Here is a 112,674-nt window from a genome sequence, read left to right on the forward strand (position 1 = left end):
GCCATGGGCTTTCATTCATAGTGGGCCTCGGTTTTGGGCTTTTGTGAGGGAAGAAGTAATAGAGACAATTAAAGAAGGTAATTAGAAGTGGTTAATTAAGATGATGTTTTAAGGTTCCAACACACACTCAACATAAAATAGTGGCATAAAATAAAAACGAACCTTATTCCCACTGGATCATTAAATTTCTAATGCATGTGCATGATAAGTCACTCTGCCACTTCTGTTAATTTTGACAAACTCATGGAATATTGTCTACAGGGGTGATAGAAATATTGTTCTTTAACTATTATGTAATCACCATCAAAATTTCAATGTACGTAAAACATTCACAAAAGCTTATTTTCACTAATACGTCATCCAAATTATATAACAATTATATGTAACAATCTACTAAATAATATTTACTCTAATAGGAGTGAAACCCTAGAAGAGAGTCAGTTCAATATTTGGTTTTATAATATGGTTGATTTGGTTTTGGCTAGAAGAATTCTGCAAAGCCATCAACTTAAGATTGGATTGCTTAATCTAACGCCAACATTTAACTCAACTAGATACTGTAAACCAGTCAACCAAGCAAACAACCTCAAAATTTTATATCAGAATGCATTTTCTTAAGCTTGAAGCACACAACTGACACAAGAGCCTTGCCTCTCCATTATGCCACTCACCTTTTCCAAATGTACCCTCCTAATATTGCATTTTGCAGATTCTTCGCAGGAAAGTCACTTGGGAGAAAAAAATGTACCTCGGCATGGCAGCAAGATTGGACATGCCTTCGGACATGGAAATGGTGGACATGTTAATGGTGGTCGAGTCACTGGCGCTGGTGAGAATGGAAATAATGGCGGCTCCCGTTCACCTAATGGACAAGGAGGTACAGCATTTATCCCGGTATATGCAGCAGGTGCTGCCAATAACCACCATCATCAACATGGCTCTGGCAACAGCAACCGGAACTCCATAGGAGTTTCAATCTTAATCTTGGTTGCAGCCACCTTGGCTTCTCTTATCACTCATTTGTACTACTAGTACAATAAATTATGTTGCTTCTAACTTTCTGTTGTAAGCTTACTTCTTATTAAATGATGCTTTGCTGTAAATATCGGTTACTCTGCTTTATGTATTGAATTTGGTTAGTGTTTATGCTTCATGTGTTTAAAAAAGTAAGCAGGCAGAGTCTGATGCATGCATTATTTGCATTTGCCTTGTTTAGATTAATGCTTTATGTTGAACGAAGATCAGGATGTTTACCAGATTATTGTAAACATATGAATCCAAAGAGAAGAAAAAACACACAAACGAAAAAGAAGAAGTGATTTTTGGGAGGGTGAGGTCATGGGTTCAAGTTCTACCGGGTGGATAGTATAAAGTGAAAAATGTAAATAGTAGGACCAGGAGTTCTTCAGCTTTCTGCTATATTATTGTTTAGAAATTTAAGGTCTTGTCATACTCTCACTCAGTCATATGAAGCAGTGTTTAGGCGAATGGAACATTCTTTCTTCAATTAGTATCATCTATGGTCAGAAAAATGACCTAGAACAATTTCTTTCTAACTGCATCAGTTACAGCAATTGGAATGACTTCGTTTAAGGGTACTATGACTCAGAGAGGATACTGCATTCAAACCAAATATTGAATCTCAAGGCCCATGAAATCAAATAGGGAAGTTTTTGTCACCATAACAAAGTGATGCATGTAAAAATAATACGACAAGAAACTCTCACTAATCTTTCAATCGTATTACTCAATCCATTTGCCACTTCGTTAGTGTAAATCTAGCAAGCCTGGAATCCCCCATCTACCATCTTTATATAAGCTATGAGTGAAGTCCCAAGTGAAGAGCATAATCTTATGATTATCTAACTGAGAATTCAAGAAGATAAGTTATTGGAACTCACAAAAGATTGTCACAAGTTAGAAATAAGTGAGTTGCTCAAGTTTGCGAGCCTGGAAAAACTTGCAGCGTCCTTTACCACTTGATTCAATTTCTTCACTCTTCCTCTTGGATGTAGTGAAACCAACATTGCTTAATTTCAATTGCCGCTTGCCATTACCACTACTGGAACCATCTTCATCTGTTTTATCAGATTCCCTACAGACAAATCCACACAACCAAAATCAATTGACTGAGAGAAAGACCAGAGTGGGGGAAGGGGGTGTGAGGATGGTTGGTGATAAACTGCACATAAATTGCATCATTACATAATCAACGAATGTCTTAAGTTACAGAGGAGCATCCCTCTTCAATGGAAGTGGTTCTAATTTTCTATTAATTTGGATTTTGTCATGAAAAGACGAGAAAAATAAAAAATAAAAAAAGAATCCACCGGCTAGTTCAAAACGTGGCCCTTGAAGTCTCATATAATCCACAACAGAATTCATCATGAAATTGATTTTGACCCAAAAAAAGACTTCCCTAAAGTCTTCTTATTGAACATTAAAGTTGACGCTTTATAGAGATAGCTGGTGCCCCAAATAAAATCCCCAGTACCCCAAAAAACAAAGCCCCTCCATAGTGTTATGAACCACGTGATCCTTTTTTCTATCAATGAAAAGTTCTTTATCGCTGAACCTTTTCTAAATTAGAGTACCTTTCTTCTTCTTTTTTCGCAAACACTTCTAACAGCATGAACTGAAAATTTACTTGCACAATCAGAGAATTTGAGAATAGAAAAGTGATGCAGTAAACCAAACAAATCTGATCTTGTAGAGAATTTCCAGCGGATTATTGAAATCAGGTCAATAAGAAAGCTCATAAAGAAATAAAGAAAAACAAGCTATTGATTAAAAGAGCAAACAACAAACTCTAGCATTCGTGCTTACTGCATTAAAAAGGAAAGTGAAGTTGAAGATATTATAAATTAAAAAAAAAAAAAAAAAATCATTCGAGTATCAAATCAAGTACTCCAATACTCTCAAGTCAATGCTATTCGCCACCAATAGATGATAAGTTTGCTCATATCCCAAGTTAACTCCACTGACCGAAACAGTATTCCCCAGAACAGTATTGACTATTGTTGGAATTTTGGAAAGGTACTTATGTAACTCAAGCCTAGTTAACCAGCTCCAGACATAGAACTAACCAAACAGACAGACACTGGACTGCTTTGTAGACAAAGGAATTATGCAGGCAATCGGATCACAATCAATGTAATTTAAGAATCCAATAATATTCTTCACCAATTTCTGTCATCATTTCTAGGTGAACAGAGTTTTCCTCTAAACCAGATTAGAAGAAATTCCTTTAACCTATTCTATAAAAATGACATGTGTCGCTTTTCATGTGAGAAACACATGTTTTTTTAAATAACATGTGAGAAGCACATGCTTTTTGAATAAAATTTCTTCAAACTTTATCCTTATAACTAAAAAAAACATGTGCTTCTCACATGTAGAGGACATATAGCATTTTTATAGAATAGGTTGAAGGAATTTCCTCCAACCCAGTTTGAAGGAATTTCCTCCAACCTAGTTTGAAGGAAAACTATGTCCGTATTATAATACATTTGGCATTCTATGTCTTTAAACTTCCTGCATGCTATTATCTTTGACATCTCGTCTTATGTTTACTATTAACTTTTTTAGTAGCATGTTACTTTTCCACTGCTTGTTCTGACTATTCTGCTTCATGTTGGACCTATATAGCAAAAAAATTTCTCTAGCCTAGGGTTTGTTTAGGAAAAAATAAGCTCTGACCAAACTGTATATGGCTTCCTACCTAAGTACATCAATAAAATCTGAACAACACATCTTTTGGAATTATTTACAGTTAAAACTGTAATATCCCAGCCTTACATTGGTCTAACCTAGTCAAATGGATCAAAAGAAGTCAACATGATTAATAAAAAATTTTCAAAGAAGCTGCATGAGCATAAAAACTAAGTTGAAAAAGTGCCGCACATCCAGAGGTAATTTGCCCCGGATTGCTCAAAAAATGTAAAAGGGGAATTATTTATAATTTCTGATTTCTATACCCTAATCCTTGGAGACAAAGGACAAACTCTAGCCTATTTCAATCTTCTATATGGCCATGCACCCCTATAGCCTCACATTCCTTGACTTTTTTCTCAAAAATCAAGAGAACACATCAAGCCCCCACCTCCCTAAGGAAATCACATAATCCCCTAGTCCTTGAGAAAATTTTATTTTCTCACATCCTCTCACCCAATCGCCCTAGCAGCACCTCAAGGACAAGTTCTTCCATCAATCCTCAACTTTTGTTTGTACGTTTCACATCTCTACACCTATTTTGATAACTTTTATGAAAAGTTTAGTTTTCATTAGACTATGTTTAAATCTTAAAATTTGCATGAATTCTTGTAAATAATATGATATAGGTTGAATGAACCAACATTTTTATATTGATTGCATGCATATAAGCATCTTAGAAACACATCCACGCTACTAATTTGATCATGTTTTCAATCGTTCAAATCAATTCTATGATAAACTACCTGAATTGCATATGAGTGCAATGACTTATCGTTCTAGATTCATGAAAATAGATTTCAAACCCATGTATAGAATCGGCTATGGTAGGAATTCCCTTCTCACATGTTTCAACTTCATGTTTTCAATTCCTATATTGCATAGTTGTTGTATAAATCCTTAAATTTTAAAAAATAGTTTTCAAAAACTGATTTTTGGGATGATTTAGGGTTCTGGGAAACTCCAAAGACTTATAAACTAGTCTTAAGGTCTTCAAAAGATGAGTTTTAATTATACAAATCAATTTGCATCAATCTATACATCTTTCAGAATCATGTAGCATCAAACGTTTTCAATAATCATGCATTGTGTTCTGATTGAATTAAATTTCATAAAGATGTTTTAAGATGTTCTTAATTGATCCATATTGACTTAGGTTAAGGGTCCCAAGAAGCATTAGTGCTAATTGGGCCCAAGCTAGTTAATAGTAGTAAGCCAAGTTAGAGCTTTTAAGCCTATTAGTCCTGAACTAGTTAGACGAAGACTCTAATGGGCCAACCAATCTTGGTGTTTCCCCTAATTAGAAGTTTCAAAAAAAATTTGAGTTTCTGGAAGTTTTCAAACAAAACAAAAACAAAGAGAGAGAGAGAGAGAGAGAGATGTTTTTTAATCTTAAACCTAAGGTGTATTTTAAGAAAAGTTATTCAAGGGAGAAGAACCAAGAAGGGTCTTTAATTCGGACTAACTTCCGACTAGGGTTAAGACAACTAGACCTATATCAGTTAAGGTTGACATAGTTGGGTCTTGTGACTCAGGTTCTAGTTAGGGTCAGCTTACATTCAGAGAAGAGGTAAGCAGTTATCCCTTGCCCCTCCTAAAGCTACATTTTTTTTTTTTTTTTGAGTAAGGCTATGATTTTATTATGCATTTGATTTATTATGAGAAGTTATGCTTTATTACTCTTTATGCTTTAATGATTATGATTATTATGTGTTAAGTTAAATTTTATTTCATGAAAAAGTTTTACTTGGATTGCAAGTGTTTTGATGTTACTTGAACATGTGATAAGAAAGACGGTTTATGAAAGAAAAAGGAAAACCCTCTATTTCATATTGCCCCAGTTTATGAGATAAAGTTCAAGAAAAGTATAGAAAGAAAGTATTGGACATATGAATAGGTGGAAATTTTTTTTATAAGTACATAATGGCCTAAGAAAAGAAAGAAGTGAGATACCAATGCTAGGACAGAGTGCACTGCACTAAAGGACGTTGAGAAGGTGTAAACATACTAAATTGTCAAACTAAGTGCACCCAGTTATGCAGCTGGCATCCGGTACGTCCAAGGCCATGAAACGTTGCCATGAGCCAAGGCTCGCACAAGCGTCACATATAGGGCATAACAAATATGTATAGGCCAAAGCAAAGTAACGTCTAGTATGAAGAAAGAGATTTTTAAGAAAAGAAAAAATATTATAAGCTAAGTTTTTTTTCTTGATAAGTAATGTTCTATGTCAAAAAGTGCAAATTTAAAAGGGCGCAATCTTGTTACACAAGAAGCATAACAAAGAGTGCCTAAGAGCACCCAAAAAAGACCCTACACTCACAAGGAGCAAGCACCCACAAGAAACCCAAACAGACCCACCAAAACGACCCTAAAAAGCAAACACCCACAAGGGCAACATCCAAATAGAAAAACACGAAAGGAAAAAGGCTACAACACAAAATTCATGTCCTTAGTTGCGAAATCCCTAAATCCCTCATCACCACCTGCATCAACTCTGGCTGCATCAATGCAGACCCCTTAACTGCACCCTTGAAAAACTTAGCTTATAATATTATAAGCTAAGTTTTTCAAGTGAAATGTTTTGGAAATACTCTTTTCAAAGCTAAAGAATGTTTTCAAATAGTATGGTTTACTCAACCAATTTCAAATTGGCTGGGGATCATTACTTACTGAGTTTGTGCTCATTTGTTTTGTTTTTCTGTTTTCAGGTCAGGAAGATGAGCAGTAGGTGGCTGGAATAGCAGGGTAGCATAGATGGGATTAGAATAAGTCATCATGACAATATTTGTAAAAGTCTCATTTTTAATAAGTGCACTGTGCTCACAAAAGAAAAATTACTATTGTCAAACTCAGTCCATTTTTGTCAAACTTTAGACCTTTTGTTTCCACACTTTGAATTTTACCAAGTGTTTTAATTAATAACTCATGCATATTTTTTTTTTTTTTGTAAGTAAAGATTTATAAATCAAAAGGGCAGAGAGGCACAACCCTAGTACACCGGGAGTATACAAGAGAGCGACTAAGAAGAAGAAAAAGAAGAAGAGAACATAAAAGAAAATCATGGAAACTGATCACTAAAGGCGCTAGCCAACCAGCAGTCCAAGTGAAAAAGGTGTACAAGAAGAAATGGATAAAGTCCTCAATATTTTTAGTCGAGTCCTCGAAACATCTAGCATTTCTCTCGTTCCAAATGCACCACATGAGGCAAAGAGGAACCATCTTCCACACAACAGAGCTACATGTTGTTATTGTATAGTTAGTTGTGCTTTGTGTGTTCTAATTTATGACCTTTGCATCTCTAAGGTTTTAGTAGTTAACAAACTTAGCCCTCTCGGATTTGTGGTGTTACAATAACAACATTAGACGGCCTGTAATAGTTTATATATATATATATATATACACACAAATAATTGGCCCCAAGGAGAAAGCATTAGATAGGCTGTAATAGTACCCGTAGCTTCATGTATGCTCTAGATTATAGGCAACCATGCAGTTACAATGCATAGGGACATTGAAAAGTAGACCATACATGATAAGCCCATGCTCAGGATGAAATTATACTAAAAAAATGAGAAAGAAATTATCGAGAGAATATGCGATGAGGACTGACCATAAGACTTCAACAATGTCCTTGAAGTAGGGAGTGCATGTACCCCAACTAAAACGGACCAATGATGGGAATCCAAAAACCAAGTGTTTGTGATGTTCCAACCAGGCCTTGGTTCCGGGATCTACACAAATAAAAAGATAATCGTATTCCTCAAAATACAATTACCATCCAATATTTACAAACTGACAACATGTTCAAAAGATAATGAAGCACTTTTCACCTCCAGGGTATCCAGAACCAAAGTTCCTGTGCATGTTATCTGCTGTTTCATCAAGCACCCATTCCCGCAAGGCTCTATCTCTTGTGACCTGCATGCTTGAATGAAAGATAAAATTAGAAGTGGTCTGTATAAATTAAATGGGAAGTAATAAGGAGAAGGGGGAGTTAACAACCTTTGCAACTATGCTCGCTCCACTGACAACTGGAAAAAGACTGTCGGCCTTCTTTGCAACCACAAATTTGATAGCGGGAAACCTCTCAGATAGTTTTATTCTGTACTTCTCAGCATCACCCACTGTATCCACATAAACCTGAAATATAGGTATCTTTAGATTTTCCCCTTTTACCATAACATCATTTAACTGTGTTGAGCTCCCACAAAGTTCGATAACTGAGTGTGTCACAAAATATCCTGTTTTCTTCCAGGCTAGATATGTTCAGAAATTTGTAATTCTTTGCTACTTTTGTCTCAGATTTGCAGTTTAAAAGTACTTGAAGGAGAAAGAGAAGCTGCTCTTGAAGTCCTGAGGCAACAATAAAGAAGGCCAACCACCAATAGCATTTTTGACAATCTCCCAGATAAGTAAGCACCATGCTCGATCCATGTGATGGGGTTGTGAAGATTCATTTTGTATAAAAGTGCAAGATCTATGATTCTTTACTTTTTTTTTTTTTTTCTTTTTCTTTTTGATAATTATGGTGAATAATGCTAGTGTATCTATCTTTCGAATGAAGACAAATCCACTTCTTTTATTCACTTATTGCTAGCTTTGAGAACCACATTAATCAAAATGTATAAGCAAATTCTAGATTAATAAAAAAACAATTTAAAGCCTGCACACTGCTGCCTAGGTATTTGACCTTTGATATTTCAAAAAATGGATTTTTTTTTCCCAATTCTACATAAATTCTTTTGTATTCTATCATTTTTTTTTTCCTTTCCTAATGTATATATATCTATCAATTATATAATAAAAAAATCTGGTTACCCGGATTTCTAAATGCCTATAACCAGTACCGCAACCGGCCTAGGCAGTTATCTGGTTATCTGGTTAGTAGTTATTTAGCGGTTAATAACCGCCCCACTTGTACACCCCTAGCACTTAACACATTGATGCTAGTAAGGGGAAAAAAGGACTAGCAACCCTATGGTTAAGTGGGTAATACACTTTGCACCTCGATGCGAGGAAGGGGGGAGAAAAGACTAGCAACCCAGCAGTTAAGTAGGGATGATACGCTTAACAAAACCAGGCAGTTAAGTGGGGTTGATACACTTAGCAACCCAATGTTAGAAAGGAGGAGAAAATAACTAGCACACCTGGTGATTAAGCAGGGATGATACGCTTTAGAAAAATAAAGAAGTTATTCAATGATTATGTTCTATATACATGCCTATGAATGAATTTTTTTTTATTATTATTTATTTTGATAAGTACCTATGAATGATTATTATATGTAGCATGTTGTGATTTAATTGCTATTTTACATTACCACATGTTATCAACTGTTTTATGTACATTATATTATGAGTATGAAGCTATGGAACACTAAGAAAAGAAAATGCAAAGGAAAATTTGTAGTTTTGTTTTTACTGTTATGAAAAGTCTCCCTCTAGGACATACAAAACAAAGAAAGAAGTGATTCAATGATTACGTTCTATATACATGCATGTGAATGATTATTATATGTAGCACGTTATGATTTAAGAGAAACTCTAGCAGTAGCTAAATATAGCCATTATGAGCCCTTTTTCGTCTCCAGCAAATTAGCTCCAGATGAGGTAAAATGCAATTTTTGACTTCTTGCTATTCACTGTAGCACAATGTTCAATTTTTTTTCATCTTCTCTCTCTCTCTCTCTATCCCTCAATGGCTCCCTCTCTCTCCCTCACTTTCCCTTCTTTTCCATCACCTTCTCAACAAAACAATGCCATCTGCCCATGATTGTTTCTCACTGTTCATTGCCAAATCGGGAGCTCCATCTAAACGACGCCATATGCCCATGATTCTTGCTACATTGATTTTTTTGTATGCTGAATGGTTGGTACTTGACACGTATTGTGCAACACTAGCAGTAGAGTCTCACGACACGTATGGTGCAACACTAGCAATAGAGTCTCACGACACGTATGGTGCAACACTCGAATTGCAACACAAGGAAATTCATTGATCACATATATGGCTTTGTGTTTGTTTGTTTAATGAGGTTGTTTGTGTTGGTTTTGGCTTATTTGCTTTTTATTTTCTAGAGCTGTGCAAGTTTGAGATGTTTGGCGGTCTTCTTGTTTTGTTGCGTTGCTGGTTTTCCAGGCAATGTGGTTGGCTCCCCCAGGCCCTTTGTATTTTTTTAGTTTCTTTAAAACTAAATTACTTTAAAAAATAAAAAATAAAAAATAAAAAAGCTTCAGTGTAGAATAACTGGATAATTTCAATGATTTCAATAACTTGTGTAGATAGTCAATGCACAATTCTGTCAATGTGGAAATTCAAGATTTTGATTGAGTGTTGGCAAGAATATAATAAAAAAAATGAATGGCAATAATATTTAAAAGCAAGTAGAGAAGATAATAGAAAATCTATTGGAGTGTGTATAGAAAAACAATAACTAAAGTCGAGTTTTACTTTTTCAATAGCTAATTTGGCTACTATTGTTGGAGATGCTCTAACTGCTATTTTACATTATCACATGTTATCAACTATTTTGGTGTACATATTATGTGTATGAAGCTATGGAACACTAAGGGTTCGTTTGGTATACGGAATGACTATTCCATTAGAAAAATGAATAGCTATTACCAGGAATGGAAGAAGGTGAAATGGAACAACTATTCCTATTCCTTAGTTTGGTGACAACACATATGGTCTTACTGGAATGGAATGAAAATTACTAAAATATTCAATTTTTTTTTTTAAAAAAAATTATAAAATAAAATTAAAAAAAGCTAAAAAGGAGTGAAATGTGGGTGGCTGGCCACCCATATCAGAACCCTAGGGGTGGTCGAACCACCCCCAAAGCCCCTCACGGTGGACCCCGAGGTTCTCCAATTGGATGTTTGACACTCATTCTCGGTGATGACAAACTGATCGGAATTTCACCAGAAAGTTTGTTATATGACAAGTTCAATGAGTTGAGAGCTGGAAAATAAACAAGACTTGCTGGAATGTTATTGAAAAGTGAATTCCTGAAAAGGTTTATGACAGTCAAGGAAACACACGAGCCTAATGAGACCAGTATAAACCCAAAAAACATGTTACCATCTAAATAAAAAGTGTTTAGTTTCTTCAATCCATCGATTGTTGCTGGGATTTGATCGAAAAATTGATTTGAACTTGGCTTCATTGAGACTGACAATGAAGCTTCAGAAATTGTCAAGGGTAATTCACAAGAGAAGCGATTATTAGCAAGAAGTAATTGTGCAATAGATTTTGCTTTTCCGATAAAGGATGACAGGGGACCTTCAAAATTATTCATAGAAAAATCAATTATGGATAAGTTGGGCAAGCTCCATATCCCTGCCGGAACAACACTAGAGAGGGAATTGTTGTTTATATGAAAATAATAATAATAATAATAATAATATGAGTTTTGTTTTGGAAAACACTAGAGAGGAATAGATATTCCTTTCCTTTTTAAGAGGAATAGGTATTCCTTTTCGTAAGAGAATAGTTATTCCCATTGGAATAGCTATTCTTTGGAATGGTGTGATACCAAAGGAATAGCCATTATATTCAATGGGTCTATGTCTATTCCGCAAACCAAACGAGCCCTGGAAAAGAAATTGCAAGGAAAAATTTGTAGTTTTGGCTATACTATTATGAAAAGACTCTCTAAGACGTACAATTTACAAAACCACTACAGCAATTTGATAAAAAAGTTTTTATAAAAACTATGCATCTACTTTTAGAAACATTGTGATCTTAGAACCCGCTTGTCAAAAGAAAGAGAAATTTTTAAAAAGAGGGCTTACATCACATGCAAAGAACAATTGGTTTATTTATACTTGCTGAGCCATGGACTCACACATCCACTTGTAAAGTTGTTAAATTTTACAAATGTAGGATGTCAAAGAGGACCTGTATGCGAGTCTGAATTACTAACCAGGAAATCAGCAGAATGCCTCAGCTTTTGTTGGGCTGGTTTTTGACAAAGCAGTGTTAGTGTTAAATGCCTTGTGCGGCAATCTTTTGTACTTACACAAAGACAAAGTTGGGATTTTGTAATGACTCAGTTATGTAAAAAATGGTAATTCATTCTAGAGCTCTGGTATGTTACTATGTTTCTTGATATGTGAATTTGTGGTATGTTACTATGTTTCTTGACAAGTGAGTTTGTGGTTTCAAAAATAAGAAAATAATAAAATAAAAAAGAAGAATACATTAAATCTTCCGATGCAAGTGCAAAAGAAAGTAGTACCGCCATGTAGAATAAGAGTTTATTCCACTTATGAATGAAATTAAAGTCGGGGAGTTACATACACCAACCATTCCCTGTTTGCTAGTGTTAGAAGAGTTATTAGGGTTATTGTAACATAGAATACAAAGACCAAAATACCCATATAACATATTAACCCTAATACACTCTTCTAACAGCTAGAAATTAGGAACATATCCATATTTCATTCAATACACATCGATTTTAAATTAATTAAAATGTATTAAGCAACAATGAATCTCACATAAGTTGCAAAGGCGTTTACCTCAGTTAGAAGAACGCCCATGTTTAGTACCCTCCTAACGAGGCCAATCGCAGAGTCATGTGATATTTCATTAAGGTTTATCTTATTTCTGTTGACAAACAAACAAAAGAAATCAATAGAAACAACAAACTATTAGAAACAGCAAATGATAGATTCTTATGATCTTTACTAACTTCTTTAGCATTTTGGCTGAGAGCTCCTTTGGATCTATGACATCAACAGCCCATCCAATTGATTCATCAGACTTTAGATTTTCAAATAATTCCTCCCTCTTTTCTTCTTTTAGTGTCTTTGAATCTGCAGATAACAAAACAGATAATCTAATCATTGAGTGGGAGATGTGATTTCTGAAACCATATTGAACGGGCAAGCAGCTCATAACTGCCATTGTCAACTAACTTCAGACTTTGAAGTACAAAGGTATAAGTCAAAAGTTCTCGGAGCCAGTTTTTCTCCCCATATGGTAGTACCACAGAGGAGCTGATAACAAGACCCTTCCAGGTTGATCTGATGTTAACATAGTTAATTTTGTACATCACTACGAAAACAATAAACGGTGTATATGATTCAAGCGTTAATAAAAAGAAAAAAAAAAGTATGTCAGTGGCTTTCCACAAGAACATGGAAAAAATGAAGCCTATAATTAGCCTTGCAAATTGCAAACATCAGGTTTCTTGTTGTGAAGGAAGTGCAAGTCAGGTGAAAAACAAATAATGCCTTAAACCGATTGTTGATGACAGTGTACCTAAAATCGAAGACAACCAAGACAATTCGAAAGCAATAAACTTCAAGCTATATATCACATTCCGTCTTGCAATAAACTTCAAGCTATATATCGCAGGTTAAGTGATAGTTTGTGAAGTTGGAGGGGACAGTTGGGTAATCGTCTTGTGTTGCACATATGGAGGATAGTTCCATTGTGTGTCAAGTGGTGTCTTTGGCCAAAAGCGGAATGCGCGAAGTTTTGATGACCACAAGAATGGCCTGCTCGAGTTGAAGAAGTTGGAGCTACAAACTCTGTATTCATGGAGAGTGGCATGGCAAATTTCGCCTGTTTCTACTTTTTTCTGAGATTCTAGATTTATGTCCTTTGTCTACATATTAGGGGTTCTCTTGTATACTTCTTGTGTATTTAGGTTGCGCCCCTCTGCGCATAGTTTGAATATACATTATTTATCAAAAAAATGAGGAAACTTCACCTGTCAATGTGCAACCTTATCACAACGCACACTTCCAAAAGAACGAGATCGAGAGGCAAGTTTCAAAATTACTCGCTTCAGGATTAATAAGACCAAGCACCAGCCATTTTTCTTCCCCAATCCTACCAATAAAGAAGAAGGATGGATCATGGCAATTTTGCACTGATTATCTCACTTTGAATGAGGTAACAATCAAAGATCGTCTTCCAATTCCTATGGTTGATAATATGTTAGATGAATTGCATGGTGCTAATTACTTTAAAAGTTACTTGCAGGCCGAGTATCACCAAATGCGAGTTCATCCTAATGATATTCACAAAACTGCCTTTCAATTTTGCTAATGTGGAGCATTTGGAGAGAAAGAAATCAACGTCCTTTCAAGGACCACGAATCTAATGTGCTGCAACTAAAATCATTCTTCTTGAGTGGGGTGATTGTTTCTCTTATATACTTTTTGTGTACATAAGCTTTTCTTTCTAATAAATTATTATTCATTAAAAAAAAAGCAACCCACAGAGGCCATTACGAGTACTTAGTCATGCCATTTGGACAGTGCAATGCTCCATCTACATTCCAAGTGGCCATGAATTCGATATTTAGGCCTTACTTGAGGAAATTTATCCTCGTCTTCTTAGACGATATTTTGGTGCATATCCTGTCATGGGAGTCTCATATTGATCATATTAAGCAAGCCTTCTAAATGTTCTTTTGGAAAAACGAAGTTGGAGTATGGACACATAATTTCCTCTCAAGGAGTTCGGGTTGATCCTAAAAGAATAGGAGCCATGCAAGAGTGGCCAAGGCCAACTAATGTTACTGAGCTCTGCAATTCTTGGGGCTAAAGGGATATTACCGCAAATTTCGGCAGCATTATGGAACCATTGCTGCACCTCTTACCAACATGTTAAGAAGGGTGAATGGACACCAAAGACAATAGCAGCCTTCGAGTCTTTAAAACAAGCTAACCCCTCCCGTTTTGGCCCCGCCAAATTTTTCTGAGACATTTGTGGTAAAGATGGATGCTTCAAACAATGGAATATGGGCAGTGTTGAGTCAGCAGGGCCAGCCAATTGCACTCATGAGTAAGGCTTTGGGTGTTTCAAAACGAGTATGGTCTATTTTTGCAAAAGAGATGCTAGCAATAATAGAGGCAGTAAGAACATGGCGATCCTCTTTGATTGGAAGGAAATTCATCATATGCACTAATCAACGCAACCTTAAGTACTTCCTGGAGCAAAAACCAATACACAGAGCAACAATGATGGGTTACAAAACCATTAGGATATGAGTACGACATCTTGCACAAACCTGGAAGACAAAACTCTGCTACAGACTCACTTTCCCAAAAAACTGTACTCCGATTCTGCAGGCTATCTCATCTCCACGAATGGAGTTATGGGAGAATTTGCAGGCGGCCAACAAAACTGAACCATATTTTGTGGAGCTGATACAGAGTTACAAGAGGAATCAGCACAGATGCAGAATTTCTCTCAACGAGATGGCCATTTATTCTTTAAAGGGCAGTTTGTTATCAACCCAACCTGTAGCCTTAAATCCACCCTTCTTCAAGAGTTTCATAATTCCAAAATAGGTGGACATTTATGGGTCTTATGCACATTCAAGAGGCTTTCACAAGTGCTTGATTGGCTAGCTATGAAGAAGGATGTAGAAACAAATGTATCCTCTTGTGAAGTTTGTCAAAAAATAAGAATGATTGTCGGTCACCCGCGGGATTACTCCAACCATTTCCTGTGCCGTTACGAGTGTGGGAAGATATCTCTCTTGACTTCATTGATGGCCTTCCTTACTCTGCCAGAAAAAACTCCATTATGGTGGCAGCGAATTGTTTGACAGTATATGCCCACTTCGTTGCATTGGCACATCCATACTTGACTAAAAGAGTAGTAGAATTATTTGTCGAACATGTGGCTCAACTGCATGATATATCAAGGTCAGTCGTGACTGATTGGGACCCCATTTTCATCAGCACTTTCTAGCATGAATTCCTTAAACTTCAAGGCACTCAACCCCGGATGAGTTCAGCATACCACCCACAGTCCGATGGGCAAACCAAAGTCATTAACCGTTGTCTTGAGCAGTATCTTGGTGCTTTTCAAGTCAAAAACTGCAATAACGGAATCACTTTCTAGCTTGGGCAGAAATTTGGTATAACACCACTTATCATTCGTCAACAGGTTTCACCCCATTCCAAGCTCCTTATGGAAGACCACCACCAACAATCACCAATTACTTTGAAGGATGATATGTGGTAGCTGAAATGGATAAGGTGCTGCAAAACCATTATGCAGTGCTCAAGCAATTAAAGCAAAATCTGATTCAAGCCAACAATAGGATGATGCAGTACACATATACTTAGAGGCGAGCGCAACTTGACATAGAAGATTACGTTTATTTGAAGCTTCCCCCTTACTGCCAAAATACTGTTTTTCGTCGTGCTCATCAGAAACTAGCCAGAAAGTTTTTTAGAACATTTCAATTCATTGAGAAAATTGGGAACATAGCTTATAAGTTGGTGCTACCAAATGAATCTAAAGTACCTCTTGTGTTTCTTGTGTTGCTGCTTAAGCGCAAGATAGGAGAGGTGTTTGTCTGTTCTGTTCTTCCTTCATTGATGATGGTGTTCCACAGATTAAACCATTAAGAGCATGTTGGGATTGCATTGGGAAATAAAGCTTTTAAAGCAAAAAATAACTTTTTAGAAAGAAAAAAGAAAAAAAATTTATTTTTAAATTTTTCCCAAAAGTGTGTTTTGGCAAAGAAATATTTTTGAAGTTTTTTTACCAAACAGGCTAGCTTCTTGTTTTGCACAACTTTTTAGATACTAAAAGTACTTTTTAAGCTCCTTAACCCAATCCAAAACAAACTCAAAGTATCCATGAGAGGGGCCAAATATGTGACTGAAGCTTTGGTGCACTGGAAGAAATTTCCAGTTGAAGATGCTACTTGGGAAGAGGTAAAGCAATTGTGTCATCAATTTCCATCTTTGAACATCGAGAAGAAGGTTCTGCGGAAGGGAGAGCGAATGATAGACCTAGAAGACTAAGGAAGCCTAATCCGAAATATATGATGTTAGAAAAGGAGCAGTGTCAGGCTGTTGGGACTACAGGACGGAGGTGCAGTAGAAATTGTGCAGTAGGAGTTGGCTGTTGTAGAGTTGAAGAAATGCAATAGAAGTAGTTGCTGCTGAAGTTTAATTCTATTAAGGAGTGGCTTATATTTGTAAAAGATTTCTTGAATGAAAAGTAGAGGAATTTGCTAACCAAACACCTGTGGTTTAACTCCAGCCTTAACTGGAGTTGCTATGTTATTTTCCATTATTCTTGCAGAACTGGTATTGGGTTGAATCATTTTCTTTTTTTCTTTTTTTGTAATGTATCTTCAGCTTAATATAATGAGCGCATATCAAAGACCCATCAAACATAACAAACTCTCTCCCTCCCATAAAAACACGAAAAACTCTCTGGAATCTTACACATTCCGTCAATCAGAGGTCATCATAATTCCAAGCTCCAAACTCCAAAGAGACAGATAAAAAGAAGAAAAATAAATGAAAAAATAAAATAAAATAAAAAGCAGAGCCTAATCACAAATCGAACGGAAACCCATATAAGAAGACAGTTAGAAATGAGTGCAGAAAAGGATTTGAAGAAGCTGAACCTGCGAAGTTCAAGGAGGAAAGAGTTTTCTGATACGAGCGGGCACAGTACAAGCAGCCGTACACCATCGGTCCTGAAAAAAAAACAAAAAAAAAAAAAAAATTTGAGAAACCAGAAAATGAAAAAGAGAAAATTGAGAAAAACAAAAAAGGACCTAGAACAGGGCCTCTGCCAGCTTCATCAATGCCCATAATGCAAGGCTTGGACGCCCATTTGGGAAGAGGATCCTCCGATCCCATTCTCTTCTCGTCTCTTTGGGTCGCCACGCAGGCAGTCCCTCTCAAAAAAGGCCTTTTTCGCTTTCCCGCCACAAAAAGCAGCTTCCGTTTTAGGTATGGGATTTGTGTTTTCGGCTTTTGGGCGTTCGGATTCGGCGGGAGCTTCTTCCGATCCCATTCTCTACTCTAGTTTAACGGATCATAATAGCATTTAACATCATAGTAAATAAAATTGTCATCCTTATCTTATTTACATAAGTGTTTACACTAACGGAATTCGTTAAATTAGTAGATAAAGTTTGACAATTGACGGTAGTGATTAAATTATTTTTTACCTCAGGAACCTCAGAGTTTATTTTAATACTACAGAGAGCTCATTGTAAATCAATCAGGACATAGTTTTCTTCCAAACTGAGTTAAAGGAACTTCTTCCAAACTACTTTATAAAAATTACATGTGTCTATTTTTTTAATAACATGTGAGATACACATGAGTTTTTAGTAAAATTTATTTCAACTTTTTCTCTTTTATTAAAAAAATATGTGCATCTCATATGTTCAAATGACACATGTCATTTTTATAAATTGAGTTAGAGAAAATTTCTCTAACTAAATTTGAAAGAAAACTCTGTTCAATCAAATAAACCACATAGACGGATTTTGTATTTTTAGTAAAGTTCATTTTTCTTTATATATATATATATATATATATATATATAATGTAGTTTTATGAAGAATATATTATGGTTTAATTTAATCATTACAATTTTGGAACTACAATTAAGTTCTCAAATAATTTAAAGAGCCACAATTATATTCTTCTATTTAAAATAGAAGAAAACAAATTGAAAACTTAAAAAAATTAATTAAATTAATGCGTGTTAGCCACATTAGCTTACACAAGAAATTAATACGATACATGAGTAATATGACCAATTTTGTGAGTTATACTGACAAAGGTTGCTCCTAAAGGGTCCCTTTTTTTCCTTTTTCTTTTATTTTGTTGTTCTATGGACATAATTATATTTTTATGTTGTTTTTGTTATGTATTTGATAAAAAAATGAACTGAAATCTCATATTTAAAATGACCTTAAACTTGGTGTCCAAATTATAAATTCGGAAAACCAGAGTTTTAAAGTCAAAATCCAGAAAAACATAATTTTCCTTTTAAACACTTAAAATAATATTATTACAAAATTAAAGTTTTTCTTTTTTTTTTTTTGACATGTCCACACAAGAGGATGAGGGAGATTCGAACTAGTGACCTGCATTTCATAAGGCGTGCTTCTTAGCCGATTAAGCTACCTCTCGAGGACTAAAATAAAAGATAGTATATGAATGTATATGGGCTTGTGTAAATTAAGACTAATTTAAGCGGATTGGGATGAAGGATTATTAATAATTGAGTTTGTTGGGTCATGGATTAGCTACATAGAGCCCAACAGGCTGTCCAAACCCATTTAATGCACGAGACCCATTTACTCAAAGCCCAAATGAGAAACAGCTCGCCAATGAGTCTGGGACGTTTCTAACTCGTTAAACAAGCTTGTATGAATCGCCACAACATTATCTTTACCAAACAATGCCGGATCACACCATTCGAATTTTGAATGCCTTAAGATCATGAAACAACACATATTGATCAACGCTGGGCAGCGAATAAAGATGTGAGGCTAGAATCCAACGGGTGGTAATCATCCCCAGATGCCTATAAAAGGGAAGCTCCAGTTCATTATTAGGTAAATGAAAATTCTCTCTGAGTTCTGATTGTGTTTATTGTTTATCTTTAAACCTTTCACTGACTTAGGCATCGGAGTTATTCCCGCCGACACAACACCAACAGCTTTGATCCCGTTACTCTCTTTTCTCAGCAGTAAGCTCGGATACCGGAGTACACTTGGACACAGTAACAAACTCAGACACAGCAAAGAACCCGATCAATCCTCGGACAACGTGCTAGAACCCCTTTTGGTACTTAACTGGAATGGGCCTTATTTTAGGCTTTTTCTCGACTTTCTTGAGCTCTGTTGGAGATGGACCTTTAAATGAGAGGAGTGATAGAAACCCAACTATTTTGCTTAACTTATGTTCAACTTTTACCTTCTTTTTTAATTTTTTTTCTTAAAAAAAAAAACAAAAAAAAACAAAATTGAAAATGAAAAAAAAAATGTCAAAAAATGGCATTATTATGAAGAAAAATACAATTTTTTATTTTTTTTAAAAATACCAAATAAAAGAATGACAAAAATGGATATTATTGCTTCAAACATTTTTTCATTTTCGATTTTGTTTTTCCTAGAAAAAAATTAAAAAAGAAGACAAAAGTTGGACAAATTAAGCAAAATAGTTGAGCCTTTAACATTTCTCTTTAAATGAAGCGAGTCACGTATCTTGAATTCTGTCATATGATACGGAATGAGACCTTTTTGTGCATTTGTAGCATTTTAATTAACTTACCTTTTTCTCCTTTCACAACGTTTTTCTGGACGCATTTAAAAAAAAAAAAAAAAAAAAAACGTTTTTCTGGACAAGATAGTCGTCGAACCTCAACCTCCGCCTTGAAAGTAATTTCAAACTTGTCAATATAGTATTGATACAAGGTACTTGTTTGATTGATATTTTTCTTTTCATTTTTTATAAAAATAAAAAATAAAATAAAAACATTAATCGAAAATGTCTAGTCTAACTCCGAGCTCTAAATCTACACTGCCTACAAGAAGAAAGAAGAACAAAGAATGATTAGAGTGGCCTGCCAGTAGCTCAATGGAGAGTCATTTCATTGCCTAAGTTGGAGAGAGACTTTGAGAGAGAAAGTAACCTAAAAAAAATGTTTGGATATAATAGAATGAGCGTACCTCTCAATGATGCTCTCATCTCACCCCCTCTTTTTTTATATAGTGTCTTTCACGCATCGTTGTTTAGAGGAGAGGTTCGGGGCTTAATAAAATTTGATTCAGTGACCCCCACTTCCTTAGCTCATGTTTCTATCACACTATAGTTGTAACAAAATGTCAATAATTTAGCTAGCAATGTGGAAGCAACTCCAATTGGTGCTCACCATAGTATCAAGCAGCTTGGTTGGCTCGATATAGCTGTTGACGGGCCAACTAGCGATTTCTTGTTGGTGTTGGGCATGACTTAAGTACATATATCAAAGGTGGGCCGATCCAACTTAATAAATAACTCAAAATACCAAATATCTATAACTATTTTCACTTTTATGTCATATGGGAATACTTTTTCACACAAAAAGTATAATTTAAAATGCATTAACAAACCAAACTTATATTTACCTTTTTCTAATTACCACTTCATACGTAATGTTTTAATTTTACAATGTCCTCTAAATCAATCATTGGGGTGCAATGTATTATTTTGCACCCAAAATAACAAAAATAAATCTACCATTTCCTAAATTTTTAGTATTTTGTTTTTCATTTTTTCAGATTTTTTCCTTTTTCCTTTTTTTTTTTTTTTTTTTTAACTTTTTTCGTTTTTGTCATTTTCGACTCTTTTTTGGGCACAGGAAGAAAAAAAAAATTGCAATCCAATGTTATATTTGAAAGATAATTAAAATATGATAAAAACATTGTAAATAGAATGGTAATTAAAGGAGATGATCAATATAGTTAAGAATATAGAGTTGGTTCTGTATTGGGTTATTAATTGGTTCTGATATTGCAATCCTTATTCTATAGAATAGCGCATGACATTTTTAAAAAAAGAAAAAAGAATAGAGGAAATATATACATATAAAAATATATGTGTGTGTATGATGAGTGAACAAACTTTTCATATTGACGTTGATGAGTGAATGCTCAGGCCTTGTTTGGGAAGCAAGATTTTCCAACTCAATCTCAAATTTTTTCTAAATTCAAGTTTGGCAATTTTTTAAACTCAATTCAACTCAACTCAAAAAATTTCAACTTAACTCAACAATTTTCAACCCAATTAATAAAAATTATAAATAAAGATTGAAAAAAAAAAAATAAATAAATTTAGGGTAGCCGAAACACCCCAAGTGATGGCTGGGCCACCCCAAGCCCAACTGGGGTGGTCCGACCACCCCTTAATATTTTATTATTTTTTAAAACTTCTTATTATTATTATTTTATTTAAATTTAAAATATATGTAATATTTTATTATTATTTTTATCAATGGGACATATGTTTCATTTATGACCTTAGAGAGATCCCAATTATTAATTGGATATTCTCTAATCCAAAATGGATAGAAGAAAATCCTCTACCGTGTTTGACCCACATTCCTTCACGGGCCATAGGTCGAATAATGAAGGTTGTTGATAGAGGACAATTTTCAATCATATTTGCTTTAACAAAAGGGACATATATAGCGATTCTAACATCATATGGAGACATAATTAATGGCATTGGAAAGCTCATTTAGAGGGTTACAAAGTCATATTTGATTAAGCTTTCCTAATTCAAATGTTTACTGAGTTAAAATAGACCGTAAAAAGAAAATTGAAAAGCCGTACAAAATTGCTCGTATGTTGTTTATGTTTGAACAAGCTTTAAAACAAGTTGACAAAATAGCTCGTTCAATAACTCATATGAAGTTGGGTTCGAATGAGTTATTCATAGATGCACTCGTTTAAAGTTGGGTTAGAACGAGCTGCTGTGTGAATTGACAATTCATGTAAGAATACGAGGAAACCATAGTTAGGTTCGAAAGAGCCTCTTACACGTTCAGACAAGCTCCAATAAATTTTTGTAAACAAACTTTTATTTGAGCGTTTTCTTAAGTTCAGGAGTCTAGGTAGTATAAATATATGTAATGGCTATCTATAGCCTTAATTTATTATGTTATTTTGACCAGTGATCAATGAAAAACACTTTTAAGAGTGGTTTTCTTTTCTATCCACATTAAATCCTTGATTGAGTATTAGTTTTAAGAAGAGTTGTGATTCTTATCTTGTTTGTCTTGGCAAACTAATCACTACACGCTGCATTAATTGATATCAAAGTCAAGTTGCACTGCATCAATTATTTAATTGTTGATGGAGATCTTGTGGGCTAAACAACAAAAAAATTCGTCCAAAGCGCGTTAACTAGCAGAGCAGGAACGTTAGTAATTACTACTCTTAACTATCGGCAAATATATCAAGGATTAAATTAAGGGTGAATTAAATTAAGCTGGAAGAGAAATGATAGGATTATAAAATATTTTACAAAATAATTTTATTGTCCTATTATAATTGAAAACGAGATAAATTTATAAAAAATCGCTAAATAGAAAATCTCTTTTTAAACCATGAGATGGTAGAATTTGTAAATGGGTTAAAGTAATTCCAAAAACATTTATGTATAATATTTATCCCACAAAAGAAAAGGTAATTGTGAAGTGGGAGAGTGTTGTTCTCAAAGTTAGAATTGTCAGAGTCATTCATTTATGAGGACCTCAAAGGGAAGTTGTGGCATTTAAAACTCTCCGCATCGAATTCCCAATGCTCCAACTACCTCGCATTTACTCCGATGGACGGATGGATGGGACGGATGTGAAGCTCATAAATGAGACAATTGGGGCTGAGATTTGTGTCGTCTTTTGAATGATTTATTTTTGTTATGAGCTTCACATCCGTCCCATCCATCCGTCCATCCGTCCATCCGTCAAAATAACATAATAAATTAAGGCTATAGATAGCCATTACATATATTTATACTACCTAGACTCCTGAACCTAAGAAAACGCTCAAATAAAAGTTTGTTTACAAAAATTTATTGGAGCTTGTCTGAACGTGTAAGAGGCTCTTTCGAACCTAACTATGGTTTCCTCGTATTCTTACATGAATTGTCAATTCACACAGCAGCTCGTTCTAACCCAACTTTAAACGAGTGCATCTATGAATAACTCATTCGAACCCAACTTCATATGAGTTATTGAACGAGCTATTTTGTCAACTTGTTTTAAAGCTTGTTCAAACATAAACAACATACGAGCAATTTTGTACGGCTTTTCAATTTTCTTTTTACGGTCTATTTTAACTCAGTAAACATTTGAATTAGGAAAACTTAATGAAATATGACTTTGTAACCCTCTAAATGAGCTTTCCAACGCCATTAATTATGTCTCCATATGATGTCAGAATCGCTATATATGTCCCTTTTGTTAAAGCAAATATGATTGAAAATTGTCCTCTATCAACAACCTTCATTATTTGACCTATGGCCCACGAAGGAGTGTGGGTCAAACACGGTAGAGGATTTTCTTCTATCCATTTTGGATTAGAGAATATCCAATTAATAATTAGGATCTCTCTAAGGTCATAAATGAAACATATGTCCCATTGATAGAAATAATAATAAAATATTACATATATTTTAAATTTAAATAAAAAAATAATAATAAGAAGTTTTAAAAAATAATAAAATATTAAGGGGTGGTCGGACCACCCCAGTTGGGCTTGGGGTGGCCTAACCACCACCTGGGGTGTTTCGGCTACCCTAAATTTATTTATTTATTTTTTCAATCTTTATTTATAATTTTTATTAATTTGGATGAAAATTTTTGAGTTAAGTTGAAATTTTTTGAGTTGAGTTGAATTGAGTTTAAAAAATTGCCAAACATGAATTTAGAAAAAGTTTCAGTTTGAGTTGGAAAATTTCAGTTTGAGTTGGAAAATTTCAGTGTCCACAACTATTTTTTCATACAATGGAAAATGATTTATGGGTCTACGGAAAGCATTATGGATTATTATTGTCTATTGAGTGAGTGGACCTATCTATCTCTATGGATTATGATGATGACGATTATGACCTTACAAGAGCCTCCATTTTCTCCACTTGGGTTGCGGCTCAACGGCTAGTGAGTCATCACTTTTCATTAAAGTTTAGGTGGAGTAAAAAAAAAAAAAATTAATTTTTATACATTAAATATTATGAAAGTCACGCCATATAAACTTCGGATATGGAAAAATCGGGAATAATATATAACATTACTCGATAGTAAACTTTCTCAATTTTGAAAAATGTTATATATATATATATATATATATATATTCGACAAGTATCCACATTCTATTCGCCAAATTTGATGTCCAACCAAAAACTTAATTTATGTCCGTCAAATGTTATGAGATGGCCAGTTCACATCAAATTTATAAATAAAATGTTAATACTTATCCGGTATCTAGCATTTCTGTTTTTGTTTATCAGTTATCACCTATGGTCAAAAGGCAAAAGTCTTTGAGAAGTAATTCAATCGGCTGGTAACTACGCCTCATAAAACGGAGATTACTAGTTCGAATCACTTTTCCCCACAAAAAAATGTCGAAAAGGGCAAACAATGTGTTGTACATAGACCCAAATTAATTTTGAGATATATATTTGGCATTAGCAATAAATTGCTTAACTAAGACAAGATAAAGGAGACCGGCTAACAAAATCTAGGCAAATTAGCACAAAGAAAAGGGAAGTAAATTGATTCAAAAGCCAAAGGAAGAAATATATCAAAAATATTAATTTATGATTGTAATGTCAAAGAGTCACCTTGCTACAATCCATATTTTTCTTCCTCATTCTATTTGGGTAAATTTAGTGCTCAAGATAAATTCATTATTGGAATGGTAGGCCAAGACATGTGCTCCTGTCTATTGAATTGGAGATATCACTTAGTTTCTCCTCTTCTTTTTCTTTTTTCCTTCTTTTTCGAAACTTAAATATTTTGGGCAATAAATGGTGGTATGCTCCAAGAAAAGGAAAAAGTTTTCTTATTTTTGTGTGTTTGGAGCAACGTCAAATATTGGTTAACCTAAAAATGTTTTCAGTTGATCAAAGAAAGTAACTTTCTTGATGCGCAAAATGGTTTATGCTTCCAGTCTACACCATTTTCTGCCACTATCTCATACTCTCAAGGTAGGCAATTGTAAGAGGCCCCTTATGGGGCATACATGTCCAAGCACTTTCAGGTAGGTGGACTCCACAAAGGTCCTCTCACAATTGCTTGTACAAGTGATATGGACAGATAATTGCAAGGATCTTAATCTCATACCCATAGGCTTTATATTCTCACAATCTTTTTTTCTCTCTCTCTCTCTTCCTTGCAGCTTCTCAAATTATATGAAAACATGAAAAATATTTGGCAATTTTTAATACGAACCAAATACCGAAAAATATTTTTCGAACAATTTTCATAGTTTGCAAATTTTTTAAAGTTTGATATATTAAATTGGTAATTTTTTTTTTAATCTTTAGGAGGAGTTTGAAAAAGCGATGAACGTCCAAAGAAATTAAGTGAGGTTTTCTCCTTTATTAACTATACCATATACCTTAAGTTCGTATGATGAAACTTTATTTAATCATTCACATTTTTTGGCAATTATCCTCCTAAAATTTAAAAAATTTAAATTTAATATATCAAACTTAAAAAAGTTTGCAATATGACTCCTGTCGTTAGTGTTTAGGGTTAAGTTAGACAGAATATAAATGCAATGTCCATTATACCTCCTATATTTTTAAATAATTAAAAATTCTGAAAAAAAAAAAAAAACCCGGAAGAAAACATGTTGTGGGTCAACCTCAACCTCGACAGTAAATAGGGGCATTTTGGCGTCCTCCATTAAGATTTTTTGTAAAATCCTAACGGAGGAGTAACATTACAAATTTTTTAAAGTTTATAGAGATAATTACCCGTAAATATCGTCTTCAATCTTTCTTTCTTTTTTAACCTTTTCCCCCTTCGTCAGTTTATATGGAGTATCTATCACAAACTAAAGTGGAACGGGCAAATATCCAAATTGATACAGATACGACATGAGTATATATAATTATATGACTTCTTAAATTTCGCATAAATAATCTTAAATTACAAGATAAATATCGGTTTTTAAAGATAGAAACCACTGGTTTGGATAATATATTTATATATATTTTTTATCAGTGTGGTTATATTTACTATTTAGGATTTGTTCCTATTTTTGGGCTCATGATAAAAGTACTTTATTTTATTTTATTTTATATTTTTATATTTCTTTTTGGAAAACTCTATTTAATCTTGCCTGGAAGAAAAATAAAAGAAAAGGAAAAACTAAAAACCAAAAAAAAAAAAAAAAAAAAGCCCAAAGGGTTTATAGGTGGACCATCTTTCTTTATTGAAAATTCTCTCAACGAGGAAAAAAGGAAAAATTCTCTACCTGCCCTTGAAGCACATGGAGACAGGGACCCCCAAACTGGCTCTGTGAGTCACATTCCCAGCCGACGTGGAGGGTCTTAAATAACGAATACAAATGTGTTTTAATAAACAAAGAAATCCCATATTTTATGCAGTCCAAATGGATGTTGTTTTGTATTATCAATCAAGATTCGAATCCTGGTGCACAAGGAGTAGTTTAATCGGTCGTGGATTACGTCTCATGAAACGAAGGTTACTAGTCAAAATCCCATTTTTTTTATGTGAACGTGTAAAAAAAAAAATTCGAATCCTGAATTTATAAATTGGGATAAATGAAATTTTTGTTCATGTAGTTTGAAGGTTTAATAAATAGTTTCATGTGTTAAAAAAATTCCGTAAGAAAAAAAAATTGGTTCTTTGTATTAAAATGATTGATTGTATTTGTTAACGTATCACATCAGTACTAATTATAATGTAATAAGTGTCAATTACAATAAATAAAAAAATACTAAAAAAAACTAAATATAAAATATATGTACATATAAAAGAAAAGAAATTGCAAAGCGACCACCCTTTTGGCTAAATAAAAACTAAAATTAATAGTTTGCCAGAAGTAATACGTGTCACACTATACATTAAGAGATTTTGTCAATTTTTTTATCCATGAAAACCATTTTTTATTTTTATTTTATGCTTAACCTACAAAGTGATTAATCATTTTTTTGAACTCATTAAATTATTTGTCAAAACTTCAAACCAACACCAAAAATATATTAATCCCGGGCAGTGATACAGATTACGCTGGCGTGCATCAACAGTGATGCACGCCAGGCAAAATTTTTTTTTTTTTTTTTTTACAAAAAATTAAAATAATAAAATAATATATATATTTTTTTTTATGCCTGGCGTGCATCAACGCCAGGCGTTGTCTTTAGCATCACCCATTAATCCCTTATCAAAAATTCGAGAATAAGATTTTGACACAAAACCAAATCTTTTGTACTCTCCGGTGAGAAGTTGACACCTCACCTTCAAAAACAAAAAAGTTACACCATACTAGGTAAATGGGGAGGTTTGTTTTTTTTTTGTTTTTCATAGATAAGTGATAAAAGGATCAAATATGGTGTTTTGATAACATTTGCTTTCCTTGTTTCACTTTGAGGTGCCATTCTCTTATTGAAGAACACAAAAATATTTGTGTCAAGACCTTATAAAAATTATTCTCAACAATTCTCAATAAATTATTATTGTTTAACCAACGCAATTTTTTTTTGAGACACATTTGCTTTTAAAAAATTAAGAAATCAAATTCTCTCATGTTCAAATCCTATTTCGAGATTTATAGATGGCAGGATAGTGAGAAAAAAATAATCTTTCTCCCTTTCGAGTTCCTTATAGAGAAATGTTAGGTGTTTTTTTAACTGTAATGTGGTTTTTAAAATCATCAATAGATTAAAAATTAATAATGATAGTCTCAAATTCAACAATAATTTTAAAAGTTCTATCACGGTTGAAAAAATACTAAAATAACACTAAAAAAACACCTTAACATTATCCACCTAAAAATGAACTTAAACAAGTATGCAATAAAAGAAAAAAAAACAAAAAAAAAAGAGTCTCAATCTATTTGTGGAGCAAAAAACAGAAAAGGAGAATGTAGGGAGACGATTTCCAAAGGAGGATTTGAAATGTTGACTGGCGTAGAAGACGTGGGAGAGGAGAACCTCAACGAAAGGAGCGTTTGTTTTTTTATTATATACATATGTTTCCCTCAATGAATCGCCTCCCTTCCATACCAAGCAATCCTGATTTATAGAGAGAGAGAGAGAGAGAAATAGCACCCACCCCCTATCCGTACGCCTTGTCGTCCTACGCTTTAATTCCGTTTTTCTCATTATCTTGATTGAAATTTCAATATCTTTCACTGTCGTTTTCAATTCGTTTGATGTGTTTCTTTTTTTTTTTAAAAAAAAGAAGAAATTCTCGAACCACTTTCTTAGCTAACTAACGCATTATACTCCAATTCATGCTTTTCTTCCATCAAACGCATTGTTTGGTGGTTCAAATTCCACAACTCTCATTTTTCTAATCCGAAATCTTTGTCGATGGGGAATTGCGCTGCGCAGTCGAAGAAATCGGCGGCCGAGATCGTGCCACACGACAGCGTCAAAGTTGTCTGCCCCGCCGTCCGATTGCACGGATCGCCTACCAGCACTCTCACCGCCTACATCCGATTCGCGCTCCTCCACAAGGCCGTCTCCGTCCGGTTCGTGCCCTCCGATACGCCGGATTTCGGGTCCGAGACGCCGGTCCTCCAGGTGGGGTCTGAGACCGTATCGGGCTCTCGCGAGACACTGCTCGGGTACATAGACGCCAGGTTCCCGCACCCGCCTCTTACAACGCCGGGCTACGAGGAGGAAACGACGCCGTTGATAGTGAGGGTGGTGGGGCTGCAACACAAGAGCATTAGTTGGCACATGGAGAGGCTGGTGAGGTGGGCGGAGGATCTGGCGGCACGTGGAGGGAAAGGGAGCGTTAATCCGAGCGTGGGGAGCCCACGCATGGAGGTGAGGAAGTTCGGGAGGAGCTACTCGGAGCTGCTGGAGCTGATGCTGGAGCATGCTCAGATGGAGGAGAGGGTTGTCTTCCCGATCTTGGATATGGCTGATCGAGGTACGCACTACCATGTTACATTTGCTTGTGCGTTGCACCCTATCAAACTGCATCTGCGCTCTCATACTAAATTACTAATTACTAATTAGTTAGGAATTTTTTTTTTTTTTGTGCAAATTATGTTTTAAATAATAAAAAAATAAAATACTATAAAAATATTGAAATAATTTGAAATACGTCGTTAATTTTTTTGGAAAACTTTAAAAAAGGTTCTTTGAACTTCTTCTTTCATTTTGAGAAGAACTCAAAAGTTAAAAAACTCTTAAATTCATCTTCAAACTTTTAATTTGATACAATCTACCTCATTCGTTAGGGTTTGGCGTTAAACCGACGTTAAAATGGATGAAATGATCGTTATACCCTTAAAATAATTATAAAATTCTAAATTTGTTCTTCATATGAAAAATAAAATAAAAGGTGAAACGTTGATGGTATTTTGGTATTTTTGACATTAAATCCTAACGGAGATGATAGATTGCATCAAATTATAAGTTCGAAGGGTAAAATTGAGAGTTTTTTTTTTAACTTTTGGAATCTTCTCAAAACATGTAAACTCTTGAAGTTAACCCTAATTATTATTATTATTATTATTTATTTTTATTGATGTGAGAGATGAAGGAAAATGATCATATATCCAGTTAATGGCCAAGATTTCTTTATAGAAATCCTAGGACCACAAATGTGCCATGTGTCTTTTTAATAAAATATATATATATTACTTAATTAAAGTTTTAAAAATAATAAAAAAAAAATAGTTATCCCCATTCTTGTCATAGGGGTGGTCAACCACCCTTATGGCAAGAATGGAGATAACTATTTAATTATTATTAAATAGTTATCTCCATTCTTGCCATAGGGGTGGTTGGACCACCCCATTTTTGCCTTAGGGGATTGGTCGGCCACCTCATTTTTACCACCCCAGACCAGCTGCTGAAGTCATTCCGGTGGTCCGGCCACCCCTATGACAAGAATGGAATGGCTATTTTTTTTATTATTTTGTTTTTTTAATTATTTTTAAAGCTTTAAGTAATATTATATTATTTTTTTTATTAGAATGACACATGGCACATTTGTGGTCCTAGGATTTCTTTAAAGAAATCTTGAAAAGAAATCCTGCCCATTAATTAGATACCCTCCATTCCAAAATTGACGGTTAACATGTATTCATATTCAAATTAATATGTCATGCTATTAATTATATCTTAAATAATATAATTATTAAAAAAAAAATTAAAAAAAAAAAACATTGATAGCGAGGGGTGGAGTCTGGGAGTTGGTGTATTTGTTATATTACCCTAGGAAACTACACTTGATGCTCTCAAATTACCACATAATTTATAATGTCTCTCAAAATTTTTAGTTTTTGCAATATACCATATAAATCTATGACTCAATTCACAATATCCGTCCACCTTTAGAATTTTCAATTAACTTAGACAACTAGCGAATCACATGACCCGCATGTTATGTAAAATGTTCATATAGCCCATAAAATTTGTAAAATTACAAATTTACGCTTAGATTAAAAAACTTAAGGGGACACTACATTTACCTTTTCTAACTACCACCCCATTTGCAAAGTCCCCCCTCCAATGCTTCATTTTTCGCAATGTCCTCTTTTGTGATCCAAAATGACCAAAATACTTTCTTTGTTTTCCCAAAAAGAGGAAAAATTAGGAGGGAGGGATGGGGGGAGGGTTGGGGAATGGGGACATTGCAAAAAAATAAAGAGTAATTTTGTTGTTTTGGATGTGAAAGTGAGACATTACAATCTCAATGATAGATCTGGGAGGTGATCCACAATAGTTGTGGAAGTTATTTTTCTCTCATGCAAGGTATTTTGTTATTTTAGGTCACATAAAATACAAGTGACATCTCCCGTTAAAGTTTAATAGAAAATCCTAATAGATGAAGACATTGCAAATTGCAGGGTAGATTGGTGGAATACATTGTCAAAACTAAAAGTTTTAGAGACATTGCAAATTGCATAGTAGTTTGAAGGGGGGTAAGTGTAGTTTTCTCTAATAATAATACAATTATGTGTAAGGCAGTATCCAACATATCGTGTCCTTTAGTTATTCTATGTTGTTACATTTGTGAGCATATGGGAGGGAGAAAGAAGTAGTAGGAAAGAAAAGGAAAGTGTGTGTTGTGGTGAAAAGTTGCTTATACTTGAAGGAAATTAAGCACTTACTGACGATCTTGTACATGACCATGATGGCGCAGGGCTATGTAAAGCTGCAAACGAGCAACATGCCAGAGACCTACCCATCATGAATGGCGTCAAAGAAGACATCAAATCTATTGGAGTATTGGATTCGGGGAGCCCTATCTGCCAAGAGGCTCTCTTCAATCTTTCTTCTCGGCTCAAATCATTGCGGGTAATGACTTGGCCCTAACAAAAGATTGAATATATTCATAGGACATGATTTGCTTGTGTCAGTTTGTGTATTTATTACTTATCTGTCAGTCTTGAAGTGCAAGTAAGGATTCACTTTGGTGGTAATTTGGATTATTTTATACTGTGCCCAGGAGCATTGTGAACAGCACTTTGTAGAGGAGGACAGAGATTTACTACCCTTGATGGAGGCGGTGGAGCTGAGCAATGAGCAACAGAAGAGGGTACTGGCGCAGTGTTTGGATGTGATGCAAGCAACTCACTCACATTTGTTTAACTTTCTTCTTGAGGGTCTCCTCCCTCGCGAAGCAATGCAGTACTTGGACTTGATCACGAGCTGTGGCGACAAAGAACAAATGGCCTCCGTGCTAAGATTGACCGTCAACTAGGATCTAAGACTTGACTCCTGATGATTTTTAGATGCAGGGAAGAGCTACTGGATACATGATGTTCACAGAAAGTAGAAACAGCGAGTTTGAACAAATTGTATAGATTTGTGATGCTTGCCTCTTAAGTAAACAGGGCAGTGGAAATTAAAGGTTAAGAAAGATTTAGTATGGTTTGGCAAGAATGGGAGAGAAGAGGTGTCACATGTCACATTACCTGGTAAGTTTGCTCTCAAAGAATATATTTTAAACATGAAATTGTACAGAGGTGTACTTGAATTGGGTAGAAGACAGAAACTTTTGAGAGTTGATGGTTAAAAACTTAAAAATAAAGGTGGGAGTGAGTGCTTGCTGTTTTTGTAGAACATTTGTATCACATTACTCAAAGGTTAGATGGGTGTCTTTGGTTGCTTCATTGTGTCATATCCAGCACAATGGAACTATTGGCATGTATTCAGAAACATCTTCATTCTTCAACATCACACCGTGCTAATTAGGGGTGAAAATGCGGTTACATTTAACGGTTATTAGCTAAATCCTCTAACCGCTAATGGCTTTTTTAAAGTAAAATTAAAAAAAAAAAATCAAAACGACGTCGTTTTTATGGTAATATGATAATATCCTACTACATACGACATCATTTATATATATATATATATATATATATATATTATAGGTGGTTAATAGTTTTTCCTAACTACCTTTAATAATTGCCCATCTTGTCACCCATACTGTGCTTTATGAAAAAAGGCTCAAATGTTACCTATTAGGAACACCCTAAGTCAAAGAGTGTTAAATGTCATGACTAAATTTCAAGTGCTTGAAAAGGTTTCCAACACTTGCTAATAATCATAAGTAAAGAAGCTAATCTACAGCTCTGCTGGTTATGGGGAACAATAGGGAGGTGTGTGAGAGCCACGGAGTGAGAGAGAGGTAAGGGAAAGAGGAAGCCAGAAAGGGCGAAGACAAACTGGGTAGGTAGCGGAGGAGGCAGTGGACTTGTAGTTCAAAAAGGCAAAATAACAAAAGAAGGAAATTACAGAGGGTATTGGGATGTGCCTCGTCATCAAAGTGTGAAGTGCAATGTATTTTAGGATTTGGCTTAGTGGCGTAAAGAAAATTAGAGAAGATTTTATGAAATTCTATAAAGAGTCTAGATTTTGTACAACTTAGTTGTTGGAAAGAAGCTCCAGAGCTCCTCCAATTATCATTATCTTACTGCCATTTCACTATTTTCTTCTAGTTTTCCACCATAAGAAATCAAAGAATAAATGAGTTGGGGCTATTTTGAATTTGCCGAGTTTTGTGGGAACCAAAGGTTTCATTTTGTTAAGAATTTGATGCAATTTATCCCATCCATCAATTTTTGCTGTAAAACCCTAACGGAAACCCATGAAAAGACCAAATTACCCTTCGATTTTTGTTTTTGTTTTTTTTGGTTTTAATGAAAAAAAGAAGAAAAAAAAAAGAAAAGAAAAAGAAAGGGTCACATGGTGACCCAACCATGGGTAAATTTGAAAATGAGGGTAAATTTATAGTTTTAAAAAAAGTCAAGGGTATAATTGTCATTTTATTACTTTTAACGTTTAAAAACTGACGGAGGGGATACAATGCATCATTATACATCATTATCAATTTGATGTAATGTACCTCTTCTGTTAGTTTTTAAACGTTAAAAGTGATAAAATGACTATTATACCTCTGATTTTTTTATAAAATTTCAAATTTATCCTTAATAAATTTTTTTTTTTTTTTTAAATAAAATTATCATGTAAAAACAAATCACAACGTGACCCATGAATCATGGTTGGTCCCCTCGTGACCTTTTTTTCTTCAATCTTTGTTGTTGTAAAGTTTGGAGGATGGGGCCTGCACAGGCGTGTGCAACACATTGGCATATTTTTATCATGAGTTGCACACGTAAATTGGGTCAATGTTCCAAATTGAAGTCATCTCCATCCATTGTTCCTTTCACAACGTGCGATTCTCGTTTTTTTGTTTTTTATTGAAAGCTTGAAACTTGGAAAAAGGATAATTAGTATGCGAGTTGACTTTTATCCTTCAAACCTACCAAATTCTCTCTATTTCCTTCATTTATTGTATTTTGAAGGGTAGTACATTTAAAACTTGTAAATAACACTACTTTTCAAAATACACGAAATAAAAGAAATTGGGAGAATTTGAAATTGAGAGGATCATTTTTCCCAACCCTAATTAACAAGTTGATTTCCATTGCATTAGATTACTTCCAAGTCTTCTCTTTTGCATTTAGTTTTTAATAATCAAATCTCACCTAACAAACAACCAAATTTATAAATTTCATCAACAATTAACCTTTCTTTAGGTTTCGTGTATAAAGATTAGAACCATTCTTCTCTTTTTCCCTTGCAACCAAATTGTGTCACCACAAAAGCCTCCCTATTCTTTTTTTAGTGGAAACTTTACTTTATACCCTTTTACCACATGATTTGACAAGTCTCCTAAGCTTCAAAACCTTTTAATTTAAACTCTTGAACTTTCAATTGCAATCAATTTGAGCCCTGTTAAATTGTAAACATTCAAAGTGAAACAATAACGTTTATACCCCTGACTTTTTTTTTTTTGAAGGGGTTTCGGATTCACATAAAATTTTAGAAATGCTATAAAGACTTGAAATTTTTTATAAATTTTATACTTTTTTTTTTATTAAATGAACCCTCAAAATTAATTTTTACCTTCTCAGCTTTTTTTTATTTTTTTTATTAGTTTTGTCCTCATTCTCCTAATATTTTAGTTTTGCCCTTACCAGCGAAGGAGTGTCCTTCATAGGTGGCTACCACCAACCTCTAAGGGTGGTCACAAGCCACCGTCAGCCACCTCTACGATGGCTAGTCATTACTGACGGTCACGGGTGGAATTACCCTTGCTTTTAAGGGGCTTCGGATCCACATAAAATTTTAAAAATGCTACAAAGACTTGAAAATTTATTCTAAATTTTATACTTTTTTTTTATGAAATGAGCCCTCAAAATTAATTTTTACCCCTTAAGTTTTTTATTTTATTTTATTTTTTTATTAGTTTTAGTTTTGCCCTTACCAACGAAGGAGTGTCCTTCATAGGTGGCTACCACCAACCTCTAAGGGGGGTCACAAGTCACCTTCAGCCACTTCTACGATGGCTAGTCATCCCTGACAGTCATTGGTGAAATCACCCTTACTTTTAAGGGGTTCTAGATCCACATAAAATTTTAGAAATGCTACAAATACTTGAAAATTTCTTCTAAATTTTATACTTTTTTTTTTTTTTTTTTTTTTTTATATGAAATGAACACTCAAAATTAATTTTTACCCTCTAAGTTTTTGTTTTTTTTTGTTTAGTTTTGTCCTCATTCTCCTAATATTTTAGTTTTGCCCTTACTAGAGAAAAAGTGTCCTTCATAGGTGGCTACCACCAACCTCTAGGGTGGTCACAAGCCACCTTCAGCCACCTCTATAATGGCTAGTCATACGAGAGTCACCCTAAATTTATTTTTAAAGTTGTTGTTTTTTTAAATAATAATAATAATAATAAGATATATGAGACAGGAGTCCATTATTAATTAATTTGATATGACATACCATTAAAATATTGAAGATACTTTTTAAAATTGAAAATCACCCTCGGATGAGTGGGAGTCTGTGGGAAAAGAACTAGATGAGAGAATGAAAAGAACTAGATGAGAAAATGAAACTTTTTCCAAATAAAAAAAAATGAAAAGTCCACCCAATTGATCATGCCTTTTTATCAAATTTTTAATCGGGACAATGTCCTCATAAATTATCAAATAATTGATAATGTCCCCTAAGGCCAGCAAAAAGATAAAAGTGACCGTAATTTTTTGTTTTTTGTTTTTCAATGAGAAAAATACTAAAATAAATTCGAAAACAAAAGAAAAAATTTATTATTTTTATTTAATAAAAAACGATTTTTTTTAAAAAAAATTTCACACCCTAAATTTTTATTTGTTTTTTTTTTTTTTTAAAAAAATTTTGTTTGTTTTATTTTATTAAGGATATATATATATATATATATATATATATATATTCATTTGAGGCATATCAATTTTTAACAATTTAAGTAAACTGTCACAATTGAAAGTTTAAAAAGATATTATGAATTAAGTGATTTTCCCGTAAAAATACAAAAAAAGTGTTTAACCCTTTTTGAATAGAAAACCTTTGATATAATCAATCCAAGTCCAACCATAGAGCCAGGTCGAGTTTGAATAATTTTAGGTGACTTACTTGTATTCTACTTGTATCCTATTAAGAATGATGTGATTATTAAAATTATCATTGAATTTGTAATTAATTATTATTAAATTTTAATTAAAATATGATTTTAATAACTACATCATTCCTAATGAGACACAAATAAACGACTTAAAATTACTCAGTCGAGTCTATTACTCTTTTCTCTCCACGTGAATCATCACTGAGTGAAAGTACAACACTACCCCGCTTGGTTGGTAGTTTAATTGGTTCCGGCGGATCCTCAAAAATATTTTTAAAATTCAGACATAGGCCGGTGGCCCCACTCCCTTCGCCTCCAAAATTCAACCATCAGAGCTTGGGGAAAACTAACACTCCTTTGGTTCTTCCGCTCTATGTGTTATATATATATATAAAAGACTCTCCCACTCTCTCTCATTGCTCTCGGATTCAGATTCAATCTGATTTCGCTAATTTTTTTCTTTCTTTTTCTTTATCTCTTGGAAAGAAGAACGAACAGTTTCTTGTTTTCTACGGAGAATTTGGGGGAATGGCGGGTGAGTGTGAAAAATGGGTGGTGATGGTGACGGCGCAGACGCCGACGAATATAGCGGTGATAAAGTACTGGGGGAAGAGGGACGAGACCCTGATCCTGCCAGTCAACGATAGCATAAGCGTCACGCTTGATCCCGATCACCTCTGCACCACCACCACCGTCGCCGTCAGCCCCGCCTTTGACAGCGACCGCATGTGGCTCAACGGCAAGGTAAACAGACTGAACTGTGTTTGGCTGATGACAAAATGGAGTGGAAGAAGAAAAAGAGGAAGGAGATTTTGTGTTGTTTGATGTTATGGATAACACTTTGTTTCTTTGATCAATCCACTTAGAACGAACCGCTGCTGAGAAAGTGGTGCGCAATTAAAAGATTAATTAAAGATATTTTTGTTGTTTGATTTTATGGACGATATTTTGTTTCTTTTGTCTATTTACTTAGACTGAACTGTGTTTGGCTGCTGAGAAAATATACCGAAAGAAGAAATGGATTTTTTTTTTTTAATTTTTAATTTTTAATTTTTTAATTTTTTAATTTTATTTCATATTATTGGTAGTATTTTGTTTCTCTGGTCTATTTACTTGGACTGAACTGCGTTTGGCTGCTGAGAAAATGAAGTGAAAGACGAAATAGAAGGAAAGAGATTTATGTTGTCTGGTGTTATAAAAATGTTTTGTTTCTATGGTAAAACTGTGTTTTTTTGTTACCGTTAGGACTGTTAACTTTTGAGATAAAACCGGACGTGTTTGTTTGCTGAGGAAGTGTGAGGGTGGCAACGAGATTTAATATGTTTGAATTATTTGGTTTCTGTTAATTAGGGACTCGGTTAAATCTGGGTTCACTGGATTGGGCTTGATGCTATTGATTTAGCTTGAAAGAAGATTTGGCTTTGGCTTCACGGAAAGGTGGATGATGTTTCCCAGTATTGTGTTTATTATCTAATTGCTTCAAAGAAAGTGTTGGAAAAGGAAATAAATTGCAATTTTTATTATTGGATGATTATTCATTAAGAACCAAACAAAAGCGGAGCTTCTATTTTATTTTTTCAAAAAGAGCTTAACTGATCATAATAATACGCGGAACTAGTATTTTAGGTGTGGGGCGCAAAATTAAAAAGAAGACATTTTGGGGGTAAAAAATTAATTTTAGAGGGTCTAAATATAAGAATCTATATACTTTTGGAGGAAGTTTTAAATTTTTTGGGGCAGTAGCTTGTGTGTAGTTCCGCCCCTGCTAGTGGTATTTATCATTGATGAAGAATGGATTTATGGTTGATGGTTAGATGAAAGTTTCTGTATATTTCATTTATGCTTGGGTTGGTTGTTCAAGATATTTAGGAGGAAAAAAGAAATTCTAATTTTAATAGTAATTTTCATCATTATAGTCTGAGTAAACAAACTTCTTTGCACAACTGAACCTAATTTAAGCATGTAAAATGAACACAACTTCAAATGTGAAACAAAAACCATTTACATTTTTTCGGCAACAGAATGGAGGATTAAAGCTTTTACTATTCTTATTATTATTTTTTTTCAAATACTATGATCCTTTTCCTTTTCTAATTAATTCATCGTGGTTTTCACTTTTTCTGGTTAGTGTAGGAGATTTCCCTTTCCGGAGGCAGATACCAAAATTGTCTTAGAGAAATTCGCAGTCTTGCCAGTGATGTTGAGGACAAGGAAAATGGTATCAAAATTGAAGAGAAGGATTGGGAAAAGTTGCATTTACATATTGCTTCATACAACAATTTCCCTACTGCTGCTGGGTTGGCCTCTTCAGCGGCTGGGTTTGCTTGTCTTGGTAAACAATCTAATTGCCCAATTTTTTTGTCATATTTGTGTTCTTTTCTTGTAATATATTAGAAGATCAGGCCCCTATCTTTGAGCAGTCATCGTTCTCATCCCTGCAATTTTACGAATGATAATTGAGTTGCGTTCCTTTGAAATTAATGATATCAGACGGCTTGATCTGCATCTTTCTTGGTTTTGGCTTAATGACAATGTGTGTTTTATTCCTTCAGTTGAGCATCATTAAGATATCTTGATTGTGCATGTTTGTGGATCAATTTATTAATTGTATCTCCAGCTGAAGTTTATTGTGAAAAGGGAGTGACTGTACTATCCTACCATGACTTTTCAAAAATTTCACTTCAATTTTTTTTCTTATGATTTTGGTGTGGACAGAGATTTTTCACCTCCTTCCAAATTTCAAATCTGTGTTTCTCTTGGTTTTGCATGGGCTTTTTTGAACGGGATGACTTTGTTAAACTAAAATATATGGATAGAAGAAAATCACATATATAAAGAAAACTACGAGCATGACACATTGAAAAAAGAATCACAAAATCTTACAAGAACTGATGAACTATCAACTAATAAATTAATCTATTGGTGAATGCATGTTCCTGCCACTAGGGCTGGGTATCGGTTAAATTGGTGACGGTAGGGGTATTTTTGCCTACGTGTTTGAAAATAATTAAATGAATTGAGCTTGAACATTCAATATTCGACTCGGCTTGGCTCGGCTCGATTACAGCCCTACATTTGACCAAAAAGCAAATTTCTGTTCATGCTCGCATATAAGTTGGTCTTGAATGTCCCAAGAGCAAAAACAATTAAGTATAGCTGTGGCTATTTTGTTCTTTTACAACTGGGCTCAACTTTTTCTTTGTTTTTATCTTATAATGGGACCCCAAAGGTAGGCAGATTATTTCAATGTAGCCCTGGTGACCATTACTGTATCTAATTCCTTATCCACTGTAATTGTTGGTATGCATCTGCCGATGGAACTACCATCATACTGCGTGTCTTTGTATTTACTAGATGTAGTATATATGGCCACTTATTGTATATAATATTAATACAAACTAAACAATAGAGTACATATTTGTATTACGAATGTGTGCATTTTTGTATCTGCTTGGAGAACCAATTCCTGGGTATTTCAGCTTTAAATTAACATGTTTCTTTCATGATTAGTAATTATGTATTAGAGAACATATTGTGTGAGCTTATATATGTGTAATTATTGTTCTTATTTGCAGTTTTTGCCCTCGCAAAGCTAATGAATGTGAAGGAAGATCAAAGCAAGCTTTCTGCTATCGCGAGGCATCCTCTTTCTTTCTTGACTTATATTGAATTTCAAGGGTTCTAGTTGCTTGGATAGAATGTCTAGTACTTTTATATAGCCATCCAAGGGTGATTGTGTCATTGGCAATGACTATTTTTTTTTTCTTCTTCTTTATCTTAATTAATACAGGCAAGGTTCAGGCAGTGCTTGTCGCAGTCTGTATGGTGGATTTGTCAAGTGGATCATGGGAAAAGTAAGTATATTCTCTCATGTTTATCGTTGGCTCTTTCTTTCAATAAAGCATTGCATCTTTTTTTATGCATTAGGTTCTGATTTTTTATTTATTTATTTTAATCTTGATATGTTAAGGATGAGGATGGAAAAGACAGTCTTGCTGTTCAACTTGCAGATGAGAAGCACTGGGATGATCTTGTTATTATTATTGCTGTGGTATGTCTCTCTTCCATTTTACCTTCTGTTGTGTGAATGTGTTTTCTGGTGAATTTGAGCAGTAGACACACACACACACACACACACACTCATATGTATGCTAGCATCTATACATGTATGGTAAAAAAAAATTATGAAGGGCCAGAGGGGGCAACCCATGCACACACAAGTATAAGGAGAAGGGCAAAAGAAAAATAAAAAGTAAGAAAAATGGATTGATGGGCAGTAGCCCTTTTTTCCTTTAATATATGCTGTACTGCTTTGCTTCTAAAGTTCTTCCTAGTAGTTTTGGCTTGCCAATTTCATCGCTAAGTTGCTTATTTTGTGGTGAGATCCTGCATCTGTGTTCAAAGCTGTAGACTTTAGATACGATTAAGCTTGACACTTCTGATCAGTTGTGTTCCAAGAACATTATTTTGATTTCTTAATAGGAACTTACGGTCTCAAATGCATAACTCTGAACAATGTCAAATGTAGAATTTATGTCTATGAAATCCTGATCTTTCCTACTTGCTTGTCTTATTTCTTCAAGAGAATTATAATTTGTCAAGTATCATGAAAGTTGTTTTTATAGCACGTGCATGCTGAATTATTATGATTATTATTACTGTTACTACTGCTGCTGCTGTATTATTGTTAATATTTTAATCATTATTATTATTATGGCCTGACATGTATGCTAAACTGCCCGATGAGTATCTGCTGTTTTATTGCTCGTACTATGCCCCATTGTTTTCGTTATTTCAACCTTGATTTTTTTGATTTTAGGTAAGTTCAAGGCAGAAGGAAACGAGTAGCACCACTGGAATGCGTGAATCAGTTGAAACTAGTTTGCTTTTAAAACATAGAGCAAAGGTACTTTTTATTTATCTTTCCCTGTCTTTCAAAAGATGGCCATTGTCTTTAGTAACAGAATATTGTGGGTTTTACATGGTGTTGGATTCCTTTCATGAAACTAGACATCCACCAAGGCTCTGCATGTGATAGGTGGCTCTCCTTTTTTGTTGTTTGTGGATTAGATGGTTGAATATAAAATTTGGTTAATTGAAAAGAGAAAAGAAAGGGAAAAAATAAGGGGGGAGAGAGAAGAGAGAAGAGAGGAGAGAAAGTTTAGGAGAGAGGAAAGAGAGCAAAAATCAGTGGCTAAAATTACTTTGTTACCTTCAGTTACTTGAAAATAAGATTGGGCTTGTTTTGGTATTTTATATGGGGAGAAAACCAAGAGAGATCAATTTAAAAGTCAACTTTCTTTATTACTGTACATTATTTAATTTATTTTATATAATCATAGATATAGAAACTTGCATGGTCTTTTTTTGGATTTTTTTTTTCTTTTTTAAAAGTGGATTTTCACGTACTTTCCCCTCCTAGATTATCTTTCTCTATTCAACTTTTATCTTTCTCAGATTCTTTAAAATTGTATTTAACTTTTGGTATTTGTTATTTCCTTTTTTGGAATGTAACAGGAAATAGTACCAAAACGCATACTACAAATGGAAGGAGCCATAAAAAATTGTGATTTTGCATCTTTTGCACAATTGACCTGTGCTGATAGTAACCAGTTTCATGCTGTTTGTCTGGACACATCTCCCCCAATTTTCTACATGAATGATACATCCCATAGGCGAGTTCCACTCTACTTTTTTGGTTCTACAGCATCATTTTTTTTTCCTTGAGCTGCAGCATTAAAATGTCGATGTTAAAATCAGTGAAACAACTATTTTTCAGGATAATCAGCATTGTCGAAAAGTGGAATCGCTCCGAAGGAACACCTCAGGTTTAATTTTCTTTCTATTTCCTTCTTGGAAAACCGTCGTGACTTGTATCTAGTAACAGATTGGACCAAGTTGCCCGGGTTGCATATTTCTTGTGAATGGTCATTATTTACTTTTTGATAATAAATAATTTTCATAGACAAACAAAAAATAGAAATAAAAAGATTTATAGATGAAGAAAGTTTCTTTATAATTAATATTTCAGCATGCATGATTTTATATATAATGTAATGATAAATGATAATTTGTTTTAGCTTACTAATATATATGATTGACAAAGGAGAAGCTTCTACCGTCTGTATTTTAGAAATTAGTGCTTTACAAAATTTTATGGTTCAAAATCAAGCTTGTCATCAAATCACATTGTTATTAGACATTTTTAAAATTTCAAATGTTGGTATCTTAGAAAGAATCTAGTTGCTCTTGTTTTTTCTTTTCTTTTTTTACCCTTCTGCGTGGTACAAAACATTCTATAACTGCTTGCATAAGACATCAATCAGTTCTCAGATTAATTTTTCACGTATAAACAAAGATAAGACATTAATTGACTGATAACATATGGTACTTTTTTGGAAATTTTTCCAAAAGCATGAAGGCCTGGATGTTGTGCTTTCAAACTTTTGTTTTTATTTTTCACTTGCTAAAGGAGTCATAAAACCCCTGTCAGTCACAACACAGGATTCGGTTCATGAGTGTTAAATTGCTTCCCAGCCTTGATTGCACTATACTGTTCTTCATTTTATCCCAGAATCCTAAAAAATATTGTTCCTTGAGTGATGATGTTGTGATTTAAGACTTTGTGTGATCCAACCACTTGATTGGAGCCGTTCCTTGTATTTATCGTTGTCTATGATTTATGTCACTACCAAAAAGTATTGTAACCCGGTGAAGAAACACTTAAATCAAGCCACCTGCGGTTGTTACTTCAGTAATCACGTTGGTTATTTTGATATTGCTTCTGTAGAAATGGTGCCTTATGCCTAGCCCTTTGGCGCACGTGAAGCTTGTTTCTTTCTGATTTGGTGCTTTCAGTTTGACTGTTTTGAACATGTGATTAAAGTCAGACAATTGACAGGTGGCATATACTTTTGATGCGGGGCCAAATGCCGTAATGATTGCGCGAAATAGAAAGGCTGCGACCCTTTTGCTTCAGAGGCTGCTCTTCTACTTCCCTCCAAATTCAGCTTCGGATTTGAATAGGTAATTAGTACTAAGATTTTAGTAGTGCCATATAACATTGTGTTATATTGGTGAAATATCAATGAATTGTTTAAGCGCAAAGTTGTAGAGATTTTTATTTTTCCCCTTATTTCTTTTGCTTATTCACAGTTACATCGTTGGTGATAAGTCAATTCTAAAAGATGCTGGGCTTGAGGGGATAAGGGATGTGGAGGGTTTGCCACCACCTCCAGAAATTAAGGATAGCATTCCTTCCCAGAAATACAAGGGGGATGTTAGTTATTTCATCTGCACGAGACCTGGCAGAGGCCCGGTTTTGCTTTCCGATAAGAATCAGGCTCTTCTCAACCCCAAAACCGGGCTGCCTAAGTAAGTTTGGATTTTTTTTTTTTCTTTTTTTTAGGGCTTATCTTCCTTGTCTCAATGAGTCTGGAGTATTTCAATCTCAATCAGATATCTTCTACAGTGTGCCTGTCTGTGCTCATTGTAAAATGACTATCTTAAAGCATTTGCTGCTTGCGTTGCTTATGTCATGTAATTGTAATTGTAATTTTTTTTTTAAAATTTTCTCCTGGATAATTTGATAGGGTTAAAAATAAGTTTATATTGTCTGTGGAGAATTTCAGTAACTGTTTGAATAAGAGTTATTTATTTGTTTTGCTCCAGAAATAGGAAATATCTGTAAAGATATCATCTCTTGGAAATTTTGATATCAAGCTCATCTCTATGTTCTCTAAATAACTTTATTTTATTGATGAAACTGGGTGATGTGGTATTTCATTTAATGATATGAACAATTTTAGAACTGAAAGAAGCTAGTTAGTTACCAGTAAACCAAAGCAATGTAGTTCAGTATTCCTACATCATGTGCTTCATTTGCTGGTGTCAGCCATTTTTTTCACTTAAAAATAAACAATGTAAAAAGACTAAAATGAAACATTTTAAAGCTTGATTTAGGCTCGTAATCCAAATTCGAATAAATTTAACTCAACTCATTTTGAGTTCATCAATATACAACATATATATAGGTATACATGTATGTGTCTTACATATTATATATTAGAGTAATGCTACATACCATACACACATCTCACAGTTATCACACAAAACTGATGTGGCAGGTCTACTAGCCCTTAGATCAGCCCTAATATATATATAATTCAATGCTTACTAAACCTAGTCATGTTAGCTTTGTAAGATATTTGTATGGTATATAACTTTCCTCTGCATTATATTATTACACATAATTGTAATATGCATATCATATATTATATAAATTATGTTATATGTTTATAATATAATAAAGGTTGCATGTTATACATGTTTAGTATAAAATGTTTCCATTTTTTTTCTAAAATTATATTAATGTACAACTAATTCAAGAAATCAAATATGATGTACAAAAAAATATTTTAGAAATTTAATTTTTTCTATTCAATTGGCCCGAAATTTTACGCGCGTGTGCAATTGTTGAGGCGATTATGTTAACGGGTGGCACGAAGAGATTCGAGTCTTTCTGATAGGATCGGGGCTACCGAACTTTCAGAAAAAGTTATCATTCATTAGGAGACAAACAAATTTGAATCACTTCGTGGCACTCGCTGACATGATTGCCTCGAAGTTTTGCACAAGCTCATAAATTTTCGTGCCAAACAATTATGGGTTCGCACTTGACCATTTTGTTAGGCTCATGGGCTTTGGTCCTAGTTGTAAATATAATTTCATCAGATTTGCCCGCAATTTTATGAGCATGTGCAACTTTTGAGGCGATCTTATCGACGGGTGGCACAAAGAGATTCGAGTCGTTCTAGTTAGATCAGGGCTACCAAACTTCCAAAAAAAGTTATCGTTCATTAGGGGGCAAACGAACGCGAATCATTTCATGACACCTACCGACATGATCGCTTCAAAGTTTTGCACAAGCTCATAAATTTTCGTACTAAACAATTTCGGTTCGCACTTGACCATTTTGTTAGGCCATGGGCTTTGGTCCTAATTGTGAAAATACAATTTCATCCGATTTGCCTGCAATTTTACGAGCGTGTGCAGTTGTTCGAGGTGGTCTTGTCGACGGGTGGCACAACGAGATTCGAGTCGTTCCGGTGGGATCGGGGCAATCTAACTTCCATAAAAAGTTATCGTTCATTAGTGAACATAGGGGGCAAACAAACTTGAGTCACTTTGTGGCACCCGCTGACATGATTGTCTTGAAGTTTTGCACTAGCTCGTAAATTTTCGTGCCAAACAATTCCGAATTCGCACTTGACCATTTTGTTAGGCCATTGGGTTTTGGTCATAGTTGTGAAAATAGAACTTCGTCCGATTTGCCCATATTTTTACCAGCGTGTGCAGTTGTTCGAGGATATCTTATCGACGGGTGGCCCGAAGAGATTTAAATTGTTCCGGCGGGATCGGGGCTACTAAACTTCCAAAAATAGTTATTGTTCATTAGTAAACATAGGGGGCAAATGAAATTGAATCACTTCATGGCACCCACATACATGATTGCCTCGAAGTTTGCACAAGATCGTAAATTTTCGTGTCAAACAATTCCTGGTTCGCACTTGACCATTTTGTTAGGCCCATGAGCTTTGGTTCTGGTTGTGAAAATGCAACTTCATTCGATTTGCCCGCAATTTTATGAGTGTGTGTAGTTGTTTGAAGCGATCATGTCGACGGGTGGTACGAAGATATTCGAGTCGTTGGGGCGGGATCAAGGCTACCGAACTTCCAGAAAAAGTTATCGTTCATTAGTGAACATAGGGGGCAAACGAACTCGAATCACTTTGTTGCACCCGCCGACATGATTGCCTTAAAGTTTTGCACAAGCTCATAAATTTTCGTGCTAAACACTTTCGGGTTCACACTTGACCATTTTGTTAGGTTCATGGGCTTTAGTCCTAGTTGTGAAAATACAACTTCATCCGATTGGCTCGAAATTTTACGCCCGTGTGCAGTTGTTCGAGGCGATCATATCGACGGATGGCACGAAGATATTCGAGTCGTTTCGACAAGATCAGAGCTACTAAACTTACAAAAAAAGTTATCATTTATTAGTGAACGTAGGGAGCAAACGAACTCAAATCACTTTGTTGCACCCGCCGACATGATCGCCTCGAAGTTTTGCACAAGCTTGTAAATTTTTGTGCCAAACAATTTCGGGTTCGCACTTGACCATTTTGTTAGGCCCATGGGGTTTAGTCCTAGTTTTGAAAATACAACTTTATCTAATTTGCCCGCAATTTTACCAGCAACTTTTGAGGCGATCATGTCGACGGGTGACACGAAGATATTCGAGTCATTCCGGCAGGATCGGGGCTACCGAATTAAGGTATAACATGGATCGCTTATAACGATGTATGTATAGTATGATTTCAACTATTTTGATTATCCTTGATACATGTTCTGGTTGTAATGATTAATGTTTATAGAATTTGAATGTTTCCATTGCTTAATATCCTCTTTTTGAGGTGTAGAGATCTCTATGTCTTGTTCCTCGCGGAATAAGGCTGTGAGATGAACCATAAAATTAATTACCAGTTAATTAATTTATGGAGCATTATAACAAAAACCAATTTTATATTTATCCATAAATTAAGTAATAAGTAATACCCTTTGCTCCACCAGTTGGATCATTGACAGCTAGGAGATGTGTAGCAGGGAAGTTCGTGATTGTGCAGTGCTAAAGTGAAAAAGCTGGTCAAAAATTTTACTGTTGAGTTAACAAACCAAAGAGTAAAGTACGTGATTGTGAGCTTGGAAAAAAACAAAAGTACGTGATTGTGCAGAGCTACACGTCTCCTATCTGTCATAAAATCCCATCTGCTACACTTATTCAGTTAACGACCAACAGTAGGAACTGTTTGGCAAAGTTTTTATTTTCTATGTTACTGTTTATACACTATTAAAAAAAAAAAAATCAAAACATTTTTACTTTTTTCATTTTTTATATCATTTTTTTAACTAGCTCAAGGGAAACTCAAGGTTTGGGTAGATGATTTGGGCTGTGATTGGTGACCTAGGAAAATATTATGAATAGGTGGATTGGGGTTTTTCACGATTGGATTTAATCAATTGTGAAGACAAAGTTGAACATTCTTTAATTTAGTTATGGAGTGCACAAGAACATAATTGATACCAAAAAATTAAAATGGAAATTGAAAAAAAAAAAAAAATTAAGCATATTTAAAATATATATATATATATATAACGACGACATTGTCGTCACTGAAAACATGGCCCCTATTAGCGACGACAAAATATCGTCGCTAATAGGAACATGTTATCCGTGGCCGGCGACTTTCATGTAGTGTATTTTTAGCAACTATTTTCGACCTTATTAGTGATGACAATTATCGTCGCTAATAGTAATTATCATATAATATATGTAAAATTGTATCTAATCTTAGTCGGAAGTTGATGAAAAAAAAAAATTTAGAAAATTGGAAGAAGAGAGATCGAGAAGACACATCTAAGATTTACGCTGCGCTAAAATTTCTCTAAACTCATTGAATGGAAACCATTGCATCCCAATATAGAGGCATCTTAAATCTAATTAATAGGATTTAGACTCCTTTTGATTTTCAATACTAATGAAACAGCCATGCATGCAATAACCCAGTTATACAGCTTGCTTTACTCTACCAATTAATATATTCAGTAATAACATGAGATAGTTGAGATATCCATTCAGTATATATATGGTTAATTAAGTAGTCCTACTCAAATTTGTTTTGCTCGGGAATAGATCAGTCGGTTTATTGCTTTCCTATATATAAGTGATCCAATCAACTTCAATGACTTCTTTCTCACGTTTGATGTTGTATTGAGTGCACAAATTAATAACATATATGGCACCGCACAGCTGTATTTAACTTGTTTGAGACTTCATTTTTATTCCTGCTTATTCCACCTAACACAGACAGACTTCTCTGAGCTAGCCTTAATGAAAGAAAAATAATCGATCGTTCCCTCCTTGCCTCTCTTTCTTGCACTCAATTATGATTTAATAATTAAACAAGTGAAGGTTTTTTCTTGTAATTGTGGGTTTTCTCTGAATTTGCTATAAAGGTACGTAGAAACAGATGATCATGAAGAGCAAGCTGAAGCTAGTTTCATATATATTCTCTCCTTTCTCTAAACCATGAAATCCCCCAAGGTTTCAGTTTCAACCGTAGTTGCTGTTATGCTACTACTTGTCTTACTAGCCCCAGCTTCGGAGGGTGTGATTTCATGTAGTGATGTAGTTAAATACCTGAGACCCTGTGTGAACTACCTGGTGAAAGGCACTGGGAAGCCTCCAGCTGGTTGTTGTTCTGGAGCCTCATCTCTTGCATCTGCCGCAACAACCTCCGCTGATAAGAAGGCTGCTTGTGGCTGCATTAAGACGGCGGCCAAGAACATAAATCCAAATGCTCAAGCAGCCCAAGCTCTACCTGGGGACTGTGGGATCACTTTGCCATTCACTATTTCGTCTAATGTCGACTGTTCCAAGTGCGCGCATAATCTAGCTTTTTCATACATTCGATCTTCTTATTCTTTAATTTCTTTTTTATGACAATCATTAAAGATCGCCGAGACTTTTGTTTTAATAACATGTTATAAAAAATTATTTTATTTAATTATTCTAACACTATCTTTATTTTTTTTTTATGATGATTTGCAGGATTAGTTGAAACTGATCAAAGGGCCTAAGTGTACGTGTAATAAAGTACTACTTCAACTTAGTATGTGGGGGATGTATCATTCATCATCATGTATGAGCTGTTCTTTTGTAATAACAACCCATATATAAATAATCCACTGATGTCTTTGTCGGATTCAGCAAATAAAGTTCAATAAAATAAATCAGTAAATTAAGTTCCACGATGAATCAAATAATAATTCCTACTCTTGCATCGAAAACATGCGATTTTTTATGTATGAGCTTCATAAGGCGTGATCTCTAGTTGATTGAACTACCCATTGAAGACCGAAAAAACATGCGTTTACAAAGATATTAATGTTGTAGATTGAAAGTGAGCAAAACAGTCTAAACAGATACACATAATTTTTCAAATTTGGAACGATTTAATCACATGAATATTGTGCAAGCTAGAGACAACATAGCTAGAGTTCAGCAGATCGAGACCCAAACTAATAAATTAAATAGAATTTACATCGATTTGGTCGTTTCTTTATGTATTACTTATGATCATGGACAGTTGGGGTTTTTACCAGGACCCCCATAATAAAAGTAGTTGCCCCAATTGCCATTTTGGCCATTTTGGACATCATAGCAATTGGATTGCTCAGTGAAAGTGGCAATGCCTTTGGGAACCCTAAGATTGTTGGAGGCATCAACTATTTGGATATTCTTGAAGTAACTAGCTTTTCCGAAACTTTCTCCAGGGAAATGACCGCTACCCATTTGTGTGGAGGTGTGCTGCCCATCAGCCTCTGAGTTCACCACCTCTCCTCCCCATTCAATCATTGATGCACTGTCAACCAGGTACGAGAACAGGAACCCCGGCCAGTATCCCACCACATATTTATTCCCAAATTGCATCCACCAGTTCCCCTCTTTTGGGTCCTACCGCATTCAATATTACCCAAATTAATTAACGCACCAAAAGGCCATGGATTGGAATATCATATATATATATATATATATATATATATATATATATATAATATTAATTAGAAGAATAGTTTTGTACCTTCCAGACAAGTATGTTGATATCATATTGGGAACCGCCATAGCCAGAAACAGGGTAGACGCTTGCACCAATCGCGATTTCGTTGTTAACCTGAACAAAGCCGGAGCACAGGAGATTGTAGCAACCGGTGGCTTGATACGCATCGCTCTACATACCATATATGATAAATTAATTAGTTTTCACAAGCAAATTAAAGAAAATCAGATGGATAACCACTTGAATATTAAACACCAAAAAAACAAAAAAACATTAGGCCGATCGAAACTTAATTACCGTCCAATAAGTGAAGAGTCTAGTGTTGTTATCTCCATAAAGATCTGGGCTCACCTGTTTTCTCAGAGTTAATTAGTAGGGGAAGAAAAGAAAATCATTTTTGTATATATATATATATGTGTGTGTGTGATGATGAAAATTAATAACATATATATTAATATACCTGCCAACCAGCTTCAATGCTATTGAGATCTTCACCAAAAGAACCACCCAGAATCCAGATTTGAGATAAGCTGAACTCATTAGGTTGCTGGATTTGGGGTTTCCATACGTTTATGGTTGCCTTAGCTCCATAATATTTATCTCCTTCCACATAAACAATTGCATGCTAGAAACTCCGAATGCATTATATTATAAAAAAGAAAAACATAGATTAATTAAGCAGAATTGAAGAGCAAGTAAGAAGCTGACCTTTTACCTACTGGTTTATTAAAAAAAATTTAATTTTTTGTTCTTGTATATGCTTTTATTGAAGCAAATGGGGAAAATAAGATAGAGATATGCATGGTGGGGTCCCAAAAGTTATAACCATGTTAAATTGCTAGTTATCTTAAAAGTATAAGCCGATACAAAGAGGTAAAATTTACTTTAACAGAAAAGCCGTACCTGATGGCCACTTTGAGTGATAAGGTCAGGTTGAGCAGACTTTGGCTGAGGGATGCTTAGGTGCTTTTTCCTTCCATAACTTTCAACGGAGCTTGCCCTTAATACGTCGTGTTCTTTAGTTCTTCTGATGGGAATAGTTCCTTTACGGCACCTTCCTTTCAAGTGCCATAGCTGAGTAATGGGCTTGGTCGACTTTGAAGAGACCTGCTTGCTCTCATCGAATGAACGCTCTTTTGGGTGAAAACTCGGTGTCCTCTATGGCAATTATAATTAATATATACAATGGTATATATCAAATTATTGATAAATGAAAGTGAATTGAAAGTTAAAACAGGAAAGAAAAGTATCCAGATAATCAATCAATCACCTGAACTGTATGATTTTTCAGAAGAGGATGATCAAAAGCTGGCTGGTGCTTGACATGGACACAATCAATTATATCACCATCGGGGCTCTGTACGTTTTAGACATTTATACCCAACACACGTACAGATATAAGTCAGAAATAAACTGAAAATTCAGGTAGATAATATATGTATAACAGATGTGAAAAGAAGAAAAAACAATTAAGGACCTTGATGGATTTAAAAGCTGGCTTGTTCAACCGCTTCAACTGCTTCTGAACCTCCAGTTTCCGATGAGAGCTGCCTACCGATGATGCCATTGGTATCAGAAAAAGCAAAGAGAAGAATACCATCTTTACCGCCATAGGCCTCCCTCTCTTCCCGCTGCCACAAAGCGGTGCCATCATGACAAATAACTCGAGCAGTCAGTCAGCAAGTGCTATAGCCTATAGCAATAGCAGCTATAAGTTAAAACTAACCAACACTGGGTGACTCAGAGTTGAGTTGAGTTGAGTGATGAGTGACCTTTAGCAACCCTTCCGCGTAAGATACAAACAAATGAGCTTAATTGGGATATTTTCTACATGGCATTGTTTTACTGGTCTTCTGGTCACAGCAGGACCAGAAGTTCAATAAAAAAGTTCGTTTTATAGTTCAAAATTGACACATAATTGTTGTTGTTAGACTCCAATATGCATTTTATAGTTCAATAAAAAGTTCAATTATTCTTTCTTTTCTTTAATTATTAGAGTCGGTTCGGGATTACGTTTGATAAATAGAGCTTTTAAGTCAAAAAGAGCTTTTGAGCAAAAGTTTCACTTTTAAGCTTTTGCTAAAAGTGCATTTTAGCCATTTTTAAGCTTTTTGGACAGTTAAAAGCGTTTTTAATTTTTTTACCAAACAAATATTAAACGGACTTTTTGAGTGTTAAAAACACTTTTAGGTCTCTCAAATGCAATCCCAAACAAATTCTTAGACTAGTTAGAAATCAAGGCCTAATATAATGGGTGTTTTTTTTTTTTTTTTTTTTAACCAGTAATCTATTAATATAAGGTGCAATTAATATAAGTTGTTGTAATTTATTATGAGTAAAGTCTACTTTACCTCTTCAAACTATTTTTGAGATAGTAGTTTGAGAGAGTTAAGTGGACTTTACCCATAATATAATTTTAGATAACTTATATTAGTTGAGACTTATATAAGTTGAATATTATTTTAAGCCTCCTTCCAACTAGTCATTGACAATCACAATTCTCTTTAATCAATTAATGAATTAATGGGCCTTTAAGCTTATCCACTACTTCCTATAATCGGAAGTTGATCCGATTATGTTTGGTGCACTGCCGACCTTTGCTAAGTTGAGGCTTATAGGCTGTCCCCGTACCAAGTTGCCGACAAACGCCAAAAAAAAGTTCACATGTCATCAGTGTATTGGATGCAGACAAATTAAGCATAAAATCTCGCACTTCACGGCGCACGCTACAGACAAATTAAGTGATTATAAATATTTGGACATGATGATGATTAGTAATTTATGAAAAATGTTCACTTATTCCCTTATATTAATTGTCCCAATTAAAAGTTTGTTCCATTAAAATTTATAAAATTATGTAATTACTCTCAATTTTATAAGATTTAATTAAGACAAATTTGGAATAGATGGCATCAAATTTTCACGTACGTGAGATAATTTTCGTCTAATTAGACAAAAATTAGTAATAGAGGGTCAGAATTAAAAATTTTTGAAACATTGAGGGAATACATTACCAATTTTTAAACATTGAGGTTCAAATTGAAAAACTCTTTAAATTTCTGAGGTAAAGTGAATTGTCCCCTTTAGTCCCCAAGAGATAGATCAATCTGCTGAGACCACGTCTAATGAAGCGGATGTCACTAATTCGAATTCTCCTCAACCTCCTTGTGCGGACATGTCAAAAAAAAAAAAAAAATTGTCTCCTTTATATTGTGACGAGAAATATCACAGAGGAATTTGTCATAATTAAAATCGGTGATGTAGAGTATACTGCTATAAAATTACATGTATTTTCACGATAAGAAAAAAAAAAATAAAATAAAATATTGCCCACCGGCAGTTGGCCAATACTTCGTTCCTGTTGAATCACAAGCTCAAAGTCTCATCCAGAAAAAGGCCCGTGAAAGCAGCCGTCACAGATACTGTTGAAAACCCATCATGGATTTTTCCTCCCACAAAGCAAACATTTTAAAAATGCCTCAGGCCCACAACAAAAGCCGAATCTCGTGCGATGCAAAAAGTAGTCTATTCACCCTTGTAAATAGTACTCACCCTTCTTAAAATAATTTATATTATTTATTCTTTGAGTGAATATTGAATAGTACTAGCTATTTTTAGACTTTAGTGAGTGTCGTTCGTTCATCATTTTATTTTGGTTAAAATGGTGAGTCTGAAAAATAAAGATTTAAACCATTTTTGTTAAATTCTCTCACTAAAATAACTTAAAAATGGTTTTGGTAAGGGCTGCAAGGAGTTTTCTAACCCCTTTCCCTCTTCAATTAGAGTTAAAAAGAAATAGTCTATTTCAGGTGTGTTTGAGATTACGATTTCACAACAATAATCTGCGTTTCTAAAAGATATTGCAAAACATAAGATGTTTGGCATTACGATTTAAAATCACTTAATTTGAAATAGGAACAAAAAATAGGACCGAGTTTTCCTCCAAACTGGGTTGGAGGAACTTCTTTTAACCTAGACTATAAAAATGACATGTGTTCATTTTTTTAATAACATGTGAGATGTACATGAGTTTTTAATATTATTTATTCCAACTTTGTCCTTACTATTAAAAAAATATGTGCATCTCCCATGTTCAAATGACATGTACCATTTTTATAGATTGGGTTGAAGGAAGTTCTTTTAATTCAATTTGGAGAAAAACTCTGTATGCAATTTCTATAAGCAGTCCAAGCAGTGCTTATTTAAAAAAACGCAAATTTAAACCAAAATCCTAATTTCGCATAACAAATATTTAATAAACAAAATACATTTTAACATGTTTTACCAAATACCTTTGTGCTTTTAAAAAGGAATAAAATGTTTTTCCAAACTGGATTAGAGAAATTTCTTTCAACTTAATCTATAAAAGTGACATGTGTCTATTTTTTTTAATAATATATGAGATGCACATGAATTTTTAATAAATTTTATTGCAATTTTGTTTTTGCTATTAAAAAAATATGACTATGCAGTGCATTGGGGATTAGGCAAATACAACTTGAGGGTGATGCTAAAGTGTTGGTGGACCGTGGACGCTGTGAATTCCATGTTTATGGATGAAAGTTGTACGGCCATCTGGTGGCTGATATAACATTTTCTTTGGGCGCCTTTCAATGCTGGGAGATGGGCTTTCTCCCACGGGAAGCTAATCAAGTGCCTAGCTAGAATTGCGTCAAAAGAGAAGATGGATAGGATGTGGTTCATTGATCCACCTGATTGTATTAGGTGGATCCTTGAAGCAGAAGCAGAAGCCCAAGCTTGAAGCAAAAGCTTTTGCTTTATAACTTTCTGTTTGATCATAATGATAATGTAGTGTATTTTTTTTTTTAACAAAAAAAAAAAATACAATTTTTAAAATGACATAAATTTTTTCTAAACTAGTCTGGAAGAAATATCTTCCAGCCTATTTAAAATAATGTCAAATGTCTATAAACATTTAAAAAGCCCATTTTATAATAATAATAAAAAAACATTTTAACATGTTTTACTAAATACCTTTGCGCTTTTAAAAAGGGACAAAGTTTTCCTCCAAATTGGGTTAAAAGAATTTCTTTCAACCTAATCTATAAAAGTGACATGTGTCCAATTTTTTTTTAATAACATATGAGATGCACATGAGTTTTTAATAAAATTTATTCAAACGATGTCCCTACTATTAAAAAAACATGTGCATCTCACATGTTCATAGACACATGTCACTTTTATAGACTAAGTTGAAAGAAATTCCTCCAACCCAGTTTGGAGGAAAACTTTGTTCGATCTCAAAATTCATTTTAATACTACGTGAAACTAATTAAAAAGAAATGCTAGGCTTACAAACAAATTTGACCAAAAAACTTTTACAAACTAATGTGGCACAACATGATTGGATATAAAATAAATTCAAATTTTGAGAAATCCAATTATGTTGTGCCACATCATTATAATTTTTTTTTTTTTTTTTTTGTAAAATTTATTTGTAAGCCTAGCATTTTTTATTTTTTATTTTTCCTAATAATTCTCTACAAGGGATTATCGTAGAAACGGTCACAATTTGGGCTGAGTTTGGGCTTTAACTTGGATTGGGTTTATAATATCGTGAGGCGATGTAGCTTGGCCCAACACAATACTTTCAGATATTCACTATTTTACAAGTTTTGTTGGGATTTTTTCTTTTTCTTTTTTTTTGGAACACAATCACTATTCTACAAGTTAATACAGGAGACTGGTGAGCATCCTTCTTCCCAATACGAAATATCTCATTTTCTTGTTTGTTTTAATTCCGGATTATGGCTTCAAGGGTGGAGTTGAAAAAACTCATCTCATGTTGCCATCAAGTGAATTAGGTGGTAGTCCGTTGAATTATCAATTAAATAAAATGTTTTAGATAAGTGACCTTTTAGAGTAATGTTAGAAAAAAGACTTACAGTCATCTTTGTGTTCTTTGACTTTAAAAGTTAGGAGAAACTTCACTTTAGACCCTTAAATTACTACGCGATTTGACATACCTCGAACTTTGAAACCTCTCAATTTAGACCCCTGAAGTTTCAATTGCAATCAATTTGAATCATTCTGTCAAATTTTATACATTAAAAGTGATACAATGACGTATATACCTCTAACTTTTTTTTATAAAATTTTAAATTTATCATTAATTTTAAATTATATATATTTAAAAAATATTATATAAAAAAATATCACAAGGTGACCTACACGGTTGGGCCACCTTGTGACTCTTTTTTTATTTTTTCATTTTTTTCAATTTTTTTTTCTTAATAAAAAGAAAATTGAAATGTAATTTTATTTTTTTAGGGGTTTTAACGGAGGTGTTCAAATTTATTGCAATTAAAAGTTTAGAGGTCCAAATTGATTGCAATTGAAAGTTCAAAGGTCCAAATTGAGAGGTTTCAAAGTTTGGGAATTGGGAGTATGTCAAATCTCGAGGGATTTAAAGTGAAGTTTTCCCTAAAAATTAATATTGAATTTAAGGTGATCATTATTAAATTTAAATATATTAATAATTTTAAAAGTCAAATCATATTTAAGAGAACACAAGAAATACTTTAATCTTCTTTCTAACATTACTCCATTTTATTATAGTACCATAACTAAAACCCGAATTAGTTTACTATGACTGTCCAACTTGTAGTGTTAGCAGAATTAACAGTTGGATATGTGTTGGCCTAGTCTATTAAGGCATCATATATTCTACCTTATTTAGTCTAGCTATATATAGAAGAGTATACTGTATATATGCATATAATTAATAGGTGTTTATTCTTACCTTGGATACTCCGATGTAATGGCTGATTTTCAGCCTTGTAATTAGCCCGACAGTTTCTATATAAAGTGAGCAACTCTCACGAGAAGGGTATTCAGAACAAAACCCAAATTGACATGGTATCAAAGCCACAAATTATTTTCTTGGTTTCCTCTCAGCTTGGCTGAATTCGTGGTTTCTTGGTTTTTTGGTATTTATTTTTTTGACATGTCCGCACAAGAGGGGGGAGAGAGCTTCATTGGGCATAATCCCAACCAATTGAGCTACCTCTTAGGGACATCTGGTCGCGGCTTTTTTTTTTTTTTTTTTTTTTTTTTTTTCCTTTAGGCAATTCTTTATAGTTTGAGGGTTTTAGTGATGCCGACTGGGCTGATTGTGTGGATACTCGTCGTTCTGTTATGGGTGGTGTATGTTTCTTGTGATGCCCCATTTCTTGGAAGAGTAAGAAGTAGGCTCATGTCTCAAAGTCATCCACCGAGTCTAAATATCGGGCTAAGTCGTCTGCCTGTTATGAAATTGTATGGCTTCGAGGGTTGTTAGGCGAACTTAGTGTTCCACATCTTACTCCTACTTCTCTTCATGTTGATAATACCAGTGCTATTCAGATTGCTGCCAATCCCCTTTTTCATGAGCGCACCAAACATATTGAAGTGGATTGTCATTCCATTTGTGAAGCCTTTGCTCGCTAGGAGCTCTTCCACACATTTCCACTGAACACCAAACTGCTGATGTCTTCACCAAGACTCTCTCTCGTCCTTGCCATCAGTTCCTGATTAACAAATTGATGCTGGCGCATCAATTTGAGGGCGAATGTCAGCAGAATTAACAGCTGGATATGTGCTGGCCTAGTCTATTAAGGCAAAATATATTCTACCTTATTTAGTCTAGCTACATATAGAAGAGTATAATTTGTATATAGGCATATAATTGATAGGTGTTTATTCTTACCTTGCAAAGTCCGATGTAATGGCTGATTTTTAGCCTTGCAATTAGCCCGACAGTTCCTATATAAAGTGAGCAACTCTCACAAGGAGTGTATTAAAACAAAACCCAAATTGACATGTAGTACCATCATTGAGGGCCAAAACTGAGACCGTAGGCAGGCTGATAGGATTAATAAGTGAGCATATAGTACAGCAATAAGGTTGGTGTCCTAAAACTTCCATCTATCAGCTTGTACTCTAGAGGAAGGTTGGTGCATGTAAGAGTACGTGGGATCAAGCAATGAGGAGAGAAGCATATTATAATTGAGGAGTAATTTCACTTTAAATCCCTGAATTACCACATGATTTGACAAGTCCTCCTTAAACTTCAAAATCTCTTAATTTGAACCCCTGAACTTTCAGTTGCAGTCAACTTGAACCCCTCAATCAGATTTTAAATGTTAAATGTGAAACAATGACGTTTATACTCCTAACTTTTTTATAAAATTTCAAATTTACCCTTAATTCCAAACTAAAAAAATAAATAAAAATAAAAATCAAGGATATTTTGGTCTTTTTAGGTATTTCCGTTAGAAGTTAACGGCTAAATATGACGGAAGAGTTTAATTTGACTGCAATTGAAAGTTCAAGGGTTCAAATTAAGAGGTTTTGAAGTTTTGAGGGGGCTTGATAAACGCTGAATGTTGCACATTCAAGCCCCTTAACTCGCATATGTTAATTCTTTAGCATTGTTATTTGTTTGATTTTGTGTTTTATTGTTTTCAGGTTTTAAATAAAGATGTAATTAATTCCATTAATTTTGGATTTAAAAGCACACTTTGAGAAGACCATCAAATTGCATAGTAATTCAGACGTCTAAAATAAAATTACCCCTATAATTAGTAAATATGATAGATGGCACTTGGTAGTCAGCAGCGTGGGTATACTTTGTAGGGCAGGAGCAGGCTCACCCTGTCCTGTTTGTACTATTTAAACAGGGCGTATGAGGAAGAGTAATGATGATTAATGATACTCCACATAAGCAAATAGTTATAAATAAGTAACAAATGAAATCAAAAGTAAAAGGAAAATAGGTAAGCTTGGTTGGAAAGCCATGTTAGTGCAAGCTTTTTCTTGTTTCCAGGGTCCCACGACAGAGGACCCCTTTTTCCATGTGAATGGCCGGCCATTGCATGCCCGAATTCCGGCACCGGCTTCTGCCGTCCCACTAAAGAAATGATAAGAAATTCCATATCACCGGCCCTCCAATTCCAAACCAAAAGGCCCACATCATGGTTTGGTGAAGGAAATTCCCTGAACTTCCACTGCATCTGCATGGGGTTCAATATGACAAGAGAAATCCTCATTCTCATGTTCTTACTTGCTAAACATTACTACTCATTCACTGTATAATAAAATGACCTTTATAATTCCGCTATCCCCTTGAACCCAAAAAAAAAACAAAAACATCACTCAACTTTTCTCTTTGGTTTGGAAACACACAAGTGCTCGACATGGGGCCATTTAGTCATTCAAACCAGACATGTTTTAAATCATTTCGTACAAACAGCTAATAATTTCTAGCCATCTGTAATCCTAAATTTGATTTCATACAAAAATAAAGCAACGAGAGAAGAGAACTCTTTTGACTCTAAAATTAATCCAAATGATGCTCATCATACCACCATAAATATGGAGATTGAAGGGAATATCCATGGGATGACCATAGCAATTAGCAATGCAATTGGTCCACTAGTACCAGCTCCAAGAGGACTCTTCGTATGGCTTAAGCAATGGACACAATGACAAGTCAGCATCCTATGTGGAATGAGCAGAAAAAAAGAAAAGAAAAAAAAGAAGAAAGTTGATATGGAGTGAGGGAGGGAGGTAAGGGGTGGCTGCTCGATCTGTCTTTTGCTTTTTGTGAGTTACACTACTGGCATTTCCTCTGCTTTTGAATTGCTTTTTAACATTCTTTTCTACTGTCAGCTTCTGCATTATTCCATCCTTCTCTCGATCCCAAACCACAAAGTCATCTGCATACGTTCATTCTGTTTCTGATGATCATATAGTTTTTTTTTTTTTTTTGGTAGTTATGGTAAGCTTCCTGATTTCATTCTTTTGCCTCAGTTTGAATTCATTGACCATCTTTTTCCTTGAAAATGCGTTTATTGTGTATGTTTGGATGCTCCAGGGAAGTCCGGTAAACATCATAGTTGGATCACATGTGTGGGCAGAGGATCCTGAGGATGCATGGACCGATGGGGAAGTGATAAAAATCAATGGCAGAAGTGCCACCATTATTACCACTAACGGGAAGACAGTAAGCTTCTCTGACCTCCCATATTCCTGGACTTCAGAAAGCACCTTATTTTATTTAGTCATTCATCATATCATCTAGCAAGGCAAACCTTCATCCATTCTTTCGTCTTCTTAACAGTAATATGACGAGCATTTTGAGGCCATATATATATATATATATATATATAACCTCGTAGAGCTCTTCTTCAGGCATTGTCTACAACTTTACTGGTAGATGAGAAAATCAAGCAAAATGATCTCTAGGGATAACTAATTTTTGTAAAGAAATCATAAAATGTAGAAGATCTATAAGCCCTATTTTGTAAAGAAATCATAAACCCTGTTAATATATCTATTGACATCTAAAATTTTATGTGCTAGTAAACTGCCACTCGTCATTTCACTCTAATTTATAGCAGTATGTTTATTGAAAAGCATACATAATTTAACAATGAAACAGGGTCCAAATAAGAATCAATGTACCTATAATTACTTCTCTCACAGAAATGGACAATACCAAAACAAAAAGGGTCTCTAGGTACAACTTTGTTCTGTATTTGACCAAAATTTAGATCTCATTTTGCAGTGGCGGAACTACAACCTCGCTTGGGAGGAGTAGCCCCTCAAAATTTGATTTTTTGATTTTTTGATTTTTGATTTTTATGGAATCAATAAACCCTTTAAAATTATGTTGTTATCCTATCCCCAAAAGTTTTTTATTTTAGTTTTTCCCTGCTGATATTCTTGTTCCGCCCGTCAGTCAGATTGTCAAGAGCGATGTCAAGATGATTGCTTTGGCTTTAAAAATCCATCTGTCACTGCAACTTTCTTTTAGGACACAATGAGAGGTCTTATGAAGTTTGAATGATTAATTGATATCTCAGAAATGCTCATGCCATATCTAAACTAAAGATAAAGCATTTACCTCAATTTCAGATAATTGCAGACATTTCCTGTATCTACCCAAAAGACACAGAAGCACCACCAGCAGGGGTCGATGACATGACCAAGTTAGCTTACCTCCATGAACCGGGAGTCCTACATAACCTTGACTGTCGGTTTGCACTCAATGAGATATATGTGAGTAACATCCACCCTAATCAACACCACTACTTCAGTGAAGCTAGCTATTTAGTAATGCAAACCTTGAAAGTTAAATAGTAGTGTTAGAGATAAAGACCACTTCAAAGATAAGCGACAAGAGGAATCAAGATCAAGAAGGAGATAATATAAATATTATCTCCTTCTTGATCTTGATTCCTCTTGTGGCTTATCTTTGAAGTGGTCTTCTCTAACATGGTCTTTAATTATCTGTAACAAATAGTAGAGATATATATAACAAGAGCTGGGAATACTAATAAGCGGTGATGAAATAAGCAGACTTACACTGGGAACATTCTAATAGCGGTGAATCCTTTCCGAAGACTGCCACACTTGTATGACATCCACATGATGCAGCAGTATAAGGGAGCTGCCTTTGGAGAGCTAAGTCCACACCTCTTTGCTGTTGCAGACACTTGTTATAGGTATATAACCAGTGTATATAGAAACTGGCCATGGCTTATCTATTAAAAAGAAGTGTCGACTTATATACATATATATCAGGGCAATGATAAATGAACAGGGAAGCCAGTCCATTTTGGTAAGTGGAGAGAGTGGAGCTGGTAAAACGGAGACAACAAAAATGCTCATGAGATACCTTGCATTCATGGGGGGCAGATCTGTTACAGAAGGAAGAACAGTAGAACAACAGGTTTTGGAGGTGAGCTTGAGCTACTTCTTGTATATTAACTACTTCCGATGGATAAAAATGAAGACTGATGTTCTCCTCATCTCAGTCCAACCCAGTCCTGGAAGCATTTGGGAATGCCAAAACTGTGAAAAACAATAATTCAAGGTGAGATGCTTTGATAATCTTTCTTGTATTATGTACGTTTTATCTTGACCTTTTTTTAATAATAGTTTTCTCTCTGGTTCGACTTACATCATTTGGTGGCTTTACCAGTCGTTTTGGTAAATTTGTTGAGATTCAATTTGATAAGCATGGAAAGATATCTGGAGCTGCAATTCGTACATACCTTCTTGAAAGGTCACGTGTGTGCCAAGTCTCTGATCCAGAGAGAAACTATCATTGTTTCTACATGCTGTGTGCAGCACCGCCGGAGGTGACCTCCCTACATTTTTTTGTAAGCAGCAACCAATTCAGACATATATAATAAACATCTAGCTGAACTAGCTAGTGTTCCCTTACAGGATGTTAAAAAATTCAAGTTGGGAGACCCGAGGACATTCCATTATCTTAATCAATCAAACTGTTATGAAGTAGCAAATGTAGATGATGCAAGAGAGTATTTGGAGACCAGAAATGCAATGGATATTGTAGGGATCAGCCAGGATGAGCAGGTCTTTATAATCCTTTGCATTAATTGGTACATACTAACAAATTGAAGATTTACTAGCTTGTTCATTATGAATATTAATTAATAGAATTGGTTCCTCCTGTAGGATGCTATATTCCGCGTGGTGGGTGCAATCCTCCATCTTGGGAACATTAACTTCATCAAAGGGAAGGAAGTTGATTCTTCCAAACTAAAAGATGAGAAATCAAAATTCCATCTTCAAACTGCTGTAGAGCTACTCATGTAGAAATCTGATCTATTTGGACCACCAGAATAGAAATTAATTTCTTGCGAGTTTCTAATATTAATGATACCTCTCTGTTGCCTTGGTGTATGCTTCTTCAGGTGTGATGAGAAGATGCTAGAAGACTCACTTTGTAAGCGTGTCATAGTCACTCCCGATGGTAACATTACAAAACCACTGGACCCAGACCGAGCTGCCTTAAGTCGTGACGCCTTGGCAAAGACTGTGTACTCCAGGCTGTTTGATTGGTAAGCAAACTAGATTGAAATCTTTAATCTGGAAAAAGCAAATTAGTCATATTACCTAGGCAGGTAGCAACAGTGCTCCAATATTAAATTTAAACGCCTCTAACTCAGCCAACCCAAGTTACCTAGGAAACATGAAACCAGTTCAACAGATCGGCAATCATGACTGTCTCCAAACCAATACCAATTTGATTTTTAATTTCTTCTAAACCTAACTTTATTTGACTGGATAAGGACTGAATTACAGTGAGCAAATTCTTCAACTATGCAGGATTGTGGATAAGATAAACAGTTCAATTGGTCAAGATCCTAACGCGGCAAGCTTAATTGGAGTACTTGATATATATGGCTTTGAAAGCTTCAAGCTCAACAGGTATAATATTAATGGTAGAACATGATTACTCATCAACAGAAAAACAATTTTTTTTTTTGAAAGAAACATCTATTTTAAATGTTCCATTTGGTAGTTTTGAGCAGCTATGTATCAACCTCACAAATGAGAAGTTGCAACAACATTTTAATCAGGTAAGAATGACATTCTAGATACAGTTTGAACATCATCATACTATTCAAGATACAGTTTGAACATTCTAGATACAGCTTCAATAATTTAAATAAATAGGCATCTTTCTCCACAGCATGTATTCAAGATGGAGCAAGAGGAGTACACAAAGGAGGAAATCAATTGGAGCTATGTAGAGTTTGTGGACAACCAAGATGTTTTGAATCTTATTGAGAAGGTACTGAACCACAAAGGCCATTGCATGTCCACCCACCACATTTTTTGTCTATTGCATGAAACCCTGAAATATGCTGCTATGTCCCTGCATGCAGAAACCTGGGGGTATAATTGCTCTTCTTGATGAAGCCTGGTATGCATTTTGCCTACTTGCAACTCATGAATATCTCAGTTTCTAAAATACCTACTTATAATATAGTTAAGCAAGTTCTGCACCTTGCACCCACATCAGATGCTAGCTTAGGCAATAAACCGTTTACCTCCATAATTTTTAATTTAGGTAAAAGGCAACCTCATCTCCTAATAGTAAAAATAGAAGGAAAAAATATTAACAATAATAAATAATTAAAAAAAAGAAAAAGAAAGTGGGAGATAGAGACAATGCATCGATACTGAAAACATGGACACAATAAACAAGTTCACTTCTGCTGCAGTATGTTTCCCAAGGCAACCCATGAGACATTTGCACAAAAGATGTATCAGACATATAAAGGACACAAGCGCTTCAGCAAGCCAAAACTTGCTCGAACAGACTTTATAATAAATCATTATGCTGGAGATGTAAGTGATTGTTTAAATCATATCCCCATCCACGATGCTAAGAACAGCAAAATTTGGTTTCTCACTGTAAAGCCTTATGCTCAACAGGTCATCTACCAAGCAGACCAATTTCTTGACAAAAACAAGGATTATGTTGTAGCAGAACATCAAGCTCTACTAAATGCATCCAAGTGCCCATTCGTTGCTAATCTTTTCCCTCCACTACCTGAGGAGACATCAAAGCAATCTAAGTTCTCTTCCATTGGTACTCGCTTCAAGGTAAGCCACTTTCCATTGTAGCATTTATCTGATTCTCTAAACCCTGCCACCCTAACCTTAGTCCTGCTCACTTCAAAATCCAGCAACAACTACAGTCTTTGATGGAAACACTGAACACAACAGAACCACATTACATCAGATGTGTAAAGCCAAACACAGTTTTGAAGCCTGGAATCTTTGAGAACTTCAATGTCTTAAACCAGTTAAGATGCGGGGTAACTAAAATTCCTCTTCTACCTCACAGAATAAATAGCATTTTCCAGAAAGTATCAGAAGTTGACCTGTTGATAATGCTCCTCCAAATGGTATTCTGGCAGGGTGTATTAGAGGCTATTAGGATAAGTTGTGCTGGGTATCCAACAAAAAGATCATTTGATGAGTTCCTCGATCGTTTTGGAATGCTAGCTCCTGATGTTCTTGATGGGTAAACTCACTCAATTTAGAAAGTATAATCATTATCCTCTGTTTTCATCTCACATTTTTACTTATAGAATACAAAGGAAGCCAGCACCTCAAGGTTCAAGGCTAGAATATAAGCTGTCTGCTCTAATATTTAACAAATCCGTAATTTATAAGTACCTTTGAGATATCTTCATTTTAGATGATTTTAACTACACTGCATTTTGACTTTGTCTAGTTACAACCTTTGATAGTTCAGTGATTTCTCTTGTGCAGATCTGATGAAAAATCAGCATGTATTGCTATCTGTGACAGAATGGGCTTAAAGGGCTATCAGGTCACTCTAAACTTGGAACTACCAATTAAAATGATACAACAATAGTTAGGATCATTGTGCATTACTTTCCAAAGAAAAGTTTCATTATGTATTGTGAGAGTTGTCTCCCTAATGCTGTACTTCAGATTGGAAAAACAAAGGTGTTTCTTAGAGCTGGGCAGATGGCCGAATTAGATGCACGGAGAACTGAAGTCTTGGCTAATGCTGCCAGACGCATCCAACGGCAAATTCGAACACATCTGACTAGAAAAGAGTTCATTACCCTGCGCCGGTCTACTATTAATGTCCAGAAACTTTGGAGAGGTTGCTCTCTTTCTCTCATGTTATTCTATATTGTATCATAGCTTGTAAATGAGAAAGTATGTGCTAGAACTACCAAAGCACATAAGTCTGCCCACCTATAACAAACCAAAGGTTGGCTGCTTAGTTTAGCAGTTCGTATTTAGCTATGTATCCTTCCTTTTTAGAAGAGTTTCCTTTGGGTTAGATTCATGGACGACTCAGCCCAAAATACTCATATTGCTGTTTTTGAAAAATTAATTTCGTAAACATCTTCTCTTGTAGTACTCCTTGATCAGATTGGTGGGGTTTAATTTCAGTTTGATCCTATAGATAGGTCCTGGTTACTTTGTTAGCATGTATGAACTTGATGATATACATTGTTAACCATCACAGTACTAGAGCCATTTTGTGTGAACCCCCTTCAGTTGTTTAGCTTTGACATACATTTTCAGTTAAGCTCTTGGGACAATGGGTTCCAACATCTGGGGTATTTTTGGGCTTTATCCTAATTTATAAAGAGCAACTACCAATTTTGACAGTCCTTGCTGTAACTAAATGAAAATTTGACTGTTTCTCTTGCCTCTTCTACATGCAGCACAACTTGCACGTAAGTTATATGAGAGTATGAGAAAGGAAGCTGCTTCAATCCGCATACAAAAACATGTTCGTGCTCACACTGATAGAAAATCATACACAAAATTAGTAGCATCAGCAATAGTTATTCAAACTGGGTCACGAGCAATGGCAGCTCGAAATGAATACAGATACAGAAGAAGAACGAAGGCTACAACCAGCATTCAGGTAATAAATTGATGCACTGACTGGGAATAAAATACAGGACTGCATAAAGAAACTTTTGAGATGCAAATTATATGGCACCTAAATAATTCTTGATCAATGATATTTTTGGAACAAGAAACAACATTTTTTTTTAATTTAATTTTATGGTACTTGTAGCAGTGCACTTTGAAAGATAGGATATGTCTTCATTTAAGAAAATTATCTACAATTACAGAATTAATAAAGGTAACATTTTCAAGATTAGGGTGAACATAAACAATTTGATAAGTACCTAGTCAAACATACTAGAATCACGTCCCTCTTCTTGGATTAAGGAGGTGAGTAAAGCTTGGTATTACATGCAAGACTATAATTTTGTTGTTTGTCACATAAATGGATTATAATAAAAGTCATCTGAGAAAGGTTTATACTCCAATGAATCATTTATCAACCAACAACTTTGGACTAATGATTTTGATTACACTGTCAATCATTCTTCTGACAGACTCAATGGAGAAGATTCCAAGCTCTCTCTGGTTATAAACAGCAGAAGAAAGCGACTCTTACACTTCAATGTCTCTGGAGAGCGAGGGTAGCAAGGAAAGAGCTTAGAAAGCTAAAAATGGTGAGCTTCACTTCTCATATAAGCATTATACTGGCACTTCTCTCCACTTCTTGGCTTCAATTATTCTTTAAGACTAGATTGATTGAAAGTAAGTGCATAGTGAAAACAACAAACTCCCTGATGCAGGCTGCAAGAGAAACGGGGGCACTTAAGGAAGCTAAGGACAAGTTGGAGAAGCGTGTTGAAGAGCTAACATGGCGACTAGAATTTGAAAAGCACTTAAGGGTATATTCTCCATCAACTGCAACATGTAAATCAGTTAGCTTAAATCCAATTATACTAAGTAACATAATGAATCATATCAAAAAGTATATGACATTATTAAACTGATGTGAATAATTTGACTTAGTACCATTATTTTATAACTAGGCGGCACCTCTTCCCCTTAAGAAGGGATTGAGGAGGGGGACGGCCATCCCCATTTTCTAAGCCTACTGCCACCATTTGATGGAAAAAAAATAAAATTTGAATCACATTTTACTTATTTTTTACAAACCCCCAGTCCTGGATGGAGAGGCTCATCTTCTTTTTTTTTTTTTTGATAAATAGTTTATTTCATTCAAAAAGCGTAGAAGGGCGCAACCCTAGTACATAGAAAGTATACAAAGAAAGTCCCCCTTATATGAAAAAAGAAATACACAAATCCACAAATTCAGATAAATTAGAAAATTGAGAGATATTATGCTCCATAGTCCAACTAAAAAGCAATTTGACCAGATTGTTCTTGAGCTCTTCCCTTGTCCTCTCACGGTCTTCAAAATATCTAGCATTCCGTTCTCTCCATATGCTCTACATTAAGAACAACGTTGCTATCCTCCACACATCTAGAACTGAACGTCTACCCACCTGACCTCACCAATAATCTAGTACATGTACCACCTCTGCAGGCATGACCCACTAGACTCCAAATAGGGTAAAGATTTAATTCACAAAATCCTGATTTGAGTTCACATTTAAGTTGAATCACATTTTCTAAATTACTACTCATATTCAGCCTTATATTTTTAGAGCATTCAAGACACTAACTAATTGGAAGATGTCAATTTGATGCTCAGTCCATAAAAGAGTTGATCCATTTAAGTTCATCACAAAAAGCAATGTCTTGCAGATTGATCTTGAAGAAGCAAGAGGACAAGAAATTGCAAGGTTACAAAATGCTTTACACGAAATGCAAGGGCAACTGGATGAAGCTCATGCCTCAATCATACATGAGAAAGAAGCAGCAAAGCTAGCCATTGAGCAAGCTCCAGCAGTCATTAAAGAGGTTCCAGTTGTGGACAACACCAAGTTGCAGTTACTGAGGAATCACAATGAGGAACTGGAAGTAACTTCTAAAAACTCTCCTTTTGTATTCATTACCAATTGGTGGCAAATAATACATGACCTACAAAGAAGCCCAGGTCACATATGTGTTTGAAGTAAGCTTTATGGTTCTTTTTTTAAATCACGAGCACGTGTAGGCTTAAGCTCTCCCTTAATAAGTGAGGTCCAACACATAACATAGTTGATTGAAATGGGGGATAAATTGTAGAGTTAGGGTTCAAATTCAGGACATTTGCTCTGATACCGTGTTAAATCACCATTTATCTCAAAATGTTAAACTTATAGGAAAATGGTAAATTTAATTATTTTAATTAATATTTTAGCACTTTTTCCAAAGTGGTCCATGAATGCATGAAGTGCATGAATAGTTATTAAATCTCTCTTACTCCCTTAATAGTTAATGAAAGAGAAAAAGAGTTTCCAACAGTTAAAAAGTCCCCTGCACATTATATCCCACACAAGGTTGCTGCACATAATATCCTACTTGCGTCATGCAGCTATATATGGCATAGCCAAAAATCTAAAATACGCTGGTGCTATGTAGAGATTTGATAGTGGCACTTTCGAGCATGCATACAACCATCTACATTCATAAATAGATTTTGCAATAGGCAAATATGGTGACAGGTGACTTATATAAGTTGCAATTATGTAGGGTGAGGTAAGAGATCTGAAGAAAAAAGTTGAGAATTTTGAGAAAAAGTATTCCGAAGCTGAAAAAGAGAGCAAAACAAGGCTTAAAGAGGCAGAAGAGGCACAGCTAAAAGCAACATTACTTCAAGAGACCATTGAAAGGTAGTCAACTGAGTGTTGGTTGTGCAGACAACTGTATCTTCAAAATCTAGGGATTACTAACTCGAATTTATGATTTCAGATTAGAATTGAACTTATCAAACCTTGCATCCGAGAATCAGGTTCTACGCCAACAGGCTTTGGTTGCATCAACAAAGGAGGACTTCTCCGAAGAACTGAAAATGTTAGTCTGCAATTTTTTTTATTTTTTTCTCTCGGGCAGGGGGGGCGGCGGCGGGGGTGTAAGAAATTTAATTTTACTTTTATTATTTGTGTGCTTGAGTAAACTCTTAGCAACTTTAGAAAAATATGAACATTAATCTGTCAAGAATATCAGAAAAAGTTGGGTTGACCATGATGTCTATAACTTGACCAAACCAACATGCAAGATATCAGCTCCTTCTGTTTTGTAGAAATCAGCAAAATCAGCTTAGAAAATAGTAATGGAATATATTTATCTTTATCGCTATGCAAGCAAGGTGATGAGAATGCAAATGAATCTAATTGAAGACCAGCTAGTATTTATGTTGCACAAAAATACATTTGAAATAACAATCAGACACTGGAAAAATTAGACATATCATTAAAACATTTACTTTTTAAACACTGCTTTCTTGCATGCAGCACCTTGTCAAGTGAGTGTTCAACCATGAAATGATTTCATTTAAGGGATACATGTAGTCAATAATACAGTAGAAGTTATGTTATGCAATAAAGCAACTCCAAGATTTTATCAACTGTCACTGCGTCAAAATGAGTTGCTTAGGCATAATTTCAGTTCACTGTGAGCTTTTGGAACAGAAGCGTGAGCTGAAACTACTAACCTATTCACCACAGCACATTTCTGAAGGTTTTACCTTTTGTCCAGCCTGAAGAACAAGATTGAAATTTTGGAGTCAGAGAATGAACAGCTCCACAACCAGGCAGCAGTTGTGAAGGAGATAGCTACTCCTGAAAGGGTGCCACCACAAGTCAAGGTACAGACATTCTTTTTTGTCGGGGGGATGTTAAGGTGGTACACTAATATGCCTATTTTTAATGAAGTTACTTGACTATTAATTGAGCCTATCCTTCTAAAATGGTGCAGTCTTTTGCTAATGGACATCAAACGGAGGAAGAACTTCAAACAACAAAAGTATCATCAGCTTTCTTCTCAAAAAAAAAAAAAAAAAAAAAAAAAAAAAATTCAAGAACAGATAACAATTAATGGATACTAATCTATTTTATTTCCAAAATAACGAATTTATTTCCTTTTCCAGGAATCGGGACCTCTTGTCTCAGTCCTAACTAAACAAAGATCACTCACAGACAGGCAGCAGGTATTCTACTGAAAGCTGAAATTATAGGCAGATACACTGCAAATGTGGAAGTCCTACAAAATATTGCCTGTTTTTGCTTGGATAGTCACTAAAGAGTAAATCCTATTTTATTTTCCATTTAAATAGGAAAATCACGATGTACTACTCAAATATCTCATGGAGGATAAACGATTTGATAAGAAGAGACCCGTCGCAGCCTGTATTGTATACAAAGCACTTCTTCAGTGGAGATCCTTTGAAGCAGAGAAGACAAATATATTTGACAGGATTATTCAAACAATTCGTTCATCTACAGAGGTAGGACCTTTCAAAGAACCATATTAAGCATGCTTTCAGCATTCTAAATTAAAGTATGCTAATGTAATCAACTTATTGACATTTGAAATTAATTTTCGATTCAATGTAAATGTCCTTGAAGAGTCAAGACAACGTCGACACCGATTTAGCTCATTGGCTTTCAACAACTTGTACCCTTTTGTTTCTTCTCCAAAGTACACTCAAGGCGAGCAATACAATTAGTGCAGCTTCACATCGTAATCGGAGCTCCCCTGCCACCTTATTTGGTAGAATGGCACAAGTAAGCTTCATCAATTGGTACATACATACAAACCCAAATGTGAAATTTTATAATTGTAAATACAAAATCTCAGGGTTTCCGTCCATCTTCATTGGGCACGGGAATTTCAAGCGGGTACAGTGGAATGGTGGGGAAACCAAATGAACAATTAAAAGTGGAAGCTAAGTACCCAGCCCTACTATTTAAGCAGCATCTAACTGCGTGTGTTGAGAAAATATATGGGATGATACGTGATGGTTTGAAGAAAGAGATCAGCCCATTGCTTAACTTGTGCATTCAGGTAAGCATCTCAGACATGCAAAAGTTATACAAATCAACAAATTAATCTTGCATCTCTAACTAAATCCTTTTAAGTACCATAAACAGGCACCAAGATCAGCACGGGTCAGATCAACAAGGGGGTCATCTAAAAGTATCCATTCTAGTATAGTTGCAAAGCAACAAACATCAAACATACATTGGCAGAGCATTGTCAATAAGCTTCATCATACCTTGGGTGTAATGTCTGGGAACCATGTAAGCAAAATTTAATCTTCTTCTTCTTCTTCTTCTTCTTCTAGGCCTTCCAATTGCGGCAGATTCATCTTAGTTTTCTGACCTCCAGGTCCCTCCAATGATCACAAGAAAGATCTTTAGTCAGGTCTTTTCATTCATCAATGTACAGCTCTTTAATAGGTGAGCAGAGTTTATACTACGAGTCTACATGCAACCCACACACACGCACAAAAAAATAATAATAATAACAATAGAAGTTTCAGAAAGACATCAATTTTAATTAGGGGAAATCTACACTTTACCCGCTCAAGTTTGGAGTCATTTTCAATACGACCTTCAATATTTCAATTTTTGTAATATATCTCCCCAAACTTTCAAATGTTTGCAATTCGACATTTTTACTTTTTTTTCCAAAATGCCCCCATCCCAAGTTTGAAAAAAAAAAAAAATTAAAAAATTAAGGGGTGGCCAAGGGCGGTTCGGCCACCCCCAAGGGCCAACCCTAGGCCCAATTGGGGTGGCCGGCCACCCCTTAATTATTATTATTATTATTATTTTATTTTCTTAAACTGGGATGAGGGCATTTTGGAGAAAAAAAAAAGTCAAAATGATCGAATTGCAAAAATTTGAAAGTTTGGGGTGCATTACAAAAGTTAAAACATTGGAGGTTAAATTGAAAATCGCTCTAAACTTTGAGAGGATAAATAGTAATTTTCCCTTTAATTAATGTATGACCACTAATATATACAAGTTTAAAATTTATGGTCTGGCAGCTTATTGCTTCGACGTGAATGCTGCTCATTTAGCAATGGAGAATATCTAAAGGCAGGTTTGCAGGAATTGGATCATTGGTGTCTCAAAACAACAGACGAGGTAATCATGACACTTGTCTAGCTGTAATTCTTCCAAGACTAAAATGAGAGGAGGAGGAGGAGAAAGTAATATTATTTCATTGCTTTTTACAGTACGCTGGATCGTCCTGGGATGAACTCCAACGCATAAGGCAAGCTGTCGGGTTTCTGGTATACTTCCTTGAACCAATAGACCTGCTAGCTAGCTATTTAAAAGGTAATTAAGGGTTCAGAGTTATATATATTAATTCCTTTGCAGGTGCTGCATCAGAAAGCTCAGAAATCTTTGAATGAGATCACAAATGAGCTCTGCCCGGTAACCGACTTATTTTATTTTTTTAATTCCCTTTTCTAAAAGTTTATTGCAAAAGAAAGATACAGATTAAGGTGGTTTAGCCTATGGTCTATGTCTATGTCCACACGTCAAAGCCTTCTCTTGGCTACACTTTTCCTTCACTTGATAGAAATTGTACAATAAAATAACCTTTCAAATTTTTCAGTCATCCATGCAGAATAAGATAAAATGTTATTCTCCACTACTTACAAATCTACCTTTTTTTTTTTCTTTTTTTTTCATAGATATTGAGCCTTCCGCAAATATATCGCATTGGAACTATGTTCTGGGATGACAAATATGGAACGCACGGATTATCTCCAGATGTGAGTACTCTAGCTCGCAACTTTTGTTCTACTATAATTTTCATCTCCTTTGTGTGTTTCACATTGAAATGGTTACAGTATTTAATTAAGGCTATTAATTAGGAGTAATACAACAAGTTTTTTTTTTTCTAAATTAATGTGGGGCTTCCATGACACTCGATCATGTTACTAAACAATTAAATTTGTCAATCGAATTTTGTTGCTTAATTTTTCCATCGATGCTCTACTGCATGGCATTGTGGATTGCTAACATGAATTTGTAATAAAAGCTGTAATACGCCCAAACATTTTCCTAAAAGTAATAGAATATTGTCAAATTGAGATCTCACTTCTATATATATATATATATATATATATATATATATATATGAATTCTGGAAATTCTCAGGTAATTGGCCGAATGAGAGTCTTGATGGCAGAAGATTCAATTAATATGCCCAATAATTCTTTCTTGCTCGACGTGGATTCAAGGTATATATTTATATATATTGACTTGGAAACCTCATATATATTATATATAAGAAAAAAAAAATGGCTGATTGCAATAATGTGACGAAAATTTCAGCATACCCTTTTCAATGGAAGAGATGTTCAGATCCTTGAGGGACACAGAAATCAATCTATCTGATGTCGATCCGCTACCCATCCTACGACAAAGATCTGATTTCCATTTCTTGTTACAAGCAGCACAGGGACTTGCTGATACTGAAACATTATAGTGTAATTAATTGCAATTTTTCGCTTTTCGCTTTTGTGGTGTGGGAGAGTGAGAATGAGTGTGTTGAGGAATGTAATTCTTTATTTGTTTTCTTCAAAGAATATCAGAAGATGATGATGACATGGTCCATTTTTTTGGTTCTTATACATGGCAATTGGAATATGATTTTTGTGACAAAGAGTATGTAATAGTGAATTTTTATATTAACAAGAAAAAGGTTGATTGTACAGATAATGAGAAGTTTCTTGTTTCTCTCTTCACTCAACCTTTCTCTGCATTTCATCTTGTTAATTGGCTTCTTCTTCTTCTCTTCTTTTCTGCATTGCACTCACCGATTGCATGCTTGATATGGTATCAGAGGAGACAATGGATATGCATTACCTGAGTTAGTAGACATTGTAGAAGATTGGGATGGATAAGAGGAAGCCAATTGACAATGAAAATCCTGCAAGTGACCAGGTTTAGTTTTGCTACTCGAGCCATATTTTTCACTTAACAATTCAAGAATTTTTATGAATTTCATTTATTCAAAATTCATTGTTGTTATGTTGACAAGAAACTGTCGGCACTAAATAAGCAATTGATGGAAGAGGCAATGGGAGACAGTTCTCTGCTTCTGATTCTAACTTCCAAACTTCCCCTAAGAAAGCAAGGTATAAAGAGGCTGATCCTACCAAGACACAAACAAAATAAAAAGAAGTAAATGATCAAATAGAACACCACAAAGTGGTTTTGAGCAGCAAAAACCATATCAGCAACCACTGGATTCTTTTTGACAATAACTGATCCAAGTGTTGGTAGATATTTGTCAAGTTGACATAGAATAATTGTAGGATAAAAATGTAATTTCTAGCATTACTCAAAAAATGAATGAAGATAAATTAATCATACAATAAAAATCAATTCAAAAAATGACTGAGCCCTTAACCAAAAGAAAAAAAGATTCACTGTTACAAACTAATTCAATATGGTTAAAATGCCATTGTCCTAAGGCCTGCTTCACAATAGAAATACACAGGCCAGACTTTCCACTTCTTAAAAAATTGCACAGATTTTACACCTTTGATTTCAGAAAACTTCTAGAGAAACTTCTTAGGCTCTCCATGACAGTTTGGATTTGCTCGGAAACGGTGGCATAAAGACGTCTCTGCGCTCCCTCATCCATTCCATTACCATTAGGGGAAGCGCTGTGCCATCCTGCAGTAGAAAGTGACAAATTGCGAGACGTAGAAATAGCCGTCTGCCTCATTTTGGGGAGGTTAAATTCTATTGGCTCGCCAACAATTATGTTAATGTTCTTATTACATAGTGGAAAAGGAGGCCTTCTACCACCTAAAAATTTCTCGGGCATGACCTGGATATTTGAATAGGAGCAGATGTGAAGTAGGTCAAAATGAACAAAAGGGACATTAGCGGATCAAATCAAATCATTTTCTCATAATTTGAACACAATAAATTAACAATTTTTAGGTAAAAGCATGTTGTATGCCAAGATGGATAAGATTGCACAATCTGAAAACAAGTGTTCATCTGTAAATTTAACATTAACCAGGATTTTTGAAGAGCCACACATGTCCAAAATGACACGAACAACTACATGCAGATACATATGATAAAACATCCACCTCATCTTGTTGCAGAGCATCAGGCAACTACTATGATAACTACACCAGAAATCAAACTCTTCACAAAGTGGTAGCACAACAGGAAACAGAAATCATCACAGGGAGAGCAAGCAAGATAGTAATGGCAATTGAATACAAGTGACGACAAAAATTGACTTAGGTTTTGGCACCAAATTCAATTAGAGGCAAAGGCAGTCATACTAGTGGCAGCAAGTGTCCCAAAGACAAATGCTGCAGCAAATGTTAAGCCTTGATACGTTTAAACATAAGTTGTTTTGGTTATTGAAAATATGTTTCTTTTTATGAATATTATTGAAAATATGTTAATTAAGAATAGCGCATAATCATAGATGGTTGTGTTATTATGATATTTTATGCCAAAATTTAAGCAGAAGTACATGTTATTTGTGTGTGTGTGTGTGTGCATGTTCTTAGTTTAAAAAAATAAGAGACTTAAGAAAGCAAAACAATGAGGAAATGGACTAAAACAAATCAACGTTAGCATGTTAAGTGTTGGAAGAAAGACCAATTTTCAAATCGTTATTTCCATCAAGTGTTGGAAGAAAGATCAATTTTCAAATCGTTATTTCCACTCAAAGTGATAAACGTATTACAAAATATCAAACAAACTGCTTAGCCAAAAGGCTAGTGATACAATTACTTAAACAGTCCAAAAGTTAAGCCTCACAGAGCAAGAAACTGTTTCACCAGATAAGCAGTCCAGCTAAGTGATCCAAACAAATCTAATAGCAGAGAAGGTGAAATATATACAAGGAATTTACAGTGATAATGTCGATAAAAATGGGGGATAATACTAGGAAAACTACCTCTTCAAAGCCATGATGGACAATTGGCAAAACTATTGGGGTTACAGGGGCACGAACAATGAGACTAGCAGTCCCCCATTTTAATCTTCTTATAGGTCCATCTTCTTGGGACACTTTTCCCTCTGGAAATGTATGCAGCTGACCAACAGGGAAAAATATGTTAAATGAATAAAAAAATATTGCTTCTAATCAAAGCACAAGTCAATAAATTTTTAAAACAGTCCACCAACAATTTTGGTATCTAATGATAACTTGAACTTAAACAAAAGCACTCAACCAATTTGATAAGGTACCATGTCATCAACTCAGAAACTACCAATGACTCTCCTAAGAGGAACCCATCGAGTCATTGGTCACTAGACCTACACAATGTTTCTACATGTAAACTCAAAACTACAGAATCTTTGCCTATCCATGCAAATGGACTTGCTTAAATGTAAAACTAGACAACCTAAGCAACCAAATTTGGCCTATTCATATGATAACACTATATAAACAAAGAATTCACTTCCCACGGGTGTTCAGCAATCTGAATTAGACTAACAATTAACCAAAATCTATGTTGCATGAACACAAACATAACATGACATTGAGCTAAAGGATCTGGAGACATCGCCAGTTTTCATAGCAAATTATGAGAGAAACAAACAAGAAAAAAAAAAAAAAAAACATCTATGTATTTCCAATGCATATGGAGTAGAAATCTCATATGCATATGGAGTAAAAAAGTGTACAATATCAAGTAAATACCCATGCTCCATCACTTAAGCGATCAAGAGCTTTGTTCATGTGTCGGTAAATCCCAGCACCCCTTGTAATAGGTATGCAATTCCAATGCATATGGAGTAGAAATCTCATATGCATATGGAGTAAATTAAAAAGTGTATAATATCAAGTAAATACCCATGCTCCATCACTTAAGCGATCAAGAGCTTTGTTCGTGTGTCGGTAAATCCCAGCACCCCCTTGTGCATATGGAGTAGAAATCTCATATGCATATGGAGTAAAAAAGTGTAATATCAAGTAAATACCCATGCTCCATCACTTAAGCGATCAAGCGCTTCGTTCATGTGTTCTTGATAAATCCCAGCACCTCTTGTTATAGGTATGCATTTACCTGCAAAATAATTCTATTCAGAAACAAATTTCCAAAAGCATCCAATCCATAGGAAAAACCATGTCTAGATAGCAACTAAGCAGGAGAATCTGGGAATGCAAAAACGCAACATTACATACCAATTCGGAAGAAATAGGAAAGCAGCGCATTCTTAAAGCAAATGTCCTCGGCAGCGAGTACCCATCGAGCCAGTTTTGCGTCGGACGAGGGAAAACCCTTGAATCCCCACATGACCGGATCATCCAACCTGTTACAATATCATACCACACTCACCAAATTGCGAAACATCGCATATGCTCAATTGACTGAGAAGAGCGGAGGGGTCATACGTGGACATGTGATTGCTGACAGTGAGAAGGGGGACCCCAGGCGGTCGGGATTGGACAAGGCGAATGAGGGTATCCGCATTGTGGACGGAGGTGGTGTTGAGAAGAGTGGCCACAGCCTTGGCGAACGCACCCACCGCCATGAACACCAGCTTTCTCGGAATCCCTCCCATGTGGTTCGCCCGCCCTGCCCATTCCATTTTTCGTCCCATTCGCAAACAATCCCCCACTCATACAAAGGATCCTCTCTGTAGACTGTAGTCTTCAAGCCACGGTCTTTTCAAGGGGATGATGATGGCTCTCGTTTATTAAGAGAAGAAGAAGATGCCCCGTTATCTTCGTTGGTCTGAGAAAGAGAAGAAATTGAAGAAGAAAAGTGGTGTTTCGCTACATGTTTGATTTACCTTTATTCCTATTCAGCATATATTCCTATTGAGGTTTAGAAATAGTATATTCTGGTTTAACCGTTTAAGTTCCAATTTGGTTCTGTTTGGTTACGGGTAAGGTAATCCTTATCCCAGTTTATGTAATCCGAGAATAAGATATTTTTCGAAAAAATTAAAAAAACAGTTGCCCACAAAAGAGGCCTTTCGCCCACCTTATTCTGGCCCTTTGATGGCCTTGTTTATTTTTTTTTTGGTTGGGCCCTTTGTTGGCCCATTATTTGTATTTGACATTTATGGTATTGTTTTAGGTGGTGTTTGGTAAATGTGTTAGCCTAGACACCGTAGTTGATGTAAATTGATGTGAAAAAAATAAGAATATTTTATATAAAAAAAGTGAAAAAATAGTATAAAAAAGTGAAAAAATTTTGTTTTATAGTGATTTTTTTATTTGAATAAGAATAAAAAGTGAATAATGTAATATAAAAAGTTAAAAAGTAAAAATATTTTTACGTTGATTTTTTTGAGAAATGGTGATGAACAGTGTCTAAGCCAACTCCAACTCCATGCCCATCTTGGCCCATAATTGACTTTCATGTAAGGCCCATGGTTTGCCCTCTTACAAACTATTTGGAAAGGGGATGATGGCTTCTCTTTTATTTCACATGAAAAGAGAGCCATCATGTCCAAAAACACGTCCCTTGCTGTTTTTCTTATTATTAATTTAATTGATATGTAGTGATTGGGCGGGCCAGTATATGATATAGGCTTTGGAGGAAAAAAGAAGAAGAAAGATAACCTCCTACTCCTATGTATTGGACCAAAAAGAGAGAACTTTGAAGAACTTCAGAATGATGACCCGCAGTGCTTGTGCAAATATACAGTTTCCGTAAAGGTGCTCAAAAGCTCTCAAAAGTACCGGCAAATAACTTTGATACCCTAAATGTGGTTTGGTTAATCCAACAGCTGCGACCTCACAACTTGGGACTATAAGAATATTAAATCCAATTGGGAGAAAAGCCACCATAAATTCTTCAATAGGGAGAGAGAAGGCAGATGGGGAAGAGAAAAGTAGAGACTCAGGGGAGAGACATTCTGAGAAGACCATTAGTCTACATAAATCCTATGGGAAAATGCTTTAACCGTGTTCTTAAAAAAGCATTTTCCAATCTCACGGGTGCCACCAAAAAGGATTTAAACCAAGGTGCAAACTACACGATTGTTGTCAAAATCCTATACATGCTTATGGGAGTATAAGGTGTAGCTGACTTTGACAGTCTTTGGCTGATTTAGATGCTTCCTCAATGCTTCACAATCTCTTGATTGAAAAGGATTCTTCTTTCTTGCTATGGGCGTGTCCAAAGTACCACAGCCTATAATTTAAATCCAATCCTCCCTCCCTTCACTCTCACAAAGGTAGGGGTTTGCACGGTTCATTGCTTTCTATTTAACTCTCTACTTCATCCCGCAAACTAATGAGAGAAATCCACTAAAATATTGGACAAGAACATAAAGCATCAATGAGAGCCTAGTAAGAGTAAAGAAAATGACAACAGCATGAAAAACATTTCATACTAGAACTCAATTTGTGGGAACATACAATAGAACGACCAGGAGAGTAGAAAGAATGTCAACTTAATTACAATTGCAATTTTGAAAGATAAGATATATGCGAAAATAAGAAGCTAGTAGCAGCATCTGCAAATCTTACAAAAATGATGACCTGCTCTTTGGAAAAGAAGCCATGCCACACCATCAGAGTTTATAAGTTCTGTACAACGTCGAAGGAGAACATCAACAAGTTTCTTCTATGAAAATCAATCCTAAACAAAAGAAGCATGGTTGTGTTATTATCAATAGCCTAGATTATCTCCGTATAAAACAGACAGAAGATTATTTATTTATTTTTATTTATTTATTTTTTATGTCAGAGAACCTCTCCAAAGCAGGACCCTTCGAATCCACTCTTGTAGAGTAAACCCCGGTCCCGTGCACCGCACCCTCGGAAGTTTTCCTACACGGAACTGGTTAAGTTGCTAGCTTTTCACTAGAGGGTGTGGCTCCAAGGAATTGTTTACACCCATGAGGTGTTGAACCTTGAACCTTGAAGGGAGCAAACCTCAAGACCAAGGCCTTCGCCACTTGGACCAACCCCTTGGGGTTGACGGACAGAAGATTACGTATATTTGCACTCTGAGGTGAATACAATAATTTGGCACACAATTATTCAAAAAGAAAGAAATAAAACATTTCATTAATCACAACTATATTAGGGTATTTAGAAAGAAACCTCATATTAATTTCATCAATTCCTTCTGGAAAAATGCTGTATCATCTCAACCTTCTCCTTGTGGCTTCATGCGAAACTCTGTTCTCCAAATCTGAAACCCTAGGAACATCAGTTCTTGTCCTAGATGATGAAGGAGAAGTTGTTAAATTAATTTCTATGGCATTATCCATGGTCTGGTTTTCCAAGTTTACAGCAGGAGCATCAATATCAGTCCTGAAAGGTGAAAAAGAAGGGGAAACTGTAGAATTGATTTCAGCAGCAGTATCTGGACTCTGGATTTCAGGTTGGATAACAGCATAAATACTTGAGAATGAATCTCTGTTATCAACGCTTGGAGCTTGTTCGTGGCCTCCACTTGTATGGCTACTATGAATATATGCTTCAAGGTCCTCAACTAATCTTTCTGCAGAATCCATCGCAGTATTTAGTGCAGATGAAAGTGAAGAAAATGAAGCAGCTCCTTGCAGTAATAATCTTGAAACTTGAAGGGAGCGATGCTGCTGGCTGCTCTCAGTCTCCGTGCTAGGCAATACCCGGGATGTTCGATATCGATTGACTAAGAAATTAGTTCTTTCACCCATCATGCGTGGACGATCAAGATCTTGTGCCTGCACTCGCTCTCCCATGATGTCGACAATGCTGTGAATTCTTTCCTCAACAGAAGAAGATACTCCTCGACCCCTAAACTGCTGCCTCATACTCTCAACCCTTTGAGCATGAGGTCGAGGGGGAACCTTCAATCCAATCTCTTTTAACTCTGACTTGGGGGGGCTGTCACCACTTCCATTGCCATAAACTGGAATGATGCTTCTATCAGTTACCTCTCCCCCACACACCGGGCATTCCTTTGCATGGGAATCAACATATGACAACTGATAGAAGCATGGCCAACAAAACAAGTGACCACAACAGGTCAATATAGGATCTCTTGCCATTTCCAAGCATATATTACAATCAAAAAGACCCCCATTTCCACTTCCTGCCTTCTTAGCATCCGTATCCATCCCCAATGCCTTAGCTATCAAAAACAGACTGCCCGTTTTACTAGTTTTGCCACTGTCAACTCTTCTTTCCCGGGCAGTATTACCATCATCTGTATTATGCAGCCTACTTGCATGTTGAACCATAGCTTCTGCAGAACTATCTGTTTGAGGGGAAGCTTGACCTTGTCTCCATCTCTGACGGTGCCTAGCTCTAGCGGTGACTGCTTCAAGCTGTCTGATACGTTCTTCGATGCGTTCATGGGCCGTTGCCAGTTCATTGACTATAGAGTCTAATCTTAGTTCTGAACCATGTGGTTGTTCATCCAAAGGTACTTGGTTCAAATCAAGATCCATTATCTCTTCCATCATATTGTTGCCCATGAAAAAGGAATTGCAGCAATGCAAATCGAATGCTTTCTCCTTTTGGTTGAGAACCCAAATCAAAATTCAGACTATTTAGACCCCCAACATAATTGTAACAGTGTTACTTTCCTGCCAACACATAGAACAACATGTTTTCGTTCAAACGCGTATATGCTTTACCAAAGTAAACTCGTCTCCGCCATATTACAGAGCACAAGAAAAAGGAAAAAATGAATAAATAAATAATATTTGTATATATAGGTTTCTCTTCGAGAAGTGACTCTCTTTGGTTGCTGATAAAAGAATGGGAGAGAAAACTATAAAGCTTTGATTTTTTTTTTTTTTTTTTTTTGAAAAAAAGGTTTCTTTTTTTTGGGTCGTTTTCTTTAATCTGCTTATTTTCTGAGGAAGCAAACAGTCATTAGGGTTTTGGGGGAACTCGACAATATATAAAATAGAGTAAATTTTCTAAGCATCATCTTTGGGATAACGATTTCTAAAGCCAAAAGAAATAGGAAGAATGAATTGAGAAAGAAAAAAGTACCAAATCATAGTGAAGAATTGGGTCGTCATTCATCAGTAGAGTTGTCGATCGGAGCTATTCATTTACAACAGCAGAAATTAATGCTTTTTCCTTCCACACGATGGTTATCTTCTTGTTCTTCTTCTTTGGACTTCGATAGAAAAGGAGAGGCGCGAAACTCTGCAGAGGTGGTTGAGGCCATGAGCGTCTCATCCGCCTTCTCCTATGCTTTTGGAAATGCCCCTTTGGTAAATTACCCCCCCTTCTTTTATTCCTTTTATCTCAGACTCCATGGCTTTTAGATTGACAATGTTTTATAAAAAAAATGGCCATAAAAAAAATAAAATAAAAAACATTTTATCCTATTGACTATCCACCTATTTGCTCTTTGACCTCTAGTATTTAAAAAGTGATACTTGACCTCCTAAACTTTCAAATTGTAGCAATTCGACGATTTTAACTTTTTATTTATTTATTTATTTATTTATTTATTTTTTAACTTGACCCCAAGTTAATAAAAAATAAAAAATAAAACTTTGAAAAAAAATTTAAAAATTAAGGAGTGGCTGGCCACCCAGTTGGGCCTAAGGGTGGCTTTGGCCACGTCAGACCGGAAACCCCTTAATTTTAATTTTTTTTAAAAAAAAACTTGAGATAGGGGCATTTTGGAAAGAAAAAAAAAAAGAGTCAGGTCTGCAACAATTTGAAAGTTTGGGGTCAAATGTCACTTTTTAAACATTGGAAGTCAAAGTACCAATAGGTAGATAGTTCAGGAATAAAATGTATTCCCTCCCCCCCGGCAAAAAAAAAAGTTACAAAGCGATGTGTTTTTAGATTTGAGAAATATTATTAATGGATTTACCAAAATTTATTCACTAAAATAATTATAAATATATTTTTATTTATTTTAACTATTCACTTTTTTAGAGTACTCCAACGATCTCATTATTTTAACAATCAACTTTTACGTGCTATGTTAAATTGGCATGTTTTAATCATTATTTAAAAAAAAAAAAAATTAATAATAAATGTAGCATGTCAAATCAACAAAAATATAAATGAAATAGACGTAAAAATGCAAAGAAACATCTCTCTATAAAATTTTGAGGTAAAACAGAAAACAAGTAAATTTTTGAAGGCAAAGATTTCATTGAGCAAAATAAACTAACAGTCCAGACACAGGAAGAGGATAACATCTCTTTTAATCATGAATGATTACATCTATTCTCCCATTCATAGCAGAAGGGTCTTGTTTGATTGCTAAAACTAAAGTCTTTGCATCTCCTTCAAAGGTCACATAAAATAGACATTTCCATTTACCAATCATGTGGGACATGTACAATATTATGTGGTAAACCCTGAGTATTTACATTAATGGATAGTTGTCGGGAAATTCATTTACTCTTTATTGCTGGAGGAGCGATCCTTCCTCTGTCCACCAAGAATACGGGAAATCTGTAAACCTCTGCTGAATGCTTGGTTGAAGAGCATTCGTGTTTGGAATTCTGAAACAAATGGGAACCAAGCCAAGATTGCAACTGGGGTGAACAGAAGCAAGCCCATGATGGTTTCATAGCCACGAGCAAGTGCCTTGACTGATCCCCAAAATCCAGCTCGTACAATCAGCGGTTTACAAGCTTGTGCAATCTATAATATCAAACAACACATCAACAAATGAAAAGAAAGAATGACAATCAAGAATACACTAAATCAGAGCAGGATGAATTGAAAAGGGAGGAGAAGTTAAAGGCCAGCAGAAAGTTATAAATAGGACACATGAAGGGACTAAAAAACAGTTCACTGACCAGGAGCAATCCCCATCCGGTAGGCATGAATGCTAGAATGCAGACTATGATGTCCCGAAGAGTCATATGAGGGAGTGCTATTAAAATAATAAAAACGGAAAGGAGTGTCAGGAAAACTAGAGCCTTGATCAATCGAAACAAAAGCTGGAAGTTTGCACTCAATCGCCGCCTTCCCAATGACACAACCTGAAAAAGTTCAACAGACCGAAATTTAGTTTCAGGCACTAAAAACTCATTACTGATGTGATATGATATCAAAGCAAATAGTTTCCTATGAGATTTCCTGAAACAGAAAAAAAAATTACAACTATTTTAAGAAAGGTGGGAGTCAGAAGGCTTTTGCTACTTACTTTCATCAACAACAATAATACAAAGATCACAATCCATGAAACTCCATAAACCTGTTAACCAGATAAAAGTAATTAAAACTATTGTAGCCACAGAGTCATTAACATCATCAATATTCAAATGCAATTCTAAATGTTAGCGAAAATGGCAGCAAATACCAGAAAACTTTTGGTATGCTTTGTGATGTTCAAATGATATACAAGCCCATATTGATAGAGGAAAAAGCGCAGTGCTAACAATATCTCAGCAATGATACCACGCTTCCCAGAATAATGGAGATGCTCTTGTTCCTTTTCCCACCAAGATTCCCAACTTTTTTCTTGAGGTACACCTATCCCTCCATAGTTGTTTATCCATTTATTCCAATCTGTCCAGTCATCAACGATCTTTTGCCATTCGAAGCCTGATGGATTGAAGAGGAAAGGAGCAAAAAGCCATGTCCCAACCAAGAACCACATTGATAAAGTGATAAAAATATAAGCAACTGAACCTCTATATGAATGACCAAATATTTCGTACACAAGAAGCAGAATCATCAGTTCAATCCCCTTGACAAAATGGCTGCGGGAGTAGAGCCTATAGTTCTCAGCAAACTTAGCATGGACCACTACAAAACCACGACCTGTACCTCTGTATTGTGCACCCCCATGAAGCAATGTCCTTCCATAATAGTGGGTCTTTGTTCCCAGAGAAAATGTGAAGAAGACAGAAGCCAACTGTAATTGCATTATTAGGAAGTCAGTCAATGCTTTACGGAAGCCCCTTTCCAGACCAATTTCCATCATCATAGGCAAGGCCATCAGAAGTCCAATTTGTACAAAAGACTGAGAAGCAAGAGCTACTTGAAGAGATTGATTGTCTCGAATAGCTGGGTGATCACTCAGCGCCTGTTCAAGTCCACTGAGAACGAGATAAAGGCGGCCATAGAGAAACACATAGACTGTGAGCACAGTCAGCTGTCAAAACCAAAAACAGAGTGATTTAAATAATTATATGAGATCATATAAATAAATATTACATATTTATATTGTTGGGGAGATTGACACTTTGGGAAGTGTTTTAGCGAGACCATACTATACCACATTTGGACACTACTTAACGCAAAAGCTTAAGCCTAGGTTGGAGCCCAATAATTTGATATTAACCACTCATACATGTGATATCTTTCTAGCGTGAGACTTAACTAACTTTCTACACTGATGTAGAAAGATGGCACTAGACTACATGAAAAAATTAGAAAGAAAAAAGGCTTAAGAGGAATTTTTTTCAGAAGACTTTTACTATTCTTAATTTGTTAGTAGGAGTATCTTTGGTAGTTTTTACCACTAGATTTTGGTTTTATCACTGTAGCCATAAAAAGCCTCGTCTTTGGGACTCTTGGAATTATATTATCAATTTTCAATCAAAATTTAAGACTTTTATCTAGAGAGTTCTCTCTACTTTTTAGTGGGTTACATATCTATTTGGATTAGTGCTGCTTGATCCAAACTCTCACCACCTTCCACTACATTAATTGGTACCAGAGCCTCTAGTGAGATGTCCACGTTAATTGGTATCAGAGCCTCTAGTAAGATGTCCAATAACGAAGGCTGTTTAATCACCAGCTATCTCAAAAGCTTAACCTGATAGGAAGAGATACATTTAATCACTTAATCAGTACTTTAACACTCTCCCCTCACGTGTGGGCTCAAACTCTCTTTTAATAGGTGAGACACAACTTGTGCCGTGAAATATTTAATTTATATGGGGGATGATTTGATTGAGTCAAGGTTCGATCCTAGGACATTTGGCTTTGATACCATGTTAAATCACCACTTATCCCACAAGTTTCAGCTGATAGAAATGATAAATTTAATCACTTAATCATTACTTTAACAAATGCGAAGGAAGCAATTCCAATAACGTTTGTCATGGACAACTAGTTTCAAGTGTGAAGTTCAAGGAACTATGAGAGCAGATAGCGAGATCTATAACTTTTCTACTTCAAATTTTGTAATAACCACATCTCGCAAAATAAAGGACCAAGCTCTTATAGTAATTTGTTGTGACAAAATAATTATAGGATTCGGAAAGAAGCAAAAAAACGCAGAATAAAAATAACTCAATCACATAGGACATCAAGATTCAACGTGGTTTGGCTTAACAAGCCTATATGCACAGGTGGAGACGACCAGGAGGAAATCCACTATCAAAAGATGAAATACAAAGAGTAGGGAGAAAACTACTCAAGGCTGATACTGTGACGTCCCACATCGCCTGTGTATGGAGATGAGGATGTGCTTAAATTTATACTACATCCTTAATGACAACAACACGTTTTAAAGCCGTGATGGTCATGATCCTATCAGAATTCCGCAATTAAGTGTGTTTCTGCTGGAGTAGTACCAGGATGAGTGACCTCCTGGGAAGTCTGGTTTAGGGGAGCCAAAAGCGGACAATATTGTGTGTCATTGAGGTGGGGTGTTACAAATGGTATCAAAGTCATTGCCTAGCCTGAGATGGGGGGAGCGTGCACAAGCCCATGAAGATCGCTAGCAGGCACTCGTTGGGACGGACACCAAGAATGGGCTAATCCCATGAGGGTCGCCAGCGGGGACGCTGGGTCTTAAGAGGGGGTGATTGTGACGTCCCACATCGCCTGGGTATGGAGATGAGGATGTGCTTAAATGTATACTACACCCTTAATGACAACAACGCGTTTTAAAGCTGTGATGGTCATGATTCTATCAGAACTGCGCAGTTAAGCGTGCTTCTGCTGGAGTAGTACCAGGATGGGTGACTTCCTAGGAAGTCTGGTTTGGGGGAGCCAAAAGCGGACAATATTGTGTGTCATTGAGGTGGGGTGTTACAGATACAATTCCAACACATGCCGCTTTCCTTTTATAAGGTTAAAAGGCCGGTCAAGCCTTCTCCTAATTTGAGAAGGATTGGAAAGTCAGCAAAAAGAGAAATCCAAAACCACTTAGAGCCAATGTGGTTTTGGATCATCTCTAGGATCACTTGTTTAGCCAATGTGGGCTTTATCTATGTCATGCACCATGGTCCTTGCTCCAACTATGAAAAGGCCCCTCCATCCATGCATGCACACCATCCCTTTTCCAACCATGAAAAGCATCAATATCATCCACCATAACTCACATCACAATTATTGGATTTCATATCACTTGTTGAAGAGATTGACATCTTGGGGAGTGTGCTAGTGAGACCATAACATAACATATTGGGACACTACTCAACTCAAAATCTTAAGCCTATGTGTTCGAGCTCAACAATCTATATTAACCACTTAGAGCTATGATATCTTCTTAACCTACTAAAAATCTAATGTGGGACTTCTTAACCTTTTCAACACTTACTGAAGACATATAAATGTGTGTGTGTGTGTGTAGGCAAATAAGTCACATCTCATACATACCAAGGTGCTAAAATAGAAACCCACAGTGGTGAAATAACATGATAGCATTCGGAAGAAATCAAATCGGTGCCCAAGCCTATACATGTCACGACTCAATGTCTGCTCGCCATTCCCATTAGCTATCTTTGCCTCAAACGTTGAGATCTGTTGAAGGCCAACATCTCTCCCTTTACCAACTTGTATATATTCATGATGAGTAACATTGCCCTCACGTAACGTAGAGTTGAAACCTGTGGACAATGGAGGGATGGAAATATAAGTGGTCAAGCCAAAATTACACACGTTTTAATCCAAGCTCTCAAGATAGAAAATGCCTGCAAATATGTCCTCGCTTAAATTAATGACTTTGGAAGCTTTGCTAACACCCCCTCTAGTAAGGTGGAATAGTCTGTCAAACACATCTGGATGACCATAGTGGAACCGAACTCTGAACGGGCAGCACAAAGTTATGGATTCAGGGCATTAGACATGAACAAAAATAACCAAAAGACACATGAAGTGGGAAAAAAATCAAATGAAAAAACATGAAAATTTGGTGGAGAAATCTCATTCATATCATAGTTCCATACATGAACGTAAAAGTGTTAAATTACCAATTGTTCCAAAAGCATAAGCTAATAAGAAAATGTAAATTTAATCATTTAATCAATATTTTAACACTCTCCTTCACGTGTGGGCTCAAACTCCCTTTTACTAGGTGAGGCCCAACACGTGGAATATTTAATTGAAATGGCTCTAATACCATGTTAAATTACCAATTGTCCTAAAAGCTTAAGCTGATACGAAGAGATAAATCTAATCATTTAATCAATACTTTAACAAAAAGTAGTAAGGTAACTAAGCATAATACAATTTCAAACAGTTCAGTTCATAGTTTGAAATTCATCTATTACTTGTAAACTCTCACTCGAACCGAGCTTACAGATTCCAAATGATATGGGGGTAAAATTTGGTTCAGAAACTTGGAACACAGCTGAAAATGTTGAACATAATTAAGTGAAATGGTTTAAACTTCAAAAAATCTGGTCGATCAAATTTTTTATTGGTGAGATTACAATTGGTCAATTGAGGAGATAATTTTGAAAATTGAACCAAACTTTTAAACTTTAACCAAATAATATAGGAAAATGGAAATTTTGGGTTGTCTTGACTCCTGCATAATTTCACCAAATCCAAACAAAAGCAGGGAAAGCAATTCCACATGCAAAAAGATCTGATTCTTGTGCTGAACTGAATTTTTTCCTGAAGATATTACCTCAGAGGGTTGGCTAACAGTCGCTGCCCAATAGTTACAAAGCTATTCTCTTGATTTGACATAAACCATGCCAGAGATGAAACACTGCTCAAATTAACAAAAAAATCATATGAGTAAGACTACCATCACAGATATGTGAATGTGGTCTTATTTACCAGCAGCACTACAACCACAATCCAGTTTAAGATTAACAACACAACAGAAGTACCTGCCAGTGAATATATGCTCCCTAAGTCCAAGGATTGTTGGAAATCTCACGCCATCATGTTTTTCAAGAAATTCTTGCAGCAAGTTCCTCATTTTGAAGGCTTCTTCCATATAGTTATCCTGTTGAACAGTTTGCTTAATAATCTGAATTTTACCTAAGAGAGTAAGTTTCACGACCCAAGGAAGTGCTAGCCACATCTCCGTTATACTACAAAATGACTAGTCTGTTACAATTGGAGCTCTTTTAAATCACTTATATAACTAGTCTCACTTAATAAGGAACCAATTTGGGATGCATCCATGCAACATCTTCACAATCCACTCATCCAATGTGGGAATTAACTTTTAGAGGTGTCACACTAAGTTCCCAATATTTTCTAAATGTGCAAACACGCACACACATAAACCACACAAAAATACACACATACAAACACCATATAGATATGGTTCTGGTACCTGATTCATATCTATTGTTTGCAAGCCTTCCCCACGTGTAAAGATAATGGCATGATTTTGATTTTCTGGCTTACCCTCACCCAATAGTGCAGGCCCAGGAAGCTTTATCCGATAAATAACCTGTAATAGAATATCAAAAAAATCACTTGTGAGCATTATATTATGCTCAGGTGGAAAATTCTACATGCAACTTGCTGGGCCGGGCATACAATGTCTATGGTAGGATTCTAATAAACAATCATAAAAAATCATTGCAAATCTCAGAAGTCAGAACAGAGAAGTGGAATGAGAAAAAGAAAATATCTAACAAAAATTAAAACCATCTGCCAATTTTTATTTCTCAACCACAGAGGCCATGTATCACTTCTCAGTACAGGAAGCTGTGCTAGACAAACATTACATCAGCATTTAAATTCTTAAGTCATCCCATCTAGTTTCCAGAATAATCTAAGTTATGTACCTGGTCTAGATTTTGAACTGGTTCAGAAGAATCAATTGCTTTTGTCGGTAAAGCAGCCTTTACAAGAGCTGAATAATAGACCTTTTGAACTGTTTTTTTAGAGTTATCTTTACAAGCTTCTTCAACTTCATCAATAAAAGCTACCCGAAGAGACGGGTACCTGAGACAAGGAAAGCGAGACATATAACTGAGAGTTTCTTAGAGAAGCAATAACATGACAAGAATTAATGTGGGAGACATACTTCGTCATGAGCTTCAGAATGTCTTTAGCACGAGGATCACCAGACCGTTTGTCAATGCCATACTGCTGGCATGATACCACATATGTGAACTTCATATCAGCTAGTGCTTGACACTGTGCCCGCAATGACCTTTCACTCTTGGAGTGCTCCTCACTATCTAGTTCAGCTGCCTTGTAGCCTTTCATTAGATCTGAACAAAAGCAATTAGCATTTATAAAAATAAGTTGTCCCACTCTGCAAGAGATGATGAAATGAGAAGTTTACAGCCAGGCTTTCTCTAATCACCTTCATCCTTCGCCATATCCAGAAAGGCCTGAAGTTCCAAAGCTTTCCGGTAGTACATCATGCCTCGTACTTATTTGTCGAGAGTAGAGGGATGATATGCAGAGAACACTCATATATCATTATCAGATAAAGCAAAAATAAAGCATCTTCAAGCCTATGAGAGGGAGAGAGAGAAATAGAACTTATACCAGTTCTGGTCAATGTCTGGCCTCGATATGATGCCCATAAACGCAGTTTTTCTTCCCTTTCTTCCGTTTCTCTTAGACTTTCTTCGTTGTGACACTCAACCCGTTCTAGAAAGTTTTTCCATTCATCTGTAGTAAACCACCATGTTATGAAAGAGCATGTCAGGTTTGAGAACCAAAATTAATTAGGAGAGCCAACAAGTTACTTAAAAGAGAAGAAGAAGAAGAAGAAGAACCTGGAAAGATCTTTTGTAAATAAAAAAGTATGGAAACTCCATCTTCCTCATTTAGCGCTTCTAGGTCACTCATGGAGAAAAGAACATCCTCTTTTAAGTAAGGAGTTAGGACGCTACAAAAAAAAGGGCAAATATGTGAGGCAACAGACTTTGCAATTAAGATCTATTGTAGAGGACACATCTACCATACTATAAATAAACTTATAGTATTAGCATATCAAAGTATCTTAAACAATGGGAAAATTTTGGAGTCAGAACCTGACAGGCAAACCCAAGATGTTATAATTCATGACGTGATACTACAATATACACAGTACTCATGCATGCAAGGAAACATGCAATATCTTCGGTAATGAAAGGTTAATGCTTAGCGAGCTTACGTGAAGGAAAGCATATTTCGAACTTTGGGTGCAACAGGCATGTCCATAAACAATGAATTGGAAAAGAAAGTAATACGCCTTCTAGCTTCCAAGTTGGATGGCACATCCATAGCAGACTCCATTTCGGTAAGCAATAGACGAAGCCTTTTAATCTGTCTCGACAATGATGGGGTTATGCAGGAACATAACTCATAACTAATCATAAGGGGTGGCAAAGTTGATAATTAAGAGTATATTTTCTATAAGTACAAACTATTTTTGTTTTATATGAAAATGATTATCTCAAAGAAGAAAATAAATAGAATAATTTTTTGCAATGCTAAAAAGTTCATTATATATTATCCAATTTATTTATTTAGCTTTGGGGCTTTGTCTAAAAGAACAAATTTAATTTTTGCGTCATGTTGCATAACATCATTAAAACTTAAAAGAAAGACTATTAAATTATAGTTGATATCTTTTAAAGAGCGCCTTGTCTCCATTAGCCCTCTGCTAGGTCAACCTGTGGAATTACATAAGGACCGACTCCTTTCTTTTATAAATGTAACAATTGGTATTCTAAGTGAATTACTCATAGCCACTTTTTGTTAAATCACCACTTATCCCAAAAGCTTAAGCTGAAAGGAAGAGGTGAATTTAAGTAATTTTTTAACACTTCCTTTCACGTGTGGGACCAAACAGCATGAGGAATATTTCAATTGAAATGAGGGATAAATTATCAATTGCCATTTATTCCAAAAGTTTAAACTAAAAGGAAGAAGTGAATTTAATTATTCAATAAATATTTTAACACGTTTATGCTACACTATACTTGTAATACTGCAAATGAAACTTACTTTTTCCTTCCAAGCTTCCGTTTCTGGTACAGGAAATTGAAGTTCACGAAAAAATTTATATTGTTGAGCCAGGGGTTTCATGCCCTCATCTTTTCCATAGGAGCCACCATGACTTGAATCTACCAAACTACATGAGAAAATAACAAATAGATAATACTGGTATTAGCACATTAGTATTACTTGAGGAAGACACTTGCAACCAAATAAAATACCTTGGAACCTCATCATCCATTATGTCTCTGGTCACAATCTCTAGCATGTTCAGCAAGACAATTACAACCTCATCCTTGTCCTCCATTTTATTCGATAACTGTTGTAAGAATACTAAATTCGGTTATGATTTGTTACTAACCTTGATTCAACATGAAAGGAAATGTGAAGCTTATCTGGTGAAACAATTACCAGATACTCGATAAGCTTAAGAAATTGTTCATAGAGATTAGGGAGAGCACTCATATTCAATTCACGTATCACAGTATCTTCCTGTATATGATTATCAACTTTGGAGAAAATTTCATTTATAACCCTGGACACAGCAAACCATCAAAGAAATAACATAATACATCAGGACAGATGAAATTATGCTCTCTTGCTATTTTAATTAGATACATATCAGATAGTAACAAACTCACACTTTTTCACGTTCTCCTTGAACCAAAAAGTTGATTGTATTTTTAAATGAAGCATAGCACTCACGAACAGCACAATGCATGTAATTATCTGCTTTCAACCTCTTCTTCAACTCATGGTCTTTTCCGTTGCTGTCTTTGGCCATATGCAATGCTACTGGAATCTATACAGCAAGAACAAGTTTAGTACATATACAAGTCTTAGTGAGGCTATTGGTTGAATTTAACTAGGAGTAGATAAACCTTGCTAGCAAGTAAGAATGGAGGCCATTGGATAAGATCCAGATCACGATCGGCCGAATATGGAACAAGCAGCAGGTCCATTTCCCTGAAAATTTACAAATTTAAGCATTTTAAGCCAAAAAAATTTTGAACTAAAGAGAAAGAAAAATCAAGATTTATAACATTTAAGGTTTTAATTTCCAAGACTGAAAAAGAAAAATAAAAATATAGAAAAGCTTAAGGTTCATGTAAGAATTAAGGAGAACATATCCTAATGCTGGGTTGTGATTTTACCAGTTAGTTATTAGATCCTCCTCTCTAAAACTAGTAATTATTTTGTTCCACAACTGAGCAAACTTTGCTGCCTCCTTCTCGTTATTAGATGAGATCTGAAATAACAGACAAAAAAAAGAAAAAAAAACCCTCATAGGAACCAAAAGAAACAGGTGCTGAATTGGGTTAATCAGTCACTATCAGTGCTGGTTGCTAGCAGTGTAAACGAGTAACCAAACCTCATTGAATTTGCGAGAGAAAGTGGCCATCAGTCCCTTCTTGGTTCTCTCATTCCTTTCCACTGGAATCAAGCGGTCATTGAAAGCTCCTGGCAGTGATTGGAATCGAGACCTCAGCAATACCAATGTTCGGATCTGAAAAGTAAAACATTAGGTTGAGTGCTAAAGACACGCAATACCAGCCAGAGGAAACCAGTGTTTTTCTTAAACTCTATATAAGTTCTATGTAAAACAATGCAAAGGAGAAAGAGTTTCTCCGCACTATTAAGTAATAACACATATGGGAATGGCGTACTTGTAGGGAAGAGCTTATCTAGTAATGCCAACATACAACAGAAAGTTGAAGAGTAGTCAAAACCAGCAACTTATATCTATGCGTATGGAATTTATTTGACTGTATATATCTACATGAGGACATTTAATTCACTGGCAGAAAATCAGCAGTAAAGGTTGAATCTTGCTTAAGAATATATGTTCTCATGGAGCTCATGCCTAACATTAAAATCAATCGAGCAGTACACATTTCAAATCTATAGTAAAGGAAGAAGATCAACTGAATGATATCAGACTAGGAGAGAGGAGATTTGTACATACAAAAACCAGTTTTCTACATGCTTTGGCATCTTGTTAGCATTGCACACCCACAAGATGTACCCTCCCTTGAAGTACCAACTATTATTGGGTCAGGTACATCTGACGGTTCTGCATATGGTAATAATACATTTCTTTCTATCAGCCTTTTCTTTTTGTCACTAACAATTTACATCAATTTTCCGGGTTGAGCAAAATATGGAGTAGATCTTATCAGTGTTTATAGGTGATGGGTGAACTGTCCTTTAAACCATATTCCACATTATAAGTCTTCAATTTAAGGATGTTGACTACCAAGTTAAATAGGAACAAACGAGAGGAGCCCCACTAACCTCTCCAAGACGTCGAAATGCACCATATATACCCCCAAAAATTGTGGAGAAGATAGCATACCAAATCTGAGTATCCATAAAGTAGACCTGAAAAGGTTTCTTCCATTAGAAATTTACAGTAAAGTGAACACAACTGAACAATTAATGGGACAAATATGGCACTGGGACAAACATAAACGTACAATAATTATAGGAGCCCAAAGCGCAATCACAACACCAATGTTGTTCTTGGCTGCAAACAGCAACTGATGACATTATAATTCTTTTACACAATGTAAATTAAAAAATTCATCAAACTCTGCTGTTACCTTGAGGGAAGAACTCGTGCCACTGAAATTTTCCCACACGAACTCCCATGATAAGTTTTGTTGGACCCACAAGAGGCTTAATCTGCAAAGAAGAAAAAATTCAGTTGGATTTAACCAATACTTGAACCCAGAGTTCAGATAAGATTTTTCAACCTTCTCCAACTAGACCACAATGCATAGAATGAATATATTGAGCAACATTTGTCATTACAGAATTCATGACATTGGGTAGAAATCGTTATTGAGATCAGATGCATCAGAATGCACAAGCTACATATTATCCAGAACTAATTTTAGATTTATATTTATTAAAATATCTTTTACCAATAAATTTAATATCAAACCACCATGTTTAAATCACTTGACTACTAGAAGTCCTACAGTAAATTATACCAATCATCCAGCTGTTTAAGATTACATGTTATACATGTCTGATCAACTTATGTCAGACTGTTGAAATTCCATTTTGTACACCCATGCATATACAGACACATATTCATTGGCAACTTATTATCTTTACATATCCCATGATTCTGAAATTCTTTTTTTTTTTTTTTTTTATTCTCTGAAGATGTTATATAGTTTTAAAAAAAACGTTACTGAAAACACTTAGACAAATTATAATACACGTTCACATTATTTCTCCCACATCACATGCATATCATCTGATAAGCACTCAATATTTCTCAATCATACACCTATTATCAACTATTTGGTTTATCATTGAACTTAAAAAGTTATGTTTCATATTACCAAGAATTTCCCTGCCTTTGCAGTATTTCTGAATTTTTGAATAACATAAGGCAAATATCTAGACTAGTTTAAAGTCATGCTAGCATATTTCTTCAATTCCGTGCTTAAATCATTAGATAATGGTGCTCAATAAGCATACAACAGACCTTAAAAGTCAATGTTTGTTTTATCGTTTAAAGTGAAAAGTTTCCATCTAAGAGGCGGAAGTTTGAAGTAAGGCCATTTTATCAAGCATTTTCTTTGTCTGGACAGTGGCACTAGGCAAGTTTCTAACTTTGGATAACCTGAGGAAGAGGAAAGTCATAGCGGTAAACTGGTATTGTATGTGAAAAAGGAGTGGGCAGTCCATAAAGCATCTTCTTCTTCATTGCAAAGTTGCAAGAGAATTATGAACTTCGATTTTCCATCTCTACAGTGTAGAATGGACCATGTCTAGGATCGTGATTGTAGCACCCTAGACCTTAGGGTAATTTATTATGTTGTGGCTATTTTACTTTGTAACCTTAGATAAACTTTTTTATTGAAAACTGAAATTCAGATTTCATATAGCCTATCTAAAATTTGTGTGTTTCTTCCATACAAAATCAGTGCCACTCACTGTCCAGCCTTTAATAAAGAATTTTGCAAGTGTTTTCATTGATTCCTTCAAGTTTTTGAGAGTTACTTCTCAACAAACCTTGCAAGAACCAGTTTCTTGCACAATTTTTGCAAAATTTAGGACATAGGGATTAGGAAAAAAACACAAAGGAGAAATTTTGCAAAAATAGTGCAAGAAACTGGTTCTTGCACTGAGAATTGTTGGTACCGAAAGAACAGATTCAGTTTCTTGGTTTTATCCTAAACTCACAGCCAAATTTTGCTTAGGTATGAGTTCTAATAAGTCTTATAATTGATATTTAGTTATCTTAATGTGAGAATCATAACAGAAACCTATTAAAGCATAAATAACTGAATTAAATTTTGATGTTTGAGTTTCCTATGCATGCTGCCAGCACTAAAGAAAACATGTAGGATCTGATTTCTTGTTGTTGGCTTGTTGAAGATGTCAATTGGGAAGTTTTACCATTTTAGAAGCTTGGAGGATGATCCCTTTGTGCTTAATGTGGTGAATATGAAGAGAGCTGAATGCAAGGAGTCTTGAAGATTGTGAGAATTCGGCAGAAGAGCTAAAGAATATCATGTTCAAATCGCTTTATACATGGATTGGGGTGTACAATAGTTCAAACTTTTCAAACTTTTCTGAATTTTTGGACTTTTGTTCCCTTTTTTTCTCCTTAATAAGTGGTTTCTCATGTATTCTTCTTGACTTCCTGTGTAATAAGGTTGTGTCCATCTGTGCATTTAATGATTTTGATTTACTTATCAAAAAAAAAAAGTTACTTTCATATTTCCAAGCAGTTTTTTCCTTTTCACTTGGTTAACCATCAAAGGAGAAAAGTTATATTCCATATATCCAAGCTCTACGATGCTTTTCCAAACTTTCAACTTTTTCCATAGAATATCATAGTCTAAAACGCATATAATTTTTTGACGATTTCATCCACAAAATGAAAATTTAATACCATCATATATGTTACATCACCAATTGTCCAAAAAGTTTAAGAATGCTTAAGTTGATAGGAAGTAACGAATATTCTAGCACTCCCTCATGTGTGGACTCAAACTCTCTTTCAATAAATGAAGCCCAACACATGGAATATTTAACTAAAATTTGAGGTAAATTATGGAATTAGGTTTTAAACTCAAGACCATTGCTTTAATACCATATTAAATCACCAATTGTTCCAAAAGTTCAAGCTAACTTAAATTGATAGCAAATTGTGAACTTAATTATTTAATTAATATTCTAACAAAGATGTGTTAGTGATATTTAGTTGCTACTATTAAAAAGTAAGATACCTAGTGACAATTTATTGTCCATCCACAACACTTTTGTTAACATGCCCCAAGATAGTATAACTATATATCACAAGAATGAATACATAGGTAGAAATAACTAATCAATATGAGAAACACATTACCATATATCTGCAATACGCACACCAATGTTTTCCAAAAATGTTACTTATTTCTCTGTTAAAGTTTAAACCAAAGAGGTAATTTTGGCATAAAATTTTAAATAAAATATCTTATTATTTGGGTAAACAAATCCAACCATTTTTTCAATACTCAGCACATATTTACCACACCCTTATCCCACCCCATCCCATTAGGCTGACGTGACAGTGTCTATCAGTCCTTTGATTTTTTTTTTTTTTTTTAACAAGGCTAATGTGGAGGGTTGATATGCAATGACACGTCAGCCCAGTGGGATGGGGATGTGGTATTTACTATTTAGCATTACTCTCACAAGAAATAACAATAAACAACAACAATAACAGCAACAATAAAGAAAGGCATTGCAATGACACCAAGGTCCAACGTTTTGAAGACAAATAAATGAAATACCTCTACGTAGTAACTGAACGCTAATTTTGATGCAAGCAGGAGAACCCAAAACATAGTGTACCTAGAAATGAGAGAAATTAGAAGCTAATCAGTGAGAGCATTGGTGAATCTCATTCAAACCATTCTGACCCAAAAATTCAACTTTTTTCTCTTACTCGATAAGAGACATTGTGCTCTCATGCATTGCCCTTCCAACATAGAGCCGAGGCTGCAAGATATCAAAAGATTGAAAGAAACAAAGAAACACAGAAAGAAAAATAAAAGATGGTAGAGATAACAAAAAAACTAAACAGCCACGTAATGACTTTTCAGCAATGAACACAACTGTCACTGAAAACAATTCAAAAACATGCATCTGCATACCTGAGACCACCACATCATGAGCATCACAATCTTATTGTTTGAGTTTTCAAGAAACCGACGAATGAATGGGAACAGAAACAACACTGTGGAGAGCATGTTTGGAGATAAGTAAATGAGAACAGCCAAAATGAACAAAGAAGGTGAACTTGGACTATTTCCAAACCAACTCCTGATGGTCTGTGCAAACCCAGGAGGATTTTTCCAACTATAGGCATATGCTACAGGTAAAACTACGACCCATCCTGCAGCAGAAACAGCCTTCAAAATATATCTTAGCTTGACATATATTGACATGCTCTGCCTTGCTTTCCAGCTCAAAATTATATCAAGGACAGCTGCAATATTTCCAAAAGGATAATATCATAAGTATTACCAGGAGTAAGAATTAAGTAATCAAATCTGAACTTTTTTCATAAAGCAGAAGACTGTCAACGTGATAATTGAATGCAAAGATGCATGTGGAGGATACCATATGCTTCCCCATATTACTGAGTCATACAAAATTACCCAAATGAAAATTTTCCAAGCTAAAACATTTTTTGGGCAATGCAGAATTGAAAAACTTAGACAGGTTACAGGTATTAGTAAAACGAACTGGAAGACTTAAAAAAACTCAAGGCCATGCAACATTTGAAGAGATTTAATGGTTGCTAGTTAGTTTTTCACCTAATTCTCAGACACCTCTTGATATATTCCTTATTTTGTTCAAATTTAGGGTTCTTCAATTCTTTAACTCCCTTTTGTGCCCTAATAAACAACATTTTTGTTTTTTTTTTTGTTATTTTGAAAGTATTTGATAATTTTGAGTTCTAGGTGGAGAAGTACATTATTGTTGGTTCGTTGTATTGGTTCTTGCCAGATGTTACTTCCTTCAGTAGATCAATATACCACCATTAGTGGTGCATTTCTGCAAAATATCTTTGATGTCATTATACCTCAGTTGTAGCATAGGTGAAGAGAAACACCAAAACAAATTATTTTTCTTCTCCACGCCAAAACTCCTAAATAGTTGTATACAGTTATTATATATATGAATATTAATTCCTATATAGCTGATGTTCCTTCTTGATAACGTCATTGACCTGGACATTGACACAGGTCTTCTCATTCAAAGTTGGAATGGGTGTTGGATTTGGTAAATCCCAAACGTCTAGAGACAGGGCATGGCTATTTATATAACTGAATATGTAAGGGATATTTATTTGAACGATTATTTTCATACTAAAAATCAATAGATGGTGAAACAAGGAATTATATAACTACGTTTAACACCTCATAATTCTCCATATAAGTGAGAAAAATGAAGTAAACATTTTTTGAGTTTGGATACTTGCGTTGGAGATGGGTTTTGTGTCCTAAAGTGTCTGGCATGCCACTTTTCAGACCAAAGAATCCATGAATCATACATTTTCATGAAAACATTATGGATCGAATCGGCCAACAGTCCTAGCTTGCCATGGTCCTAGGTGCTATTCCAAAGAAAACATGAGTTAAAAATTTCAAACTAGAGCAGTTGTGGCTTGTTTTTCAAAATGAACAAATTTTCAGCAAAAGCATGAAACCAACGTGGAAATTTTTCCAATCAGAACATGTAAGCATACTCTCAAAAATTGAAATATAGAGATCAATTACAAATAGGGAAGGAGGAATATATGGAAATAAAGCTACAGTTTTCGCTACAGCCATGAGACGAGAACAAAATAATGCACCAATAGAACCAATTCAACTGGTTTTATCTACCTTGTGCAAGCTTCAATATTGCAGCAGTTATGAAGACACTCAGCACCTTCTTGAAAACATCACCCTCAAATATGGAACTTGACCCATCCGAAGCAATGATGATCATTGCCTAAATCAAACAGAAAATTTGAAGTTTTGTTCACAAGACCAGATCCATAAAAAGCATGAAACAAAAATAGATGAAGTAGAGAGAGGCTTACCTGTAAAGACAAAATATAAAAACTCCACATTCTATCAAAACTTCTAAAGATATGCCAAAATGAGCGTATTTCGACAAAATTGGTTTTTGCTATCCATTGTCCCCCAGTATAAGGTTTGTCATCCTGAATATCAAGAACTTCCACAATTAAGAACGTAATACTTTAACCAAATCAGGTTAAACAATTTAGGATTCTGAATTTTATGTTGTAATAAATCAGAAGTTTGTTTTACTTGCAAAGTGTAGCTGTTAAAAACTCTGCTTTGTGAAATCCAACTATAGCGTTTAAATTCTTCTACAGAAAGGGAACAGGTTTTAATAGATAGAGAACTAATGACATGGTTAACGGAGTAGCAAGGAAAAAAATATCAATCCAAGAGTATATGTGTGTGTGTGTGTGTGTGTGTATGCATATATGTGTATATATATGCGTGTGTGTGTGTGTGTGTGTGTGTGTGTGTATACACACATATATCAGCTATGTGAATCCCAAAATTAACAGAATGTTGAATTAAAGTGCATGAATTCATACAAAGTTTTTACAACACAAGTTTGATCCATTTAGTTTAGGTTATGGGCTCCAAGAGGTTTGTAGCTAATTCTAATTGGGCCCAAACTAGTTAAGTGTGTAGTTAAGCTCGATTAAGCGTTTTTGGGCTTTAAAAATTAGATATTAGTTGGAAGAAAGGTCTTAGTTTAGGGCCAACTTCTAACTAGGGTTTGAATTGTTTAGACTTACACTGTTAAAGTTAACATGCCGGGTCTTGTGACTCGGGTTCTTAGAAGTCGTTCAACCTATTTGCAAGTGATATTTCTTGCCCCTTCTATCTATATGTTTTATTTTATGTTTTGATAAAGGTTATGATTTTATCAATGTAATGAAACGCTTTCATGAAATGACTTAATTCAAGTTATAAAATGTTATGATGCTTGATGAACAGTAAATGAAAAGAAAGAAAGGTGAGAAAAAGAAAATGATTGTATGAATGCATGAAATATTTTAAATTATTTTCTTGGACAAATGAAATGATGTGCAATGGTACCAGAGAGAACAGGCCGAGGCAGCCATCTTGTATGGTCTGCCGGGAATGGCTCACTCGAGTGCACCATAATTTATCAAGTAATGTTCATATCCTAGACATGACTCCACCTATGGCCAAAAGAATGGAGCCGGGATCCTAGTGATCGACAACCCTTACACACAGATGTATTGTGTCGGCTACTCAAGAGTTTAAAGGAAAGTGAAGATTTATGACGTGTGTAAATCTTTATAAAGGAAGCTGTTTTACTCTTACAATATTATGGAGAAAACATTTTTGTTAAGTTTTGTTTTATGAAGAAATTAATTTTGAGTTTCTCTTTTTATGTAGAAGTCAATGTTTTCAAACATAGTTTTTTGAAGAATAGTTTAGAAATCTTCTTTCTTATGTTGTATTGAGTGATTTCAAGGAAAAGGTTTTTAAAAAAATTCTTAACTAACCGGTTTTATATGGGTTAGGAATATTACTTACCGAGCTTTTTCACTCATTAGCTTTGTTTTCTTATTTTCAAGTCATGTTGAGATGCAGTAGGAGGATAGATGCAACTTAGATGGGGGATTTCATTTCATTTCATGATTTAAGATTTACCTATTTTCAATACGTGCCTAAGGGTATAAGAAAGAAAAAAAAATTCAGACACTTTTATGTCATGTTTAGACCTTTATGTTTCCGCATTAATGTTTTAATAAAGGCTTCTAAAGTCATGCATTTAATATGTTCATAAGTGCTATGTTGTTCCAATTTATGACCCTTGTACCATTAAGGCTTCTAGGTTAACAAACCTAACCTTTTTTTTATAACTAAAGAGAAATTTTGTAAAAAGCATAAGACACCCCTAAGTACACAGGTAGTATACAATAGGAAGCACCCAACTAAAGCGAGCACAAGAAAGAACCAAACAACCCAAACCAAACAGAACCCACCCAAGAAAATCCCACTAATCACCAAAAGCTCTCCAACCCGTAACCCACAAACACCAACAGCCCGCAAACCCGAAACCCACACAAAGCACTCAACGCAAGAAAACACGAGCCTCGCCTTTCCCATGCCTAGGGGATATGCTTATAGTATCATAGTTTATGGAGCATTCTAGGTAGCTCCCTTCTACCGGTTAACAAACCTAACCTTAGCGGGTTGGAGGTGTTACATGGCTTGTTTCTCTTGTCTATCCTCTTTCTCTATATCTTTCTCCCAAACCCTATATTTCTGGTTTCTCTATGTGTCGCCCTCTTGGATTCCATCTATCTTTTACTTTATTCATTCAAGTAACCTAAGCCTTTATTTTTTACTGCATCACAACCCCCTCCCTATTTATCCTGACCTTATAATTTTCTTCTCTGACTCTTCCTCACCTAATTCTTACCATTTTCCATTGAAGACAGCCCTTAATATCAAGAATTTGGAGGCTCCTGCATCAGAGCTATAAAACAGCTTACAGCTTTACAATGTTTTATCAATAAGATTTTGTGCCAAAGGGAAGCACAGTGACGTGAAAAGGTTTTCCTAAGAATTTGTTAGTACTTTATTGTAAATGTAAGTAGTACCCCAGTCAGAGCATGCTAAAACTGATCTGAACTAGGCAGTATATCATTAGTAATAGAATATTGTAAGCCACAAGTAGGAGGCAAATATTACAAACATAAGTTTGAAGCATGAGACATAAATTTGATGTCTCATGCTTTGAAACATAAGCCCCAAGGGTGAGAATTGAGACATTTTCTTGGAATCCTCAAGGCTAAGCCTTAATATTCCTTTATAGACATTTACTATAAGAATAAATGTTTGAACCATTTTTAGTGAAAGAAAGCTCGACATAAAGCAGTAAAACTCAGTTTAGCAATAAGGGGAAAGATTTCATGATTTTTACAATCAAAGAAGTTAAGGTTAATCAAAGAAAAAAATTCTACTTACCAAAAGAAATAAGTTGAGATTCATATGTTGAAATTCAAGATAAACAAGACTGGCAAACTAAGCAGCATATAATTCAAAATTACAGCATACCACATTTTTGTCAAGTCGAAGCTGTTCTCGAGGTTGGCAAAAGAATTCAGCATCAGCACGCATGGGCCAACCTAGCCGAAAACAATCAACTGACCTACAATTCACACCGACAGAGTTTTATAATCTATATTATGTACATATGGAAATACATTTAAACAAAGAAACACATAGTACCAAAAGTATTCATTCAAATCATCATAATTTCTCCACTGGGAATGCTTTGATTTTCCTCCTTTGCTCCTCTTAGCTTCCTTAAAGTACAAAAGAAATGGCGATACAAAGCTGTTAAAATATTAATTAATGATTAAATTCACTATTTCCTATCGGCTTAAGATTTTGGGACAATTGATAGTTTCATATGGTATTAGAACAATGATCTTGATTTCAAACCATGAATCCACTTATTGAAGAAGAGTCAAACCCACACATGAAGGGGAGTGCTAAATATTATTTAAATAATTAAATTTACCATTTATTATCCGTAAAAGCTTTTAGGGCAATTCATGATTTAACAAAAACGATCAATTATCAATAGAACAAGAAGCTATTTTATAGACCCAACAAAACATGTAGAAACGACACCTTTGCTATCGTCTCATATATTGGAGTTACTACTTTCTTTAAAAAGGCCTCATCATCACCACCATAGGCCGGCTTTACGGGCTCTCCAGTCATAGGACTAATACTGCCAGCCAGCATCCCATACAACTCAAATGCCATCTACAAGGATTGGAGCACAAGAAGTGAATAATTATAATTACGTCAACAAAGCTTTAACCTTGACTACTTTGCATTGGATTCAATATTCATTTATCAATAATACTAAGCAATACAACAAGCATATAAATTAAGCGGCTAATATAAATATACAACACCCTAAATATAAGCTATTAGGGTAATATAAAAGAATAAAAAACACTAAGTCAGTGAGTTCATTTACATATTTGTGCTGCCATTCAATTGCGATATACATCATAAAATTGCAAATAGGAACAAAGCATGCTGCCCTTGACATTAAGCTTAGCATTTCCAGTATCCATTAAAGCATATCAAAGAAAATTAAAAAGAAATGATGCATGTTTTTTTTTTTTTCACTTTTCAGTTATATAATATTTTTCTACAATGAAGCAAAAGCAATTGTAAAAATTAAAATTATTTATGTATCTTGGTTTCCTCAACTTTCTGGACTCAACACATGGAAATATCTCTACACTTGAATTCTCTTAAGTATCTAAATCTCTTGTACAAGTCCTTTTCCTCCCTCTCCTTTCGGATAGAGCCCCAAAAAAATTAAAAATATTTTCATCTCTTTCTCTAATCTCATGAAGGTTTGAAATATACATACATGATGATAAATGTAGCAAAGACATTCTGGCATGAATCTCAAGTTCGCAGCCTCTCCCCATATAAGAAGATATAAACCCATATATAGTAATTTTCGCTGCTGCACTTCCTGTTGGATTGTTGGTAACCTGCCAATTAAAAATAGCCACAAATGTCACAATAGTATTTATATAAAAGCATAAAAGTGGTGGACAATGTAGCATCAACTGGCATAAAGATATTAGAAAATACTCACAGCAAAAATAAGGTGCTTCCTAAAATGAACTACAGCAAATATATATATATATATATATATATATATATATATATATATATAATTTCAAAAAAAAAAAAATACTCACCAAAGGCTACTTTTTCGGTTCAAATACTTGCACCACTTCTTGTAGTTTTTGAAAAGTTTCTTCATCACTTCTGTTAGAGCACGATCATCCAACTAAAGTGGCAAAAAGTGCCGTATGTTATGAGAACATAAAGACTGACTCAGAAGGTAAATATAAGCCAGAGAAATCTAAGAAGAATAAGACCTTGGGTTGCTGTTCAGGCTTTAAGAATTGTCGTATGTGCACATTTGCAAGCAACAGAATCAAGTGCTCCCTTTGATTCGCAACATTATCCTTCTGCATACCAATAAATGGAACGTAGCCTGCTGATTAAGCATGAAAGACCCAGTAATGGACAACAAACAATCTGGTAAGTCACCTGAAAACCAAACATGGCCTGAAGCCAGTCTAGCATGTCTTCATTTACTTTCTTCTGGTGATCCTTTGGCCATGGCAAACCCCTGGTGTTACGAAGTGCAGAAACACTAGCTTGAATCTGTAAAATAAACAATTAATTAAATTAAATTTCAAACTCAAATGCAAGAATTAAGTAAAATAAAAGTATACCAAGAAAGATTAGCAGAACAAACCTCAGGATATGTCATGATAGCCTGATTTTTACTACCAGGATCAAGAGGAAGAATATTGTAAGGCGCATATAGCTGTTTTTTCTCCTCAACTTTAGTATGAACTTGCAAGATCTACAATAGAAAATAAAAATGAAAATACTTTCCAATTAAAAGAGAAGAAAGAAAATAATTGTTACACCACATATATTATACAGTTATACAGCAACCGCAGCTCATAAGGTTTTTGACCAAAGAAAATATTATTCTCAGCAAGTTCAGAAACAGTTTTGTCATTCTTTTTCACCTCATCAGCCATTTCAACTTCCTCTGTCTGGTTTACAGCCTTCAAAACCTCAAATAGGACGGCAGCAGTTTGATATGCTTTTGTAAGTTGGGCACTGAATTAGGAACATGAACTTAATATCAGATAAAATATAATGCAATAGAGCCAACTGTTTAAGAAGGCAATCAATTGACATCAATTCTCTCAGAGAACCAACCGATCATGTTTACTAGCAGCATCCTGCAAAGCTTGAATGTACTTTTTGTAGTAATGTTGATAAAAATTCTGCATTACACTAGCATCACTCTTTGCTTTTCCTGCCAGTGTCGTTTCATTTTCCTGAAGATTAAAAGAATGAACTAATATTCTATGAAGTTCCAAATGGCAACGCTTGATGAGAAGTTGCTAGGGGATTAAAGCTAAAAAAATTTGACAGCTTCAAACATTCATAAAAAGTTTTTCAAGGTAAAGCAAACTACTTTTCCTTCAAAACATAGAAAAGAAACTAAAACACAAAATTGTGTGAAAGCAAATAAAAGAGACCGAACATTCATATCAATTAAAGTCAACCATTGAACAAAAGCGATATATGAGATAAAAATAGCAAATCATGCACTAAGACAACTAAGCAAGTGCCAGATGAGTTCAATACGTTGTCTAGGCAATAGCAAATGCTAGTAAAAATTAAGTGTTTTCACAGGAGTATCAGATAATTTGGAAGTCCAATTTTTTTTCTAGGTTAGAATTTAAAGGGAAGCTTCCAATGAGATGATTCGATGTCAGGGAAGCTTACTCTTCAGGACTGTAAACCACTTGTTGACAAGATATCTACAAGAATTAACTCATCCACATCTAAGTAACTGTTCTTTAACTTGCAGTGAAATTGAAATTTCTGCGATTGGACAGTGTTGTTCATACTTCCTAAAGGAGTTCATAAACTAAAATAGCAGAACTTCAATGCATTTCTGTGGACTGGCAATGATAACAAAGCTGCTGGCGTATGACTCTTCTTTATTCAACTTTTATTTCCTTTCACTGGGATGCTTAAATAACATTACATATTAGAGAAGAAAAGTAGATATGATAGGCAAGTGATATTGAAGCTTACCCTTTCTAGACGTTGAAGAAGTGCAGTTTTAAATTGGCGAACACCTCGTCCACTAGATGTGGGATCTAGTCTGTGAGCTTTTTCAAAGGCATAAAACCGACCTAATTCCAGCATTGACATTAATATGCATTTGAGTTCATATGCTTACCAGAGTTCAGAAAACATTGCATTGCATTCATTCAGAGATATATACAATGTTAAATTCGGGTAGGACATAATCTATCATATTGCAATAAAAAAAAAAAAAAAAAACAAATGCAATGATTTATTAATTAAAAGAAACAATAGAAGCAATGAAGAATAGAATGCATTCGTAATTAAAATGCATGTGAACTCAATTGAAATTGATTTTAGAAAACTTAAATAAACAAAATAAATGAGAAAGAGAAACATCCGATTCTTTCTCACACAAATTACAAAGGATGATAAAACAATCAAAACAGAATAGATGTCGCAGCACTATGACCTAACCAACCATCCCATTGATTAGAAGTCATTAAGCAGAGACTTCAGCAAATTATGAAAGATTTGATAATATGAACTATAAAGTGGCCATGACACTTAAGCGTTGTGCAAGACCCAATGGAGGCCCCTCTCTTAGGCTGCCAAAATTTCTGTAAAATTCGGGGCAACTTAATTTCAAGGGATCCCAATCCATGTTTACATCATATACAGCTTACCTATCAAATCGAAAAGAGAGTTAAAACCAACAAAGTCTACAGTATGTCAAATCCACTGGCTTTCAAAATTCTAGTTGATCAAAGAGGATACTTAATTACGTATGCTAAATACATACATAAAGCACACATGCACATACAGTCATACACATGCAAAGCAAGTAAATAAAACTGCAACTTACAGAGATAAGCAACTCTTGGGTTGCTAGCCTCGACTTCATTTGCCACACGAAGAATTGGAGCAATCTCTACCAACGAAGAAGGCACCACCTCACTGTCCAAAATTGGCTCTCCTAAATTCCCGGCAGTCTGAGTCCGCGAAATCCGCCTCGGCGGTTGCTGATCAAACCCCCTTCGATATGCCATCTCTAAACCCCAACAAGTGTCAACTCAAGCCACCTTGTTTATCTGTCAAAACCTGTGTGAAACATTCTTAAGAAAAAAGAAGGAAAATATTAGAGAATCCCCGTAAAGTCCTAATCAACAAATGATCAGTTTCGGTAATGATCACGGCAAAAGAAGTGAAATCCAAACTTAGGATCTGCACAATTTCATTATACATGAACCCCTGAAATTTAAAAACTTCATCCAACAATAGCTGACTCGGTTTTTTCCCAACTTTCTAGATATTTAAAAAAAAAAATAATAATAATAATAATAATAACAACAAGAAAAGGAACTCGAACTCTACATATTCTGTTCTTTTTGTTCACTTCCTCATAACCAAACAGTGTGGTCAAGAAACTTCTTTTTGTGGAAAAAAGACAAGAAACCAAAGTACAGAAACAAAAAAATGAAGAGTAGACGACATTAGAGGAGAGGGAAAAAAAAAAAACTCTCGTTTTCTGACTGAAAGAACCTCCTATAGTGGATGATCAAACAGAGGAAGCAGAACAACAAGAAACATAGAATTCATCAAGTCTAACTTGCCATACCCCAAGTAAGCCAAAAACGTACCTCTGTCAATCTCAATCTCAATCTCAAAGGTGTATAAGAGTTTGTTCTCTCAGGTGTCACATACACACAAAACTACATCTCCACTTTCAGTCAGCAACCCAAATAAGCAAAAGAGGACATTTTCATATGAACTGGGTTCTCGGTCTGCCTCTGGGTTCGTAGTCAACGAGAACGAGGAACAGAGAAGTGGCAGAGAAAGACTAATCCAGTTGACATAGAAAACTGAATAGTCTCAAACATGCAACTCAGTGATTGCTAATAAAATACTGGTGCAAATAAGGAGAGAGGGTGGAAACTTACGTGTATACACAGAGAGAGAGAGTGAGAGAGAGAGAGAGAGAGAGCAGTTGGTGAGAGCCTTAATGGTGGAGGAAGAGAAGTAGAAGAGCAACGGCCACATGCCAAAGGCGACTAAGAAAGTAATACGTGTTTAAAGTCAATCGCTCTCTTTCCTGGTTATTTAAGTCCAATCAGAAGAAGCCATGTCATATTCTCGAGCTCCTCTCGTGCTAGTTTCTTCTCTTCAATGAAATAACTATAGGACATGTTTTTTTTTTTCTGTACTTGCACCCAAAAAAAAAAAAAAGGTTTAGAAGTGGTAGGACTTAGGACATGAACACAAGCGAAGCTTGCTTAATGCTTAAGGATATAATAAGTTTGAAATACTTTATAAATATTATTTTATGTTTTTTGTATTGTCATACAAAACAAAAAGAAGGGATTACCGTTTCCGAGAGGTAACTCAATCGATTGAGACCACACTTAATAAAACGGAGGTCACTAGTTCAAATCTTTCTCCCTTTTTTGTGCGGACATATAAAAAAAAAAAGATGAAATTACTGGCGAGATGGACACAAATATAAGAGTCTGATAAGTCAGATAATATTTTTTACTATGTAAATAGTTAAAAAAGAATGAATTCTATCTGTTCTTGTCAAGCAGCATGTCTCCTCGTAATCTAAAAGCTACTTTTAGACAAGCACTTTAGCTTAGGTATTTTTTTTTTAAATAAAGCTCTTCTCTTCCTTTCTTTTTTGGCTACAATCATTTCTCTCTCTTGGTTTTGGTGGTTTAAGAAAAAAATAAAAATAAAAAAATAAAAAAGGAATTAAATAGAAAAATTAGTAGAGTTTGTATTGAAAAAGTAGTTGATAAAGTAAAAAAGAAACATTACCGGACATTCTCTTATAAAGATGTTTTTATAGGTGAACCACCTAGGCTGAAATTTTTTATTATTATTATTGTTTTGTTTGCCATTACACGTAGCTTTAGAACAGCTGTCTAGTGGGCAAGTCTAGATTTGTACGAAGTTTTAAGACCCCTTAAAGGCTTAAAGTATAATTTTTTTAATCAAAACCCCCAAAACTAAGTTTGTGTTGCCCCAAAAAGTTTTCTTTCCTATGCCATATATGCTTAAACAACTCAGTTATATATATGTCATGCAACTTTAGTTGTGACTTGTGAGAATAAAAATAGACCTTAACCATGCAAATTTAATTAATTAGCTCGTTTATCTTTTTAATTACTTTTTTCAGATAATTAAGGCTTTTAAAGGACGGGTATGGACCCATCTCTATGTCACTACGTAATTGGAAAATTTTATACCTAGTCAATTCACCAATCGTTTTAAAAGCAAGTGGACTGCAAATTGTTCATATCATATCATGTCGACAATATACAAATATTAAAGGCCATTTTATATTATATTGCTCATGTATCAAATCTTGTGGAACTAAGAGTATCCATCGAAAAAATTTGTGGGTTAAATTCATCTCATAAAATCGGTTTAATAAAAGAGAATTGCTCATTTCTTATAAGCATGCCCAAGATCTTGTCCACAGGTAATGTGTGATCATTCATTAACATCCTCCCTCACTTGCAGGCCGGTATTTTTTTCGGTCTTTGTCACGGTTTTATAAGATAAGTTAGGCCAATAAATTTTTTTATGGTATCAGAGCCTACCACAGGATAAATGAAGGTCCACACTACTTATCCCGTGACAATGATCAGGAAAAATGCTAGCCTACACTTGAGGGAGGGTGTTGAGGAATTATCTCACATTACTTGTGGACAAGATCTTAGGCATATTTATAAGGAATGGGCAACCCTCTTTTATTGAACAGGTTTTATGAGATGAGTTAGGCCTACGAATTTTTTCATGGCATTAAAGCCTATCACAGGACAAATAGGGGCCTACACTACTTACTCTATGATAAGAATCAGAAAACTACCGGCATGCACGTGAGGAAGGGTGTTGAAAAATAGTTTCACATTGCCTGTAGACAAGATTTTGAGCATGTTTATAAAGAATAAACAACGCTCTCTTATTAAACCAATTTGATGACATGAGTTAGGTCATAAATTTCTTCATCCACCAACAAGCTAGTAGCTTATTCTAGTCTCCATCTCTACGTCACCGCGTCAATTATTAGAAAATTTGTTCATGGTCAATTCGCCAATGGTATTAAAAGCAAGAAAAATATTTTTTTAAGTCCCCACCAATAAAAAGGAAACAAGAAGCGGCAACCACTAGAGTATAGTCTATATATTTTTCTTTCTGAAAGTTAAAAAGTTAGGAAAATGGTGCGTGTGCTGACGAAAAGAAGTGAAAGGAAGAAAGGGTGATTCATTTCAACCAATGAGAGAATGTGTGTCTGCTGACAGAAGCATGAAATTACTGAATAGTAGGGAGAAAAAAGGGAGATGAATCAGATGGCTATACCACCGTGATGTCAATCCATCTATTATTGGGGTGTCCAAGTCCAAGTAATGGCCTAACTTGTATTTATAGTCCTCATTCACCTTACTTTATTGCCTACAAAGACAGACAACCAATTAAGAAGATGACATGACTAGGTATATTAATGAAGTTAATATATAATATGTTGTCGTTTTCTCGGCTGGAAAGATGAGGGAGAAAAACTTTTAAGGGAAATTATTTTTTGCCTACATGATGTTATGAACTATAACACTTTGACACTTTTTTTTTATGAACTGTCAACTGTACTACTTTGTCCTATGAACTATCATTTTGTGCCAAAAACTCTCTTCCGTCAGTCAAAGCCGTTAACTCAGACGATCAAAGTGACAATGCATTGTAGTTTATAAGGGCAAAGTGACGCAAAGTAACGGATTGACCGTCTAAGTTAACGGCTTTGACTGGCGAAAGGGGATTTTGGACACAAAATGATAGTTCATAAGGACAAAGCAGTACAGTTAACAGTTCATAAGAAAAAAGTGTCAAAGCGTTATAATTTATGAGAGCAAAGAGTAATTTTTCCAAACTTTTATTTACGCACTTAAAATTATTGTCCAAGGAGTCATGTCAATCGCATGCATATATAGCTCACAATTAAAAATTTAAAAGGGATTGGAGTTGCTTTTGCACAATACCCTTTCTTTAATTAGTTTCCTATTCCTCAATTTCTGAATTTCATAACTTAGAAAAGCTTGAAAGTGAAATCAATCATCCACTACATCAGAACCTGTCGCGCTTCAATGAAATTGCATAAACATGTTGCATTAGTGTTTTGGATATATATATATATATATATATATATCTTTGGAGCTGGGTTTTATTAGTTATAACATCAGGAAATTTATAAGCAAATTGAATAGTTCTATCAATAGGTCGTATTCATCCTTCAGAAATGTCAAAACCAAAGAATCTAATTTTGGTTTGGAAAAACTTGATCTTTTTAGCAGAGACAACAAGTCCATTATGTTTAACTGTTTCTAGAAACGAATTCAAATGTTTCCAGTGTTCATCAACGGATTTCGAATAAATCAGAACATCATCAATGTAAACAATGGTAAAATGACTAAAGGAATTGAATGAGACTTACTCTTTCAAATGATTCCTTTATCAAGTAAATCAGCAATTTCTTTTTGACAAAAATCTAAAGTATCAGTATTCATCTGAATAGGCCTAACTTTAGTGGAAATTTTATTTTCAGAAAAAAAATTTAATATAAGGTAAAGAAACAATGTGTTTTTTCCTATGCCAAAAGGCAGTAGGAAGCTCAAAGCGAACTAACTCAAAATTTGATAAATATTTTCCAAAGGAAAATGCTTTAATTGTGAAAAATTAGGACATTTTGCTGACAAGTGCCTAGAACCACCCAGAAAATTAAAGAAAGAAATTAATGCTTTGAAAATTGATGACAATGAAAAAGAAAATCTTTTTAGAATCCTACAATCAATAAATTCTTCTGATTCATCTGACTATGATTTTTTAACAACCTCAAGTGACTCTGACTACCATTCTGCCAGTGAATTTTATGATAATGATTT

General features: G+C 35.0%; 10 protein-coding genes across 13 annotated transcripts in view; 5 read left to right on the top strand and 5 right to left on the bottom strand.

The window, feature by feature from the left end:
• Positions 1-1,146, top strand: part of LOC132167371 (uncharacterized) — a 6,375-nt gene extending 5,229 nt beyond the window's left edge. The window contains exon 2 of the mRNA XM_059578323.2: positions 710-1,146. Within this exon, the coding sequence (XP_059434306.2) occupies positions 710-1,032 (323 nt within the window). The 3' untranslated portion in view covers positions 1,033-1,146. The remainder of the gene's footprint in view (positions 1-709) is intronic.
• A 553-nt stretch (positions 1,147-1,699) lies between these two features.
• On the bottom strand, positions 1,700-17,528 carry LOC132189357 (Polynucleotidyl transferase, ribonuclease H-like superfamily protein). Its single transcript, XM_059604072.2, has 8 exons — positions 17,270-17,528; positions 17,117-17,188; positions 12,413-12,536; positions 12,240-12,327; positions 7,717-7,854; positions 7,545-7,632; positions 7,325-7,445; positions 1,700-2,095 (listed from the first exon to the last, which is right to left on the bottom strand). Exons 1-8 carry the CDS (start codon positions 17,352-17,354, stop codon positions 1,918-1,920), a joined length of 894 nt encoding a protein of 297 aa, XP_059460055.2. The 5' UTR covers positions 17,355-17,528; the 3' UTR covers positions 1,700-1,917.
• Positions 17,529-28,474: 10,946 nt separating this feature from the next.
• Positions 28,475-32,320, top strand: LOC132166216 (hemerythrin HHE cation-binding domain protein). The gene is made up of 3 exons (XM_059576999.2): positions 28,475-29,136; positions 31,363-31,517; positions 31,669-32,320. The coding sequence occupies exons 1-3, from the start codon at positions 28,569-28,571 to the stop codon at positions 31,921-31,923; spliced, it is 978 nt and encodes a 325-aa protein (XP_059432982.2). The 5' UTR covers positions 28,475-28,568; the 3' UTR covers positions 31,924-32,320.
• Positions 32,321-36,466: 4,146 nt separating this feature from the next.
• LOC132167176 (GHMP kinase family protein) lies at positions 36,467-43,865 on the top strand. The gene is made up of 10 exons (XM_059578081.2): positions 36,467-36,915; positions 38,305-38,503; positions 39,747-39,810; positions 39,962-40,025; positions 40,142-40,222; positions 40,991-41,077; positions 41,689-41,846; positions 41,951-41,999; positions 43,073-43,197; positions 43,327-43,865. The coding sequence occupies exons 1-10, from the start codon at positions 36,700-36,702 to the stop codon at positions 43,547-43,549; spliced, it is 1,266 nt and encodes a 421-aa protein (XP_059434064.1). The 5' UTR covers positions 36,467-36,699; the 3' UTR covers positions 43,550-43,865.
• A 4,386-nt stretch (positions 43,866-48,251) lies between these two features.
• Positions 48,252-48,947, top strand: LOC132167451 (non-specific lipid-transfer protein 4.1). Its single transcript, XM_059578435.2, has 2 exons — positions 48,252-48,669; positions 48,842-48,947. The coding sequence occupies exons 1-2, from the start codon at positions 48,320-48,322 to the stop codon at positions 48,849-48,851; spliced, it is 360 nt and encodes a 119-aa protein (XP_059434418.1). The 5' UTR covers positions 48,252-48,319; the 3' UTR covers positions 48,852-48,947.
• A 247-nt stretch (positions 48,948-49,194) lies between these two features.
• On the bottom strand, positions 49,195-51,723 carry LOC132180604 (protein neprosin). The gene is made up of 7 exons (XM_059593496.2): positions 51,328-51,723; positions 51,121-51,207; positions 50,754-51,008; positions 50,311-50,475; positions 50,148-50,201; positions 49,875-50,021; positions 49,195-49,747 (listed from the first exon to the last, which is right to left on the bottom strand). The coding sequence occupies exons 1-7, from the start codon at positions 51,502-51,504 to the stop codon at positions 49,370-49,372; spliced, it is 1,263 nt and encodes a 420-aa protein (XP_059449479.2). The 5' UTR covers positions 51,505-51,723; the 3' UTR covers positions 49,195-49,369.
• Positions 51,724-59,294: 7,571 nt separating this feature from the next.
• XIF (myosin-like protein XIF) lies at positions 59,295-73,443 on the top strand. 2 transcript variants are annotated; one of them, XM_059593469.2, is made up of 39 exons: positions 59,295-59,420; positions 59,523-59,856; positions 60,771-60,914; positions 61,215-61,360; positions 61,440-61,596; positions 61,673-61,731; positions 61,840-61,999; positions 62,088-62,237; positions 62,340-62,476; positions 62,579-62,725; positions 62,994-63,095; positions 63,190-63,247; positions 63,361-63,462; positions 63,557-63,594; positions 63,896-64,022; positions 64,110-64,280; positions 64,364-64,704; positions 64,956-65,016; positions 65,142-65,319; positions 65,894-66,099; positions 66,584-66,703; positions 66,830-66,928; positions 67,812-68,027; positions 68,682-68,821; positions 68,901-69,002; positions 69,687-69,795; positions 69,906-69,953; positions 70,078-70,137; positions 70,264-70,434; positions 70,556-70,714; positions 70,788-70,994; positions 71,081-71,230; positions 71,319-71,389; positions 71,983-72,082; positions 72,175-72,231; positions 72,320-72,376; positions 72,640-72,720; positions 73,109-73,191; positions 73,286-73,443. In XM_059593469.2, exons 2-39 carry the CDS (start codon positions 59,629-59,631, stop codon positions 73,437-73,439), a joined length of 4,896 nt encoding a protein of 1,631 aa, XP_059449452.2. In that variant the 5' UTR covers positions 59,295-59,420; positions 59,523-59,628; the 3' UTR covers positions 73,440-73,443. The 2 variants fall into 2 exon arrangements, with proteins under 2 accessions (XP_059449452.2, XP_059449468.2); XM_059593485.2 differs by having other exon boundaries at positions 59,420-59,856; positions 64,364-64,495; positions 64,598-64,704.
• A 185-nt stretch (positions 73,444-73,628) lies between these two features.
• LOC132180613 (Phospholipid/glycerol acyltransferase family protein) lies at positions 73,629-77,719 on the bottom strand. Of its 3 annotated transcripts, XM_059593513.2 has the most exons (6): positions 77,337-77,719; positions 77,127-77,254; positions 76,922-77,007; positions 75,891-76,028; positions 73,820-73,883; positions 73,629-73,755 (listed from the first exon to the last, which is right to left on the bottom strand). In XM_059593513.2, exons 1-6 carry the CDS (start codon positions 77,543-77,545, stop codon positions 73,718-73,720), a joined length of 663 nt encoding a protein of 220 aa, XP_059449496.2. In that variant the 5' UTR covers positions 77,546-77,719; the 3' UTR covers positions 73,629-73,717. The 3 variants fall into 3 exon arrangements, with proteins under 3 accessions (XP_059449496.2, XP_088369476.1, XP_059449488.1); XM_088513350.1 differs by having other exon boundaries at positions 73,682-73,883; XM_059593505.2 differs by lacking the exons at positions 73,629-73,755; positions 73,820-73,883 and adding an exon at positions 74,308-74,792.
• A 1,544-nt stretch (positions 77,720-79,263) lies between these two features.
• LOC132167834 (RING/U-box superfamily protein) lies at positions 79,264-82,157 on the bottom strand. Its single transcript, XM_059578867.2, has 3 exons — positions 81,897-82,157; positions 80,007-81,481; positions 79,264-79,539 (listed from the first exon to the last, which is right to left on the bottom strand). The coding sequence occupies exon 2, from the start codon at positions 81,368-81,370 to the stop codon at positions 80,048-80,050; it is 1,323 nt and encodes a 440-aa protein (XP_059434850.2). The 5' UTR covers positions 81,371-81,481; positions 81,897-82,157; the 3' UTR covers positions 79,264-79,539; positions 80,007-80,047.
• An 893-nt stretch (positions 82,158-83,050) lies between these two features.
• On the bottom strand, positions 83,051-108,718 carry LOC132180696 (callose synthase 2). Its single transcript, XM_059593605.2, has 43 exons — positions 108,382-108,718; positions 107,607-107,856; positions 106,748-106,848; positions 105,857-105,978; positions 105,661-105,754; positions 105,378-105,488; positions 105,167-105,283; positions 104,992-105,084; positions 104,809-104,900; positions 104,469-104,595; positions 103,706-103,843; positions 103,298-103,374; positions 103,124-103,217; positions 100,084-100,206; positions 99,884-99,992; positions 98,144-98,478; positions 97,936-97,988; positions 97,781-97,841; positions 94,580-94,661; positions 94,454-94,503; positions 94,272-94,358; positions 93,349-93,483; positions 93,131-93,225; positions 92,858-92,942; positions 92,618-92,778; positions 92,388-92,511; positions 92,198-92,295; positions 91,986-92,112; positions 91,150-91,301; positions 90,770-90,882; positions 90,537-90,662; positions 90,349-90,417; positions 90,064-90,253; positions 89,822-89,981; positions 89,362-89,481; positions 88,907-89,025; positions 88,699-88,782; positions 87,758-87,870; positions 87,444-87,673; positions 84,187-84,984; positions 84,031-84,081; positions 83,681-83,866; positions 83,051-83,522 (listed from the first exon to the last, which is right to left on the bottom strand). Exons 2-43 carry the CDS (start codon positions 107,788-107,790, stop codon positions 83,274-83,276), a joined length of 5,835 nt encoding a protein of 1,944 aa, XP_059449588.2. The 5' UTR covers positions 107,791-107,856; positions 108,382-108,718; the 3' UTR covers positions 83,051-83,273.
• Between the last annotated feature and the right edge of the window lie 3,956 nt (positions 108,719-112,674).

Source organism: Corylus avellana, chromosome 2, assembly GCF_965113065.1.
Source record: "Corylus avellana chromosome 2, dhCorAvel1.hap1.2, whole genome shotgun sequence".
NCBI classification, from domain to species: Eukaryota; Viridiplantae; Streptophyta; class Magnoliopsida; order Fagales; family Betulaceae; genus Corylus; species Corylus avellana.

What these genes read in the sequence shown, in the direction of transcription:
- LOC132189357 (XM_059604072.2), bottom strand. Translation starts at nt 17,354, where the DNA reads ATGGGATCGGAGGATCCTCTTCCCAAATGGGCGTCCAAGCCTTGCATT. An exon ending in TTCCTCCTTGAACTTCGCAG is followed by an intron (nt 12,537 to 17,116) that starts GTTCAGCTTCTT and finishes TGTTATCTGCAG; the next exon opens with ATTCAAAGACACTAAAAGAA. An exon ending in GAGCGAGCATAGTTGCAAAG is followed by an intron (nt 7,633 to 7,716) that starts GTTGTTAACTCC and finishes TCAAGCATGCAG; the next exon opens with GTCACAAGAGATAGAGCCTT.
- LOC132166216 (XM_059576999.2), top strand. Translation starts at nt 28,569, where the DNA reads ATGGGGAATTGCGCTGCGCAGTCGAAGAAATCGGCGGCCGAGATCGTG. An exon ending in CTTGGATATGGCTGATCGAG is followed by an intron (nt 29,137 to 31,362) that starts GTACGCACTACC and finishes ATGATGGCGCAG; the next exon opens with GGCTATGTAAAGCTGCAAAC. An exon ending in CTCGGCTCAAATCATTGCGG is followed by an intron (nt 31,518 to 31,668) that starts GTAATGACTTGG and finishes TACTGTGCCCAG; the next exon opens with GAGCATTGTGAACAGCACTT.
- LOC132167176 (XM_059578081.2), top strand. Translation starts at nt 36,700, where the DNA reads ATGGCGGGTGAGTGTGAAAAATGGGTGGTGATGGTGACGGCGCAGACG. An exon ending in ATGAATGATACATCCCATAG is followed by an intron (nt 41,847 to 41,950) that starts GCGAGTTCCACT and finishes ACTATTTTTCAG; the next exon opens with GATAATCAGCATTGTCGAAA. An exon ending in GCTCCGAAGGAACACCTCAG is followed by an intron (nt 42,000 to 43,072) that starts GTTTAATTTTCT and finishes GACAATTGACAG; the next exon opens with GTGGCATATACTTTTGATGC.
- LOC132167451 (XM_059578435.2), top strand. Translation starts at nt 48,320, where the DNA reads ATGAAATCCCCCAAGGTTTCAGTTTCAACCGTAGTTGCTGTTATGCTA.
- LOC132180604 (XM_059593496.2), bottom strand. Translation starts at nt 51,504, where the DNA reads ATGATGGCACCGCTTTGTGGCAGCGGGAAGAGAGGGAGGCCTATGGCG. An exon ending in CAGCTTTTAAATCCATCAAG is followed by an intron (nt 51,208 to 51,327) that starts GTCCTTAATTGT and finishes TAAAACGTACAG; the next exon opens with AGCCCCGATGGTGATATAAT. An exon ending in GACTCTTCACTTATTGGACG is followed by an intron (nt 50,022 to 50,147) that starts GTAATTAAGTTT and finishes TATGGTATGTAG; the next exon opens with AGCGATGCGTATCAAGCCAC.
- XIF (XM_059593469.2), top strand. Translation starts at nt 59,629, where the DNA reads ATGGTAAGCTTCCTGATTTCATTCTTTTGCCTCAGTTTGAATTCATTG. An exon ending in CCATTGGTACTCGCTTCAAG is followed by an intron (nt 64,281 to 64,363) that starts GTAAGCCACTTT and finishes TTCAAAATCCAG; the next exon opens with CAACAACTACAGTCTTTGAT. An exon ending in AGGCTACAACCAGCATTCAG is followed by an intron (nt 66,100 to 66,583) that starts GTAATAAATTGA and finishes TTCTTCTGACAG; the next exon opens with ACTCAATGGAGAAGATTCCA.
- LOC132180613 (XM_059593505.2), bottom strand. Translation starts at nt 77,545, where the DNA reads ATGGGACGAAAAATGGAATGGGCAGGGCGGGCGAACCACATGGGAGGG. An exon ending in GTCAGCAATCACATGTCCAC is followed by an intron (nt 77,255 to 77,336) that starts GTATGACCCCTC and finishes ATATTGTAACAG; the next exon opens with GTTGGATGATCCGGTCATGT. An exon ending in TTCCTATTTCTTCCGAATTG is followed by an intron (nt 77,008 to 77,126) that starts GTATGTAATGTT and finishes ATTATTTTGCAG; the next exon opens with GTAAATGCATACCTATAACA.
- LOC132167834 (XM_059578867.2), bottom strand. Translation starts at nt 81,370, where the DNA reads ATGGGCAACAATATGATGGAAGAGATAATGGATCTTGATTTGAACCAA.
- LOC132180696 (XM_059593605.2), bottom strand. Translation starts at nt 107,790, where the DNA reads ATGGCATATCGAAGGGGGTTTGATCAGCAACCGCCGAGGCGGATTTCG. An exon ending in CGGAAGCTTGGAAGGAAAAA is followed by an intron (nt 91,302 to 91,985) that starts GTAAGTTTCATT and finishes TTGTCGAGACAG; the next exon opens with ATTAAAAGGCTTCGTCTATT. An exon ending in ATTCTGAAGCTCATGACGAA is followed by an intron (nt 89,982 to 90,063) that starts GTATGTCTCCCA and finishes TCCTTGTCTCAG; the next exon opens with GTACCCGTCTCTTCGGGTAG.